This window comes from Chelonia mydas, chromosome 12, assembly GCF_015237465.2.
Source record: "Chelonia mydas isolate rCheMyd1 chromosome 12, rCheMyd1.pri.v2, whole genome shotgun sequence".
NCBI classification, from domain to species: domain Eukaryota; kingdom Metazoa; phylum Chordata; order Testudines; family Cheloniidae; genus Chelonia; species Chelonia mydas.
The window spans coordinates 29,738,948-29,883,126 of record NC_051252.2 but is presented as its reverse complement, the minus strand read 5'-3'; the positions used below and the strand labels follow the sequence as shown (position 1 = coordinate 29,883,126).

The window sequence follows — 144,179 nt, the reverse complement described above, 5'->3', positions numbered from 1 at the left end:
TTTTATTTTAAGTCCAACTATATGCAGAGAGTAAGTTACTCAAACACAAATTACAGAGAGAGATAAAAATCCTCATAAACCCTATAATCTCTAACTTCCAAAGCAGATGAATTAATGTAAAGGCTGTTCAAGATTTATCTTCAAGTACAGAGAGTAAAGAATATTTGAAAGTCATTTGCAGAACTGAAGATTTTGCTAAATCCTTATGAACTAGAGTTTTCCTCTTTGGTATACTACAATAAAACCTACTCTAGGATTTACAGATAATGGTTTTTTACATAAAGAATCAACAGAAAGGAAGTTATAGGCACTAAACATCTCTTGCAACCTAAGTAGTTTAAGCTAAACATTTAGACTGTTTTCTTCATATAATTAAGCTCATTACAGGTGTGGATGTGTTTGTGTATAATTTTAAACATTTGTACATGGCTGTGATGGAGGGTCTGGCCAAAAAATATGAATTATGGGCAGGTCTTCAAAAAATAATAATTAAAAAAAAAATCTTTATTGGGTTTTAACAAGAGGCCTAACTAAAACAAGAAACAACCAGAAAAGGGGATCTGAGCTAGGACATAAGCATCTGAAAGGCAGCTATTAATCATCATTAGAGGGTTATCTGTGCCTTCTATGGTCCATTTCCTAGACTAGAAAGCAGCAAGTCCAGACCATATTGCATATGTAGATAACTGGAGAAATGGGTTTGGAAAGCAGGGGTAAGTGATCCAAGAACAGGGATCTTGATAAGAGATACCTGGACACAGCAAGAGGCTGTTGATATCTGGACATGGAAACTAACCCAGAGGAGGGGGCTAGAAAAAATGGGTGCTGGAGATAGGAGGGAAAAAGTTTGTCTCTAGAAAGCAGCATGATGTTGACAGGCAGAGTGGCCAGAGGGGGGATTACTTTCAAGGGCGGTAAATTATTTTCTGTAATGAGAGTGCCTTATGTAGTTTAGTTTATGAGGCATGTAAACCTAGATATGTTAAACAAATGGTTTATTTCATTTTCATTTTATTTTATATGTTTTTAATCAATCTAATTTTTGTTAAGATTACCGTTGTATGGGTAATTTCCACTCAGCAGTCCCCAAAGAAGAGAGAATCCTTTAACTTTGAAGTAGAGTGGGGTCCAGAGGTTTTGGAACCTATATTCCCTCCCCTCTTTAGTCTCAATCAAAGAGCATGAACAATTGTGTCCTGTCCCAAAGAGCAGCGTTGCCACCAGGCAATGACAGGTGAATACAAGCTGAAACACCAAAGAGGAAACAAGAATTGGAAGTAGTGTGGGTCACAACGTCAAACCTGCACACCATAAAATTAGACACACCAGCAAGAAAAGCTAGTCAAATATTACCAAAATAAAAGAGAATCCCATCTGCAGCACCAAGATACCTAATAGCTCCCGCCAGGCCCAACAAATACTTCTCACTTACAAAGGAAAAAAAAAGAACAATCATGGTAGCTAGCAAAACTATTGGTTCAGGAATACCTAAGACCAGTCCTAAAACAGGCACACATTCCAGATCTACTCAGAAGTAACAAGTGAAGTAACTTTCAATTATTGATGGAGAACTTACCAGATCGAAGTAATCAACTATGAAAAGCAAGCAAACACCACACTCCCGTAACAAATTTCAGAGAAAGTCTTGGAATAAACAGTACTATTCAAAAATAATGGACAATTTTATAGCATTTAAACCAGCAGGATATAGGTAGGCCATCTCTCTGGTTCCTCCAGGCAAGCAGCCTGTCAGTGACCACACATGTAAAGCATCACAAGAAGATAATTCTCCACAGGACTAATTTCTTCTGGCTATCCACTCCCTGTGGGCACATTCTCTTAAAGGGACAAATGCAGGAGGATGGAAGAAATCTAAAACTTTTGTTTTGCTTGCTTATATAATCCAACCACTCCATCCTACTTACTCTTCCCTTTAGAGCATTAAAGGCAGTCAATACACTTTCCAGGAGCTTATTAGTCTACAAGGTAATGCTAGTACTCTGGAGGACATATAAACAATATTAAAAAATAAAGTTAGCCATTATCTGATTATCTGAGTTAATATTGGTTGTGACATCTTTCTCAGTTTCCTTCAAGAAAACCAGATACCTCCTATGAACTGAAAAATGTTTATGTCTGGTCACCACACTCTTCCTGTCCCCTCTCAATAAAAAGAAAAGCAGTTTTATGAGCACTTAATTGCTCATAGCAAAGTGCCTGCCACATTTTACTAGCGCATGGGTTCTAAGAAGTAAACAGATTTTAAATCCTTAGTATTTTGGTTGGTCTTGAGATCTGACTGCCTTAATTATCTTAATTCCAGAACTGCAAGCCCTAACAGATTATTTTTAAAGCCATCCTTGCCTGTACAGAAGTTAAAGATTTTGTAATGAAATCTTTAGCCACGGTAATTTTAATGACATTATCAGGCACAACCAGCCCTACCAAGTCAAACAGCCACTTAGTGAAAGACATTCTTATATCTTCAAATTCCACTTCTTCTGTAGTTCCCAGAATGTGCCTTTTCCCAGTCTCTATTTTCCAACACCTTGAGGGCTTTACCATCTTTAATCAAGGGAGCTGAAATGTTCTCCGGGTCCATAGCCCTCATCTCACTGTTTCATCTTAAGAAAAATTACCTATTGTACCTACTATCTGTCTTGCATCTTATCCAACCTTTTATGGATTAAATCCATGAACTTCTGAATCTGATTGTTTTCCCATGGTTTAAATCACACACAGCCCCATTACTACCAGACTCTGTGATGCATCACTGATATAAGACTTTGCTACCTAATATTTCAAGCCATGGAATTCAACTGAAATCACCTCATCAGCTGTAAACATTTTGCCATAATTTTTCAATTATTTTGCTTTTGAGAACAGTATTATAGAAACAAAGATCAGATTTTTAGAATTGCACATAGGCATAAGCTGCTTGTGCTGTTTCCATAACTGACCACAAAAGTGACCAGTTCAATTTATACATGACCATTTTCCCATGCAAAATTCTAGAAATCTGACCATAGATGTCAGCTTATCATCACTGGAGTTATATCTCCAAATTCTTCACTGATGAAAGCACGCATAATTTGAAATTGACAAATTTAAAGTAAACGTAAAGGATAATGAGCCAAACAAGTATTCAGAGAAAACAAGCAAAAACAAAATAATCTTTAAACTGATCAAAGGAGAAACAACGTATTTCAGCAAGCAACTTCCTTAAATTTAATAACCACAAAACAGTTTTTTGTTTCCCTTTCTTTCAGTGTTATTCTCTAAATACATGCAGTAGCTAGGCTTAAAAATAAACACTATTGCACACAAAACTCACTTTAGTTTATTTTCCATAACCCATCTAGCCATGAAAGAATACTGACTAGATTAAGGCTATGTCCATTCCTTCTTTAGAACAAGTTTAGATCTAAAATATTTTAGTATTTACTGCTTGCTTTCTAATATCCTTGGGAGTTATCTAAAGGGATATCAGGAAGGTTTTCTGTAACCGTGCTTTGTGAAAATAGACGCACTAATGCATAGCAATAGGTATCCTATCTGAATAGTGCATTAGAAAATGGCCAGATTTTGACAACGCAAAGTAGCCTAAACAGATTGAAAATGCTTTCAACAAAGATATGAAAATGAACTCTTAATTTGAATTTTTAAAAATTGAACTATTTAAAAAACAAATAAATTTCACACTTTCTTTCAGGTTCTATATTATCTCAACAGCAAAATCATCATTACAGCTCAATAAAAGGGATAAAACAACATTTAGCAAACCACTGACTCTATTTAACAGTAGATTTTTGTACCTTTCAGATAAAGAATGGCATACATGTTGCTGACCAGAATTACTGTCAGGAATATTATTTTATACTATTCCATTGTCTTTGCATCAGTGAAACTCACTCTCTTAAAATATAAATAAACTGCTCATTCGCAAAACTGAGATTTACCAAGTTAAAAAATTAAGTTGTACAGATCAGAAATGTAATCATGGGAGACAAGCTCTGAGAGTTTTTCAATCACTGTGGGGCTGCATCAATTTAAAGTCATGTTACATTAAAGAGAAAAACGTCTGGGAAAGTCTCCCAGTTGTCACTTTAGATTAGATTTGTTGTTGTTATCCGACTGTGCATTTTGTAAGCTTTTTTACATTTTAAAGATATTGCCTAATGCAGGCACCCAGTGCATAAAGAAACATGTAACATATGACTTTCTATCATATTGCCCAGAGATTAGGAGTCTGTGCAAATTAACTTTAAGTCTAAAAAATATGCTTCTGTTCTAGGAGCCTATTAACATATTAACATTAACTAACTACCTCAAAGTAATGTAACATACTGTGACTCAACCCAGTTTTTTTTTTAATATTGCTACATTTAACAGTTATTCAAAAATCAGTTTGTGATCTATCTCATTTCGCCTATTCTAGCATGCAGAAGGTAAATGGAAAACCTCATTTAATACGTCCAGATTCCAAGTCCAGCTCTGCATCTATCTTTGCACGATGCTCTTGTTCAGTGTCATGTAAGTGCCATCTTGTGCGTGGCTATCCTCTAAACATAAAACTGCATAAATGAAACATTCTGAGAGCAGCTCTCTCAAATTGGTAAAACTGGAAGCACTTAGTTCTGATTATAAATGTGTCCTATTTTGCTCCGAAGATTATGGTCTGTATTCTCATTATTGTATGCCAAAAGGACAACAGAACTGTACTCAATATGCCCTGAGTGAGAAGGCCCCATAACCAAAACCTTAGTCTTGAATGCCTGGGAATCAGGGCTTGACACAAGCCAGAGAAGAGGGAGGGAAAGGGGCTCTTACTTCACAGAAGACTCCTACTTTGTGATTATTCTTCTCCACAGAAGAAGGCTGAACATAGAGGACTAGGTTGTGATGCCCTTACTCATGCTGAGTAGCATTTTGTTTCACAAATGCCCCCCATTTATTTAATGGGACTACTTGTGCAGTAAGGTGTTATCCACTGGAGCAATGGTGTAAGTATCAGGTCCATAATCAGGGAGCTGTATTCAGTAACCTACAGGGTCAGGCGGAAGATTGAAGATTTACTTGTGTACTACTAAAAGTGAAAAAATTTAGTTCGTGTCTCCACATTTTCTTACTGAACTCTGATTTATTGCATTAATCAGTGCCTCTGACAATCAGTGTAATTAAGAGAATTGTCTAACTATCACAAATGGATTCCTGAACATTATGTCCAATCACAATGCAAAATATTAACTCTCAGAAAGACAAACGTAGCAAAATCATTAAACACTTTGCTAGACATGATTATTTTCAAGCAAATACCCAAATTGTAAGAGAAATTACAGCACAGGTGGATTGCTGACTGATTTGATTTATACATATGTGTGTCTACTTGAAGTGTAAAATATATTAGATGATTTCCCCAGTGGTGTGTCATTTTGAATTACATTTTTGAAACAATTCTGAAGTCTAATAGTAAAGCAATATGAGGGTAAACCTCCTGCCAGGCGTTGCTGGCAGCAAAAAGAATCAGGTCCAAATATCTAGGAGTCCCCCTTGAAATTAACGAAGACTACCAGCTCAAGCTGCCACCCAGAAACCTGGGAAGAACTAAAGACATTCCCTGGGCACCCTTCAGAGGCAATACTGAGTCTGTATATGAAACAAGGAAGGAACAAGGGGGTAAAGGAACATAGCATTAATTTGGGAAAACAAAACAATCAATGATACTTTCATATGAATAATAAGTAAAGCATTCACCTCCGTGCTATTTTTACAGTAGTCCTTGGCCTCAGTTTCCCAACCCGCCAGAGTGAAAGTCCCTTTGAGAAGACACTTTCCCCCTTCCCCTCCACCCCACTCACTGTTTGTTGTCAGTGGCTAGTGAAGTACCAGAGGCTAGGAATGCAGTCAGGCAAGTCCATCTCCAGCCCGAAGGGCTTATTGTTGCTTGTTTTCCTTGGGAAGATACCTTGTCACCACTTGTGTGTCACTTCTAGTCACACTGTTGACTCTGCACCATCACAACTGCATAGTCTCTCACCATGATACTGTCTCTAGTCTCTATGCCATCCCTCTCTACGTCCCTCACCGCTATAGCCTCTCTCACTGTTCTGTTGCCTCCAGGTCCTTCTGGCTCATAAGTCCAGCTGTAGTGATTACTCCTCTAGTGCTATTAGATAGTAGCATCTGGTCACCATCCTTACAATGCCAGACCAAAGTCCTTACTAGAATTCACTCAGCTCTGTCATTACACTTTGGAGGGAGTTAAAAAGCATATAGGGCTAAAGGATCTTTGAGCAGAGCGTTTGCCACCAAGGATTTGCTCCTCACCACAAAGTAGGAGCCCATTTCCCCCCAAGGCTTGCGTCCATTCCTACTTACCAATCATTCAAGATTAAAGCTGTGGTTATGGTGACTCCTCTCTCGGGGCATATTAAGTACAGTTCTGTTGCCCTTTTGTCATACGACAAATGTCATACGACAATGAGAACGTTTCATTACCCCCGTGACCAAAACTTAATTTTAATCAAAATGTTCACACTGGAACGATGAGTAACAAATATGCAAATAAGGTTTAACTCATTCTATCTTGTCCTCTGGTTCACCACTACATGGCCAGAGGACAGGGCTGGGGGGGGGGGTCAGGGCGCAGGGTTGGGGCGGTACAGCCACCAGAGGAGCTCCTTTCCATGCTGCTGTTCCTGGGAGCCCTGAGGAACACCGGCAGCTCCTCCGGCACGGCTGCTGTACCACCCCCAGCCCCGCCTCCACCAGAGGGGCTGGCTGCTGTACTAACGGAGGAGACCCTGCTTGAAATGGCTGGGGTGGTAGAGGCATGCCAGAGAAGCTGCCCAGCGGCTCCACGTGCTCCTTTCACCGTTGCGGTTCGGAAGTCTCCGGCGCAGCGGGAGGAAGACGGAGCCCCCCTGCCCTCTCCAGGTAAAGGGTGTAGATCATGGGGAGGGGACAGGGAAACAAGGGGCCCTGGACTGGGGGCGGGGTCACGTACCCTCCCCCCCCCAGCATCCCTACCCTCCCCGTACTGGTAAGAAATGGATTCCACTTGCACCACTGCTGTTGGTGCACTTTAACATTGCGGTGTTTGAAGAACGCTGCATTAAAGTGCATTAAAGACTCTTTACTGTGCTCCAGCAAGGTCTATACGGTCAAATTAAATCAGATCCCTGTAGAACACATTACCCCACCATGCAGACAGGCCTTTAGTTATCAATCTCAGCAGAGAGGCCTAGATTTGAATGTGGACAGATACTAACTTACCCTTCAGCTCCTATATATAGTTCTTCTAATTCTAAGTTAAAGGCATTATTGGGAAGGCCTGTGCTATGTGGAAGCTTACAGTTCATAGCTTTCTGCCGGTAGCCCACTGATCACTAGGGATATGTAGCGGGCCAAAAATCTCCAGGGGCTGTTTTTCTGGTACCTTTTGACAAGCACCAAATTCATGTACATTTACAAAAGAAAAAAAATAGAAAGTTTTCAAATTAATGAGTGATCTTTTTAAGTAGATTCAAGCCCAAGGCGGTTATTTTAGGAGTGGACTAAATTTTTAAGCATGGTGATGACCACGATAAATAAGATGCCTTTTATTCTAAAGGGTGGCAGCCAGAATGAGCTATGTTTTAGCATAACATATCTTTAATCTAACACTGTAGTCCTAAATCCGTTCTGGTTTTAGAAATGCCTCCCAGTTATTTCAGTTTTATCAGTGAAGAAAATGAAATAAAAAAATCGTTTCAGACTTAACACCAAACAGATCACTTTATCCCAAAAGACATGTTTAAATAATTCAGCTGTTAAAAAAAATCTAACTATAAATGTACAACAAAAAGAAATTAACGCGGCCATAGGAAAAGTAGATAACATTTTTCTAAAGCTTTTTGATATGCTACTTTTTAGAATTAAATCTAGAGTGAACTAATATTTTTAAATGAGACATTCAACACCCTTCAAATGATCTAGTAACATTTGTGCCTACTCTGGAATGCTTCCGAATTTTGGCTACAGAGAAATTTATCAACATATAAAAAAATATTAGAATCTGTACAGAATTCTAGAATGGATACTTAAATAGGATTTAGCAACAAAAGAGCAAGTACTTGTTAACACTCAGTATAAATATGCAGCAGTTAGTTCCATCACAAACTTTGTCACAACATATCACAGCAAAATAACATTTCCTCCCCTCAACAACTTAAAAGTTTCCAGGGCTTTATCACCAAGCCAAGCAGTCTGTTTGCATTCTCCAATACAAACTGACAATCTAGTGATGCAGTAGATTCAAAATTCTCTGTAGTATTGACTGCCTGAAGCTGATGCTCCCTGCTAAATGCAATGCAGTTCAATTAACAGCTCTTCAATATACAATTTAATTTTTCTTTCATCTTGATCCACAGCCCGGCTTGAAATAAGGAATGCTGGAATAGATGTACTTTGAATACTGAAGCAAGTCTTTATAAATAAACCTATCAAGCTTGTAATGATTTCTGTCATAACATGACAAAATAGATGAACCGGAATGTCTTGGTCTTTACGGCTTACGTGTCATTTTTCTCAACATCACTAATGTTGTGGGGTGGGGTTTCCCCTCAAAACCTCCCTCAGGAATACTCCCCCTCTCTTTCAGTAGCATCTGCTGTTTCTGAAAAATGTCTCTTTTTCTTTGCTTGACCATTCTTCAGAAAGAATAGGAAAAAAATACCATTCTACTGCCTGTTTATGAGTGCAAGACATGAAACCTATAAGGCCTCGATCCTGTATCTGGATTCACTAGTATAGATCCCTGTGCCTGTAACTCCACACTCATTTATATCTTTTGAAGGGGACTCCAAATAGTCTAAGGTGGTCCAAGTAGCAGACCCTAATGGAGAACCTTTGGTTAAATATATTGTGAGTGTCACACCTGTGGACTGAAGAATACACGTATTGCTCTATCTAAATGCTATCCAGAACATTTTTCCCAAATACAGTGTAGACATATTTGTGCACAATTATTCATTCTAAGTTATACAGGCAATTTCACAAGCAAAAACAACAATTTAGTTTCACCTAAAGGAATGAAATATTGCATTTAAAAGTTATTCTAGAGTGAGACATCTTTGAAGCCCAAAGTATTAATAACTCTTGCACTATGCATGTACAAGGATACATTGTGAATCAGTCCATTTCTCATTGGTATACTATACAGCTTTCAAAATGGTAGGATTTACTATTGTTCATCAGAAAGGAAAACATTCTGCTTTGGACCATAGGCATTTTTTACTCTTTAAACATATTCATAAAAACAAACACTTATTGCCTTGGGTACAAAAGAAGCAGTACTGACATGGATGTCTACCAATTAGCATGAGATGCGTTGGAAAATAACAGGGGCCTCACTGAACAAACCTAAGCAGCAGTAGATGTATAGTAAACAGATAAAACTAGCAAAATTGCCTTTTTTGCAAGTGATATAGTAATATACAGTAAAATATGGATGTTTACTATAAAATCACTGCATTTGTATCCACATTTATAAAGGTTTCATTACAAATGAGTTTTTACTTAAGTCTTTTAGTTAGGTGTTTTTTCCTTCTTACTATAATCAGTTCATATATTTATGTTATGATTTTGAATGATGCATAGATCCCCTTAAAATTTGAGCTGTTACCTATACTATGTTACCTATAGTAGGTTTTTATTATCTTCACCCAGTTTCTTGTTTTTATTTCTAGCTGTACTTTTGAAAAAAATCTTAAGTCAGTGTTGTGTTTTTAATTGTCAGAGAAACAGCAAATAGCCTTTACAGTAATTAACTTGTCATTACTTCGAATAACTACACTAATTGGTATGTTCTCCAAATCTGCAACACTGCAAAATTAAAAATAAAGATATAATTTACAACTAATCTATACCTACAATTAAAGTTAGTTTCAAGATTTTATTTCATTCTATTTTTTTTACTAGCTACAACACACAGTAAATGAGGTGTACCATGTTCTGCTTTGCAAACACCTAGATTATAAAATGTAATTACACAAATTAATTAGAAATGAATGCATATATTTATTTATGTCTTCGTTTGCAACCATAACATATTCAACATGACAAAATTAAGGAGCAGTTCCTGAAAATAAAATCAAATATTGTATCATTTTTATATCATATCCATTTTGTGGGGTTGCCTTTCATTTTACTAAGTGCAATAACGGGGAATATAACTTTCAATAAGTATATTTTTTAACATTTAAAGTACATATTAGAATATGCAATTGAGGCCATTACATGAACTCATTAACAGGTCACCTTTTAGAATCATTACTTGGGACAAAAACCTCAGATGAAATCTAAAAGTTCCCAGTCTTCCATGCTTTAGAGGTGAAATGCGTCCCCTGTGCAGGGGGGAACCCCGAGGCCCATGCACCAATTAAATCCCACTGATGTTCTATTTTGAGGGTTCAGATGTTTTGTGTAGGCTTTGTGCTGGTCTCCTGCATGGTGGAAATTCCACCACAGATGAAAAATTATTCTTTTGGGAGCAAGCAACCTGGAGAATAAACTTTACAATTCTGAGCAGAAAGAATTGTGCATATACAGTTTAAGCTGGGCTATACGGGTATACTACCCTGGCAAAGCTCTCCTAGTGAGGATGGATCTCATAACAGAAAGCTTGCACTTTTGCCAGTATACCTTATTCCTAGCCTCAGATTGCAAGTTCTTAGGAGCAGAGACCATCTTTGTTTGTACAGTGCCTAGCACAATAAAGGTGGGACCTCTAAGCACTTAATGTTAATGTGACCATGCCTGACAGCACTTATCAAAGTAAACAATACCTGACACCTTTTTAAAAGGCCAAATGTTGTTTCCATTAAAGTCAATGACAGTTTTACCATAGAGTTCAAGGGGACTCAAGGAGTGCAGAAGGCTATAAGGCCAGATTTACTCCACAGACTTTTGCTGGTATAACTATGTCAGTTGGGGGGTGAGGAGGTGTGATCCTTGACCGACACAGCTGTGCCACGAAAAAACCCCTAGTGTAGCCAAATTTATACTGGTAAAACTATGCTTAAACTGGTATAACTTATTTTGCTAAGAGGGGACTGAAATATGCTAAGCTGGCAAAAGCAGGTTTGTTGACAAACTGCATCCCATAGGAGTGCTTTGCTGATATAACTATACTGCCAAAGTGCTTCTAGTGTAGACAAGGCCTAGGAGTATGTCCCTGCTGCAGAAGTAACCCAGCCCTGTTCTACAGTTAAAACTTAAGTCGACATACCTAGAGTGCTGAGAGGTATGAAAAATCCACAGCCCCGAGTGCCAGACCTAATCTGGTCTAGGTTGATAGAAGAATACTTCCATTGATCTAGCTAACATCACTCAAGGAGGTGGAGTTCCTACAGAGATGGAAAAACCCCTTCCATCGCTGTATGCTGGATCCCTATGGGGTTATGCTGGCACAGCTACCTACACCATAGCTATGCTGTTATAGTGCCTGTAGTGTAGACATGGCCCCAGGCTCTTACTCAGGTGTTGCACCTCATCTCCCTCCCATCCACACACCATACCTCTGGTCCAAGTTTAGTGGTGTTTTCAGATGGGGCTAATTCACCCATCCTCAGTATAGACTAACACCCAGGTGTTGCTTTCACAGGGGCTGGTAATCCACCCATTTTGCAGTACACAGGACACAGGCTACCATACCCAAGTGTTGACAATCCTCCAATTCCTTCCCACAATTCTTCTGTGTGCCCAGGAAAGACAAATTCTCCCACAGTTAACTGGGAAACAATCTGAGCAACACAATGTTCTAGTGACATACACAGGTGAGCACAGCACCACTAAGGACACAGTAATGTGAGCGTTGCTTTGCAGTGCTGCTGCTCACACCCAGGCTAGGTGAAACCAGGGACCCATACCCAGGTGCCAATCAGAGTTAACTTTGCACTGAACACATACCCTAAAAAGTCATTGGGTGGAATTCACTCCATGCCACACAATACCATACCATTCACTCTGTTCCAATTAAATCCTCTAAAGACCAAGCTTGGAGTTTAAGAGGAGATTAAGTGGGGTGCAGCTTCTTGTGCCGGCCCTCACCACTCTGTGAATTTTACCTAATGTGAACAGTCTGAATGGGGAGCTGCTGGAACACAATATTGTTCATGTGAAGTCATCTGCACTTCTGGTGTTAAGCCATATCCTGGGTGGCTAGAGACGTCCCACCATGATACAGAGAAAGAAAAAATCTGACAGTTTCCTCAAATAATTTATCTGCTAATGTGAAGCAAACCTTCCCACAGATGAGGCATACAAGACTGCCCACTGCACCCCGCAGTCTAGTGGCAAATCTTCTCCTAAAATACAATTTAAATAGACCTGACAAACAAAGGCGGAGGGTGGGGAGAGATGCAATTATATGGGAGTATTATTATCCCCACTTTATACATGTTGGAACCTAGGCACAAAGAAATGAGGTGATTTGCCCAAGGTCAAACAGGAAGCCTGTGGCAGAGCTGGGAGATAAACTCAAGTCTCCATCCCTTAACCACAAGGCAATCCTTCTGTTCCAGGAATTTAATATTTTTATGTAATGATCAAAGTTTAATTTTAAAGTTTATCCTGTATCTCAGTGATCTCAAATGAAATAAGGAAAAGAAAAACTATGAACAAGCTCAGCATACTATAACTTATTTTTACCACCTCCTTATAAAGTTATATATTGAGTAATAAAGCTGTTCCTGCAAAATGATGCACTGAGAATCTTTACCAGGACTAAATTAATAGAGGCTTAGTGCAAAGATTGCAACATTTGGACTGCATTTTCAATCTAGCTTTCCCTCTTCAAATAAAGTATTGCTGAAGGAACAAGAGTTGCCATTTAGAAAACACCAAAGTAAACGTTTACCTTTTAATTGTAAGGTTAGCATTATAAGCAATCTATTCTGGTTCAGAATGCTCACCTGGCACGTCACAAGTAAAATGAGAATGCATTTTTAATAACATGAATTGTATTCAGAAATAATTACTATTTTCCCCAATAGCACAATCAGAAATGCACATACATGAAGTGCTTCCTTCCAGCACAAAAACCAGAAAGGAGCAACAAAGATTTTTAAATTACCTCATTTCATAATGAATGGACAGTTATACATCGGACAGACCCCCTCAATGCAGCTCAAATAAAGCCAGACCTAATAACAACGCCAGATTTTCAAAAACAAGCACGCAAAAGTGCATACATTATTTTGCAAGTGCCAGACTTGCATGAATGCATGGAGCTTTGCACATGAGCAAGATGGGATCTGTGCATACCTTACTTGGACATGCAAGTTAAGCATATGCATGAGTGGCAGGTATATACTAAAAATCTGGCCCCTTAAAGACAAATCTTTCTACATGTTTAACATAACTAGGACCTGATCCAAAGCCCATTGAAGTAAAAGGAAAGACACTGATTATTTTAGCTAGGGTCCAAAGCCAATTGAAATCAATGTGGTACTATCCAGAAGAACACATACACCACTCAGGTACACCTTATCTTTACAGCCACTTGTGAAGTGCACTTACAGAGCAACACGTGCATTCTGTCATGACAATATCACTATGTGCCACAAAGAAACCATTCTGCATGCCAAAACACCTTAACCAATGGGTAGTCAGGTGGATCGCCAGACACTTTAAAAAGATTTTGGGGTCTGTTCAATTTACTTATTCTTATCATTATTGTTATTTTTGCTGGAGTCAGGACCTTGCCCAAGACATTTGGATCTTGACGACAAATAACTGACTACCCCCCCACCTTAACACACTGAATTAAGTGAGCAGCTATTATTGATGAGATGCTACCATTAATTATCATTAATCAACATTTATATTGCAGAAGTACCTAAAACCCACAATCAGGTTGGGCCTCATTGTGCTTCGTACTGCATAAACACTTAACAAATGACAGTTGTACCATGTGCTGCCAACAAAAGATTATCAAGTAAGGAAAAGCAATCCTGTCAGCTAACAGTAGGGATTGTGAAATGAGAGAATGGAGACAAAGGTGATAGGCTCTTAAAAAAGGTCTGCACAAGTAAAATTCTGTAGTACTTCCCGTCGTGGAGAGAGGAGATAAAATGATGGCAAACTGATTACAAACTTAGTGAAGTTACACAATGCTTCAACTCCTCTGTAATAGAAAGAAATAGCTTAGACAAACTGACAAAGCTAACAGTGCCCTCTAAGCAGACATTTTGCATAACATTTCTACCACTGTTTATATTTTTGGTTATGCCTCCTTCTTGAATAGTGTTCCTATGGGTGTTTTAGGTAATTTATGTTTACACTGGTCAGCAGCCATACAACCTGGAGCTCTGATCTTAGATAAGCTGAGGAAGATCAGGAAGCCCATTAGCTGTTGGATGAGTGCCCCCAAGTCAAGCCCTGGGTGCTATAAGAAGTAATGCTGGTGATTCATTTAGTCATAAGTTACACTCTTTCCTCTTTCAGTGCTGAAATATTGCTCCAGCATGGTACAGTATTTCTATCTGTTGTGGAGGAGTATTTAAATGCTTGTGATTAGAGCAGAACTGATACAGAAGTCACTGAAGGAGAAAAACATTAAGTAGGGTTTTTTAATTTTTAAACCACAGCCATACGGTTTTTAATAGCACCAGAGATGTACACAATGGTGTTTTAAAGACAAGCAGAACAAGATCCATAATCAGAAAAGTTTATTGGCTATCTGGAGGGGCTCTTCTACCACATTGGTGGGTATGAATAAAAGCCTAAAGAGAAGAGGAAATCTTTTAGGGCGCAAATCCTGGAGGGTCTACTTTGTATGACCCATTTGCATGAACCCTGTGGGATTTGTCCATAGCTCTACTTCTAACTCCTAAAACATAGAAGATGGAATCACACTTGCATCATTTTCTTTTTTTCAAATGAACTTTTTTGATGTCAAAATGATTGAAGGTCCATGACATATTTATAAAAAATAGAAAGGGAAAAAGGAAAAAAAGGAGAGAAAGCCTAAAAGATACTTTATCAAAAAGTTTGTGTTGCAGTTTCCAGCTCACAATTATATTTTGCTAATGTAACCCACACACCTCCTCGGTGTAGTGTTCTGTCCCATTTAGTAGCCACTTAGAGAGAGAGAGAGTTAAAATGAGTCTGCTCTACAGCCTTAGCTAACAGCCAGTTGGCTTTTAGCTCATGCAGTAAAGGCTCATGCACTAAGCTCCACAGATCCCCACTTCGATCCTGCCTGCCGATGACTGGGGTCTGTCGGCGTTATACTAACAAACATTTTGTTCCTTTGTGTAAATGTGCAAAGGACAGAGAGAAATCCATTTTCACTGTGTGAATATACTGCTTTACTGGTACCCTGTCACACATTCCATCCTATTCATTCACAATATGAAATAAACTAGCAAATTTGTTTGTCAGTTTGGGAATTAATTATATGAAAACCTATGAAGTCTTCAACATAGATGCTAGTTTTGGCATTGTTTTATAAAGGAAAACAAAGAATCAGTTTGGTGATAAAGTGACCCACTGGATTTCACAATGACTTTCATCAAAAGTTATCACAGTACATATTAAATCATTAGCAACAAACTCTGCAGCCTGCTGGTTTTAAAATGCAGACAGAGAAATTCAATGCAGAAGCAAAACAGGGCCAATAATATAATTACAGCACTATGCCTGTGTAGTCTAAGTTAATGTTATTATTTGACATTGCAAGGCTATGCTATTCCCCATGAGTCTCAATGGAGACAAGATTCACTCTAATTGGTTCCAAAGCACAATCCACCACCAACAATCTTTCCTCAGGACCAGTAATGTTAATTTCCACACGACTGTAAATAGTGTTTGCAAACAATACAAACATGGTAATAGGAGGCTAGGTGGGTAATTAATGTGGTTACAAAGCAGCTTATTTGCATTTTTATTTAAAACTACCTTCTTTAAAAAGCAGCTCAGATTTCTTTTTGCAAAAGGAGCCTTGGTTAAGGAGTAGAGAAGTAATTACTCTCTTTAGGGGTTCTTTTATATGTCCTTCAGGGAATTCGAATGAAAAGATAAGCAGAATTATAAAGGGAATCATGTAAAATATAAAATGTACTATAAACACTTAGTAGTGTATTTACCATAAGCTAAGCTTGCCTTTTTTATTAATGGAATATATTACATGTTCACATCACAATCAGAGTAATTGTGGGGATGGTTAAAAATTTACAATCAAGCCAGTTTAACTTATTTTCAAAACTTAGTTCTACAAGTGTAATGAGAGTAGAATTCTATTTATGTGAAAAGAATACATGACATGGAGTATATACAAACAGAGGGTTTTTCCGTACCAACAATGTATACTGTGGGAAAAGCAATTAGACAAAGGGAGTTTATGGAAGGAAAGATTCAGACAAACAGGATTCTGCTGTATTCTGTGTATCTGTAAAACTTATCTGTGAAGCTTATCTACACATATCTGTAAGCAAGGCTATGTGAATACAGAAAGGCCGAGATTTAAAAGCAGATATCTAAAGTTAGGCCTGATTCTCAGAAGTGCAGAACAGCCAGCAGTTTCCATTAGTTTTAACTGAAGCAGCTGATGGCCTGATTTTTTCAAAAGTGCTAAGTAATTTACTTGGGAGCCTAAACATGAATTTAGAAGCCCAGCTTTAGGCACCTATTTTTGGAAAGCTTGGCAAAAACTAGTCATGGCTGAGTGATTTGCTGGCAGTATTCTCTCATGTTATGTTTTTCCAGTTTCCTGGATGCTGAGGGTGGGTTGTTTGTTTTTGCAATGAAGAACACTGAAACCGTATCAAGAAGAACAGTGTTTTACTAAAATCATGAACAAAATATCCCTCTCCTGCAAATGTAATGTGTATCAGTTTCTGCTGATCGGAGAACATACCAAAAATATGGGAGAGGGGCACTGCGAATATTTCTTAAAATTACATTTCAGACATTTTTGAGACGTGCACTGAGATAGTAGAAGATGAGTAGGAAGACAACTTCAGATGATTTGGTTCCAATTACAATATTATGGCAGGTTAAAAATGTACACGCTATTATATGAAAAGCTGTATTTTACACTAATTAAATATAACACTAACTTCACAGCCATGGAACAGCACTTTTGTTTTCATTAGTTGGCAATGGGATTATGGCTAGAGCAGTTAGAGGTTGACATATAGTGTAGAGTAACCTAGAAATCCAAAATTACAGCAGGAGACCAAGGCAGAATTTACTATTCTGGACTATCCCTTAGTCAAGATGTTATTAAACTACCAAGGTGAATCTCCTTCTATTGTCACCCTACTAACTTCCTTCTGTGCACTGCATGTGAAAAGCCCAGAATGCAATGGGATATTTTTGCTGACCTTGGCAGAAAGACACCAGGTGGGACAAAATTGTTGGATACCCCTTCACAATTAAGAGGGACGCTGACCATTTCAGGGAAATAACACCTTCTGAACCTGACTAGATAATACCTCCATTAGGACACAAAATAGGCTGGTGCCTTCATAGGTCAGCAGGGCTTTGTGAAATTCAAACTGACAGGATGCTGCAGGTTGGCTCTCTTGGACATTTTGGAAGGGAGTGCTCAATATTACTTTCAGAATGAACCCCCTGCTTTCTTTTGTCTATATTTCCCAGAGGTCACACATGGATGTAGAAGGCATAAGGCAGATATGCCCAGAATTCACCCTTCTGTTCATGAGACTGTCTTAGAGTACACTTGGTCCTGGGGTACATTTGGTTTGGAACTAGTACCCCCTACTGTTCTGAGACATCACACCCTCATTTCTTCCACTAGGACTATTGCAACCATCCCAGTCGAATCTCCCTAACCATCATCTCTGCCCCTTTTACTAATCCAGTCAACCTACCCCACCCACAACTATTTTCCTTTGCCACCATTTCAATCATTCTTCCTCTCTGCTAAAACCCTTCCAACACACTTCCTGTTTCTTTCCACAGGACACTCCTCATCCTCAGCTTCAGTGTTCGTGCCTGTGCTGCCCCTTCCTTTTTCTCTTCCCAAAGATCATACTATTCCCTCTCCCAAGTCTTCCCACCTTATAAAGGGCTCTCTGCTTCAACCACTCACATCACCAGCCATTCTGAATACTATTTCTTATGCAGGGAACAATCCCGCCCTCCACTGTGCCTAGCTACTTCAAATTCTTCAAAGTCCCCTTTTATGCTCTTCTTTCAGCTTGCCAGCCACTGCTAAATCATTTCTGCAGTGATCTCTGATAAGTTTTGACAAAAAGCCTTGGAACTACAAGAAACTAAACTAAAAAATGCAGACCCCATTTCTTTTCCTAACCTTTTGTTTACCGAATAAGGGCCAAGTACTGATAACATTTAACACTAAGCACAGTGCTCGCTACCATGAACAGTGCAACTGGAGCCAGTGTGACCACTCATGATAGGAAGCACTACATTTGGCAATAAGTGCTTGTAGCATCTAGAACTGAGATAGTTAATGCTTTTGGGCAGGAACATAAGCTGTTTCTACAGGGTTTGTCTTTACAGTACCAGGCAAACCTCTGGCACTATAGAAATAATATTAATAACTTCTATAAATCTGAAATCAACAGTGTATATTTTTGGCTGTAGGTAGATTGTATAAAAAGGGTATTGGTGGAAAGGTAACTGACTAGATATTTTCTACTGATACTTTCAAATACATAAACACAGTGAAAAACTAACAAGAAATATTTTTTGTTTTTACTAATTCATGTATTTAGCATACACATTCTTTGGAATAACAGTTCTTTAACAACTGAAAAAGAATCAAAACACTTCCAAGTTCTCATAACCGTGGCAAGAAATTAAAGTGAATAAAGAGTAAGATGTTATATTAATTAAACATTTGGAATGCATCCATAATGTTTAATGAAAATGGAAGCCATATGAGGTCTTAAATGACTGGAAAATGCCTACCAAATCCTTTAAAGCCTCCCGCACCCACCCACAGTGACTAGAAGTCTGCTTTATAGTTCATAAATGTTATTCTTGTAAAATATCAATGTATTTGGATAATAAAACTACATCTTTACTACAATAATGGTACAAGGCTAACTGTACATGTCGACAAAGGTCTGAAATAGTTCAGCTGTAGTCAGTAGATTGATTCTATAGAAATGATAACTATTCAACGTTGGGCATCTTTCTGAATGCAAGGGCCTTAACACATCTGCTATATAATTCAGACTCTGTTTTACAGTGGTTTCATTACCAACCATAAAAACTGTAACAGTGGAACTGTATAAACAAACTGAACAGTGTTTTTACTGTAAAACATGAATGTAATATAAATATTTGTCTTTCCCTTCTCTCAGCATCTGTAATGAGAGCAGCAAATTCATGCCATATGTTTATAGTGCAAGAAAAAAATAGATCTGAACAATTCATCCATGTGGATGCTGGTGAAGCTATTTAATGTTTTTAATTCATCCATTTGCTTTTACATATAAATTTCTTTCAAATCATTACAAAAAAAACAACCCCTCTTGCTATTGTCAGTTACTAAATTCGTTGCTGTTAAAAAGGTGTGTGCCTGGCAAGAAGAATGTAGAGATGTTATCACTGCAGAAATCTATCAAGACCAGTTGCTATGACAGGCTGAGAAACATCAGCATGGGTAGCTGCATTACCAATATATAATACCAAAAACATAATACAATTTAGAATGCTAAAGCCAATCAATTACTTCAGAAGTTCAAAAACTGCAGCTAATTTGCTCCTCCATTAGCAGGCTGTGTTACAGTATATTTGAACCTTATTTTTTCTTAGAGCTGCAAACACATTTGGATGCTATTCAAAGTCTTGGGTATCACTACATAACAATTTATTTACAAGCTGTACTTGGAAGATGGCTTTACTAGCAGCCCCCACAACCACACACTCTATGTCCCTCAACACTGGAAGGGTCAGTGGTATAGACCACATACTAATATAGATGGTACTAGGAACTGGACTGAGAATCAATTCATTTCACCAGCTCACAGCCAGCTCTCAGATGGTTATGACATTTGATTATTACCAGCCTCAGCCAGAATTGCATTAGTAACATCAGTTCTCATCTAACTCACACTAAAATCAACTGAAAGATTTTAATTTAAAGGAGAGTAGGATCAGGCCTTTAAAAAGTAAAAAGCTTATGTGTTGTTAGTTATCCTATCCCTTTTCCCTATCTTTATCTGCAGCCTTCAGCTTGTTTACCAGATTCAGAGCACTGAAGAAACAGACCTCCCCCATACTGATACAATGTAGTAAAACTAGCAGTATATTTTACAATATGATGGCATGTACTCTAACACAGAGTATGACATATTCTGTAACAATGCAATACCTCATTACAAAAATGATGCCACAGTCCTCTGAACTCATATTTTAATAGGAATGAGTTTACTCTGCAGTCAAGTAACATGACATATGTATTACTTGTTTTTTGAACATTTTACTTTCTGAGAGTTTTTATTCATTATAAAGTTTGCCAGAAGATATGTAACAAAAGTGCCATTTGGTGCCATTTTGTGGAACCCAACAGTTACTGATTCTTAGTTGCAACTACTTCCCACAGTACCCACAAATCAGCTGCCTCTCCCCAGCTACCAAACTCTTTTTACTAACTACCTGTGCTTTCAGAAGCAGTCTATTTCATATGCATGACTGACCTCTATAGCTTACTGCTAATCAGCCACAAGGAGCCCTTTCGCAATTGAGCATGTCAGTGGACTTAGAGCATTTTTAGTGGATTGTTCCTAATACAGGCATCCTGTACATAGGACTATGGTAAGGAAAACAACTGTATAGGTTTTATGGCATTCTTGGGGTAAAACAGAAGCTCAATGACATAGCACACAATGGGTCGTAAGTAGGGTGACCACATAGCTAGTGTGAAAAATCAGGATGGGGGTGGGGGGTAATAAGCACCTATATAAGGCAAAGCCCCGAATATCAGGACTGTCCTATAAAATCGAGACATCTGGTCACCCTAGTCACAAGAGTTTTATCTTCTAGATCAAGATTAACATCCACAGGTGTCAAGATGCTGAAGCCGCACAAGAATTTTTGCTTGATAGAGGTAACATTTCTTTTCAACGTACATATTCAATTCACAGAACCAAAATCAACATCTGAGGCTCACTAACTGGCAGAGTAGTCCCTTTTCCTTGAAAAACTAGGCTAATGTATAGATTGCATGAAAAGTGCTGCATGCATTTCTCGCAAATGGGACACATGCACAAAGCCTGGGCATACAGCTTGCTTCCTGTCTTCCTATATTTCTGTTGGGTAACAGTTGGAGAGCCAAGCCTTAAAGATCAGGTTTTAATTTCAATCACAATAATTTAATCAGCAAGTGTCTGTCATTCAATCATTCTTTATAGGTGTTACCCCCAGGTGGACAATACTTTGAGAAAAGGATGGAGGCAAGTGTCAAACTTATCTTGCTGTTCTGAGTTAGATGTTTTATCTACTCTTGTTACATCTATACCTTATAATCATCTTCATGTAACAGAAATTTAAGTTTGCCAATAATTTAATCTTTATTTGAAGTAACTGTTGTCTTAATATTGAAAAAAGTAAAAGAAACATTTCTTTAGACTTTTTGTTAAGAAAAAATAAACGTTAAATTTATTTTTAATATCTGCTTAAAAGACTGAAATCTGATAGGAATAAATACATGTAAGTTTCTCAGCACAAAAGGCTGCACGATATTTTATTCATCCACATTTTGAAGAATTTTCTTGAGAATATAGTTAACATCTGGAGCTATGTAGCTCTGCCCAACTGTTATGCTTACACTCAGTTAGAAAAATGCATCAATAATACAATATAAAAAGCTCCCTAACTCCTCTTTCTGGAGCATAGATTTCAATGTTCATCAGAGCAACTACGTGTACTAACAGCACCGTAGTGTTTTTCATTAAGCTTTAAAGTCAATTAAGCTGCGAATTGGAACAATCATTCCTCCTTTGCAAAGTATTGATATTCTTTCTTGGCTGCTTTAGGGCCTTTCCACTACTCAAGGAGAGATTTGTTTGACAATTTATGATTAAAATTAATTATAGCTCTAAAATTCCAATTTCCTTTCTTCTGAGTAAGAAATTATCAAACTCAGTTTTAAACTGATATTGAGCTTTATCGTGCATGGGCAACTTCATTTTCAAGACATCTACTATAAAGTAACAAATGTCTCTCTTTGCTTTGATTCCTTTACAATATATCTCTCAGTCCATACCAACATACTCCACTACTATTCTGTCAAATGTGTGTGGGTTTGGGGTTGTTGGTTTTTTATCTTTTGGTTTTAAAAAAGAAAAGCTACAATGGCCACACTTGAAAAGTTGTTGCTTTAGGTATACAGATAAGACAATTATTTCTGTATTTGCAGTACTACCTAACTTCACTATACTTTACTATAGGAAGTAAGCAGAATACCGCAAGTACAACATTAAATGTTATGCAGTTACCTAATGTAGCTGACAAGTTTTCAAGTGTGATCATTGCAGAGTTGGTATCCAAGTCTTCACAAAATAGCATTTTGGACATAAATAGCAGAACATTCATGGTTTTCTACATTTGTCTTCAACAACCAGCCAAGTCACTGTGGTTTTTTAATTTACAGTGCGTGCAACTGCTGATCTGACAAACCTTGTTTTCCTGGATATCATCAGTATTATCCTCAAGTCCTTTAGATCAAGTTTTTTTCAGTCCACATGATTTTTTTTAAGCTTACTTTTATATCTGAATTGCAACATTCACTAAAAAGAGATAATCTAAAACTGATTTTTGTGTAACAATAACTGATTCTTTTGTAGTAACAAAACTAACACCAACAAAAAAGCTAGCTCTCTACTAATACTAATGGAACCTACATTTTATGGCACTATTGACGATGATCTCATAAATCAAACACACCAGAAGTTAAGGGCTTTACTCAGGTTGTTCTCGTAAATTCATTTAATCATATTGTACTTCATAACTTACTTTTTTGAATTCTGTATCATAATAGGTCTTCACATTTTTTTAAACAAGAATTATATTTTTCCCATAAAAAGTTTAGATATGTAATACGTACATAACAAGTCAATACAAGAGAATCAAAACTTTAAACAAAAATATTTGTTTCTTTAATCATGTTCTGGGTAGTTAAACATTCCTGATTACTTTAAAATAAGCAGAATACTTCTCAGGTTCATTAGAAGTTGTAAGTGCTCAGGACCTCTTAGAATTTGGCCCTACATTAAACAGACTGTAAAGGCTGCAAAGGGAAATACTCAAAGTAAGAAATGTGAATCTTAAGGAAGAACACACAACCTTAACTCTGCCCAAATATGCATTCGTATCAAAAGAACATAAGAATGGTGACACTATGTCAGATGAATGGTCCATATAGCCCAGCATCCTGTCTTCCAACAGTGGATGATACCAGATGTATCAGACGGAATGAAGAGAACAGGGAAATTATTTAGTGATCCATGCCCTGTCGTCCAGTCCCAGCATCAGGAAGTCAGAGGTATATGGACACCGAGAGCATGGGGTTGTATCCCTGATCATCTTGACTAACAGCTATTGATGAACCTATCCTCCATGAATTTATCTATTTCTTTTTTAACTCCGTTACAATTTTGGCCTTCACAACATCCCCTGACAATGAGTTCCACAGGTTGACTGAGTTGTGTGATACAAATCTTTAATCACACTATCTCTCAAACATTTTTCTAAAACCTTAGATCTGTTACAAGTGTTTGTGTCTTATTTGCTACTCTTGTAAACACACTAAGTTTGTTGTTATAATGGTACATTTGTGATTTTTATATGAGTATCATAAGCAGTAGTATAAATTTCTAAAATTATCACACATGCAGTGTCTCCAACAAAAATCAGATAAAATTAATTATTGAAAATATTCATAGACAATATTCAGAGAAAAAAACATTAGATTTCCATTAATATTGTGAATTTTTAAAAAGCTTTTTTATCTACTTAAGTATTACAAATGTATCTTCCCCCTTTTATTTAGGATAACTGTGTTGTGTCTCTTTCTCCCTCCCACCCCCATTCTCCTCAAGATTGCTTACAATTTGATGTAAATTTTAAGCATGTTGTAATTCGCCAACTAATTCTCTCCTGGTTACACACTCCAAGTAATTAAAGTTCAGTAATAACTTATTCTTTCTGCTCCAGCACCTGCATTTCATTTGTTTATTTTCCCAGAGTCATAAATCTGAGGGACTGTCAAAATGCCACAATATTAGTGCAATAATCAAATTTAATTAGTGCCTCTCAATAAACAACAAAGCCATTACAAAGATGCATTGAAGGTTCTCCAGCTACCTAGTTTACAGATGAGATTGTATTCTGAACAATTAGAATTTGAGAACTGTTAGTAAATAAATGTAGTGGGTTGTTTTTTTTTTAAGTAATTTGACCAAGACAGTAATCTTCATTCAATTACCAATTCATTAACTTTCGGTGAGGTAATATATGTACTTACACAAGTAGTGTGGTACTCTTGTTGTCTGTACAACGTACTAAAAACAATTGTTGCTTTCACTGACTTTTGATAACTTCTGGAAAAGTATTTTTTAAATTAAATGTGCAAAGCAAATTATATGTAAGAGGCACTCACCATTATTTCATGTCATTTCACTCTTCTGTTGAAATAGTTTAATTACATTTACTTATGGACATTTAGAAAGAGAACAAACCAATTCAAAAGAGGGACTACTCAAAAATCCAGCTATGTTGGAAGATAATCTAAAGCCAAATTTAAAAGTAACACAAATACAATCTTCTAGTGGGCCCTTTAGATATTCCACTGGTGTTATTGCAACAAAGAAAACAGGCAGCTTCCATTTCAGTTAGGACTAGGGAAAAAACAAACCTTAAAATACAGTATTTGGAATTTACAGGCCCAAGAGAGAGAAAGCTTTAATCCAAAATACTGTCTTCAAAAAACTGGGCTCCAGAAATGATTCTTCTTCTTATGTGGCATCTCCACTAAAGGAGGTTTGCAATCACGGTAGCACATTCTGTACGACCCTCCACTAATCTCTTAGTGGATGAATAGTCCTTTTGATTCATCCAGCATATCACATCATCCATCAACTTTCCCTTCCAGTACCCGTAAACTTGCATCACCAGCTGAAGCCCTTACAATGTGCCCTGCAAATCAAATCTTTCTTTTCATAAGATTTCTGACTAGCATTTGCTGAGTTCCAGTAATCTCCAATACTTTTTCATTACATGTCTCTATCAATGATATTTTTAAAGTTCTTCTATGACATCATAGAACAATCATTTCAACAAATGACAACAATCATTTCAGATTGATTGTTTGAATGCCCATGTTTCACAGCTGTAATTTAACACAGACCAAATGCAAGGTTTTAAGAGTTGGAATTTAGTCTTCAGATTTATGTTCCTTCTCCTCAGGTGTTTATTCTTCCAGAATGTCTCTTTCGCTGTTGCTATTCTGGTGCTGACTTCAGAATCTGATCTTCCATCTTTTGTATTGATGCTTCCTAAGTAGCAATAACGTCTCACTTACTGTATGGCTATGTTATGCACTATAATCTTGCATGTCTTTCTAGGATCCTTGCATGCCACCATGGTTTTTGACTGGTCCACATATGACCTTAGATAGACCATACTCTTTGTCATATGAATATATAATCTCCACTAACTGCACAGACCTTCTTCTGAATCAGCCAACAGTGCCGTGTCATCTGCATAGCAAATATTATTCCATTTTCCATTCATCTTAATACCTTCTTCTGCTTAATTTCATCTAAACTTGCTACAAGTGTTGAATAAAGTCAGTGATATTATACAAACCTAACTCTTCTCTTGATCCCTACTAGATTTTCATTTCAATTTCCCATTATAATCGCCTTTTGATTCCAATATAAATTGTTTTATTACTCAGTTTGTATCCATCAATCCCTACAAATCTTAATATATTGAGTAATTTGTATGAGAAGAATGGCTTCCCAAATAAAAGTATACCTAATAAGTATACGGTTTTCTCGATTTCAATTGATCTTTCTAATATGAGCTTCAAGTTCATAATGGCATTTAGTATGCCCTTTCCACATTTTAAGCCATATTGTTGTTTGCTTATTTCCTTATCAATCTTTCCTTGTATTCTGCTCACAAAAGTATCTTAGAGGCATGCAATATTAGACTGACTGTTCTGTAGTCTTTACAATCCATAGAGTTGTTCTTTTTGGGGATCTGGCTACACAGTGAGGTTGTAACGTCTTTTGGAAATTCTGCTGTCTCAAGCATATTCTTCATTCCTCTGACAGGACTTACAAACTTTCAACCCCTATGCTTTTAAACAATTCAGCCAGTATACCATCACAACATAGTGCTTTTCCATTCACAGTCTTTTTATTGCTGCCATGATTTCTTCATGCATTATTGGCAGGTTTACCTGATTCATCTCTAGTTGAGCTTTTCAGGAATATCTTCACCATATAGTTCCTTGACACATTCTCATCATCTCTCATTCTTGTCTTTAAGGTCTGTCAAATATTGTCCATTTTTGCAACATCCAAGGGCACCTGATGAGAGGTTCTGGCTAAAAGTTGACCCTCCTTAATGTTGGCCTAGAAGTGTTCTCTATGGTCCTGTGGAAGATATTCAATAAAGGATGCAAACTTGTAATTCAGGTAGTCATACTTGTCCACAATCACCTGATCAGTATCAGATGACAAACTGAGGGTTGCAAAAGAGTTAAGCCTTCCATCCAAAACATTCTAACCTTTTCTGGTCCTTGTCATAAAAGGACTAGACCTGGAAAAATGCTGTCCACCCCCCTCATTTACGGCATCCACCACCAGGGAATTGGTGGGGATGGGAAAACAAAAATTCTAAGTCTCTGGGGGGAACATAATATTCCTTATTTGCCCATTTACAAGTTGGCAGGAGGGAACAGGAGTTAACCACACAGTTTTTGCTGGATCCAGGAGCACTTAATTAATGGGCAGCACAATCTAGGTGGGTGTTGCCCACTGCAAAACATCCAAGAACTTGTGATGTGAGTCTTTAACCTCATCAGAAGGTATGTGGAGGGTGTCCACCACCCTCTTCACAAGGTCCTGGAATTGATTAAAATTATCAGACATCTATGGTGGTGGAGGCATGACTGCCTTGTCCAGAGATGAAGACAAAATAGGGGTTTGAGGGGTAGTCTCTTCATCCACCCCCTAGCCTTCTGTTCCTCAAAGGTCTTCTGAAGTTGGGAGGAGACCATGTGACCATCATTTCCTGGCGCAGTGGATCCAGAGGTCTGGCAATTACTGTTGATACACCACCCAAGAATCACAGTATAGCCATTGGAGAGGTCCATATGGGAGAGAGGGAGGTAGCCATGATGTGGTTGAAGGTCTTTGTCAAAGTATGTGTTTCTGTAATTATGCGGAGAGGATAAGGAGGAGACTATCCTCAATGTCCTCTGATGGAGGGGACCCAGTAGAAACAGGTGGAGAATCCTGCGGTACTGTGAAGCACTGGTAAACCAGAGACTGTGGTCTCAGTACTGAGAGCTGTTCAGTACCCATAAGCAGTGGGGACTCCGGCTTGTCTAACCTGACAAGTCTCTGAAGTAACTGAATGCCTGCGGTACCAAGTGGGTCTGTACCAACACAGCAGCTGACTTGGGTGGTACCATTGGTTTGGAGTGTGTAGGTGCCAGGGCCAAAGGTGTGTGCTTTGATTTTGTCAGTACCAATGCAGCAGAGTGAGAAGACACCATTGGTAAGTCTGAAATAGACTGTGCCAATTTGGAGACAGATGGTACTAAGGCCTGCTGGTGGTGTGTTTCTTTAAAATGCTTTGGGATCTCCCTGCTCCACCAGTACCAGAGGAAGAGTCTTTTGCCTCCATGGTACCAAGTTGAGAAGCTGAGGCCACTGATATCATAGACCTAGCAGGAGGCATGCATGAGTTGGACACACTAGAGCTCTGTCACAGGCCCAGGCATTGAAGAAGAAATGGAAGGCAGTTTACCTGCTTAGCCCTATGTATCCTCTAAGCACGTCACGAGGTTATATAGGCCGAATGGACAATGCTAACAGAAAATCTCCAATTGAGGGCTTAAGAGGCACATGTACACCTGAAGTGGAGCCCCAACAGCGATAGTACTCAAAGGAGAATAAGTATTTATAAGACAAAAATGATTTCCTTGAAACACCTTATAGGCAGAATTTTATGGAAATCTCAAAGTAATAGTGACCAAGGGAGCAAGGGCATTACACTGAATCTCAAGAATAATTAAGCACATATTTAAATGCTTATGAAATTCTCTTTCTGTCACCAATGGCATTTGCTTCATTAGTCCTTTCAAATTTTTTAGCATTAAAATAACCCTCCAACCATAGTATAATGATGCTTAAAATTAACCGTACATACACATTATAAAATGGCACAGCTCCTTTGTTCCATCTGTAAATACATTTACGCACGAAAGTGATTATTACAATACAAAGAAAGCTGTTTTCTTGAATTCTGATAAGTGAAAAATAACATTTATAAAACAGCATATACTGCACAAAACAACCTCATCAGCGTACACGGCACATTGTTTTGAAGATAGTAGAATTTCCTAAGCGTTCAGAAAAATATGTTTCCTTACCCATTCCTCTAGGATGCGTTGTACAGCTTTGTTGGCTCTCGACATATTTCTGCAGGCAAGAATGACATAGGCACCATGGAGTGCAAGAGACTTTGCAGTTTCAAATCCTATGATAAAATAAAAATTAAAAAAAAAAACAATTCCAATCAGAGAAAGATGAGTCTTCATGAAACTAGCAAGAGGTATAAGCTCATGTTTCAAGGGAGATGGAGCCAGGAATTTAGGAATTTCTTTAATATGCATCTCCACTGTTCTAGTTACTTGAGCCTGTTTTTGTAAGGGCACATATGCAAAAAGGTGACAGACACTTGAGTGTGCTTAAACTGTGCCTGGCATGCACATGCAAGTCAAGTCTGCATACAGGTAAATGCGCACAGGACTTTAGGATCACAAAACTTAGGTGTATGCAAAACTCCACATGTGCTCTTACAAGTATAGCACCTTAACCCCTCTGCCTCAGTTTCTTCATTTGTAAAATGAGGATAACTACTATTATTTATTTGTATTACCATAGTACCTAGAAGCCCCACTTCTTACCTTACAGAGTTGTTATGAAGATTTAGCAGTTAGGGTGAAATCCAGGCTACTGATTTCAATGGGAGCTTTGCCACCGACTTCAATGGGGCTAGGATTTCAGCCTTAAATCCCACAATACACAAGAATTGCAATAGTGATATATAAGTGCTAATGGTGATCATAACTCAGACCAGATTTTCTCTTCAAAACTGAGATCATAAACTCATCTGAAATTATGGATTTCTCTCCTGCCCAAAATTAATAAAAAAGAGGTGAGTTTTGTTGTTTCTTTAAAATGCTGCATCAAGCCTTGAATGGAAGCATAGGTTGCTATGTTTGCCAAGACAGCACGGAAAGGGATGAGGAGAGGGGGCCCAGGTGTGCCTACAGGCTTGGATGGATTTAACACACCTGGAGCTGGCCTGTGATTGACCGATATGAGGGCCACTTACGGCAGGATTGGACGTCCAATGCACACAGTGTGGAGAAATAAAGCCAGCCAGTGGAAGTGCCTCCCTTGCTGATCTTCCCCATCTACTCCCCTCTATTTGTTAAGGGCCTGTATCATGACACTGGGGTACACAGCCTCAAGTTGGTGTTAACTGCCATTGGCTCATTACAGTTACCTGAAATGGGCCTATGCCAGTTTACACCATCTGAGAATCTGCCTTTGAGTGTGCAGAGTGCCTGATTTACAGTGCATAGGGTTGGGTCAATAACTAGGGTTCCACCTGGGGCAAGTTGGTTTGTGGGGCATTCAGCATGATCACTGGGTGTTCTGTTGCTATGGAACACTGTAACAATGAAAGAGAAATTTCCATCTAACTGAAAGAGGCAACTCACCATAACAGCACTTAATGAGTTCCAATTAGAAAAGCTTAAAACTAGAACATAAAGAATCAAATCATAATGCCCAATAATTTGAGGATGAACATATTACAAAGCCACAGAGAAGGGGAGGCTATTTGTTCCAGCTTTATGTAGTTTAAAGCATATTCATGTTTTCCTTTTAAAATTTGTTTACCAAGGAAAAAACATATTAAGTTATGCTGCCTCACTCCCAAAAATGCCCTAGGGCAAAAAGAAATTCAGTTACTACATAGGGTATAACAGATTATAGAAACAACAGACACCAGACAAATGTATACCATTCTCTGCAATTACATACTTATGGTATTTAAGCCCAAGCAATTTTCCTGTATCTCTTTTCAAACCATTCATTGTACTAAGCAACTTTAATTACCTGGAAATTCATTGTATGCGCACGAATGTACCTTCAGTACATGCAGAGGATATTTCCCCTGTTCCTAATTCCATTTTGAGCACATACAGCAGGGTAATTTTAAAATGTAACAAATGTGGCATGTGTTGTTTTGCAACATTGTTTGCTAGCCATATGCTAGTTGTTTTACAAAAAAAGTACTAATTTTAATAGCTCTACATATTGGTAAAATCTGGTTTGAACCCTTGAGAATCATGTTTTTTGTATTGTAAGACTAGCAGTGTGGAGCTGATGACCAGTTTAATTAGCTAAATGTAGCTGCACTTAGCCAAGTCTACCCTGTGCCATATTTTGTGCAAAATAATTAACTCCACACCTCTCACATTTTCAGTTAATAACTTGTTTCTTCTTATAAAACATATGAACAGTCTGACAAAGTTTAAAATTGAAATAATAAAGTTACATGTTAAAATCTAGCTAATTTTACCCTGCACACACCAACATAACAATCAACAGCAAACTAACTTAAACCAACAACAAAATTCATGATTTAGGCAAAAATGGAGAAACATTGCACCTTTAAATCGCCCACAAAAAAAAAAATCTGCTTTTAAAAAAAGCACAATACAAGGAATCAATCTTGATTCTTAATAACTGAAAAGTTTTTCAGGGTGAACACTAGAGAGTGTACAGAGGTAGAGAAGAAGGATGATCCAGTGGTTAGGGGGCGAGCCTAGGACTCTGGAGACCTGGATTTGATTCCTTGCTCTGCCACAGATTTTCTGTATGATCTTGGTCAAGTCACTTAGTCTCTCTGTGCCTCAGTTCCTCATCTGTAAAATGGGGATAAGTGCACTTCTCTACCTCACAGGGGTGTTGAGGTTAAGTACATGTTCAAGATTGTGAAGCATGCAGATACTATGGTAACGGGGGTCAATTAAGTAAGATAGATGGAGAAAAAGGATCGTTAGCAAGCATACCTTTGAAGTCATAATCCAACTATCCAACAACGTGTGACCTGGAAGGCTATAGCAGCAGAAAGAAATGAGACGTGGCCAGCCAAAGAAGAGAGAGGAGAGGAAAGAGGAGGTGGTCAGGAGATACCTCCACAATCAACACTATGTAACAACGGTGCCAGCAGAAGTAGGGAGAGGAAGAGAGGACAGAACAGTTATGGCTCCCCCAGTACTGTCTTCCAGCCATTTATTTACATGCCAGATTTCAGCTCAGGGAATAGATGAAATCCTGGCTCCACTGACATCTATGGGCATTTTTCCATTGACTTTAATGGGACCAGGATTTTACCCAATGTTTATAGAATAAACATAAACCCTGAAGATAGCTTGTTTTTATAATGACGGGCCAACTCTACAATCTACTCATTGAACAACCAGAGCCCATCCTGGGGCCTCGCACACTGCGCTACCCCACCAGCATCCCACCCCCCAGAAACAGCAAGGGACAAGATGCAGAATCCAGAAGGCTGACCTAGGGACGGGGTAAGAAGAAGAGCTGAGGGTGGGAAGCAGAAACTGACAGGTGCAGGAGAGCAAGAGTTGGCGGTGGAGGAAGTACAGAAGCAAGAACTGGAAAAGCAGGCTCCAAGTGTGGTGAAAGCAAGGGAGCAGCAGCAAGATGTGCAGGAGAACTGAAGCAGCGTCTGAGTGGGCAAGAGAGGGCTGTATGCATGCATGGGGATTCAGCACTGGTCCTAGGGATATACCAGATTAAGTGATGTGGATATGTTTGTTGCAAAGGTGGCAGACTATGACATTTGTTTGGGGGCTGGAAGAGCTGGGGGAGTGGTGGGAACAGGCAGGTATGTTAATACAAGAGAAGCATGTGGCCATCAGGAAGACAAAGAGGCAGCATTTCAGTAACCATCTGTTGTCTTTGACAAGGAAACAGTACCCTCCAGCCATTTCCTCAGAATCCCTCTGGAAACTGGAGGGACCAGCTGTGAATGCAACTCTCACATGTAGGATACACAAATCTGAATCAGGTCCAGGAAATTAAGGGAGATCAAAACAAGCAAAGTCATACACATTGCATTACAATGTTGAGTACATATCAGTAACTTAAGGGGAAACTATTACAAGGATGTGGCAATTATACCCAAAACAAACCTCACAAATCCAAGAAATTCAGAGGTAAGTTTACATATAAAAGAAATCTAAATCACCTTAAAGTACAGAAATGCACAGCTACGGGACCTGAACACCTTAACTCTGCCCCTGTAGCAACACCCTGGGAAGGGATGTTTCTTTAAAACTCAGGGCTCCAAATACCATTAGCATCAATTATAATTGAATGGTTATTTTGAAAAGTTTGAACCTGCTAGGGTAATTTTCTGCAAGACACACAATGGGGTATATCTTCCACAGAGATAAGTCCACTTTGTGGAGCACTCCCAGTGTCATCTGGCTTTAAAACTGGTTTACCCAGCAAAACAGGTAACCCCAATGAAATGGAAATCGACTGGTGGCACAAATGTTATACCATCTGTGCTCCCCAATACTAGTGTAATAAGCAAAAGAGGGTATTGGCAGGAAAAATTGATACATTACATCAATATTTGCAGCACCTTTGACCCTCTGTCATCTGCAGCCAAGTGCAAATTAGAGCGGCCTGCTCTGATGTTACAAAACTAAGAGAATGCCCCTAACAGAATGGAAATATACTGCATTAACGTAAGTTAATAGTGACTTTTCTTTTTACAAGAGGGAATAAACCATGTGCAAAAATATGCAATACATTTAAAAAATATATACTTCAATATTAAGGATATAATTACTTACAAAACAAAATTACTACACAGGATAAGAAAAATATATTTCCCAAAATATGGCAAGGAGAATTGTGCACGCAAAAGGAATCCATGTTGAAGTACAGCCACGCTACATTTAAATTCTCAACACAATACAATGTTGAGGCAATAATGTTTTGTAAAACTATACAATAAATTCCAAGTGACTGCCCTGAAAATCTCAAGAGGCAAGACTGACCTGAGGCTGGCTACTATTGCTGCCACTGCTCTGGTTGAATGAGCTCTAATCTGACCCTCAAGTGACAATCCTGTTTAAGAATAACAATGAGAAATACATGAAGACAAACATTATGGCACAGTTCTCTATGTCAAAGGCTGACCTCACGGGTTGGTAACACAACAAACAAAAAGCGTAACTGCTCCAGGTTCGCTACAGAACTTTAAAGCACTCCACCTATAAATTAGAAAGCTTTTTTCACCTAACCTTAATATTTTATTGTTCTTCATATTAAAGTTAGGGAAAATACAGTATTTTATTGCAGTGTAGACATACCCAGTCATTCTGAATGGAGGGGAAGCCTCTTCAGTGCCTCCCCTTCACTACACATAACCTCACCTGACATGTCTGAGTCCCAGGTTTCATGACCCTTCTTCCTGAGGTCAAGGTTTTTCCCTGTATACTCACTGTACCCATCTTGCTAGTTGCTGACTACCATCACTGGGCCAGATTCAGTTGGTGTAAATCGGCATAACTCTATTAAATCCAATGGTGCAATGTCGATTTACACCTAACTGAGAATATGGCCTCTATCAGATAAGCACCATCGTCCATAGAACAGTCAACAGGATAGCATATCGAAAATAAATAGATCTTTAATCAACTGAGGGAACTTGATAATAAACATCCTGAGATTGCTCTTCCACATTGGTCTTCTTTAGGGTAGTACATTGCTCTGCTACCATGGTACAGGACCAGTATATCAGGTTTTTTTTATTGGGAGGTGCCATGGTTCCCCCCACTGGAACTCCTGGACCCAGGATCCAAGTAGCCAGCTTCCAAAGAACAAGTTGTCTCTTACTAAATGACTAGTAGTTCTTACACTTTCTTCATACCCTTTCACACCCTGATAGGATGCTCACTTAGTTACAATTAAGATAGCATTCACTTAGCGGGTAGAAAAGTAGGTCTGCTTTAAATCAAACAGCAACTTTTAGAGAGAATAGAGCATAATTTAGTTACATAATATCCCACAAACTAATGATGACGAACTTGCACCAGATGTTTAAGCAATTTAAAATGTGTCCTTACTCTAAGTCTCCGTAAGAACTAAGTATTACCCAATACAGGGATAAAAGAATTAAAGAAGAGAAAAGATGAAAGCTAAAATATGCTAAATAGTAGCAATTCTGTTACAACTTTTTAGAATGCTCACAAAATCACTCATGAATACCTAGGACCAGGTGTCTGGAGACCTTCCCCATATTCAGAAAACCTGTTTCCCAGACATCAACTACAAAACATCCACAAAGAAGATAGCCAGCCTTCCTCTCCAATCTCCGCAGACTAAAAGCCTAAAACTTGTTGAAAGTTCTCCAAAAACATCTTTTGACTCTCCCTCACCCTGTAATAGAACTCTCAAAGCCTTGAGATTATAAATCCTTGCAATGTAGTTTATTTTAGATTTAGAACCTTCACAAGTTTTATTGAGCCCTATGTCACAGGTGGTTTAAACGTAAAAATAACCAACTAATAAAAACTACAAAACAAAGATGCTCTCTTCTTATAGTAGAGTAAAAGCAACAAGTTTGAACTAAAGTGGTCAATAGGATTGGAAGTGAAAAGCATTAGCCTGTTTCTGTGTGGTGTGCATGTTTCTTCCCTTTTACACTCTGATGGATTACTTATAGCCTCTACAATAGCAGAAACCAACTGACTTTGTAAGCATGAGCATATTGTATTACTAAATTTATATTGTTTTCACAGCTGTATTTGGTTCTCTTTTCACTGCTATGGTCTGTATTTCTCTGTTTCTTAAGACTTTCAGGTTTCCTTTCTGACTTGAAGCAAACTGATCTGTCACAAGGGTCCCCATTTGTACAGCCCAATAAGCTGCTAATCTTCAGAATGAATCAGACCATCTCCTAGAATATTATATTTTTCTTCTAAGTACAAGGAGGTTAAGAAGAATCTTCTTCAAAATTCTTACATAATTTAAATATTTCCAAAAGAACAGCAGTGGTAGTTGAAAAGTATAATTTCTTTCCGGTTTGCCGTGCAGTAAAGAATGGAAATGAAGGTGCAATTTTTTAAAAATAAGGATAAATAAAGGTTGGAACAAAGTACCAAGGGTTGTGGTAGATTCTCCATCACTGGTCATTTTAAAAACAAGATGAAATGTTTTTCTACAGGATATGGTTTAGTTAGAACAGGAGTTAATTCAGGGAAGTCCTATGGTCTGTGTTATGCAGGAGGTCAGATTAGTTGATCAAAATAGTCCCTTCTGGCTTTATAATCTATGAATCTATAAAAATCAGCAGCTTTTACTAATATTGCAATCTAAAACATCAGCCATGAAGAGAAACTTTCTTGATGTAAGTGTACACTATGAAAATAGCAACTTTTCCAACTCCTTACTCAGCCATATAGGCCATTTGAACTACAACTTCAGGACCATGTGGCTCCCCATACAAGTTTCAACTCTGGCAATGTGTATTATTCATACCAAGTCAGTCCAATGGGTCTTCCTCGGAGCAAAGGGGCACTTTAGGGGGAAATGTAGCACAGGGCCCCTTCCTCCCAGCTCTGTGTCTCATGCCATTGAAGCTTTCATCAGAATAAATCTCCTTTCTGACCCTGCCTCTAACTCAGCATAGAGACATTTATTACACTTTTTACTTAAATTGTAAAATCTTTGAGGGAGAAACAGCCTTTTTGTTCTGTGTTGAAAAGTCTAGTGCATAAAGGGGTCCTGGTCCATTACTGGGGCTCTGAGGCACTGCTCCAATACAAATAAAAATAATATCCCCTGTGAATTTTCTTGTGCTATGCACACATGCACAGAACCAACAGAACATTGGCAGTCAGCTCTGACTTCGCTTTACAGAATCTAGTGTGCACCCACAAAATACCTTTTAAAACCTTGAAAATTTGGACAAACTATAGCCAATTTTTACAAGACCACGCAAGGTATATCTGCAACAGAACCTCCATCTCCCAGCCAAATTTAAAGATTTCACCTACTGTTCCACTAAGGAAATAGAGCTAATCAAGATAAGCATATTTGCAACTTATTTAAAGAGAAAAAGATTCAGACACCTAACCTTTGTTACTACTGTTAGAACTTAACAGAGGGGAAAAAGGGTTCTTGGGCCATGAACAAACCTGACACATGTATCTTTTGGGCTGAACAGATCAGATCAAAATGATACCTTAAAAAGAAACACTAGTGCAACCTTTACTATAGGCATTACATACACCCCTTCAAGTGCATTACATACACACCTATTTTGCACTTATCCTGCACCTTTCATTCACAGATGTTTACAAAGGTGGTATAATCCCAGTTCTGCAAGGGAGACAGCGAGGCACACAAAGATTAAGCACCTGCTCAAGATCATTTAACAAGTCATCATTACAAGTAGGAATAGACTGCAGTCTCCTGATTTCCAGACCCAAGTTCTATACCAAAGGAACAGACTGCCTCATATGCAACAACAATTTTGAGACCCTTGTCAACTGCACTACATGCAGCAAAGGTAAAATGACTTGGTTCTTGTATAGATGCATCACTGGGATAATTTTAACACAAAGAAAGAACTAAGCACCAACAGAGATGAGCATTGAATAATCAAGCCGTCCTTTTAAACACTCCTTCACAAGAATAAATAAGGCAAATCCAAGCATTCCAAACATATGAAGTTCTGGTGCAGGACTGATGTACACTGAGTTCCCTTTAAAGCTGAGTTTCGAGATGAAATCACAAATCCTAGCAACTTGACCATTAATTACTTAGGAGTAGGCAATAGATTTCAGCTAAGGTTTTCCTCGCTAGCCATGGTAACTTGGTGTTACACAATAAACCAGATCTTTCATTTTGAATAAACTCAGCCTGTCCCATGCTACAAGATCAACATCTTGCAAGTATTTTTATGGCTGAGAAACTTCTTTACTCCTATACCATTAGCAGAGGCTACAAGGAGTCACTGACAGTCGAAATTAACACGCACGTTTCTTGCCCAGAAGAACAAAGAAAAACAGTCTCCTGTGCCATGACAACAGATTTCTGCTTCTTGGAAGTGGCTTGAAATACCTGCAGCCTTCTTCCTGGAGATCTTGATAAATCCCGACAGTATTCTCCATGTAACAATTTCCAAACCACGACAGAATACATGGCACGAAGTAATATGCACTTCCTCTTGAATTTTCAGAGTCCAAAAATAAGCAATGAACAATTTCATACACATAGACTGCAATGTTTGGGAACAAATTGTTGTTCTTTTTGAATATCAATATTGAAGAAAGGTAATTCAGCTCCAGAAGTTTGACTGAGTCACACTCAACGTAAATCGAGCAATTTGAATGCCATGCTTTTTAAAAACTCTTTCAAGACTTTAGAAAGAGCAAGTTATATCAAGTATTTTGATATTATTTGTTCATTTTGCTAACAGTAACTTTAGACACTGATTTTCACTGCAAAGTTTCATGTTAAATTTAAGATATATCCTGCCTCTCTGTGTGAGTGAAAAATGGACAATTTTGTTGTTCTTGGCTTCAAGAGTTATGGAGAAAGTCAACCAAAATGAATTAGGATGACGAATGTGTTGGTTCTGTTTTCCATCCAACCAATGTTAAAATAAAACACAGTTTCACATGTTGTTAAACTCAACAAAAAAGTGTAATATCGTGTTCTAAACAAAACAAAGTAATTATTTTGTAGACAATTATATGAGTAGATGACAAAATTGAAAATATTTATTTAATGTGAAAGGAAGACCATCTTCTTTCAACAAATAAAAATACAAAAGCATTCTCTTAGATCAAATATATTGTAAACTATAAAAATAGAAAACTTAAGTATCTAACTGATTTGCTTTTCCTGTGGAAAATTAGCAAATGCACCAAATGAACCAAAGAAAGTTTAATCTATCTTTTACTGTACAGTAAACACAATATTACAATTACATCAGAGCTATCCAGTAAATGCACTGCAAGATTAGAGCCAAATGCCCTCAGCCAGCCAAAAGTTGATATTTAGTGTAATTACGCTTTCTGAAAAGTCCTACCACCTTAAGAGACAACAAAACAGTTGTTTTATATGAAAAAGTCTATGCAGTTGACACACACATACCCAGCTAGAACTCCAATAGGTGATCAGATATACCCTTTCAAAATGTTATAAATCTTGGGTCAACGACTATTAAAAACTATTGGTTATTAACATATGTGAACTTGCATTTCCTAGCTTTATATTGTAAATTGCTATTATTCAGTATAAATATCTTGCAGTAGCTGCCAGAGGTTCACATCAGGATGAGCCCCATTGTGACAGGCACTCCATTACAGGAAAATCTTGAAGTGCCACTGATAGTTAGGGTTACCAGACACTTCCCATTATAAGACCGTTTTCTACTTGCTTATAGTGTTCCGAAACTAACCATTCAGGCTAAAGTTTTCCATGATGGGTGTCTGCCTCAAAACACAAAGGCGTGGCACACACCCAGAAAAAAGAAAGTCTTATAATCTAAGAAAAATCTTGATATATAAATTACTCAAAATATAATCAGATTATAACCAAGTATTACTTACTGAACCAAAATCGGAGTTTAATTCAAACTTGTGGATGACCTTTTGAGCAGCGCTTTTTCCAGTTATAGAGGATGGGCCCCATTAGGCATTTGTTTATGTGATCAGTAGACTGTGGGGTGCAGTGGGAGACTTATTTGGAGTACCCAACTATTTTCAACACAGTCCCAGTTTGATCCTTGATACCGACTCTTTGGCTTATAAAACATACTCTGGTTGAGATTTTCTTAAGTAGTCTAAAGGATTTAGACACACTTCTTCTATTAAAATGGAAGATGCGTCTAAATACAGTAAACGGCGTTCAAAAATCTCAGCCTTTGTTTCTTTGTTGAACTTTTTACTCCCTTATTCTGTTCAGTCATAGGGTATGCTCCTATCAAAAGGTGAGATTGTGCTTAAATATTCCTATTGTCTGCAGCATATGGCACCACGGCCAGGTTAGCTATCACTTATGGTGTCATGTTACCACCATTACAATCCCTTATAGATATTTACACAAGTTTTCACTACCTTTGAACAATTTCATATTTAAGCAGGTCATGATTTATTTGAACTTTATAATCTCCTCAGTGTTTTATTAAGCATGGTCCAAGTTCATGCTTTCTTTTGGTTGTCTTTACATGTGAGAGTTTGGATTCCAGCAAGACAGACGGTCATCTATAGCACAAATCATTCTTTATTTATTTATTTATTTTTTTAAAAATAAGTTATTTTTTATATTAGTGTTTCCCCTATTCCCCAATTTTATGTGGATTGTTTTTCTTAGAAAAATATATTGGCTGAAATTAGCATATGCCTGTTTATTCTAAAATTAATATACTTTTACCTGTACTAGACAGTGGAAATATGTTGCTATGCCATGAATAGGTTGTAAACCCAATCTTTATATGGTAAAGAAAAGAAGAATTCATGACCATAACGAAAAACTATATTCAAAAGAAGAGGATAATCCCGCTCACATTGACTTCAGGAAGAGGAAGATCAGACCCATGATGGCAGTAAAACTTGACAAAGATGACTACAATGGTGCGTATTTTCTGTGTCAGACAGCCTTTGAAGACTTTTCTGATCAGTTGTCCATGGGCAGATGCATTAATAAACCTAGCCTGCTTACGAGTGCTGTTACTTTCAAACCTTCCAAGGACACAAAATCAGGAGGGGAGAATAAATGTCTTAGTGTGTTACTTAAAGTATCTGTAATGCTTCAGTATCTTTTACTCCAGACAATTGTAAAAACCATGCCAGGAAAACTCACAGTAATAGTGAAAAAAAATACATAAAAAATTCACCTGACATCAGTAGCAAGAAACTCTGCTTTGGACCTGTCGTAACCACTCAGAACTGCCATTAGCAACAGCTGTTCAAAGCTTTTCATTTTGTGAAATATTGGTGTTGGGGGATTGTTAGCCATCTTGTGCACTAAATGATTTATTTCTGTCCCCCCACCTCCTTCTGTTCCTCTCACCACCCACGACAAAAACATTGTTTCAAGGGGCAGGCATGAAGAACACTGGTTGTTTAGGGTGAGCGGGATCCCTTTTTCCCCCCAGCTAATAGGTCGGTCTTACCTGTTTTGAAAGTCCACTCAGTTTCCTGAGGTGGTCTGAGCAGGACCCAGAGATTGGTTTGGTTTATAAAGTTGTTCTTGATTGGACCTTGTATAGTTTTCCTATTAAGTGTGCATGTGTGAGGAGGGGTGTGATTAGATAGGAGAAAGGGCAGTTTGCCACACCTAGAAAGGCTTTTCCTCTCAGTGATCATTTCAAATCATACACCAGAATTTTCATTCTAAAGCAAAACAGGGAAGGCAGCCAAAATGTCTCCAGTTTCTTTTTTGAGTGCAAACATTTTTGCACGGACTTCCTGTGAGCCAACAGTATCAGAGGTTTCTCCATGCTGAGCTGAGTCCTAATTAAGCATTCTTAAAAAAAAAAAAAAAAATTAGCTGCATGTTTTAAATCTCCTTTTGGCAAGTACAATCGCACAATGTTAATATGAGAAGTAAATTTAATAAAATTAAAAAGGAATATTTTATCTAAGACAGAATAATTAAAAGACATACTGTGCTGCCGGCTAAACAGAGCTGGATACTGCAAGCACTATCCTGCAAGTTTTTTCCACGATATTCTGAGTTTTATAGAAAATTTATGAGCTCTACTTGCATAAAATTTAACCAAACTCGTTTTCTTAAACAAACTTAATATTTATTATTATTTATTTACACAAAGACTGTAGTGGTCTAAAAACTGCGCTAGGTATTTTACAGGCATATAACACAGGGTCCTGCCCTGAACAGATTACAATCTATATTACAGAAACAAGAGTGACAAAAGGATGGAACACAAGTTTGTTCAGTTTTTGCCAGTCTTCTGCATGCCCTCCTCCGTCTTCTTGGGGAAAATGTGAGAGGAACGTGATTAGTTTAATTAACCAACAAAGGAAGATTTTAAAACACAGTCATGAATCACTTCAGGATCCTGGGAAGAGAATTTAATACTGGCATGTTGTAGTTCATCTTTTCAAAGATTCTTCAGGTGCAAACAAACAAAGATGATTGACACTGAAGAGCGACCAATGGAGGAGGCTGGAGTGTGGAAGTTTGGGGATTTACACAGCATTGGAACACCTCTTACAATCAGAGCCTCTTTGGATTAGATGGGCTCCATTTAAAACAGAACGGGTATCGGCCTCCCAGGTTCAAAACTGGCAGACCTTTTAGACATGCTTTTAACTACGTAGGAAAGAGGGAGAAGGGGAGCTGTTATGTAACTCAAATGATCCATCATGTGGTTCCAACATACAAAGTAAGGCAGGAGATGGAGTTGTTCTGAAACAAAAGATGAAGAATAAGAAGAGTATTAACATATAGCGTCTGTACACAAATGCAAGAAGCATGGGAAACAAGCAAGAACTAGAAGACTTTAAATGATATAACCTAGTGCCATGTCTGAAATTGAGGCCTTCTCTGCCTCAGTTTCAAGCAGTGGGGCAAATTTCAGCTTGCATCTCTAAACATGAGGTTTACATAAAAGCAGCTTCACTAGTGTCTGGCCACCAGCAGTTGGAATCAGGCAATCAACCAGTGTAGACAAGGCCTCAATGGAAAGATTCTCACCTGTGGAAATCAGTACTGGAACCACACACACTTGTTGACAATTTTTTAACGTAAGTATGACTTTTTGCCAATTCCTTCTGCGCAATTTTGTTGTGCAAGATCCAAAAATGCATTTTCACATGAAAATGTACGCCTGTGAATTCTGAAAGCTGGTGGAGAAGCAACTGCATTTAGAAAGAGACACTCATTGGCCAAAAGCTATGAGGTCCTGTATTCTATTTCCAACTCTGGTGGTTACTGTTCTTAATACTTTGCACTACAGAAACATAAAATTAGGTTGTGACACCCTATGAAATAGGTAAGCTATTTTTCAGGTGAAGAAATAGAGGATCAGAGGTTAAAACAATTAATTAAAGATTGTATAGAATCCAAGCTGCCCAACTCCTATAGCCAGTTTTCTGGACCATAGGGTTCACCAGGTCAGTAACACTCAACCTCAGTTTCTTAAGTGTATAAAAACAGGTCAACAATACTTACTCACATATCACTACCTGCAACCTCAGATCTTAAATCCTCTATATTTTCAGATATTTGATACTTATTTTTCCTCTATTCATTTAAGAATCTCTCTCAGTATCTGTTTTCCAGCACACAAATGTAAGTTAGACTCCTAATTCCCATTAGTTTTCTAATGATAAACAGACATCTGACTATCCTAAGTGCCTTTAAAAATTTCACCCACTAAAGTTCAAGGGATTTGACTGGAAGAGAGTGTAGTTTAGTGGATTAGCTATAGGAAATAGACACACACGAGATCTGGGGTTGTATTCTGATCAGAAATAAGACTGGCAGGTCTCGGAGAGGGGAAATGGTGATCTTCTCCCAAGCTCAGCCCGTAATTCTAACACCATCCCTCTAGACTCCAAAATGAGCTGTCACACACAGTAGATTGCGTGCATGTTCATCACTCCTTTCTTGCATGCTTCAACCAAATATGAAATAGTTGATGTTGACGTGCGTCATATTTAGCCTTCAGAGTTAACATCCATTTTCATGACTACAGTCAATTCAAAGTGTTTCAGACTGGGTGACGACCCAGATGAACACACACTGCATCTTTTTTGAAGGCTTTCTTCACACTCATTAAGAGTTGGGGAGGCACCAACTTTCCAAACTGCCATAAACTGGCTCCACTCAACATACAGAATAAAAGTAACTCCTATTGGAGTCAATGGGAGTTATTTACATCCTGTAGTGGAACTGTAATCTGAATGCCAATACAGACATACTTTGACTTTAGGCAAGTCAGTCTCTGGAAGTCTTAACTGCCCCCTTTGTAAAATAAGGATAACAGCTTACTTCATCAAATGTTGAGTGCCATAAACAATGTTTGGAAAGTGCTGCTGTATAAAAGCGTGGAGTATTATTGTCAGCCAATGAGAGAGATGGGAATAGGACATCTTATGGCTCTCAGCCCTGTGTGAAATCAACTAGAGTCTAGCTTTGCTGGGAGATGTTTTGTACAGGCAGAGACCAATATACTTATCCAGCAGCTTTTTCAAAATTCACAAGAATGAATATTTGCACAAAAATAACTTTTTTGATTGATCACAATCAGAGGGTAAAACTATTTCGCACAAAATTTCACTAATTTTTTTTAAATTTCAGAACATTTTCCAATTTTTCATGAACTTGAAAGCTGTTAAATTTAGACAAAAATATCTATATTTACAGATATTTCCCCCACCTTCAGTCATTACTGATGGATGTTTTCTAAGCAGAAGGGATAGAAAGGAAGGAAGAAATGCAATAATTGTGCTACAAAAGCATCTACCGTGCTACGGAGCTAGCACTTGACGATAAGTGTGGTGGTGAAGTTATTTGACAAGAAATGACCAAAAGATAGAGTCATTTATCCTGGATGTTTTCAGGAGGTAAGAGTGGAAAATTTTTGAAGTAATTCTTGGTATGCTAAGCTTCAGTGCACATGGAAGATTTTAAACAAATATAGATAGACAAGCATCATAAAGGTTCCTTAATTACACACAAAACAATGTTATAGATCCACATTGTAACTATCCTGGGCTATTTCTTAGTGGCAAGGAAGAATTGATCAAGAATAGCAACTTGCAACCAGTGACCAGATAAGTCAATTCAACAAGAGAGTGGAAAGGAATCACAACGTGCAACATGTTGGGATTTCAGGAAAACAAGTTTTGGTGGAATTGAGTTTGTTCACTACAACCGGGAAAAGTATTAAAAGTCACTCTGTAGAAGGCAGGTGTGAAATTCAAAAAGGTATAACTAGGTACAAGACAATGTGCAAGGAAGAAGGGAACAGAAGAACTAAGAATCAGTCCAAGGGGCTATGCAGAAGTCTGAGGTTTAAAAAGAAACACCTCTACTGTAAATGGAAAAGGGAGAAGTAAGCAAACAAATATTCAATTTCAGCTTGCAGGGAAAGAGAAAGGCAGCAAAAAGATAAAAAATTAAAATACCAAGAGAGCTTTTATCCCTAGCAAAATAATGGAACAAATACTAAAAGGAAAAATAGCTTATTGTGCTGAGGATAACGGAACCATGAGCCATATAAGCAATACAAATTTTAAAATGTAAGTCTTCAAAGAAACTTGATTTTTAGAGAATCAAAAACAAATGGATGAAAAGGAACATAGTAAATATTAAAGTTTAGAGGGTTCGAGTGTCCTCAGCCATTAAGTTCAACCCCCTAATTTGTTAATGGATCTATTTTCTCCAGATACTGTGTGCACTTTGGTGAAATTCTGGCCCCATTGAATTCAATAAGAGTTTTGCCATTGATTTCAATGGCATCAAGACTTTACCCCTTCTCTTGAAGGGCTGTTAACACCACTGGAGAAGAGTTAGGAGCTGTGCTTCTACAGATTTGAGCTTCTAAACTCCAAAGAAGCCAATCTCCCCCAGTTGGTCCCTTGTGAGCAGTTTAGGTCTCCGGCAGAGTTTAGAGGGAGACTTTTTCCTGTAGAGTTCACCAGCTGCCGACAGATGAGCTGATGGATTTAAAAAAAAAAAAAAAAAAAAAAAAAAAAAAACCTAAAAGGGAATTCCCATGGGGAAAAAAAAAGTTAAAGCTGAAAGTTAGAGTTGAAAGGACCTATCATTTATGTCAGCCAAAAATCCCTCAAGGAGAGTATCATTTTCCTTAGAAATGATAAATGCAAAGTAATGCACAATGGAAAACATCATCCCAACTATACATATAAAATGATGCGGTCGAAATTAGCTGTTAGCACTCAAGAAAGATCTAGGAGTCATTGTGGATAGTTTTCTGAAAACATCCACACAATGAACAGTGGCAGTCAACAAGTTAATAGAATGTTGGGAAATCATTAAGAAAGGGACAGATAATAAGACAGAAAATATCATATTGCCTCTATATAAATCCATGGTACACCAACATTTTGAACACTGCATGCAAATGTGGTCGCTGCAACTCAAAAGAGATATATTGAAATTGGAAAATGTACAGAAAAGGGCAACCGCAAAAATGATTAGGGAGATGGAACAGCTTCAATATGAGGTGAGATTAATAAGACTGGGACTTTTCAGCTTGGAAAAGAGACGACTAAGGGGGGATATGATACAGGTCTATTAAATCATGACTGGTGTGGCGAAAGTAAATAAGGAAGTGTTATTTACTCCTCATAACAGAAGAGGTAGGGGGTCACAAAATGAAATTGATAGGCAGCAGGTTTAAAATGAACAAAGGGAAGTATTTCTTCACACAACGTAGTCAAGCTGTGGAACTTTTTGCAAAAGGTCGTTGTGAAGGCCAAGACTATAACAGGGTTCAAAAAAGAACTAGATGAATTCATGGAGGATAGGTCCATCACTGGCTATTGGGCAGGATGCAAAACCATGCTTTGAAGTGTCCCTAGCCTCTGTTTGCCAGAAGGTGGGAATGGGTGACAGGGGATGGATCACTTGATGATTGCCTGTCTGTTCTTTCTCTCTGAAGCACCTATTGGCCACTGTTCAAAGACAGGATACTGGGCTACATGGACCACTGCTCTGGCCCAGTATGGCTGTTCTTATGTTCTTAGAAAACAAATATTAAGAAGCCTGTAAATCAACAGTTACTGTTTTACTTAATGACAGGTTTCAGAGTAGCAGCCATGTTAGCCTGTATCCTCAAAAAGAAAAGGAGTACTTGTGGCACCTTAGAGACTAACAAATTTATTTGAGCATAAGCTTTCGTGAGCTACAGCTCACTTCATCGGATGCAGTGAGCTGTAGCTCACGAAAGCTTATGCTCAAATAAATTTGATAGTCTCTAAGGTGCCACAAGTACTCCTTTTCTGTTCTACTTAAGAAATCACAAGCACTGCAGGGAATTCAAATGCCCTTCAGTTGCCCAGAAAATGAAAATCCCTTCCCAAGAAAAATTTTGTGTTTTTGAAAAACAAATTTTTCCCTGAATGGGATGAAAATTCAAAAACATGAAATATTTTCTAGGGAAGGGTTTTCCAGAAAGATCCTGTCCTAGGAGAACCAAAAGTGGAATTTTTTGGCTGCCTACCTGAAGGCCATTCTCAATTCCACTTTCTTCCTGCAGGCAGGAAGAAAAAAAGTGACAATAGTCTTCCAGGCAAGCAGCTAGGAAGTCACAAAATTTCCATTTGCCCAGTAGAAAATTGAAATTATTAAGCAAAACTGGAAATTTTTCAATGGAAAATTTCAATTTTTTTGTTGGAAAATCTTTCTGATGGAAAACTCCTAACCAATTCTAAAATGCACAGCTAGGTCACTCAGTCAACCCTGATGCTGCAGTGCTATTGACTTTCAGAATGTGTATAGATAAGACACAATAGGAAATAAATCCTGCTCTGGTAGAGAGATGGATTGATTCATCAAAAAGATCTTTTCTATCTCCACATCCCATGAAAGGTATTGTTATTATATTAACATTTATTATAAGCAGAAAAACCTTTCCAAGTCAAATATTTTGAAAGACATTTGACAAGAAAGATCCAGTTCCTCCAAGGCACATAGACAAGTCTTTTTAACCCTTTCGTAACAGATAATTAAACACATTCTGAAATGTGATTGTGTATCATAAATAAATTAATTTGATCTACAGGCATGTTATTTCAGTATTAGAATGAATTAAAAAAAGCACAGGCATACAGTTAAATCCCATTCTTTGTGAAAAGATTCCATTACAAGAGTAATCATTATTGAACCTTTTAGCCAAGATGTAATTTCTTACATGTTACAAGAAGTTTGGCATGCATTGTGAATTTCAGCCAAGGTTGATAAAGTTCAATAACTTGGCTAACCAACCATGTGTACTACTCATTACAGAAGTAATAAATAGATTCATCAAAATGGACATGAGAAAAGAAATATGAAAATCCGATACTATTTCCAGTCTACCTCATAAAAGAACTTTTCTGACTAATGCAATTTACTCATTAACTGTTATGGACTATAACAATCACAACGTAAGAGGCATACGTAAAATAAAGGAATGCTTAGTATTCAAATAAATTAAACTACATAAAGAAAAAAATGATACATTCAAAAAAAAATCCTTTAATGTAAGCTAAATCTTAGGCAACAAAATTTCATTTAAAAGGATGATGCAGTTTAATCATATTTTAAAACAAAAAAGGGTCCTTACCTTTGTAACTAACACTTTATATGATTAAATCAGTTTTAAAAAGCCAGTTTGCATCTCACTATTTTCAGTCATTAGAAATACACTTTGACCTATGAATGGTAATTTCCAACTTCGTAAGAGTCATCAGAACAGGGAATCTCAGATCTGTGGAACTTAGAACTTCATACGGCCAGCACTCTGTCTTGAAGCCATTACCCACAAAATTTATCCTTTTTCCTGGCCACTGCCCCAAAGTGCCCTGAACAACCACATGCCCACACACTGTGGGCCTCTCAAGTTCTCCTAGAGAAGCACGCTACTACTATGCATCTTAAAAGACATGCAGGACATGTCCTCAACAGGTACAAAGCTTAAGAGCTGCAGTGTTGGAGTCAGTCCTTGCCCTACAGAATAAATAAATTCTGTTGGAGCCAAGTAATGCTATGAAACTAAGCAAGGACTCCCTCAGGCTGCATCCCCAAAAGTGAAACGTATGAAGCTGTGCGACAGTCTCTTTCCACAGAAGTGGAAGAAACCCCATTTTTTAGGACATTTAAAACTAGAATTCTCAGAACACCTACAGACAAAGTGGCGAACACGGCTGCATTATTAAAGAATTAATTTGATGACATATTAGGTCTTTCTCACTGCTTACATCTCTGCTTCCATAGCAATGAAGCATTATCTAGTAGGCACAGAGAGTTTGAGAAATGGAGTAATTACACGAAAGATAAAGACTGGTTTACGCTTACCGGAACACAGACCCAGACATCCTGACCTTTGCGTGTGCATGTCTCTCATATTTTGTATGCACACGCCTGTAATCATCTCCAAAATAGCCAGGTCTTGATTAGAAAATTATCTGATCATGGATAGTAGACACTCTCCTGCCGACAAACCACTGTTCATACCGGCACTTTTCAGCAGCAAAACTTGTGTCATTCGGGGGTGTGGTTTTTTCACACCCCTGAACCAGTGTAGTGAACTGAACCAGTCCAGTGTAGACAAAGCCACTATCTGCAGGCTTACATCTGAAAGTCTCTTGATCACAAAAGGACTAAAAGCCCAAACCTGCAGAAACAAACAATACCCACTATTATCCTCCCTATCCCCAGTTCTTCATGGCAGCACTGATCAACCCACAAAGCCAATCAAAAAGGCTACAAGAGTTAGCCACCACAACTAGATATCCAGTAAACAATTCCAGGTGAGGGCACAAGATCCATGTATTGATCAAAGTCTCCCTCCTTCTTTCACCCCAATACAATAAAATTAATCTGAGGTAGTAAAAACTCCACTGAACAGATTGAGTTAACTGGCAATATAGTTTCTCACATTTGTAAAGGCCTGAACACTCCCCAGTTGTTTGATCCAAGCTACAAAACATGTAGTTTACCCTAGGCTGATCTCAGAGGGAGAAAGGAGCTGGAGAAAGACTTGGCAATCAGGGAACAAGGCATCTTTCAATGGATGGAACAGTGTAGTGCCACACTCCCTCCTCTGGACTCTGCAGGGCCTTTACTGCAGGGCCTGCGGAGTAGGCAAGTGCTGCCTCCCTCGACGGCTGTGCTGAATTAGGCCCTAACTCCCCGATCTCCTTTTTCCTCCTCTGAGGAGGGAAGGACTTATGCCTGGTCTGCACTAAGAAGTTAACCTAGCTATATCGCTCAGGGATATAAAATCCATACCACCGAGCAACATAATTAAGCCAGCATACACAGCGGTAGGTCGACGGAAGAATTCTTCTGTCAACTTGGCTACCGCCACTCAGGACCCTCCCATCAGCATACATAGTGTCTACATTGAAGCACTACAGTGAAGCAGCTGTAGCATTTCAGGTGCAGACAAGCACTAAGTCTTCACTACGCAGCTATTCTAGGTGATAAACACCCAGGTCTAAACACCTGGATTGGCCTACACTGGATGCGAGCATCCTCACACCAAAGCCCTATCTGTGTTACCATGTCCTCCTGGTTTCTAGACTCACCAAAGTGTCTCTGAGGGCATATCCCATGGTTCTTTGTGCTGAGATGCTCTGGGACTCTTTCCTAGTCAATTGTGGGAGACCTTGTCCATCCTTTGGGGGAACTGTGGGAAGGACACTGGAGGATCATCTGCATTCAAGTAACTTTGTCTGCATGCTCACTGCAAAGTGGGAGGATTCCATACAGAGTTAAACTGGAGTCTGGGTTCTAACCTATACCCCAGATGGGTAAATTAGCCCAGTCTTCAAACACACCCACAGCCAGATGAGAGGGTTTTCTGTGAGGATGGTAGGGGGCTAAAACACAAGGAAGCAGCCCAGGTTAACTATGCAGTGAGGACATACCCCAAAAGGCACTGCAAGTAGTAGAAGCAATATGCAAGCAAGATTTCTTGATGTTTGCATTTCATTAAAGCAAGTTTAAAAAAAACAAAACATTTAATCAGCTAATCTGCATCTAAAGAGCTCTGCTGCATGAAAGGTTGCATTAGTACTACTGGTGTGCATTAGATAATAGCAACAGTACAAAGCAGACCAAAAACAAAAAAGAGAAGTTCCATATAAAAAGATCCTTCTTAAATAAAATGCTCTTATTTTTCAGTACAACTGAACAACCAAGCCTGAGTGGTTCACGTTGGTTTCAAAATCTTATTTCCCCCTCTTCCCCTCCCCCGACTTAAAGTACTATCTGCTTGAAAGAAGGATGGGTAAAAAAAAAAAAAAAAAAAAAAAATCATACACCCAACTGTGAAAAAGACTCAGAAGCTTTGCAACAAATCAGGAAAGGAGTCTAGACCAGGACAGCATGTCTAGTGAATCATTTATAGAAGTTGTATGTCAGTTCATATAATCATTTTAACTATTATTTCATCTGGAGACAAACAGAAAGGATAAAGACATAAATTAGAAAATAAACCAATGTCTGTGTTCAGACAGAAATGTATGCACGTTTCGAGAGGGGAAGAAAAATATGTCCTCTAGCTCCAAAGCAGAGTGAACAATTCCTTACTAACAAACTCAGACAAGGGTCTGTGTGGGCTGAGACCACCAAGAGCTTTGTAATATAGTGAGACAGTGAACATACTTAAAGAATCAGACTAATATCATTAACATTATAGTCCTCATTGATATTTATTGGGTCTGTTTTATTCCTCCCATATGATCTGGATTTGACTAAAGATACTGTTATTTGTACTGTCTAGTTAGGGCTCAACTACATCATCATTCATGAACATATACATATACACACACACATATACATATAAATACACACACACACACAAAAACCACCATCCCTTCATAATAAGAGCATTGTGCCCTCTGCCAAAAGCCTGAGCAGACTCCCATGTCTGGCATGTTTCCCTATATGCACTAAGTGATCTTTCTGGGAGATTCAGAACACATTATTCAACCTCTGATTTAGGTAAAAAAAGTAGTAATCAAAAGGGACATCTCTGTGGTTATTTTAATTCTTATTTGTTTTCTGCCTACAGATCCAAGAAGGATTAAGCACCTTGTGATATTCAAGAGCATCAGGGCATACCCCAAATATAAAGTGTATATGTTTCGTACAGGAGAGTTTATGTCATTTTCCACCTATATAGGAAAGCTTTTCGGTGACGGAGCTAGCTGGCAAGTACTGGAGACCCAAAAGCCTCTCCATAAGCAGTTTAGAAAGTTTTAAGTGATCAAAACTGCTTTATTATCTAAGTGTCTTAAGAACTGCAAAGAGGATGAATGCTACACGTCTACCCTTACATGAAGCTCCTTGAAGGCAGATTCTGGATCATTTGTTCCAAGTTGTGAAGCCTGTCACAAACCCAGGTACTTTAAAGTCATTCTGATACTTATGATGATGGTAAATTCTCACACCCTAGAGAGAAAATGTAAGATTCTTGAATTTAGAATTTTTACTGGGATTATATGACATATCATTCCACCTGTAAAACAAACTGCCATTGGCCTCAATCCTGCAGTGTGATGTGACCAGATGGACTGGCACACAAGCATCGTATCACTAAAGCAGGGCCCTTAGCTTTTGTCCAAATGTACAAGCTTTAGATACAGAGAGAGAATAGACATTGTTACATACACTGACTTTCTGTCTAAAACTATGCTTTGATGGTAAGCTTTGGGACCTCCTAGGACTAAATGTAAGTATTGTGTGTGTCTCTGTCTGTCTGGCTTGTGATAGCATTGCAGGCATCCCCTTTCCAGGGCTCTTGAATAATACTGTGCTTTTCCAACACTCTTCAACCTACACCACCTCAAATCAAACAATTAAGGTCAAGACCGCACCTCAAAAAGTTCTGGCTCTGCTGCCTTTGGTGAACCGAGGCTCTTCATGTCTTAATCCTCCTTCACAGTGGAGGGCTCTCAGCCCCAGAATCCCCTACTAGAGTTCAAATGGCCCAAACAAAGGACCAACATAAACAACGTCCACCCACCCTTGGCTTCTGGATTCTCTCCCAATTCCTGGTCCCTTAACCAGTATAGTGGCCCCAGGGTACTCTTCTGGCCCTTCTTCTCTGGGGTCTTTGTTCCTGCACCAGGGACTACTGCAGGAAACTGCCCTTTCCTCCAGCATCTTGCTTGAGACCTATCTTCTGCTCTGGGCTCCCTCTCTTTATGCTCAGCTCCTTCCACTGCTGGGACTCATCTTCGGGGGGAGAGGTGGGGGAGGGAGAGAGGCAAACCCAATTTCCAGGTACCTTAATTGAGCTTTCTAGTTCCAGTCAGCCCTTTCATCACCTGTGTGGGATAGATACACCATAACAATGCGTTTAACTGGACCGGAGAGATATTCCTGAGTTTCCGAAGCTCTGAAGTTCACATATTCCCCTGAAGGTCCCTAACCTGAAATATGTCATGGATCCAAAGCTGAATATGACTAGCCCACTGCAAATGATTTTTAATTTTCTGGGCAAAGAGCGAGTTGAAAAGAGTGATTTTTGGAGAGCAGACTGATTTTCAAAAAAATGGTGGATGTTCTATACTGATCACGGGTTTGAAATGTCAAAGTCCCAGGTGAGATAGATTAGTGGGCTGAGAGCAAGTAAGACAGTCAAAGGTGCATGATAAATACAATCACCTAAACATCACGACCATCTATGAACAAAGTCTCATCACCCATACATTATCATGGTGACAGTATGCAAATTAATAGATACTTACTTACTTTCTTGGGGTGAGTAAAGTTTTACAACACTGAGATGTATTTAGGAACACACAAATGTAATTTTGAAACAAACCCTAGCTGTAGCATTTGTTACTGAGAATACACTTCATTCCATATACATTCCATTAGGAAGGTACATAGCAGCTAATTTTTTTAGCTAATAGTACTGACAATTTATTCCCCAATTCCATAGCCTGATGCACAGATACTACTTGTTTGTTTAAGCAACAGAAGAGTCAGCAATGGGTACAGTATAAATCAATTTAAGAAAGACTAAAGGGATAGAGCTGCTACCTATATATTTGTAGTTAAGATGAGCAATGCAGGTTGCTTAGTGTATTTTTTGTTTATATAAGCAAGCCTTAATGAAGCATGTCCTCTTCTCTTGAGACTTAAATTATAGTTAAAAATGGTAATCCAAGACAGACTTCTGGAATTTAAAATTGAAGTACTATACTACAAAACTAGGAACTAATTAAGCCCTCTATTTAATCTTTATTAACAGCTGTCTCAGGCTAGAGTTCTAGTAATGACATGCAAGTCAAGCCCCAGTGCACAAGGCAGAGCCCACCTATAACCACAGGTAATTCAGACAAGGGTGAAAGAGAAGGGAAATACACATCTTTATAAAGCCTCTATAAATCCAAGGGCCAGTTATCCAAAACAGATTAATAAAATATACAGCAGATGCTTAATTTTGATATATTAAAAGAACATATCCTCATTCTAGGCATCAATATGATGTTACAAAACTTTTGAATACTGCAGCTTTGTATTGACTTTTTACACTACAAGTCTGTGGAAAATGAAAGCGCTCATATGCATTTACAGTGCCTAGTAGAATAGGACCTCACTCCTGACTGGGGTCTCTAGGGGTCTGCAATACAAAATAATATTTTATTTCACAAAAGTGTTAATACACAGTCACTGGTTTTGAAATAGTGGAAATGTTTGCAGATCAACTAAGTTTATGGATTGAAAAAAGACTTTGTAACTCAAGAGTTAAGAAAATGCAGCACGGACAGTCATGTTCAGCACAAGAGTTTTTGGAATTTTTTCAGTATTTGGTTAAAAAAAGTAAGCTACACAAAGCCAAGAATGCTTTTAATTTTCTGAGGTCACCCCTGCGTTTGATCTGGGCATCCCCTAAGATATGTAATTAATAGATTGCTTATGACCTTGATATAACCAAAATAGGACTATTTCTCATTCTTTGAATACAAAAAGATTCTGTGCATGATTGTTTTGTAAAGAGAAAAAAATGAAACTTTGTGATTAAAAGAACAATCTCATGTAAGACGGCTTTTTAAAAAAAATGTTTTCCGAAGTCTGCACCAGCACAAAAAGATACACATTTTGTCCCTCTACAATATGCCAGTAAAACAGCATAAATAGTACTGTGTCATTTATATTTTATTGTTCTTACATAGTCTAATATTCACAATAGATTAGGTAACCAATGTGTGCTGTTAAAAAAAAAATGAAGCAGAGGTACATGTAGTTTCAAGGCATTTATTGTAGCCTGAGATGAGCCTTAAAATGTATAGTAATATTTGTGTAATTCAGCTTCCCAGAAATATATAAACCACACCATTGTCTCCCTGATATTAAAAACAAATACTACTAAAAATATGGACATTGTGTAATTTGGCAGAACTGACTGCAAACAAAGTTGAAAATACTGTATCTTCTTATAGACTAGAATGCAACGGAACAGCTAACATACTTCTCACACTTTGAACGTAAGCGCTGACAATTACAAAAATTCAGAAGTATTTAACAAAAAACCACAGGAGGAGGAGAAAAATATAAAGGCTCTCTTTTGTTTAATATTTTCAAAGGACAATACAGCCCTCTTGTGGAAAAAAAAATTAAAGAATTATTTTTATTTGTATGTACGATACCAACTAAAGGACTCTTTCTTTGTAACCAAACTAGGGTTCCAGTCCTGCAAATACTTAACTATGCATTAACCATGTATTGCAAGTAGTCTCACTGACTTTAAAAGAACTACTTTGTGTGTGAATAAGTCTCTGCAGGAACAGGGTCTGTATCTGAAAATAGATGGTTAATATTACAAGACCATTCATGGCTGAAGTTAAAATTAATCATAATATAGTGTTGCAGCACACAGATAATTAACATTTTTCTGACCCAATATTTAGAAGATGAAAATTTAATCCTGACTAAAATTAATCAAGATCTAAAGAATGTTTATCACATGACAAGAAGAGATCTGTAAAATTAAAGAAAGAAAAAAGTTTGATATTTACCATCCTCACAACACAAACACCAGCTTTGATTTTAAAGAAGTTAGTAAGTATTCACTCCCTGATAAAATCTAAGTATTTTAAAAAAACCGACTCTTAACTTTTCAAGTGACTAGTGGATATATTTAGTAAATTCTTTTCACCATAAGTTTTACATATTTTCACTTATTCATTGTATATCCTAAACACACCTCTGGGGGAGAAAAAACTATTTCTTTAATATGTTTTGTGGTAACTTTTTTTTAAGACTAAGTACCCAAAAAAAATAAAGAAATGGGAAAGCAGCCATTAGATAAAACCAAGAAATCTGAACTTGAATTCCATACTCTTGTTAACAAGTTTTCCTCATAGTGGAACCTGCAATGGATTAATTGTTAGCTTTAAATAAGAAGATAGAAGTTAAAGGAAATATCTGATGGGAGGGAGAAATAATTTGAGAGTTGGGTATACCGAAAGAGTTGCAGAAAATATACCACCACTTCTACAGTTAGTAGTACAGCCATAAGCTGTTGAACTGTACATCAGTTTACATCAAGTAAAATACGGAACATCACTTTACAGAACACTTGTGTCATTTTTAATCTTCACAAGAGACTTCTGTAGTAGATATAATTTTTCCCATTTTACAGATGAGCACAGCAGTCAAAGACAATAAGTGAAATCCTTGTCCTTTTAAAATCAATGGTAGTTTTGCCAAAGACTTTGATAGAGCCCAGATTTCACTCAATATTTGCCAACATGAGATCCTAAGGTTGAGCACAAAAATCAATACTTGGGTAACTAAACAAGTGGCTCAACTTTCACAGGTGAACGGCACCTACAACTCCTAGAAACTTTGTCCCTGTGAAAAACAGGCAACTTATTTAATTGCCCTCACACAGATTAGTTGCTTAGTTTTTGGGACCCAACTGTACATAAACCTAGACTAAAGGTGAAATCTTGAAGTCAACGGTAAAGCTCTCATGGACTTCAATGGAATCATGATTTCACCAGAATGGTTTGTCGCTCATCCACACCTTCAGCTGGAGTTCCAGCTTTTATTAGGATACTATAATCAAGTTTTTCAAACCTAGATAATCTAAAATTCTTGTCCAGAAAAGGATTGGATTCCCTGGAGTCTATGAATTATAGTGACAATTCCCTGAATTATCTGACCTTCTTGAATGCTCCCATGACAGTCAGAACACAGAAGTTGTATGTTCAATATGCTTAAGACCCCAGAAGTCATTGTGTTTTTACACACTGTATCTTTGTTTTTTCCTCCCTTGCCCTTCAGTGACAACAGTGACACACTTTGGAAGTGATTTTTTTCACATGCATTTACTAAATCAGGATGATTACACAATAAAATTCTAGTAATTAGTAACCTGCATAAGATTCCATATGTTATACCTATTGATAAATTATTAGGAACATCAGCCCAAGAACAGTTTGGGTTTTTTACCTTTAGCATAGTCAACTGATGTGTGCTGGTGAATGAAAGAAGGTTTTTATTCTGGGTTGTTTGGGTTTTTTTTAAATGCGCTCTCAGATTTGTTTGAACTCCATCTTTTTTACTCAATTCATTAACTTAAAAGTTAAAAAGATATTTTTGAGCAAAAAGAAACAATGTAATGTGATTAAAATATATGTTTGGCCTTTTGGAGCTAACTTCCGGTCATAATGAAATAAACCAAATTCCCACACAGGATGTGCAGAAACATTTACAGAGACTGTCAAATCAGTCTTTAAAGTAAGTTGCAAACTGATTTTGAAAACAAGAAGCCTTAATATTTGATTTTTTTTTTTTTTAAACTTCTTGTGCTTCTGACCTTATAAAATTTCAAACTGCCCAGGCTGAACAAGATTTTCTTTTAATCAATTTTTAGCCAGTGGAACACAGCAGCATTTTCCTCGAGAACATCCAATCACACTACAAAACACAGAACAGAGTACTTGATTTTCAGAGCATTATACAACCACTAACTAATTAATCCTCAGAACACTCCTCCGAGGTAGGGAAGTACTATCCCTGATGCATATGGAGGACAAGTTACTAACCCAAGGCCACACGGCATACAGTGGCTGAACTGGGACTAGAATTCAGTGTTTAATGATTTCTAGTCCTATCTCAATATTCTAGATAGCCCCATCTCAACATCTCAACAGATCTTCAAGACTTACAAGGTACATCCAAAGGCCTGGAAAAGAACATTAGCAGCCACGCTCTATGGAAGCAAAGTACAAGAGCTCCCCTTCAAACTAAGCAGTGAAGGAGAAAGCAAGCCTCACGCTTAGGCCTCACAAAATCAGGACAACTCAGGGTGCCCAAACAGCACAGGACTCTATGTGATCGCCCTGTACCCAAGTCCCAACTGCCTCACTCTTGAAACATCTTGCTCTCTGGCAGTTGGTAACTGGTGCTGGATGCAGAGATGGAACCAGCAGTGATGTCAAAGACATTACGGCACCCGAGAAGTTTGAGGCTCATAGGCCATGTCTTCACATGTGATATAAGTGCAACTGAGAAAAACATCTGGACTTGGGGTTTTATGAACCTTACATCCTCACAATTTGAAGCAGCACATGCCCAATGTTTAGTTCACTCCACTAATGCCACACGTTTGTTGCATTGTCCTGACCACTGCAGAGGCTTTAAAATAAACAGAGGGGTGGCTAAGGATCAGGTCACCCATGGGATCTTAATCATCCAGGTACAATCGAGTTACTGAGTGTCTGCTCTATGAGAGTAAGAGAGTCCTGAATGCCAATTATTCTGTGCAGCCTTTTCAGACGCACTTGTGTAATTAATACTACAAATGTTCCAGTCAGACAGGGAGTCTTATTTATTTGGCTATTTCCCAAGATGAGGAAAATGCTCAAAATAAAAATGAGCAAACAGCAAAACAAAATACTCAGATTTTCAAACAGTTCACATAGGTAGCAATACCTCCTGCCTAGTCTCACACACCCACTTATGCTTCTGTTCTCCTCTTAATATGCAGCAGAACCCATTTATCCATCTAATTGGGACCAGGGCCAGATCGGATAATCAAAAATTCGGATAATGCAGAGAATGGACAAATCCAAGACTGCAGCGCCATCTAGCAGCCAAAGGAGAGATTACCCACTTCTGGCCCTGCGCGTGCTGGTTGTTCGGTTAATACAGAGAACCAGATAATGGAGGGTCGGATAAACAGGGTTCTAAAGTAGTTTCCTGTTAGCTTGATAGGTTAACATTATATAGCAGCCATTGGTAGCAAGCACTTAGTCCCAAGGTGCATGTAATTTAGCTATGACCACCCAGAACTGCAAATTGGGTGGGGAAAAGGAGGAGAAACCACAATACAAATCCAGACATCCTCTCAAGATAACAGTTACCTTTCACAAGCATCACAGATCTGGATGAGGTGTCAAACCCTTTGACTACAGTATCGCTATACAAGCATGGAACACTGTTTCACTCAAGAGGTTCACATGATAACCTTGAACCAGGTTAAAAGAGAGAAGAGCTAGGTTATTTCTGAGCTACACAGTTTCAGATTCTTAGCAACTGACTCAAATTAAAAAACTCTAAAGGCGGGGCAGGAGAAGCTTTGATTCATTTACACCCCAAATTTTACATACTTTTAAATGTGCACATTTGATTAAACAAATTTAGTTAATTATAAAAGCAAATTTGCTGCATTTACAATAATGCCAATTTAGAGTAGTATGCCAAACTCTGATAATGTTTACATAAATTTAAAGTTATTCAGTCAACGATATAAAATCTCCCTAAAACAGGTTTAACCAAGACACGTGCTGACAATAAGAAAAGTTTAGAGCCTGTTGTAGCCTGAAAATACTATTTCAGAGAATGTTCCCTTTCAAATTATTTTAGGATGAACTGCACCAAGGAATATAAATATACCGAATATAAATATACCGAACCAATGTTAGGTCAAAACTACTCACAAGAAGATGAACCATAATATTTTATTCACTTAAGTGTCACAATGACCTACCTATTCCTGAATTCGCTCCAGTGATTATAACCACTTTTTCACTCAGATCACGACCCTGAAGGATTTCCATTGCAGTACTGTTTCCATCATATCTCTGTCTAGCAGTAGACTTCACTGGATTATCTTCAACGGTAAATGCCAGTCTGGGGTCAAGGTATGTAGTCCTTTTGTTTATATGGCTGTAAAAATCAAAAACAAGATTTCAAACAATTTTTGTTTCTTCGATGCCGTGCAGTAAGGTTGCAAGCACTAGGGAAACACTGAAGTGTTGCCAAAAGCAGGTCTTATTAATACCAAGAATGTTACTAAGAGAACATGTGACTTGTTCTCTCCTTTTTAACCTCAGTCAAGACCTTTACAAGTTATGGCTTGTCTACACTTGAAACACTGCTGCAGCTCTGCTGCAATAGTGTTCAGCATAGACACTACCGCCACAAAACAGGAAGCGTTCTTGCATCACCTTAAGTAATCCAGCTCCCTGAGAGGCAGTAGCTAGGTCAAAAAAATTATGCCATCCATCTCCACCCTCTGACAAACAGAGGCTAGGGATACCATTCCTTACCCATCCTGGCTAAAAGCCATTAATGGACTTAACCTCCATGAATTTATCCAGTTCTCTTTTAAACCTGGTTATAATCGTAGCCTTCACAACCTCCTCAGGCAAGGAGTTCCACCGGTTGACTGTGCTCTGACTGAAGAACTTCCTTTTGTTTGTTTTAAACCTGCTACCCATTAATTTCATTTGGTGGCCCTTAGTTCTTATATTATGGGAACAAGTAAATAACTTTTCCTTATTCACTTTCTCCACACCACTCATGACTTTATATACATCTATCATATCCCCCCTTAGTCTCCTCTTTTCCAAGCTGAAAAGTTCTAGCCTCTTTAATCTCTCCTCATATGGGACCCGTTCCAAACCCCTAATCATTTCAGTTGCCCTTTTCTGAACCTTTTCTAATGCCAGTATATATTTTTTGAGATGAGGGGACCACATCTGTACGCAGTATTCAAGATGTGGGCGTACCATGGATTTATATAAGGGCAATAAGATATTCTCCATCTTATTCTCTCTTTTTTAAGGATTCCTAACATCCTGTTTGCTTTTTTGACTGCCGCTGCACACTGCGTGGATGTCTCCAGAGAACACTTCACGATGACTCCAAGATCTTTCTCCTGATTAGTTGTAGCTAAATTAGCCCCCGTCATATTGTATGTGTAGTTGGGGTTATTTTTTCCAATGTACATTACTTTACATTTATCAACATTAAATTTTATCTGCCATTTTGTTGCCCAATCACTTAGTTTTGTGAGATCTTTTTGAAGTTCTTCACAGTCTGCTTTGGTCTTAACTATCTTGAGCAGTTTAGTATCATCTTGCCACCTCACTGTTTACCCCTTTCTCCAGATCATTTATGAATAAGTTGAATAGGACTGGTCCTAGGACTGATCCTTGGGGAACACCACTAGTTACCCCTCTCCATTCTGAAAATTTACCATTTATTCCTACCCCTTGTTCCCTGTCTATTAAGCAGTTCTCAATCCATGAAAGGATCTTCCCTCTTATCCCATGACAACTTAATTTACATAAGACCCTTTGGTGAGGGACCTTGTCAAAGGCTTTCTGGAAATCTAAGTACACTATGTCCACTGGATCCCCCTTGTCCACATGTTTGTTGACCACCTCAAAGAACTCTAATAGATTAGTAAGACACGATCTCCCTTTACAGAAACCATGTTGACTTTCGCACAAAAAATCTGTGTGTCTGACAATTAATGAAAACTTTGCCAATGCTTCAAAGGGCTATACCTCTGGACTCAAACTGTAGCAGCACCCACCAGCACTCCCCAGCCAAATAAGCTGGAGGAGGAAAAGAAGCAGCATCTTCTTTCTTGGTCAGAGCCTTTCCTTGAGCCAAGTGAAATTCAGAATTTCTGTCCCACAAGAAATTCCAGCATTTCAACTGAAATGTCCACATTTTTCCCCCAAAAGAGAAATTCCCACAACAATTTTAATTCAGAAGAGATTAAATGTTTCATTTTGACATTTTTAATGGAAATATTTCAACATTCCTGAAATTGAAGTGAACAGAAATGTTTCATTTTGAGTCACTTTAACATTAAACTGCATTTTCCTATTGTAACGCTTTGACTCTTGGGAGTTGCATTTCAGAAGCCTGAGGCCCCCATTCTCCCTTCTATGCCAGGCTCCCTAGTCAGGCCACATTCCCATGGTGAATCAAGCAGAACTTGGTCAGAGGGAAATCTACATTGGATTCTGGGAGATGCAGTCCTCCAGGGAGCTGAGCTGAGCTCAGCCCAGCCCAGCACACAGGAGAGACCGGGGCTTGAACTATAACTCCCAGAAAGCAATCTGCTGAAAGAGAAATGCAATTTGATGTTTTATTTAGCTGATTCAGAATTCAATTCAAAAAATCTTCAACAAAAAATATTCTATTTAGGGTTGCACTGACCCTAAATGAAATACTTCATTTAGATTTCCCTCCCCAATGGAAAAAAATGAAAGTCTGGCCCAAAAAAAAAAAAAAAAAAAAAAGATTGTCCCCACCCGCTCCATGGAAAATTTCTGTTTTTTGCAGTAACTGCATTTTCTGTCAGCAGATCATTCTGACAAAAAAATTCTCAACTTATTTTTGATCAATGATCTTCACAAAACCTGTGCTCCCCTTGTGTGAGCGGATTCTACAGTTTGGACTGTAAATATTCTTCCCTCTCTACTGACTCATTGTTTACTGAAACAACCTCCCTTCTCCTCTCTATCAATGTCTATTCAAAGCCAGACTCAGTATTCCTTATGATCCTTCCTTCCTCTCTTTCCTGTCCCTGCTCCTATGAACTCACCCCTCCTGATGTTGCCCCTTGTTCTACCTCTCTTTCTTTTCCCCCCATATCTTTTAGATTGTAAGCTCCCCAGGGCAGGAATTGTTCTTTCTGTTTTTCACAGCATCCAACACATTCTGAGCACTATCATATTGTAAAAACAGACCAACCAATCGTGGAAGCTTGGCGGTCCATATAAGCAGAGTCACATATAGAAAGTGTGAAACGGGTTTTGCTTTACAAAAACTGATCCATGTAATTATCTTTCTGAGCTGAGATCACAAAATCAAGTTCCTATTGTATTTCTTAAATTACAATTTCTTAAATTACTTTAAGAAGAGACAGCCTCACCTACCCACACTTTGAAGAGGCAGGAATTTTGGTCTACCAGAGTCAAAATTTGTTGTATGAAGAATTCACAATTCTCTCTCTCCTGACTTTACAACAGAGGATATTAACGTATCATTGGGTGTTCTCTTTGGGAACCCAATCTTCATATGGAGTTATCTTTTGAATTACTCCATTATTCCTCATTTCATTATGGTTATTCCTCAAATTCATTTTACCAATAATTTGTTTATAGATTCTTTCCACCTTCTGTTTAGCTAGGAGATCTATTGATAATTAATTAAATATCACAATTATTCTGTTATAGAATTAAGTTTAAGTCACTCTCAATTCTGCACTGCAAGTTTATACTTATGTTTACATGAAACAATTTACTAACATGGTGTGTGGGGGAGGAGGGGGAGATTTATTACATGCCTAAACGTTTAAATATTAAGTTTTTGCTTACTGGTTTCTGTGTATTTAACTCAAAGAATCATAGCATTGCAACTCACTAGAGTGGTCCAAATCTCGTATGGATCATCAGCCCTCCTATTCATTCATGATCTACATTTTCAAGTACTTACTCTACAAAGTAGACTTGTCCATTTTCATCTGTTTCTTGCTCCCACCCATATGGCAGATCTAGAATACAGAAAATATATCTCAAAGCATTTTCTCCAGGAAGTTTGAACTCCTGGCATTGCTGAATGTGGGAAATATATACAAGCATTTCCATCCCTAGTACTCCTACCAGCTTGACCTGAATACTGAAGCTAAGTTTAAAAACAAGAACTGCTCACAAACCATCAAAACAAAGGAAAGGTTCTCAGATGAAAGGTATAAAATGCAGGAGATCTAGAATAAACAATATGGTGTGGCATATGGTAATTACTAACAAGGATACGGAGATGTTTGCAGTAGGCTAGTAGTCCTTTCACAAATGACTTTTCTTGCAGTACAAACCCACAGGGTTTGATCCTGCCTTATAATATGTTGCACATGTCCCATGCATCTTGGGCAGAGCTGGTATGAATGCATGATCAAGTACAGCAGCTATCAAAATACTGGATTCTGCAATATTGTATATAATGCACATTACATATCAGAACATGGGAATAAGCCCCAGTATGTGGCAGACAATACTATTATAGGGGTATGATATGTTAAAAGGAAAGAAATGATAAAAAGTATGACAGAATATTTTCCTAAAAATGTTTAAATCAAGGAATTTTGCTGCTATTTCAAAGAAGCTAAACTTGGCTGAAAATATTACCTGTAATTCATCAGGGTGGTGGTTCAAATATACTGAAAACATTCTAACATGAGGTATGTGCACATTATTGACAATGTATGAAACATGAGACATAAGCAACACATGAACAACCTATCCCTTTCTTTAATGGCTTTAAATATTTTACTGACACGATAAAATAAAAAAATTCAAATTTAGTGATGGAGTCCCACTTTGGCATGCCTATGTATAATGCTCTTATCCTCCTGCCCCAACCAAAAAGTTACTAATATCCCTTTAACATTAATCTACTGAAAATGTTAATATCATGCATCATCTAGTCTTAATGCAGGACTGTTCTTCTGTATGTATAACATTGCCTCCTTTAAAATGCACTGTTTTTATTTATCCTCTACGTTTATTGAAGCTTTCCCCAACCAACAATCTTTTTGGTAAGCAAGATGAATCATGCTAGTAAACGAGATTTTATTCTCTCCAGTGCTGGAGCTCAGCTCACCGCAAGGGAAGGGAGGTGTCAGGGAGCCAGTTTGGGTTCCCTGATTCTCAGAGCACTCTAACCTGAGCCACTAACAGAAGATCCTTAAATGGGCATTTTCCCAGTAGCAGATTACTGTGGTAGTCTAAAGTTCTGCCACGCTCTCTTCCTGCCTACTCCTTCCTTGACACATACCTAGCCCAGGTGTGGGGGACATGGAACAGTGAGGCACTGGCAGGGAATTCCCCTACACAAGTGGAATTCTCTGCTGGCATTTACAGCCGAAATAAGAACCCTTTGTGTCACCCAAGTGGTGGAAAGGGGTCATAACACAATTTACGAATCTTGCCATGAGCCTCTGCGTCCATTACAAGGACAGTAAACAGAAGACCTTTGCACTTCTGCCTATTCTTTGCCTTTATGTAGAAATAAAGTCATGCAAACTAACCCCCTGACAAACATGTTGGGCTTTGGTGAATCAACGGGGGTTTACTTATATAAAATAGCTGACAAGACTTGGGCCAAACACAGCACAAATCAGCCATCTAGATCCTCCATCCATTCTGATCATTACTTGTAACTTACTGCGTTACAAAAACCCAACACAAACCTCCTGCAATGCGTTTTCTCTTTCCAGATTTAGGATGCTCCCACTGGGTTTTCTCTTCAAGATGACTGTTTAAAAAAAATAATTAAAAGGACAATTAAAAAGAAGCTTAAAGATGCATTTCTATTATTTACCTTCAATATAATATATCACCATAGCAGTGTTCCTGCTGCATTCCGATTATATCTTTCTGTGGTATAAACCTCTTGAGGAAAGAAATATATTCCCCCTACTTATTAATAATATCTCCTCCCTATTTAAAAGAAGTTTCATGAGTGCTGCCTTAGGTAACTAGATTCTGTGGTGCCAGGATTTTGAGAAAAACCTAGTCACACAGAACAGAAGCCACAACAATTCAAACACAAGTTTGGATCCAAGTCTCATTTCTCAGGCTGGCAGGGAGCAAACAATCCCTCTGGATGATTAAAGGGCAACATTAATAGATTGCGTACAAAAGGCCAGTGGCTTTAAGGGGGAAGATCATGAAACATGTAACCATGAACCAGGATTTCAATGGGAATTCATTATAGAAATGTTTGAAGTCACAAAAATCCCTTTCAAAGTTTTGCCCAAGTTATTTCCATAAATAAGATGTGGCGTAAAAGAGTTGGAACTTCCACCTTAGCAAGTGGAAGTCTTAGCAAGTCTTAAAAGAAATTTATCAGTGAGCCCAAAGGGAGAAACAGTACTTAATTATAGGCCAGCAAATCACTGATTTATTCATTAATTGGTTCATTTAATAAGGCAGATCATGACATCATCTCCCATCCAGAGCTATTATTCACCTGAAAAATATTCATTTGAACAGATCTAACCATACCACATAGCTTTCTACATTTCGGCTCGGGTAAACAAGCAGTATAAACAAATTAAAGAATATAGATTATAGACCCATGCTTATAACACCAGCTTGTTATTGAATCAGAATCTCTTCATCTAAAAGAAAAAGTACATTTCTAGCCCTCACATCTGGGAAGAAAAGCTTGAAAGCATGCCCCAAGAGCAACTGCTGCAGTGGTGTCTGCCCAAGTCTGCAGGCAGCTAGAAACAACGGCTCTATGAGATACGACTTGACCTGCATCTCAATGAGGCGTTAACCCATTGTTCTGGGGGCTCTGCAAACACCACCTGAGCAGAAGAAAAGAGTAGGATGGACTAGACATGTTTACCTAAAATGAAACACTCCAGCAGCTGGATTAAGTTCTGCTGCTGCATCCCTGATACTACTTGTGCATCTCAGTGGGAAAGAAGAAAGAGGATACTTTCTAAAACCACAGGAGAAAAAAGGGGCCCCATTCCACTGCTCCTCACTCTCTACCAGTGTGTGTGCATACTAGAAATATTGAAAATGTGATCACATTCATACAAAAATCAAGGATAGGATCAACATAATTTCCGACACCCATGTATGCAGAGGAATAATATTAGTTTACAATGCATACTGGTAAGTTACTAAAATACTTCGTCAAAACACATGCAGTATAAGTTAGATATTTCTGGTAAAGGGAGAAAATACAGGTACATGTTAAAGCCACTGTCAGTGAAGTAAACTAATAGGAAGAACTGGGAATAAATAAGGCCCTGAGCATGCAAGGAGAACTGTGAGGATGCAGAGCCTTTATACCTTACTTCCTATACATGGCAAGTGTAACATTTAATTAGGAAGTTAACAGATTATTTAAAACAAAAACAAAAACATTGCCATATAAATATCAGAGACCAAATTATAATCATTACAAATCAAATATTTTCTTTAAAAAAAATCAGCTATATTTGCATGTATTGGGTCAGATTTTCAGCTGGTGTAAATATGCACAGCTCCATTAACTTGAATGGAGCTAACCCAACAGCAGCTAACAGTCTGACCCACTGAGTGAATTCTTTTGCATAAGGTACTTCTCCGGTGGTTTAGTACATTGTTTTAATTACTGAAAAAAAATAGGTTTCAGAGTAGCAGCCGTGTTAGTCTGTATCCGCAAAAAGAACAGGAGTACTTGCGGCACCTTAGAGACTAACAAATTTATTTGGGCATAAGCTTTCATGAGCTACAGCTCACTTCACTGATGCATCCGATGAAGTGGGCTGTAGCTCACGAAAGCTTATGTTCAAATAAATTGGTTAGTCTCTAAGGTATCACAAGTACTCCTTTTCTTTTTGAAAAAAAATAGTGTGTGTGTATTATACACAAACACACAGGCCAGATCTATACTAGGAGTGCTTTGCCAGTATAGCCACCAGTATCCTACACCAGAAAAGCACTCCCCCACAGCTTACACCAGCAAAACTGTACTTAGGCTTGGTATAGCTAAATACAGCCCCCAAAGAGAAATAAGCTATGCCAGCAAAAGTGAAGTTTTGTCACTCTACACTAGGGTCTTTTGCCAGCACACTTATGTCTGACAAAGATCCCATGCATAAGATCTTACTTAAGGACATGCTAGTAATGATTACCAAAAGTTGGGCTCACTGAAGTCAGTGGGAATAAAGGAACACTTAAAATCTAGACTTAATAATTTAGTTTGTGGAGAAGAATTACTTTTTTTATACTCCTCTCATGCTGGACAAGCTAGGAAGTGCATTTGGGGTGCAGAAGTATGGAGAAGAGAAGTCATCTGACAGTACGTAGGAGAAAACACTGCTACTACATATTTTTCCTTCCAAAAAGAGAGATCATGCTAGCATTATAACCGGAGCCATCATTCAGACTTCAATACAGATTGACTCCACAGCCAATCCAGTTAAGGGAGCTTTAATAGAAAAGTAAGGAAATTCTTCTCACAAGTCAGCCCTGTAGTGCATCCTCTCTTGCCAAATGCCCAGAATATGGCAATGTCTAGGCTTAACATTTTCATAATGGCACAGGGTGGCAGCTATGGGCCAATGAATCACCCGACCAAAACTCTGGCAAACCTCAACATCCCGACTGAGCTACACCCCTGTTTATCACTTTCAATAGCCACACATACGCAGATTATTATAGTACCTGTTTCTCTTCTCCTCCCGTACCAGACAAAATCGAGAGCATCATGATGCCTTATGTAAGACACTATTGCTCTCACATATGTACACAAATATCCCAAAATATACGAAAGTTATATCCTCCACCCAAAAAATATACAGCAATATTGCCCCCAAACGCAACCAACTCCCACTGGAGTTTTATCCCTTTTACGCAGAGCTGTATCATTAACCACTTACCCAGAAACGACAGCTCCACCTATGTGTACTTAGTATTGTACTTATGCATCCCCACATATAAAGCAGCATATATCCCAATCCCCCTATCCCGGTCTCCCCTGATGTGTAGGGCATTCCTGCCCCCTTCCCTTCTCTGTATCCAAGGTGTTTATTTGTCATCCCCCTGCCCATTACCCTAGCGCCTTACTGCACTTCACACACATTAGTAGATCTAACATCACAACACCCCATTCGGTAAGTATCAGATTGGGAAACTGACATGCACTGAAATAGGTGACTTAATTAAGTCCTGTTCTCATGACCCTCCCTCCCATATAGAGCTCTGTCACCCTCTCTACCCCTCCCCCAAGTTTACACTAGTGTCATTCTGTGTAGGGAAGCAGCAGCTCTCTGCCCCCGCCCACACCTAGGAGAGACAACAAGGATAGATGCAGAAGGCAGCTACTGTGCCCCGCGCAGGAAGGGCAGCAAGGACGGGCTGGGAAGGGGAAAGAGCCATGCCCCCGCCCATCCCCAGGGCAGGAGGGGGAGGGGCAGCTCCGTGCCCCCCACCCATCCCCAGGGCAGGAGGGGCAGCTCCGTGCCCCCCACCCATCCCCAGGGCAGGAGGGGCAGCTCCGTGCCCCCCACCCATCCCCAGGGCAGGAGAGAAGTGGGGTCAGCAGGGTCCCGGCGCGGCGGGTGCCCGCTTACTTGGCGTAGTAAACCCAGCCGTCCTTGGTGGTCCGCTCCTCCCAGCCGGGAGGCAGCTCCTCCTCGCTGTCCGTGTCCTCCAGCCCCGCGTACTTCAGAGCAGCCATTGGGCCGAAGGGCTCCAGCCAGCCCCAGAGCAACCGCCACCGGCCCGTTCCCCTCGCGGCTCCGCCCCTTCCGGTGAGCTCCACCAATCGCGTGGTGAGGGGAGCCCAGTGCCCCCCTGGGAAATGTAGTCCGGACAAGAGGGGCGCGCCAGTCGCCGCCGGACAGGTGCAGCGTGTGCGGCGGGCGCAGGGAGCCCGACTCCTGCAAATAGAGACGCTCCCCATTACTGTCCTAGCGGGCGTCCTGCGGCTCTCAGCCTACCTCCCCCTGGCGCTGTGGCGGGGTTCACAGTCTGCCCGAGTGCGGGTGCAGCTCTCAGGCTGGTACCTCCAGGGCGGCTCAGCGTTTGTCCGAAAGCGCGAGCTCATGCTGGACTCGTGATGGCGCCTGAGACTCTCCGCCTTCATTACTGAAAGAGCAGGTGTCTACGCTCCTGGGTGCGGAGAAAAGCGTGAAGTAAGTGGAGCCTAAAGGTTAAGTTTCAGAGTAGCAGCCCTGTTAGTCTGTATTTGTAAAAAGAAAAGGAGGACTTGTGGCACCTTCCAGACCAACGAATTTATTTGAGCATAAGCTTTCGTGAGCTACAGCTCACTTCATCGGATGCTCAAATAAATTTTAGTCTCTAAGGTACTACAAGTACTCCTTTTCTTTTTCCTAAAGGTTAAAAAACCCAAAAGCAAAAAAATCAATTGCAGCACTTAAAAAAATCCTCCTTTTAAGTCAGTTTCATGCTTTAGGGGATTCTGGTTGTTTGTACATTGGTGGTTGGCAGGACTGGAGAAGACCAAGACCCACTGCATTAAATAATCAAACAAGATAGTTTCTAAATTGCCCCTGTTGGCAGCTGATCATTTTTCATTGCTTTTCTCTGAACACATATGTCATAAATATAAAGGGAAGGGTAAGCACCTTTTAAATCCCTCCTGGCCAGAGGAAAAACCTTTCACCTGTAAAGGGTTAAGAAGCTAAGACAACTTTGCTGGTACCTGACCAAAATGACCAATGAGGAGGCAAGATACTTTCAAAGCTGGAGGGGGGGAACAAAGGGTCCTCTCGGTCTGTGTGATGTTTTTGCCGGGACCAGAGCAGGAATGCAGGTCAGAACTCCTGTAAAGGGTTAATAAGCAATCTAGTTGGATATGCATTAGAGTCTGTTTTGTTTAAATGGCTGACAAAATAAACTGTGCTGAATGGAATGTATATTCCTGGTTTTGTGTCTTTTTGTAACTTAAGGTTTTGCCTAGAGGGATTCTCTGTGTTTTGAATTGGATTACCCTGTAAGCTATTTACCATCCTGATTTTACAGAGGTGATTCTTTTACTTTAATTAAAATTCTTCTTTTAAGAACCTGATTGCTTTTTCATTGTTTTTAAGATCGAAGGGTTTGGGTCTGTGTTCACCTATGCAAATTGGTGAGGATTTTTATCAAGCCTTCCCCAGAAAAGGGGGTGTAGGGCTGGGGGGGATTTTGGGGAGGAAAGACATTTCCAAGTGGGCTCTTTCCCTGTTCTTTGTTGAACACTTTGGTGGTGGCAACTTTTAACCTAAGCCGGTAAGAATAAGCTTGGGGGTCTTTCATGCAGGTCCCCACATCTGTACCCTAGAGTTCAGAGTGGGGAAGGAACCTTGACAACATATATGAGGATCACTGAGCTTGCTAACTTTTGTACACTAGCGGGTGCCCTAGATTTACCCTACCTGATGATTTATTTAATCCCTTTTTGGTTCGAAGGAAAAATCATTGACCACTGCTTTGTCCTTGACCACTTTTTGCTCCATTTGCCCTTTTTAGTTTCTCTGGCTGTGAACATTGCATTACTTTGCCCTTACTGGGCTAGAAATACAGCACTTGTCATTTCCTCAGAGAAAAGAACTGCATCCAAAATGACACTTGGATAAGTCTCAGCCCTTGCCTTCACTTTACTGGCACTTAGGAGCACTCAGCATGGCCACTGCATGGCCCATTTCCCAAGCCTGGGCAGCAGGATGACTGTAGTGATGTGTGGCTATTTGCATTAATTCTCCAGCCAGTCATTCATCTTTGAATCATGGAGAGTAAAATCATGACTGTGTGGTCATGGTCTAGTGATCACTGTATAAGCCACCTACTAGCTGAAGGTAAACACATCCAAGCAACATGCTTATATCGGAAGTGACCAAGAGACGCAATAACGTCTCAGGGGCTCAAGTTATTAGACCACAGTAGTGATACTGTTAGTTGGTACCACCCCATAGTTACTGCTTGTTGTTAGACAAGAAATAGTCTCTATATTTCTTTCTCTGGGATTTTTTAGAATAATACTTTATAATTCTATAGCAGCTTTTATCAGAAACTATCAAAGTGCTTAATACTGGTTTATATTAAGTTACACCACACCCATGAGATATCCCTCACTGGGGTGTTGAGGCACTGAATCATAGCAAGGTTAAGTGATGAGCCTGAGGCCACATAGCAAGTCTGTGGTGGAACTAGGCGTAAAAGTCAGATTCCCAGTCTTGTGCTTTAAACACAAGACCATATCTTTCTTTGTGAAAGCAAAAAATAGGCCTCAGGTGAAAGGAACACCACAAAAGCAAGTTTCATTATAAAGGAAAATTTAACTTCATTGTGGCAAGAAAATAATCTAAGACAACATGAGCACATGCTTTGCTAAAGGATTCAAACATCTGAGAACTTTATGACCACAGATTACAGCTTGCCAAGACCTCCATTTGAAGGACTGAAGAACTAGGATATATACCTTACTCATAGCTTACGTGGCACTCAGCCTGGTGTGGTGCCAATATACCATAACTTGCTTCAGGGAAAATCCCCTCTCTTCAGACCACCTAAATGAGCAGTCTCCATTGGTCCCTTTTCCAGATCTGTAGAATCCGATATCCTAATAACTATATATTGTAAATCAGGCCTGCTGCCTGTGAACATTTATAATGGCATGTGTCATCAGTGGGGTTAGAACCCAGGACTTTGGGCTGGTAAATGCTGATAAGAGTCTGGAGTACTTGGAATATAGGATTTGTCTCCTGTAACAAAGTGAGTGTGTCTGTCTCTATTTGTGTGTATACACAGCTGGGCTGTAAATGTAATTATTGGAGATTTCAGCAGATGGCACTGTAGACAAAGAAATAAAGCTGAATATGCACTATTGGAGCTATACAGTTCACCTGCTCCCCAGTAATTGCATACATATACCTGTCTGCCTGCAAGACTTGAATTATTTCCTGGCTTGCCCTTCCATCACTTTGAAGGTCCCTTTGAGAGGTGACATTGAAGCAGTTTCTCATGTCAATCAGTCAAAAGAGGTGTTGGCTATGGATGGGCCAATTTTCACAGCAGAGAACTTACAGTAGCAGGGCTTGGAGTACTAAAAAGCATGGCAACAACCTCCCTGCTAGGTGCAGGCATCCAAAAGGGAAGGGGCACTTCAGTGACATGCTCACCTCTGACCTGTCAGCCCTGGGAAGTGCCTGCACAAGTGATCTATAATAGAAGAGCGTTCCAGATCAACCTAGTAGCTAAAAAGGTCACTTGTTTCAAGATTGTAGCTCTAAGGTTTGAAATTCATAAAGCTAGTAACTTATTGGTGACTGCTGGCAGAAAGCAGTTAGTTTGAAGATGTTTTCCCCTCTCCTCACCACCTCCTCCCAACAATCAACAGCTGAAGTTTCATGATGCAAGTTTAATGGGAATATGGAAATGAGTTGTCAGCCAGCCCTCTTCCAAGCATCTAAGATATCCAACCTAAGTATCTATGTATCCTAAGATATACTAACAGTATGCTAGATTTAAACTCCTAGTAAAGAGTCATTCAGTGTTAAAAGGTGTCACCGTGCCTCAGTGGGTCACAGCCAGGAATAACAGATTCAGGACAATCTGCTGAGAAATAGGGTGGACCAACCCCACATGGGGGGTTATTCTATCATTAGATTATAGCAAACCAGTTACAAAAGTAAACCAGTGTGATGAGGAAGTCAAAGATGCAATCTGCTTAGGCATTCCAACCCTTGTCTCACCATCCAGACAGTGGACTCTATGATGAGTGGTTACTGAAAACCAATTTAATCAAATACAAGGTCCTTCTAATCTCAAGAGACCAGCCACATAGCCAGGTCAACATATAACTTAGATCTTACCTAATAATCACACTACTGCCAATCTTTTATTAATAAAAAACTTTAGATTTTAGTTATTAAAAGAAAAGAGTTAATAAATCATATACATACAAATAATTGCAAAGTCTTTATATCAGGTTTGTTGCAGCAATGGAATAAACTGCAGGCTTGTAAAATTTCTCTGGTATCTTCCAAAAGATTTTTAGTTGTAAATCCATTGTCCAGAGAATGAGGGCAGCAAAGAGGCAAAATGGAGGTCTCAGGCATCTTTTATACTCTTTGCCATATGCCTGGAAATTTACTGGCTCAGACAAAGCTCACAGCCTTTGTTTGTGAAAAGTTACTGACCCAAGATGGAGTCCAGGGCACCTGAGCATATCACATGTCCTTACATGGTGTGATGACTCACCCATATTCTTGCTGAGACAGCCTCTTCCTATGGATATCTGAAGAGTTGATTCTTCTTAATGGCCCATCAAGCTTGAATAGGTTTCAGAGTAGCAGCCGTGTTAGTCTGTATCCGCAAAAAGAAAAGGAGGACTTGTGGCACCTTAGAGACTAACAAATTTATTTGAGCATAAGCTTTCGTGAGCATAAGCTCACGAAAGCTTATGCTCAAATAAATGTTAGTCTCTAAGGTGCCACAAGTCCTCCTTTTCTTTAAGCTTGAATAGTTATTCACAATGGGCTGGCAAGACAAGGTGTCACCCCAGGAACAAACACATTTGAGATACAGATACAGAACCAATATTCATAACGTTAGATACAGTGATACATGAATTTAACCAGAATAATCATACTTGATAGACTAACTTTCATTGAAACCTTTCATTCTACATTTTGTAAAAAATGTCCTGCAATTGTAAAACAGTGGTAGCAACAATGATACAAATGGACATTTTCAATTAGACAGTATCACAATGGATTATATTAAAGTATGTGTATAAATACACTTCAGATCACACACAGAATGACAGCAAGTTTGAAAGTAGACGTGTGTATATGTACACATGCACTGTAAATAACTACTATCTTTCATGTGACATGTTCAGTATGAAAGATAAAATACAAAGAGTTTTGTCTTAAAATCCCTGCCCTCATGTCCATATGAGATACCTTTATGGCATCCCTCAGGGTTTACAGTGTTTTCTGTGAAATATCCATGTATCCAATATTACTGCTTCAGGAGTAGTAATATTTATATTTATCATGGTAAGTTACAAATGCTAACACCCAGCTCTTTCCATAAGTAGAACTCAAAGCACTTTTTAAAGGCAATCAGTATCATTATCCCCCTTTTACAGATGGGTAAACTGAGGCAAACGGGTGAGGGTCCAGATCCTCAATGGAAGTTAGGCACCTAACTACCTTTGATGATATGGGCTGAAGTGACTTGCTCAAGGTAACCCAGCAGGCTAGAAGCAGAGCCAGGAGAAGACTTGAGTTCCAGTCCAGCTCTCTAGCCACACTCAAAACCCACTTTTGAACCACTGCTTCCTACTTTTCACCCAGAAATAACTGCAGGTGAAAAATGATTAACAGTTCACTGTCTAGCTGTCTCATTTATGGGTACAATCAGAAACTTAGAAATGGAAATTCTGCCATTTACACCGACAATTTATTCTGGGTGCTATTGTTTGCAGGCACAAAACAAGATCGGGCTGGGATTTAAACAAAAATCTTCTGATGATTTTGGGGTGTCATTAGGTTTGCATCCTTTCAGATTTAGTATACTTTAGGTATGTTCTTATCCCAACACTCAGTGACTTAGGGGTGAGTTTTTCAGAAGCACCTAACTCACTTAGGCACATCACAAAATCCCAACCTAAAGCACAGATTCATTTACAACATTCAGTCATCTCAGCATTAGTGAAGATTCAGTGTGTAAACCCATAAGCCCCAAAACACTGAGCTGAGTTACCCTAATGTAATAAAGTCCTTCTGTCATCAGTCATCTCTACCCTGTGTACGAAAATTGCATACACACCTGTACTATTTTAGTTTTGAAAATAGTAATAAATAAATATACATATAGCAATGTTTTTTACATCCTCCCTGCCCACATACACTGCAGACAGCTACTCTTTAAAATCACCAAGATAATCTCTCTTCTCTTACCTTTGTTTGGACAAGTCACCAAATACAAGTACTTCTTTGCAGCAATTACAAAACCAACTTTTATGAAACTTCATACGTTTAACCTTCAAGTCCCTCACATTTTATTAAAATGAAAAGCCACAATAATATGGAGCTAGAAAATGTCTAGAAAATGTAATCACAATGAAGCAGCCCTTTAAAAAAATCCTGAAATTTTGCAGGCCACATATGACTCATCACAAAGTGATACTGTAAGGAAAAAATATGCAAGTTTAATTTAACTACTATGCTTTTTAAAATACACGTATCATGCAGCTAAGACAAAATATTAATTTACCACTTCATGGAATAATACTTACCATTAATATAGCACTTTTCACCCATATGTCTCAAAGCACTTAATAAAGGTGAGTAAATCATTGTTCCCATTTTGCCAAAGAGGAAACAGAGGCATGGAAGTTAAGTGACTTGCCCACAGTCATGCACCTAACCAGCAAGAGATGGGATGAGAGAACAAGCCTCCTCTGCCTATCCACTTCAGTACATCAATTCTGTGGGGGGGGGGGGTTCCGTAAAAAGCATTTACCATATACAATACATTTTAATGCTTTATATTTCTTCACAAATCAGGTGAATTGTGCATCCAGAAGTGTGGATGTAAATAGAAGTCAAAAAACAAAAACAGAATAATCTGCCTTGATCAGAGAATTAAAGTCCATCTTCTCAAGGAAAAAAACGTTTCTAAGACATTTTGAAGACATGTGCTCTGTACCTAAATTAATGTAATCCCTCCCAAAATATAGATGGGGTATGAATCAGCAAATCATGTAAATGCTACTGTTGTATAATGGGGTATAGAAGGATAATTTGGTCCATAGTACATTATGGTAGATGAATATTGTAGTCAATTACAGTATTTATATAGAATGTTCCTCTAAAAGAGTAGAACATTTCAAAGAAGAAAAATATTTTATGGACCAAATTCTGCTCTAACTCCAATGAAAATCATATTTCTTACTAGAAATGTTTGTTTTCCAAGTTACATACATTTATTGTTTAAATCTTTACAAAGATCCAGATCCATAAAGCCCAGACTTAGGTTGACCTACAAAACTCCTGCTCACTTGGACTAGAAAGTCATTCTCAGTCTCTCTCTCTGGCCCGCTGCATATTGAGTACACAATGAAACAGCTTCAACAGGACTGAAAGCAGCCCACATTAGAATATCCCATAGTCGAGTAATTAGGAAACTCACTTGGGAAATGAGAAACCCCTGTTCAAATCCCTTCTCCATTGGGAAGAGGGAGGAATTGAACGAGGTCTCCCACATCCGAAGTGAGCTCCCTAACTCTGGGCAAAAAGGTAGCCAGGTGGATGAAGAGGCCTCACATATGTTTTGTGCGGAGTGACGCATGTGTCACTCAGGTACCTAAGTATGGACTTGTGGGAGTTATGGGCTATGTGCGCTTAAGATACACAGTCAGGAACCTCTGGAGTCAGGTGCCTATCTCCCTAAGAGCAGTGAGGCTTAGGAAACTCCCTGTTTGGCATCTGATATTGGCTACCTTACCTGGTGTCTTGTCTAGCATGCCAGCTTTTATAGATCCCATTCTTCGGTGCCTGTCTTTCCCCATGCATGGTATAGGGTGCCTAGGCCCCTATCTCGGGATTTGTAGATTTCAGTGATTTTCAAGGCACCTAGAAGTTAGGCATTGCAACGCTTAAGTCCATTTATGGATCCAGGCCAAATTATTGAAATTCTTGTTTCAAACTAATTTTTTTAAAATTGTGTGTGTACGCGCACGCACACACACTATGAAATAGATATTTTTGACTTTTTAAATTCTGCCTTGAAACAAGAATGTCAAGAGTTTAGATTTATATTATATTATATATATGGTAGAAATACCATAGCAGTTATTTGCCCTTTTGACAAACACAAACCTGATACAATAAAATAATTTCACCTTAAAACTGTGATTTAATGAAGGTGGGTTTCTGAAAATTGAGGATACATTTAGTGAATATTTAGTTATCTGTACAAGAACCTTCCTAAGATTCCACTGACTGTAGGTTTACACCAGTTTGCCTGTTGCAGTAGTAAGTAGAAATCTTAAATACTTGTTTCCTAATTCAAGTTGATACAGTACACACTGGTTTAACCTTTAAAACAAACCCTTTCTGAGTGGTAAAATGGAAAAGGGATAAAAGGGGATGGGAGAGAGGGAGAGAAACACCAAACCTCCCCCCAGAATAGGAAGGACCCCCCTCCAAAAAAAAATATTCAAAACTGAAAGTTTTTTTTTATTGAAAATTTCTGTGAACATTTTCAGACAAAAAAGGTTTTCCCTTACAAAACCTATAGAACAAAAATTACATCAAACTGACACCTTTCACCATTTTATTTTCCATTTTTTGACCAGCTCTAACTAGAACCATGACAATAGAATTTACCCCTGAAGGAAACAGTTCCAGTCTTTACAATGATGTTTTGGCCACTACTACTTGATTCTCTTAGAGCAGCTGGGGAAACCTACCCTTAAACTGCAAATTCTGACAAGTGGGGAACACACCATCTATCAAGAGAGCAGCAAACCCTTTGCTATCTCATCCACATTTATTCCCCAATTTACCCGTATTACTCCCATCTCATTTGTATTACCCCAGAGTAGGAAATACATACATGAGTCCTCAACCAGACATCTGAGTTTAAGGCGTGACTTCAGTGGGGCTCCACATGGGCCCAAGGATCTGCCCATGTGCATCACATTGCAGAACTGGGGCTTGCACCACTGGAATCAGTGGGAGGTTTCCAATAATTTCAACAGGAGTTGGCCCACAAACTCAGAGGACAAGCTGAGGCCACAAAATTTTTTTTTTCCCTATTAAGGGCCTGACCCTGCAGCCCGTATCACATGAGCATCCCAGTGAAGTCACTCAGACTACTCCATGGAACGAGGACTTTAGGATCACCAAAAAGAACATCAATTCCCCCATTGTGGGGGAAAAAAGTGATTTTGGATCCTAAAGGGGCCTGCTCAACCTTTTTAAGTTTTAGACAGCTGTGCTGAATTTGAGGTCCTGAATTTTTTTTGCAGTCAGAGTTATGCAGAGTTACCATTCATTTTGTTTGTCCTATAAATAGGCCCAGATCTCTACAGTGCTGCATTGCATTCCTTCCACCTGTTTATTCAAAAACTGTGGTAAATAATCCGTTCTGCTTAAAATCCTCTGACACTTGCTTGGAGTGTCGTATTTTGGCAGACAGTGCTTCAAAGATATCATTCTGATCCACTGCTGTAGCAACCCTGTAAATTAATTCTTCCAAGGATTCCAAGCCTCTCAGTCCAAGATTAACTCCACAGCCTGCCAGAAAGTGGATAAAATAAAAAGGCATTTAGAAATGGCGATTAAGGTCACAGTGAAATATTTGCCAATTAGCACATGAAGTAGAGTTGTTGATCTCCTTTGCTTTAAGCAATCAAAATCAAGCATCTTATAGGTTTCACCACTAGAAATATTGATTTAAACTTGATTATATATAATCTGTTGGCAACGTTCATCCAGCAAAGTGCTTAAAGTTGAGAAGATATTTAAGTATGTGTTTATGTATTTTACTGGATTGGGGCCTGTATTGTCTGCCAGAGACTGGGGGATGGAAGAGATGTCTGTGGCTTCTACTGGGGACAGGGTTGGGGAGCCTGGGAGCTTTCCCTGCCCCATTCGCCAGGCAGCGGCAGCCGGGGGGCTCCCAATTGATGGGGGGCCCAGGCCCGGTAGGGGGGCCTAGTGGCTATTCTGCCACTGCCAACGATATGGCAAAGAGTTTATTTGCCCCTTTGATAGAGGGTATATCTATTTGTCAGAATTCACAATTCAGAGATATGGTAAATTCTCCGCTGATCTCAAATGATCAACTATCAGCAGCAGTCATACTATATTTATAAAGATACAGATCTTGCCTCCATGATTCATGCCTCAAGATTAGACTACACAGTGCATTGTACATGGGGCTATATTTTAAAGCCACTGGGAAAGGAGTGAAAATCTGTAGTAATATCTGACTCTTGCCCATTTGTAATCATTCACACTTACTTCTATAGCAGAGCTAAAGACAGAGCTAGCTTGTTTGAGGCTACATGTAGGCCATAAAACAAGTTTACTACATCATTGTTTAATTTAATTCCAGTTTAAGATCATTCAATGTTGTTGCAAGATCCATTTAAGCTTTCTAGATCCCTTAGTTTTTATTCAAATTTAGTTGTAGGAATGCTAGGATGTCCAATAAATTAGTTTGTATCTCTTGCATACAAAGACAAACAATCTCAAATACTGAGGCTGAACTAGGATTCAAATGGACCTTACTGATAAGTATGTTTCAATTTTCATATTTCTAACCAGAAGCAATCTTGCACATAGTTTGCATGATCAATCTGTTAACGCAACATCCACGGAATCCTGCATGGTTGGAATCACAGTCATATGGAAAACCAACTGAAGATACAGCTGGATCACTTCTTAACTGATTCTCTGTTGCTCTAGTTATAACAGACACCAAGCAGCCGCATAGCCAGGTGGAGGGAACAGGGAGCGATCCAAAAAAAAAAAAGAAAAGGCGGCACCACCCGCTGTGATGCTTTTACTCACCCAGCAGGCCCTCACTTGCTCCGGGTGTCTTCGGCAGCACTGCAGGTCCCGCCGCCGAAGACCCGGAGCGAGTGAAGGTCCCGCTGCCCAGGCGCCGAAGACGACCTGGGGCGCCGCCAGGTGAGTAAAAGCACCACAGCAGGTGGTGCCTATTTATTTTTTTGGATCGCTTCCCCCCGGTTCCCTCAACTGGGGAAAATTTAAAAGGTGCCAAGACATTCACAAGGTGCCACTTGTGCTCAGTGGGGGAACGCCCGCTGCCCCCGTAGCTACGCCACAGGTCAAGGCTGGTGAGGAGCAACAGTGATTTTTTTCATAGCTTCCTAGATCAGAAGCCCAGAAGGGACTACTGTGATAATCTAGTCCACTCTCCTGTATATATATCACAGGCTATAAATTTCCCTGAATTAACTCCTGTTTGAACTAGAGCATATCTTTTCGAAAGATACCCAATCCTGATTGTAAAACTGCCAGTGATTAGAGAATCCACCCCAACCCTTGGGAAACTGTTCCAATGGTTAATTACCCTCACTATTACCATGTGGGAAACTATCTGACTTTGATTGGCTTGTTACTTCAGCTAACTGAGATACCGTGTGACTGTTCTAAAGTCCATATAATTCTACTTCTGGTTACCTTCATAGGAGCACCCAGATTGCTCAATCACGGACATTGAATAATACTGGTAAATTGTCTCATTGTGTACACAGGATGTTTTTCTCCTTTCTCTCTTCTATTGTGGTGTTATGCCTACAAATCTGTAATGTAAATTCCAACTCACCAGTGTCAAAATTCAGCACTCTGGCGGCTTCTCCTTCCACAGTGACCACTACATTGTCCCCCTCAATGAAGGCTGCTGTAACTCTCCTATGAGAAAGCATGATCTCAAAGAGTCTTCTACTACACTGGACATGATGTAGAGTCAATTCATTCACCCTGGGTTCAATATCCATCTTGTAGGCATTGAAAGATTGGTGGAATATGTTCTTCATTATCTAAAAAAAAAAACAGTGACTAGTGAAAGGTAACAATCTTAATTGCAAACCCCACATTTGCGCCAACAAACATCTGTGCATGCATATTAGGCAGTTCTGCATCTACACAGACACACAACGTTGGGTGATCATAGGCTAAGAGAGAGATTAACGTCTTGCACTTGGCAAGCAAAAAGGTGGGAGTGAAGAGTGAGCAGAAGAAAATTAGTGATGTCTCTTAGGGCCCCCTCCCTGAATGCAGCAAAAACTTATGCACATGCTTAATTTTACACATGAATAAGTCTACCTCTAGAGGTCATGGAAGTCACAGAATCAGTGACTTCCAGAGAACTCCCTGACATTCTCTGCTTCAGCCCCAGGGGCACCAGGATTCTGGCGCTGGCAGCCAGCAGGGACCTTGCAGGGTTCCAGGGACAGGCAGCCCTCTGCAAGGTTCCTCCTCAGGGTTCCAGCAACGGGTGACAGCCTTGCACGGAGGGAGGGGAACGCCTCCGGTGAGCGGCTGGGGGTGTCCCCTTTTCTCTTTGGGAAATATGGTCACCCTGCAGCTCCCAGCTGCCGAGGGCAGAGGGGGAACCTGACAGTTCCCAGCCACCACGGTGGCAGGGGAAAACAGAGTCGCAGCAGCAACAGTCACAAGTTATGGCTTCCATCGATTTTTGTTTATTGCCCAAGACCTGTCCATGACTTTTACTAAAAATAACATGACAAAATCTTAGCCTTACACATGAATAGTCCAAACGACTTCAAAAAAGTTAAGAACATGGGGAAGAGTTTGCAGGTTGGGGTCCCCTGAGGTTCCTCAGGGAAGGGACTGCATCATTTTTACTTCTGTACAACTTTTAGCACAATGGGTTCTGATTAGGCCTTTAGGCACTCCTGTAATAAGCATGCAGTAATAATAAACTACTAAAAATGGAACAGGAATGTGATTACCAGCCCCTTTAGAAAGGAGGATGGAGTTGAATATTAACTACAAAAATGAAAACAAATGAAGCTTTCACTGTGAAGGCTTTAAAACTGGGGTTAGAGAATTAGTTAGTTAGTTAGTTACAGAGAAGAAATCGAGGAGATGGATCATAAGTAAAAGGAAGTAATAAAATCATTACAATTGTTTGTTTATGACTTAATCACAAGCACTCTTTCTTCATCAAAGAGCCATCACTAGCAGCAATCTTCACTCCTGATCAATGCTATCCTTAGTTTCTTTACACTGATAACCATACAAACAACCCCCATGCATGACACTGCTCTTTTACTTCTAAGATCTAAATGTGTCTCTTAAAAGAAAGCAAAATGCTGTGTTCAAAGAATGTTCTATGTACTATGTTCAAACAATGATTTGATTTGGGCTTGCTTGTTTAAACCATTTGCTATGTAAGGAATTGGATATCAGAAGAAGCTTTGCTTACTTTTTGCAAATATCGGATGCTAAATCCAGGTTCCCACAGGTTGCATGGCAATATATGGTTATTACTAAAATGAGTGTGGGTGCAGGGAAATCCAGGAAATCTCATGATATGGAATAATATCACTGCACTTTCCCCCGAAACTGAATCATCTTCAGTTACATGTACACACTTGAATCAAAAGAATCAATTCACTTGTAAGAGGCTCTCTCCCCCCGCCCCCCCCCCCCCAACATCCAACACACACAAACGGGTGATCATCAGCTGGCTTTTCTAAACAAACCAATTTCTTAACACAAAAATTATGACTCAGGAAAAAATGAATAGCAAGAAAATAGGCCATAATTTTATAAGCAAAATGAAGCCATGACTAGAACACAAAAGGCAAGGAAGCTACAGAACTGTTGTTGTTGACTACAGGGGAAAAAAAAGGAATACTAACACCAGAAAATCGCATCACAATGCTTAACACTTACATAGCACTTTCCATCAATAGCTGGGCCTGATCCTTTATCAGTAATACCAACACTAGTTGTGTCACGGATTTCAGTAGGAGCAGGGTAAGTCCCAACCCTATAAACCCTTATTCATGTAAAGTAATCCTTATTCATATTAATAGTTCCATTGAAGTCAATGAGTCACTACTCCCATAAGTAAACCTTACTTATGTTTGTCAAAGTTGAAGGGTGCAGCCCTATCCAATCCTAACACCACTCCTATAGAATACAAGTCATGGGTGTGATTCAGCAAAGCACTTAAGAATGCGCTTAAGTTCCTTGCAAGTCTGTTAAAGCATGTGCTCAAGTGATTTGTTGGTTCAAGGCCATGAATCCCATTTTGCGGCAGCTGAGATGCTGGGATTAAGTGACATGGCCAAGGCTATGCAGCAAGTCCACAGCAGAGTTGATAATATAACTCAAGAGTTCCTGGCTCTAAATCAGCCAGTCAGCACTCAGTTTCCCTCAAGTTCTGAATCACATTTGTTTTGCTAAGCAGCTGTCAGAATGATAGGGATTCTTTATGGCTAGGGAGATGGTCCTTTTTCCTGTTGGATAGAAATGTCTATAGTTTGCTCACAGAACTGGCAAAATCATAGAGAAAATTTATATTTTTAGTGGATTTCTGTAAAATGAAAGGAATTGGCCATTTCAGCTGATATTTTTACTAATAAAAGTCCCAGTCCTGTCTCCTCCACCAAGAAATATAGCTGATTTTCCATGTAATGGGGGGAAATGACTGCTAACTTTTCTCTTTGGGCTTCACCTCAACTTTAGGTTCTGTCTTGTTTTTGGGGGTTTATTGATTTCCTTATGGATTATTGTTTCAGCTAGCGTGTAGCAGTGAAGTATATCAACCTGTTAGAGTGCCTGATGTTTCCTGAAGCTGCATTTTTGCATAGTTATTTAGTAACTTCAAACTCACTCACTTGCCATGGGAAACCAGACATCCCTTCCCCCCTCTTGAACCTCATGATTCTTCCCTTTTCTTTCTTCTGTTATTCAGCCTGGCTATAAAGAGTCACCTACCTTATTGTCCGACTTAACTGTGGTCCCTTCACAAAGGATATATCCACACTGGAAAAAACAACCACTAACCTCCAGTAGTGAATCTCAGAGCTCGGGTCTACAGACTTGGGGTCACAGTACAGCACTAAAAATAGCCAGGTAGACGTTCCATCGCAAGCCGAAACTTGGGCTCTAAAGCCTGGGAAGTATGGTGGGCTTCCAAGCCTGCGTGCCAGCCTGAGCACAGCATCTACATGGCTATTTTTAGCATCATGATATGAGACTCAGTCTGTAGACCCAGGCTCTGAAACTCACTGCTATTGGGTTTTTTTTGTTTTGTTTCTTGTAGCGTAGAGGTACCCAAAGATGAGCTCCCCAGTTCACTTCATCATAGCATCTGCCAGTGGATAAATGCTGGGAGTTTTATCCCTAGTAAGGGTCATTTATACCCAAGCTCCTTAAACCTGGACTGTGCAATTGTGATGGAGTGTGTATAGAATCATAGAATATCAGGGTTGGAAGGGACCTCAGGAAGTCATCTAGTCCAACCCCCTGCTCAAAGCAGGACCAATCCCCAACTAAATCATCCCAGCCAGGGCTTTCTCAAGCCTGACCTTAAAAATATCTAAGGAAGGAGATTCCACCACCTCCCTAGGTAACGCATTCCAGTGTTTCACCACCCTCCTAGTGAAAAAGTTTTTCCTAATATCCAACCTAAACCTCCCCCACTGCAACTTGAGACCATTACTCCTTGTTCTGTCATCAGCTACCACTGAGAACAGTATAGCCTAAGGCTCACTCACCACTTTCTGCACTTGGCAAGTGTCACCACTAGGACAAACTGAGGAGATAATTGTTTAAGGACCAGATGATTAACCAAACAACAAGATGATTCAGCTTAAGGAGGGCCAGAGAAACTGAGGATCTCAGGCAGGTAAGAGTCCCTCACTATCCCCCATGTCTAAGAGAAGGTAAAAGCCTGGGGATCAAGGACTTGGGGCAAGTCTACACTACAAAAGAGTCAACCTAAGTTATGTCGACATACAGCCACCACAATAATAAAATTGCTTTTGCATATCCACACTACAGTGGCCTGCATCCTCACCAGGAGCTCTTGCACTGATTTAACTGTCAGTGTGGAGCATCGTGGGATGGCTTCTGAAAGGCAGCAACAGGCGATGTAAGCAACGAAGTGTCTGCACTGATACTGCGTTGACCTAACTGCACCGACCTAAGCACTATGCCTCTTGCAGAGGTGGAGATAAGTCAGTGTAGTGGGCAAATTACATCGGGGGGCGGGGGGAGCTACGTTTTAGTGTAGATGCTTACAGAGTTAGGTTGACAAAAGGCAGCTTACATTGACCTAACTCTTTAGCGTAGACCAGGCCTCGTGTCAGATAGCACAATGGAAATAAAGAACATGGTGTTGACCTTGCCGCAGGCGTGCGTAAGGACTGTGTGCAGCAAGGAATCCAGGGGGAGGGAGCCCTGCCCTGTGACAGCAGCACTACATTTATTTTTAAAATGGGTTAACACAGTAGAACCTTCTCCTTTCAAATACTTTTGAGATAACATTATGGGTATCAGAGAGCTCTGTTAATTATTTTCTAGATGAATGTGATTACAGTACTAGAAAATTGTGAGCTGTTAACAGTACCCTCATTATCTGGGCTGGTCTTTTAACTGGTTGCCTCATTTTCAAGCTATTGCAGTATCCTAATTTCCATGCGACCGATAAAGGGGGAGGATTTTAGACTTTTATCTGCATCATCAAACCTGCAGACCAGCTTTGTGGAGGCATGGAGTGGGGCAGGAAAACACTGCACTTCATTTAAACAAAACAAAACAGAAACCAACCCTACTCCTTCATTGTAATTAGAAGAAAAAGTGAAAAATTCTCCAATAAAAGTTAAAAGGGACCTACAAATATTACATGCATTGAAGAGAAGTAGAACACCTGTATTTGTGGTACTTATTTTGCTTGGTTGATTCCTCTCCCCCCCAATAGCAAGAGGACATGAAATGAATTTTGTTTGGCAGCACTACAGCTGGAAAATGAACAGCAGCTGTATTTCAGGTTGGATGAGGTCTTCCATTCATTCTCCTTGCCCAGTTGTCAGTTTCTCATTACTTTTTGAAGTTTTCCCCTCTCTGGCTTAAGTTTCATTAAATAATTAAAAATGAATTGAAGCAGAGGGACTAGATCTTGGATCTCCCCCTTGAGTGCTCAAAGCACTAGGTCACAGCATCATTCTCAAGCTTGTGAGCTCCCTCTGGCTCAGGGAATTTATTATGATTTTATCCACAGTGGAATGGCTGCAACAGGAGAGGGACTACCTCATCAGAATATCCCATAGGCCACTGGTTAGAGCACTCACTTGAGAGATGGCAGATCCCAGTTCAAATCCCTTTCCCCTCCCTAGTGGAGTGGGGGATCTGAACCAGCAGTCTCCCACATCCCAAGTGGGTATCTTAACCTGCGGGCTAAGAATAATGAGGGAGCTTATTCTGTCCCCAAGCTTCTTGCTAAAATAGCATAGGTGCCTAACACCAAGAGAGGGTGGGTAGCTTTGAGAACCTCAAGCATAGGGAGAGGCCTCCCTGTATCCAGACATATAGGCACCTATCTCTGAGAGGTGAGGCAGAGCTTAGCACCAACACCTCACCTTGGCATCTCCCATTAGCTAGCATAGGTTTGGAGCAGCATAGCACGTTCCACGATATGCTATGCATCCGATGAAGTGAGCTGTAGCTCACGAAAGCTCATGCTCAAATAAACTGGTTAGTCTCTAAGGTGCCACAAGTACTCCTTTTCTCCCCATGAATTGTATAATGAGAGGAGCTTAGGAACCCTACCCAGGCTGTGTGATCTCTGTGTGTATATAATGTCTTCTGCAGTTTCCACGATATGCTATGCATCCGATGAAGTGAGCTGTAGCTCACGAAAGCTCATGCTCAAATAAACTGGTTAGTCTCTAAGGTGCCACAAGTACTCCTTTTCTCCCCATGAATTGTATAATGAGAGGAGCTTAGGAACCTTACCCAGGCTGTGTGATCTCTGTGTGTATATAATGTCTTCTGCAGTTTCCACGATATGCTATGCATCCGATGAAGTGAGCTGTAGCTCACGAAAGCTCATGCTCAAATAAACTGGTTAGTCTCTAAGGTGCCACAAGTACTCCTTTTCTCCCCATGAATTGTATAATGAGAGGAGCTTAGGAACCTTACCCAGGCTGTGTGAATCCCAGTGATTTTCTAGGCATGGTGATGCTCCCAGTAACCATGCCCAAGTTTCTTTGTGAATCTAGCCCCCTTCCTTCACACACACAGAACCAGATGAAAATCAGGCAACAACCCAAACGACAATTATGTACAAACCAATAGAACGATTATGAATGAGTAGCAGATACCAGTCACAAGGGGTATGATTTTGCATTTATCTTTAAGTGTAGAGCATGTTTGCTTTCAACATACCTATCACTAAGAAAACAAATATATTTTATTAAAGTACAGTGAATTGTCTGCATTTATCTATAAATCAAGAAAAGGGCATAAAAGTAATTCCCTTAGGGAGCCAATTTATTTCCTTAACTTGTTTTTCTTAAGCACGCTAGTACTGATCCTGTAATGTGCTAACCACCCACAGCTTCCATTGACTACAGAAGGAGCCCTGTAATCTGATCCTGGAGCAGAGTCAGAATTTCTTGCCTTGTCCCTGTCCTTAGTTATTATGATGGGATGAACCAACCTACTTTCCAGATTTCAACAGCCCAGTAGATAGTGCAGAGTAGGATTGAAAACTAGGTTGGGATTTGGATTAGGTTAGTTTAATTGTTTCCCTTCCAAAGTGATACACTGGCTCACAGAGAGAAAGCTAAAATCTGCACTCAAAAATGCTTAAATGTAAGACAGACTCATTCTTAACTTTTTTTAATTTGACAAACATAATGAATAAATTACTCAACTCCCTGGTTAATGTCCTCCATCGGAGCTCAATGCAGAATGGTAAATAGACATGCATATCTGGAGATTTATGGTCTGTCCTTGCCAGTAGATAAAGAGCAGAAGTTACTGGTTAAATGCAGACAAAACTTTTGTTCTTTCAAGGGCTCACTTGAGATTTAGGATGGTTGTTGCAGATTTGTTGCCTCTGTAACATATATTAATTGTGAAACTGCTTATCTGAGGACTTCCTCCATAGTATAAATTCCATTGGCCAACCCCCAAGTTCTTTAAATAAAGAAACCAAGGCTTTTTTTTTTTTTTTTTTTTGGGGGGGGGGGGGGGGGGGCACAAAGGACAAGTGGAATTTTAAAGATCTAAATCTGTGTGATTTTTTTAATAAGATTACCAGTACTTTTCTTTGGCTGTTTAACTTTTCCAGAAGCACTGTATATCGAATGCCATAGGCTCCAGTCTTGGCCCTTAGTCTGGCCACTTTGCACAGCTCAAACAGAACAAAGCAGCCCTAAAGGGAAACCTTTACTCTATGTAGAGGGCAGAGGGAGGGAGGCCAAGGTCATGGCTAGAATAAGATGGGGACAGAGCTGGAGTGCATTGCACTCTTCCCAGTACTGTTTGTGGGACTGCTGCTGCCAGTGTAACACAGAACAGCCTGACCACCTGCCCTTTGAAAATCATAATCTCTTAACTTGGGCATCCAAAAATTCAGGAACCCATAGTCACTAGCCACATATGAAAATTAGGCGGGTATATAAAGCTTGTGTGTTCAGAACCTCAGCTCCTGATTCAGCTGTCAATCAGGAGCTTTCCTCAATACCCCAGTCCTTTCCCGTGAGAACCTGGAAGCTTTAGCCAAGAATTTACTATTTCCCTGGTAGTTTTTAATAGAGCCTGTTCACATACCGGATTATTTGCATACAGAGATTGATGCTGCTTGCTGGACTGCTGATCACCAATTCCTTGGATAATTAAGATGTCCAGAAGAATCTCTGGTGCCAGCATGCTAAAATTATTGAAACTGCACTTAAATTGTTTCATTTTGGGGGAAGAGGAAAGGACGTTCATGCAGTGGGTAACATTACCTGTTAAGCTACTGAAGCTATGTGGTCACATGATTGGCTTTATAATAGAGAGTTTAGAGTGGCACACAGAGTAATACCCATCCTTATGTGCCATTCCATCCAAGATGCATGCCTAACTGATCTCATTGTTTCCTTCTCCTAATCTCATTTGTGTCTTCTTCCATGTGTCCTAGTATGCCCATGTGTCCTAGTATGCCTTTCCGAGCCTGTTCTGACAAGCGTCCAGCCTTGTCTCCTTAAAACACACTTCTTCCTTGAAGTCTATAAACCCTTGTCTTCTCCATAAAGAAGCATTATTAAAAAATACTGAACAAAAGATAATTACTCTACACCATGGTAAATAAGCCAAAATGGTCAGACTTCCTGGCATCCTGATTTTTTTAGTAAATATGAAGATTAAAGAATAGAGGGTAATTGTATTCCTAAAGGTTCACGTGTTTCAGGGCATGGACAAAATTGTCATATGACCAGTGTTTATGAAAACTAGTATGTACCACTCTTATCAATATGTACCACTCAAATGAGATTAAACACACACGTAATTTCTAAGGCTAAAATTAGCTCTGACTTCCTATAACCATGAATTATGAGTAATTAATAGTTCTATCATCAACATTGGTATTTTAACAATTGTCATAGAAAAGCAATTATCTTAGAAAATGGTGGTATCAAAACAGACAACTTATAACAATAAGCTAACTAGTCACAGTATTCAGCCCAAAACATCCAAAGTATCTTCATAGCTATGAGGCTAACTGCAAGGTTTGGTTTGGTTTTTTAGTACTTACCAAGCCACTATACACTGATAAGTGATAGAAATGAACTGTTGACTTTTTGTAGCAGATGCTTGCGTCACTCACAAAGAACAGTGATTTTATTCAAAAAATTCTAGAGTTCAGTAAACAAAAAATGATAAAAGATTACTTAGATGATGGTAGGTCTGCAGAATTGTTTTTCCGGTTAACCTTTAACAATAATTCCACCTTTTATAAGATATTCATTGTGTTGAGATAAAAGATATTATTCAATTACAAAAGGTAACTAGCTTAGAATTTGTTCTAATCTCTTCCTGGTGCAAAATCTTATCTTCTTCGCAACTGTATCTGCCTAACATTTTGCAAAGCAGTTGTTTGCGGTCGAGAACAATCTCCAGCATTCTTCTCGGAAAAGGCTCATTCTATCCTAAGATTCACTCAGCACAACAGACCATTGCCACTTAAGTGGTAACTAAGTAACCACATGCTCATTTCCTTGATCCTGGCAGGTTAGGAACCTAGCACAAGACTATTTATGAAGATGACTCACCAGTATGGCTATTAAACACTGATGATATGCAGAAGAAAAGGTATTATTTAGATATAGAAAAAATTTCAAAAAGGAAAGCACAATATTTCTGCAAAATAAAAATAAAACCCTATCCTGTGCATTTCAAATAGCCATACTGTGAATGGGGAAAGAGGGAAGGAAAAATCCTTGCTAAACTGCTGTGAAGAAAACTACTTCTAATGTATATATTATATCAAACAGGGCAGTGCTGTATTTTGTCAAAGGCCGACTGCTGTGAAAAGTCATGCAGTAACAGAGCTCATAAAACCTAGGGCCCCAGAAACAGGAAAGAACAAAGAACAAAACTGCGAGGAAGGCATTTCAAATGAGGATTGTGGTGTGCATTTTCAATACTCATTCTACTCCCCCCTTCACCCACCTGTTATATCTTTCCTTTCTCCAGTAACATATGCTGGAACTAGAGAAACTAGTAATGCTGCTACCAGTAAAGCAGGATCCTGCAACATAAAAGGATTAGGTGTGCCTACTCAGAGTAGTCAGACTTTAAGGCCAGAAGGGACCATCATGATTATTTAGTCTGACTTCCTGCACATTGCAGGCCACAGAACCTCATCCACCCACTCCTGTAATAGACCCCTCACCTTTGGCTGAGTTACTGAGTCCTCAAAATATGATTTAAAGACTTCAAGTTACAGAGAATCCATCCACCATGTACTCTAGTTTAAACCTGCAAATGACCTGTGCCCCATGCTGCAGAGAAAGGGGAAAAAACCAAACCAAACCAACCAAGAACAAAAATCAGCCAATCTAATCTGTACATTTTCAGAATGATTGCACTCTATACTGTATGTTTAATATGGATTGCACTAACAAAATACAGTAACTCCTCACTTAATGTTGTAGTTATGTTCCTGAAAAATGTGACTTTAAGCAAAACGATGTTAAGCGAATCCAATTTCCCCATAAGAATTAATGTAAATGTGGGGGTTAACTTCCAGGGGGGGAAAAAATTGCCAGACAAAAAAGGCATTATATACATTTTAAACAAGCAATTTACTGCAGTAATAAGTTTTAAACAATTTTAAAGAAACAATTTAATACTACAATCATTGCTGAATGTGAAGCCATGGGAGGTGCCCCCGCCTTACCCCACACAGGCGCAGCCCACTGGCACTGCAGACAATGAGGCAGGCAAGGAGGCTGAAGGTGCCATAGGCTAGGAGAAGCACATTGTGCAGCAGCAGCTTCCTCTACTGTGCAAGCAAGTCTGTATAAAAGGTGACAAACTGAAAGAAGGGACATGCTGTTCATATCACCCTTGAACTTCTGAGACAAAGTACACCATGAAGACCTTTATGCAATTGCCATTTGTAACCAAGTCATGGTCAAACCACCCTCAGATGGTGCTCAGATACCATGTGGCTGGTTGTCATATTATAACCTCGATAGATTAGCATAGTATCCTTAAATCATGCAACTGGGGGGGAAAAGCACAGCAGCATGGGTTAATTTTAGGCCCCTAGATTGTCAAGTATTGTGTAAGATCTCAACCAGGTCCTTTTAAAGTCAATGGGCTACACCCTTGTAGAACTGGAAATGTACCCCAGAGGCTCAGCCTTAACCTTAAATTGCCACTTGAATAAAAAGATATTTAATAGCGCTAGTCCGAACACCTGTCCCTGAAGCATTCCACTGGCGGCTACTTAGTTGTTTATTGCCTCTTGTTTATGGTCTTTTGGCCAGTTTTTGATTCTGATTCAAAAACAATTCGAACTAGTTTCAAATAAAGCTTAATGAGACACTATCAAACACGTTAGTAAAGGCTAGCTATATTAGATCAATTGCATGCTCCATCTTAGGTCAATTGCACTCTCCATCAATTTTGTATCACCATCAACAAATTTAAAAAGCAGGTGCATTTGCTTAGCCTGCTAATGGGGTGTTAAGCTGATCCAGTGAGACCACAAGAAACGTATATTAAAGTTAAATTGTGTTTAATTTCAGCTACAATACAGGAGCCGGAAAAGCAGATTACAAACTTCTCACTGAACGATGTGTCCACATAGGACTGGATTTTCAGATAGGCTCAAGGTGTTGGGTACTGCGTGCTTTTGAAACTCTGATTGTGGGTGCTGAGTACTTGAAAAAAATCTGGTCATAAGTAGAGCTGGACAAACAAGATTTGTTCGTTTGCTTGCCATTCCAAAATGCCACCCACCGTTTTCTTTTAATTTTGACCATTTTTAAAACAATTTGATTGTTAATAAAATTTAATAAGAAATTTTGAACCAAAATCTAAATCAATTGTTTGGATTTTTTTTTTAAATCTAGAACAATTTGGTGAAGTCAATATTAATTCACAAAATAATTTGGTGTCACTGACTACATTTTTTGCTGAAAATTCCACCCAGCTCTAGGAATGATTTTCTTGAAAATCTGGCCCTTGTTCCACAAGATGCTCGCACTGATGCTTTAAATTTCTCTCACTGAATCTGAACCGGAGTTTGTTTTTCAAGAGAGATTGAAGGGGAAAGCTACACCCAAAAAAGGCTGCACTTACCCAGCCTTTTAAGATGAAAAATAGATCTCTGAAGAATAGTGGCTAACAATGTGCCCTCATTACTCACATTTCAATTGCTTTTCTTGGCACAACTTATGTATACGCAGGGACCTCCATTCCCTAGTTGAATGGAGTCCAGCATTTTAAATCTGTGCTTAAACTTGTAAAAACTTCATGTTTACTGGATCTCTGGTGGTATGATCTCTGAAAACCTGTTAATAAAGCCTTCAGCACACACTTGTGTTCCTGCGCTAGCGTGGTACTCACACCGACTTCTTCTGCAACGCTTCATGTTCTAAAGGCTTAAAAACGTTAGACATGACAGTGGTAAAAAACAGAGCTCATTCCTACTCGCTAAAGTCAGTGAGTAATTTGCATCAAGGCTTGCTGAGCCAATTTTAAAAGTAAAAAAAATTGCTTGAGCCCCAGCATTTCTTTCATTACAAATTCAGCACTGACTAAAGGCCAGGTTGCTGCATGTTTTTCACAGTATATGCTGGACTCTGATAACAAGTGTGAATTTTTGTGAGCTCAGTTTGATTTCCTCCTTTATTAATAGTTCGATTGAGTCTTGACCCTCCACAGCTATGCGGGTGAGTAAGAAGCCCACATACTATATTCATGTAGGACTTTCTTGGATTGTGGTTCTGGGCACAAGGAGGAGAGCAGGAGTTAAGCACCTGATATGGGAACGGGAAAGCCAAGACTCCATCTTCCCCAATGCACTAGCCAGCAGACCTGGCTGACTGCAGTAGAAATAAGCTGGTAGTGCAGTAGGAATATGCTACACCCTGGAGAAGAGCATAGTAGTAAGTTACCCTCACCACCACCAGAGCAAAGCCGTAACAGGAGGAATTGTGACTCTGCGGCACAACTTCTCACCACCCCCTTTGCGCTACCCCTTACTCAGGATTGAGCCAAATGGCTCAATCTTGCCCCTAACATGTATGTTCCATCAGTTGCTGTGGGATTCACATGGATAAACCTCATTAATGCTAATAGGTAGAGTTAGCCAAAGAATGACAATTGAGTTTTGGGACAGCTTTTTGAGGTTTTGAAGTTTGTTTTGTTTTCATGAGAAAACGGAAAAAAATGTTTTTTGGAGGTGTGGGGGTGTTAAAAGGCTTTGTGCTGAAAAGGTGAGTCTGTGGAAGTGACCAGAGACTCCACTGTGGACCTCAGAAACCTTCCCAACAAAAAACTTCCTCCGAATGGATGTATCTTCACAAACCATTTCAGCTTTGACGAAACAACAAAAACTTCACTGACAGCGTTCACACCAGCTCTGCTGTTAGGAGTGTAATGGGGCAGGCTCCATCACCATTCTCACATACTGGACAGAGCTTGAGAGGTTTCTGGAGTCAGTGACAACTTTGTGTTATTTATTTACATTCCCATCACCAAACACCAAGACAGTTCTGTGCAGCAGTATTTCCAGTGCTTCTCTACTGTTCTTCCTTGGCCCTGTGGAAAAGGTCTAATACAGATCTCCATTTCTTGAGCTGTCTGAAAACGCTCCACACAGCTAGCCTGGGTCCTCACTCCTCCCACTTCCTTCCTGTGTCTTTTATATCCCCCGCAGCTGGTGGGCTAATTGGTTTATCAGCCCTCCCAGCCTATTCTGCTAATTAGCCTGCATATCCCGAATCAGCCTTTTCCTGGGGAGCTGACTGATGCTGACGTGATCACAGTGCTGGCTCCATTGCTTGCTTCCAGCACTCTGTCATAAGGAGATACACACTAAAATGTCAAAAAAACATTGAATATTTCTGAAGAGCTACAGTCTCTCACGGCCTTAAAGAGAAGCAGCTCTGATGGATCCTGAACCTTAGCTGACTTAGGGTATATCTACACTGCAGCTGGGACCATGCCTCCCAGCCCATGTAGACAGACACACTAACTCTACTTGAGCTAGCAGTATGGACGCTGCGGTGCAGGCGTTGGTGCAAGCTAGCCTTTAGAGTACAAGCCAGCCTGCTCCCCGGGTCCTTATTCAGGTGGCTAGCCCATGTCACAATGTTCACACTGCTATTTTTGGCATGCTAGAGCAGAGCTATCATGTGTCTGTCTACCTAGGCTAGGAGGCACATTCCCAGCTGTAGTGTAGACATACCTTAGGTACCCAGGTAGAGATTGTTTCCCATATTGCTCATGAGAAAGATGCCGCTTTAACTGAGTGTCCAGTCATTGCGACTGGAACCTCAACTCTTTACATAGTGGCTCAAACCAAGAACGTGTGCCTCCAATCATATATATTTGGGCCAATTTTCTGCAACTGAACAAAACTCCAGTTGACATAAATGAAAGTTTTACTTGAATAAAGGGCTGCATAATTTTGCTCGGTGTTACCAAATTTAAAAACATTGTAACATAATACTCTTCTCAAAGGGAGTTTCCTGGCCTTTGAAAAGCGATAGTTCTGAATACTCACTGAGGAATTGAGAGTATGCCGTAGGAATCTAACAACTTTGGAATCAGAAGCTGGACATGCCAAAGCCATGTATCGATTACGGAATGTCCCATAGATTTTCAGATGAAATCCTGGCTTCAGAGATTCCTTACCCGTGGAAGATATATCCATTCCATAAGCAGAGAGATCAAAATATAGACTGTGAGCACGGATCTCTGGAGTTGGCACCTATAAAGTGCAAAAAAAAAAGGGGGGGGGGGCGGGGGGAATATAATTAAGGGCTAATCTAACTAATGTATTCATTTCACAGATTCTACCTGATGACCCTCACATGGGATGCCTTGCAATGAATTAAATATTTAGAGAGTGAGGTTTTGTTTCCAGATAAGAAGAATTCAGAAAGTTACCCCATGCATTTGCATTGCCATTTCATTTCCTTCCAATGTTGTGCTAGATGGTTTTTCTTCATGCTGAAGGCTGAGAAAAGAACACCTCTGGGATACTAGTATATTGTGTTTTCAGCACAATGAACTTTCACTAAGAACACTAAAAGCAAACTGCCTTTTCCATAGGAACACAGCATAGTCTGGTGGACTGGGCACTGGTTCAGTCATGAGATCAAGGAACTTGATTCTACTTTTGATTCTGACATTGCGTTGTTGTGTGATCTTGTGCAGGCCACTAAACCCCTCTGTGCCTCAGTTTCCCCATCTGTTAATGGGGATAATGATACTTTATTCTTTTGTGAATGCATAAGGGCAAATTATTATTATAGAATTTTTCAGTAATGCTGCGGGGGTGGGCCTTGTGTGGTATTAGAAATTAACTGCCTCAGAAAAGGAAAAATCTCTTTGGACATCACATAAAATGCAGAGTTAATTGTAACTTTTAATTAACTGAACAGGTTTATAAATTTATAAGGCAGACAGTTATTTGAAGCTGCCTAGGCACTTTTGATGGTGTCAGAATTCTTGGGGGGGGGGGGGGGAAGGGAAAGAGACCACAAAATTCCAACATGACTTGTGTCAATTGTAAATTACAAACAGACACATCTTACACTATACATGTACAGGAAATTATTTTCACATTCAAAGACAAATCCATTGATCTGCAGGACTCAGATACATCACAATTTGTCCCACATAATAATGCAAAGACAAAATAAGTTCTGCTTGTGTTGAGACTATCGTAACTTGAGATAGTTCGATAGAGCCAGTTTTGTCAAATAGCCAGTCTTTGTTCCATATATTTCAGCGTGCTACTACAGCACCAGATTCTTCAGCCTTTACTCACAAGTGTAGAGTATTTGTTAAGGTGGGTAAGTAAAGGCTGATGTAGTCTGCGCCATCTCAGTGTGGCCAAACCCAGTGTGGCATGGGCTAGTGAGAGGAGACCTGGGGACCACGGCATGGCTTTCTTTCAGCCCCTTTGGGGCTCTGGGGAGAAATCCAGATGTGGAGCCTCCCTGTATGTTCCACCCTCTCCTGGACACCGCTATAAAGGTCTGCCCCACTCTAGCACTATAGAAACATTATAGATAAATCCCTATGGAGACTCTTACTGCTTATTGCTAGTTTAAATATGGTTGTTTTCTACTCCTGTGGAAAATTATTTAAATACTTCACTACTAAAGACTTATTTTCTTATCCTAACTGTCCACTAGTTGCTGATGTTGGGTAAAATCGCTTCTTTATTTCTCATCATGACATTGCTCACGTTGCTAGACATTTTTCTATATCTTCTCAGCCCTTGTCTTACACATGAATTATCACCATAACTCTCCCTTCCTCACCAAAAAAAGATGGAAAGGCTTGAGGCCAAATCCTTCCCTCCAGTCTATGGTTCTCTACTGATGTCTAGAGCTGGTGACAGGGGTGCAGAATAGGAAGTGCAGAGGATGTCAATGGACTGCTCATGTTCTTAAATGAGTGCGTAAATGAGTGCAGGTCTGGGCCAAAACTCATTTCACAAGCCAGCAAGTCAGATGTAACAAACAATAATGGCTTCCAGTCACTACCAATTGTATTAGACAGGAATCTGTTACCTAAAGATTAAATTAGGGCTGTCGATCAATCACGCAAGTTAACTGCAATTAACTTAAAAAAACTGTATGCTCTTTGGAGCAGTTTGTGTGAGGACTTTGCAGATGCTACCCTAATGCGAACAAATAGGTTAACTTAGAGTCCCTCCTTGGCTTCTTTTTTGGAACTAAAACATTGCAGAAGCATTGGGAGCAGCCCAGAGACATTTTGGTAGTATGCTTAGAATGCTAGTTATTTCTGCATACATGCAGCCTGATTTCCAGAGATGCTAAGCACTGCAAATTCTTTTCAAAGTGAATGGGCACTTGGCAATCTGAAAATCAGGCCCATGCAATATTTGTAAGGTTATGGAAGAACAACAACAAAAAAAAGTGCCCGTGAGGGTTAAAGTTCTTGTGATTTATGAGTGCGCTTCGAAGGATTCTATTTTTGTTAGTTGGTAAGTGTCTATTTCACCAAACACACAAACCACTGAAAAAAATATTTCCATCGATAATAATTGAAGTTTACAGATAGGCAGAGTAAAAATAATGCTGCTTGAGAACTTAAAGTTTGATTTAAGGATGTTTACAGTATTTTGTATTGTTTGACACGTGAGGTTGACAATTTGTGTTTTTATAGTTATAAAGCTTTATTTTTTTGACTCTCGATGTCAATAAAATGGTTTCACTCCCCAGATTGTTTGAGCCCACCAGAATTTCCCACAACTATGAAATGTATATAGATAGAAATTTAAAAAATGCTTAAAAACAAACATTGGTATTTATTGCAATTATAAAAAAATTGAATTATGCCCAGCCTACATATAAGCTCTCTTCTCAGAGTCTTTGTCCCTGGATAATGAACAACATCTCCTGAGCCTTGCATAAAGCTTGACATTTCCCTTCCTATTCATCCACGGCTTGTTTCTTTCCTCTCAAAGGATGACGGGATTAACACAGCAATACTAATAAGCAATGCATGGAAAAGGCAACTGGCATAGCGTGCAATGCGTCTATTCTTGTCATCTTCCCTTAATATTCTAGCAGTCAAACGATCCACTGCACATGGTAATCATTTTCTCTAATCAGCTGTTCCTTTATGTAATTTTGTTCAGCCCTACTTATTGTATTTGCCAAGAAAGTTGAATATGAAGCTGTTGGGGTTGTCTATTTTTCTTATTATTGAGAACAAATTAATTTGAACTCAGGCAACAAAATAATAGCAAAAACATTTATCCGTTATGTAACATTCATAACCTTACATAAGGTATTGATGAGTAAGGAATGATTAATATACATGTTTTAATACATGGTTATTCAGTTGTTACAGGGCCCAACTGGTCAGTAAGTTATAACCGTAAGACCTTCTACCGATCTACTTAGAAGTATCTACAACACATACTCCTCATGTGTCTGTAACATGTTTAGAACATCTATCAATCATTTATTCACCCTTTATAAAGGCTTTTAAAATATACCCCAGAATATAAAGTGTGACCTATTTAACTCAGTGGGAAAAATACTTTGCAAGCAAACTCTAGGAAAGTAAGGAAATGTCAAATGGCAGCATAAAAGCCCTTAAATCCCCTATTTATTTCTATAGTATAGAGCATCATACAGCAGATGGGAGTAAACAACTGATAGCAAAGAGTGTTCTTCTCATTACCTGCCTCTGATCAGGCCTCTCAATAGCTGCATTTGCTCCATAAGCATTACAGGATTCCACAATGTAATCTGGACTGATTCCGAGAACTGAGCTTGATTCTCCACAGGATCCATCTGCTATCACAATTATTTTTGGCCACTCAGAGGCTAAACTCTTTCTTATAAAGTCATCTGAGAACTGAAAGAAAAGGAGAGTTGACCGTGAATGTTGTATGTCGACCTGTTACAGTAAAACACAGTATTGTGGCCTAAGGGGTTTTTAGAGCTGTCCTTCAAACAAATTTCATAATGATCAAACACAGCCACAACAGTTGTTCCCAAACAATATTCTCAAACATATATTGTAAATGGAAAAGTACACTCTAAATGATAGAATTAATGCGTCTGACGGTTTTGCCAGTATTTCTGAGCACTCACTGCTCTAGTTCACCTGAAATTGCTAAGCAATTCTGTATTGATGTTCATATATGAAATATCTGACTAAACTTCGATATAAGGTAGCTGTGGCAATATCCGATTTAATAGCATTAACAATTGTACCTATCAGTTGAAACTGTTATTTGAAACTCTTAGCTTGTGCTTTAAAGAAATAACAGAAAAAAAACTTTTAGAATGTTATGAAATGAAAGACAAAAAAAACCCGTAAACAATTTTGAAAGATTTATAAATTCACAAGTGAGAGTGGAATGGAGGTAAAAATAGCCTGGGTTATGCAGGAGTTCGGATTAGCTCATCAGAACAATCACTTTCGGCCTTCAGACCTCTTAGCCAGATCCTCTGCTGGTGTAAAATCAACATAACCAATTTACACCAATAGAACTTACAGAACTGATTCTGATTTACACTTTAATGCATAATCATGAATAAAATGGGGGAACGTGCCCAATATAATGGGGAAACATTCAGCCTTGGCATAACTCCAGAATCCCTGGAGTTCACCACACAAATTTGACCCCAAAAGTGGACATATTCAACCACTTTACTTTTGTTTCTATATTTTAGCCCATCCATTATTTAATACTTATACTGCTGCATCACACCTTTCTGTTCACATAGGGCTAGATTGTGTAACCCCTATTCATTCTGGTGACCACCCATCTGTATAAGTAGTCTATTCTCTGTAGGTTCCTATACTGCAGTCATCACCTTCCAGTAGCACATTAAGCCACAATAATAGGCAGCATGTTTAAAACAAACAAAAGGAGGTATTTTTTTCACACAACACCTGTGGAACTCTTTGCCAGAGGATGTTGTGTAGGCCAAGACTATAAACAGGGTTCAAGACTATTAGCCAGGATGGGAAGACATGGTGTCCCTAGCCTCTGTTTGCCAGAAGCTGGGAATGGGCAACAGGGGACAGATCACTTGATGATGACCTGTTCTGTTCATTCCCTCTGGGGCACCTGGCATTGGCCACTGTTGGAAGACAGTATACTGGACCTTTGGTCTGACCCAGTATGGCCGATCATGTGTTTGTCCTCTCATCCCCTCCTTAGAGGGAGAAGCATGTGCAGTGTTGTATCTTGTTTTGGTAGGGTTTTCAGGGATTTTATTAATTTTGTTTAGGTTCCCCCGTCTACCTCCTTCCCACCCCTGTTTTGCACTCTGGCTTGCGTAAAGCTTATGACAATGAGCACTATCTTATAATTATTGTATATTTCATGTTAGAGTTTTCAGAACAATAAACCCACTTACATCTAGTTCGCTGACACACTCATATGGTTTGGCCTTGCTTTTTATTGGTGAGGGTGCAAACAAACTTAACTGGAAATGCCGGTTTGGCTTGAACTGTTGCTTAATTATATAGTACTGATACTTGCTTTCACTAGTTAGATCTGATATATCTCTATACATAATTTCAAATCAGATAAGATGAAAGTAGCAAAAGAATCTTTGTTTGCTTGACTGTTCTTGGTTATTAACCCAGTGGTCTTATCTTTGTGTTTGCCATATATGACCTTTTGTTCACCATAAAGCTCACATTTAAAATGATCTATTTACATTAACTATGAAAATGGTCAAATAAAACCAACAACTCTAGAGCAACAGAGGCAGTCACCCATGAATAAACATCTCAGAAGATTGTAAAACTGGAGCCTGTATCTTTGGTTTTTCGGAGTTGGAGACATTTATTGCCTACCACTACTGCTGCTGCTATGCAGTTATTGCTTATATAACCTTAAATTTTCCCATTAGCTTTGTTTCTGCTCTGAATTATGAAGCAACATTTTACTCTCAATTTCTACCTTTGCAGCACTAGGCACAATTAAGGATACGATTTAGTCATGGAGGTCACAGATTTTGGGATTTTAACAAACCTCCGTGACTTCTTCAGCTTTAGACCCCACCACTACAGCTGTGGCAGGTGCTGGTGCCCCTCCCCCCTTAGGGGGGTGGGGGTGTCAGTCTTCCGTCTCCCTTGTAGTCAGCCCTCCCTCCTCCCCACTGTTATTTTTAGTAAAATTCATGGACAGGTTGCAGGCTTCTGCGAATTTTTGTTTACTGCCCGCAACTTGTCTGATTTTTTACTAAAAATAACCGTGACAAAATCTTAACCTTATGCATGATACATATAAATTTGCATCAGGGCTGGAAGTTTGCTTTTTTTCCTTCTACTTCTCTACCCCCCTCATAAAGATAAAACATTATAAACATATTATTAGAAACGATAGTATTATGGACGTGCCTAGAGGCCCCATTGTGCTACCCACTATACAAACACAGCAAGAGACTCAAAGAGGGAAAGCGACTTGCCCCAAATCACATAGCAGGTCACTGGCAAAGCCAAGAATAGACTACAGGTCTCTTGGATCCCACTTCAGTTCTGTAATCACTGGCCATGTTGCCTCTCCAAAAAACTAATAGTATAAAATGACCAAGAGTGCAAGATCAATCTAAATACATGCCAGACTATTTCAGACTATAAAATTTCTTAGCTAAAATTTTGTCTATGTGCTGAATTTCATCATGAAGAAGTTTTCCAGCAATAGGAATTAGCTTCTAAAACCAACTGAGCACATGTAAAAAGAAAAGGAGTATTTGTGGCACCTTAGAGACTAACCAATTTATTTGAGCATAAGCTTTCGTGAGCTACAGCTCACTGCATCGGATGCATACTGTCCGATGAAGTGAGCTGTAGCTAACGGAAGCTTATGCTCAAATAAATTGGTTAGTCTCTAAGATGCCACAAGTACTCCTCTTCTTTTTGCGAATACAGACTAACACGGCTGCTACTCTGAAACCTGAGCACATGTAATACACCATCCTCCCAACCCAGGTGTTTCTTCCTCACACCTAAAGGTGTTCTCCTTTTGTCCAAGAGGTAGAGACTTGTGTTTGATGGTAAAGGGCCTGGGTTCTTCCCTGCATGTATGTCTGCGGCCAGGGTTTGTTATATGGGTACAATAGTGATATGTATGCCTTTTTTTTTCCATACAGATGCCAGAAGGCTCTAAGAGTAATTAGTACAGTTCCACAAAGAAGTAACAGCAAGGGAGAGGGAGAGATGTACAAGAGACAAGAGGTTGGGGTTCCCCCCCAATCTGAGAGTTTCAGTGACATGAAGTCAATGATATTGGGAGGCTATTTGAGACAAAAGGAATTGAACAAGAGAAGACTCTTGGTTCCAAAGAGGCCACATTGTGCAGAAGAATGGTTGAGGAACTCAGTGCTAGATGAAAAGAAAGGAAGGATGTGAAGAAAGGAGGAGTCCTTGAGGTAGGTTGGAGCCAGTCTATTGTGGCATATAAAAACAAAACACTTGGAGGCCTTACCTCACTCTTCTTATCAAGGAAGTACTCCAAGGAAGCGTTTACTTTCCCAGCCTCCTTTCCCTGTAGGCTACCCTTTATACTTTTAAAATACATGTGCATCATACATGTACATTTGGTGTTCAGAACAAAAAATAATTTCTTCAGCACTGCTGCTTATTCCATTCTGTAGATCAACTACTAGGGATGTTGGAGAATGGATTTAGTGTGCCTGCTCCCTTCAGTACATAAGTGTCTTGCTCTCTTTGATGGCTACCACATCCGGCAGCGGGGGATACTCCTTAAACCAAGTCTTCAAAAGAACTTGTGAATTCTAGCAACACATTAGGACCTGACTGAGAGGCATTGACTTCAATGTGAGTTGCATTTGCTCAGTACCAGACAGGATCAGGTCTATCATTTGGAAAACGTCATGTTTGAAATCAAACTCATCTGTTATACTGCAAGAAATGGAACATTAATCATGCTTTAATTTGTCCCCATTAGCTGGAAATTATCCCATGTCCGACAAACAAACAGCCAATACCGAGAGAGTCTTCCTGTTTGTTAATATGCAAATTAACAAAGAGTTAATACTCTAAAATTAAAGAGTATGCAATACTGGATCAAAGCCTCAGCTGGTGCATAGTTCTGCTGACTTCAGTGGAACTACACGGATTTATACCAGCCAGGATTGGACCAATCTTCTTTTCAATCTGTACTCTGTTTTCATAAGGTCACAGAGTGAAAAGCCTTGTGCGGACATAAAATATTATTAGATATGTTTATATAATGTATCATGAGTTGCATTGGATGATGAGAGATTGGTAATGTGCTATATTCATATCTAGTCATTACTGAGCTGAATTTAGCATAATCCGATAGAAATTTTGTTCTCAAGCCCAGTTCCTGGATAGGTGTTGATGTCACAAAGCCACTTTCACAATTGTCACCCTTGTTTACAGTCTAATAAAGGTCAAGGCTTGAATGGACAAGGAGAATAAAATAGCCCCTTGTAGACTAGTGGAAGAGCCCTTATCCAAAGAAGATGAATAATAGCCTCACCAGTGACAGTTTCAGTCACTTTTTTCAGGGCTTTCTTTTATTGATTCTTAAACAAGCCACTCAGAACAGTAGGTTCCCATGGCCAGAGACCTGTCCAACTTCTTAGCCAGCTGGGAAGGGAAGACATACTCTTCCCCTTAGCTAGCTGGTGTCACAGCTACTTCTCAATCTTTGTATCATTTGATGACCCATGTGACAGACAGGAGTCTGGAACCTCTCATGCACTGGGACTTGTGGAGCACCTTTCTACCTGGTCACACCGTTTATCCCTACAGGTGGTCTGTCCAAGGCAGGTTCAAAAGTGTATTGATGAAGTCCTGTATGGGGGAAGCTTGCACTGCCAATACTGTCCCCCTTCTGGGTTAACTAGAGGATTTCAATTTACAAAGCTGACACTTCAGTTCCTATAAGAAGCACAAAAGTAAGTTAAGAAATTGACAATGTTTAAAGATGTCAAGACGAACACTTTCCCCTGTTTTGAAACTGGCTCACAATTTTGCGTCTCTGTCAATATAATTGAACAAGAACGGGGAGGATATTATTTCTCCAAAATAGGAATTGTGGAATATTGGGGCAGATCCAAAGACTGGATTGATTTCAATGAGGTTGGTATCAAATGTACAGGACTTGATCCAGCAAGGCAATTGCTTAAGTTTACATGGGTAGTCCCCCAATGGAGAGCCAACCACTGAATGCAGCGGTATTACTCACATGTTTCAATACTCTGTTTGATCAAGGCCTTAGTGAGGGACTAATAAGAGTCTAGGCAAATATTGGATAGGCTAGTGCGGTGCAAGCATTCCCCACATAGCTCTGTCAATGCATTAGAATTGTGACCATCAACATTCCCTGCTATTTCATGTCCAGGACTCACTTTCAGCACAGATGTCTTAATGCTTGAATTCTGCTAGTGTATGTGGTGGGTTGTGCATGTGTTTAGTTGTATTTGTCCACAGGGGATAAGAGAGGAGATCAAGCTTGTTTGAACTGAGGTCCCTGGAGCTGAATATCTTAATCCTCAGTTGGGTAGGATGCATTTAACCAAAGCTAGTTCCATTGTTAAATCTGGACAGTCTTTCTAAATTATGCTCGCATCCAAACTGAACCTTCTGAGGTCACCCTTCAGTATATCTGTTCCCTGCTTAATTAGATGCTGGCTACAGTTTGTTTAGTGCCTTCAATCTTTATATTTTTCCACTCTGTTTACTTTAGCTGGCGGAGACAGATTACGCTACTAAATATATAAGATGGTAATTAGTTTAACAGTATGTTAGATTTATAGATCTGTTCAACAACAACTCATTATTGGCTAAATTAATCCTGTAATGTACACTAACTTAATTTCATACATGCTGAAGTAAATATAAAATGGCAGTGTGTCAATGTAACCCTTAACATAATGTCATCTGACTCATTACACTGGAATCAAGAAAACATATGCTGCCTGGAATCTAAAAATAACATAATAGCAAAAATAAAGATTGCTTGTAATAAAATAAATTATGTTGACCTATTTTTCACTGTACAAAGGAAGATACAAAACAAGTTTCAGATTGCCAGTTACTAGCCAGAACTGCAGTTAATGGACAAACATTACAGGTCTAGCACTAAGGATGGTCTGATGGCTAAGGCTGTGGGCTGGGACCCACAAGATATAGGTTTCTATTTCCTGCTCTGTCACAAACTCCATGTGTGACACTCATCGACTCACTAATCTTTCTGTAGTTCAGTTCCTCATCTGTAAAATGAGGATATCATCTTTCCTTTGTCTGTTTCAGTTGTAAGCTCACTGGGGCAGAAACTCTAATTATATACAGAACCGAGCACAAGGCGGCCCTGATCTCAGTTACACTACAGTAATTCAAAATCGAAGAAGTCCTACTTTAAAAAAAGTTAATCCTGAAAAATTAATTTTTAAGCTTGTTTATTTTTGTCAACAAGCTAGTTGTAATTCTGTCCTGACAACGATGTTTACTTTCCCCTTCTCCTCCTGGGGACCCGGTGCCCCTCCCCACCCCCGGTGAAGCTTAACAAATAAAAACTTTCGACCTACTCTAGTAATCATGTTTAAATGGAAAAAGCGTTTCAATTAAGTAGAAATTCCCATCGAAAGTCAATTTAACAAAACATATGGGGGGAGTGATTGTAGTACTCCTTTTTGTCAAAAACCTGTCCTCCAAAAACCCAAGCAACCCCCCCCCCCCCGCAAATATTTGGAAACCAACATTTTTTTTTTGAAAATAAAATGATGAAAAGCTCAAAACATTGCAAAGTGAACTTCTGAGAAAAAACATTGCCCCCAACAAAAAAAATATGTGCGCACAGGAGCCAGAACCATTTCCCAACGACCTCTTCCAGAGAAGGCATCCCACACTTCAGAGACAGGAAGGTAGCACTCCACACCCAGAACACCTTTCCTCTCTACCTTTTCCTCTTTCCGTGTGTTTTGCTCCAATAAGGGAGGCAGCCTGCTGATGCTCCCTCCCGTCCCTCCTTAGCCGGGGGGGAGGCTGCTGCACAGTTCCTTCCTAACGATCGGGACACAGAACTCCAGGGGAGGTCCCTCCCCCAAGCCGTGGGCCCAGTCCGGTAAGGTGCTGGCCCCCTCCTCACCCAGTTCAGTGGGACCAAATCGCAGGATCGGGCCCTTTCTGAAGGAAGTTGGGGCGGCGAGGGGAAGCCGGGGGGGACAAGTTTACTCACCAGCCCTCAGAGGCTCAGTCCTGCACCCCATTGGCAAAAACAGGTCCCAGTGAGTCTAGTGGGCCAGGCCCTAGCCCCCGTCCCCTCCTAAGGAGCCAGAGGGGAGGGGGCGTAAGGGGCAAGCCGAAGTTCGTCCCCAGGCAGAGCCAGTGTAACTCGGCGCTGCGGCGCGGACTGCAGCGAGCCGGGGACTTGCCTTGGTGCCCAGCAGGATCCGGATCCCCTGCCTGTGCTTCTGCTGCTCCAGGATGCTCAGCAGGTGCTCCTGGAAGACGCCGATGCGGGTGAAGAAGTGCTCGTTGTCCCAGCAGCCCTCCATGTTATCGAAATCCACCCCCAGGGCCAGCAGGAACCGGACGCTGCGCGGCTGCAGGGCGATCTGCTGGGGTCTGCAGAGCAGGGCTGCCCGGCAGCGCTCGTCCAGCAGCGTCAGCTTCAGCACCTTGCCCGAGCGGACAGCGACCAGCGCGGCCGTCAGCCCCGCGGGGCCAGCCCCCACGATCAGCACCGAGACCCTCGCCCTCCAGTGGCGGAGCCTGTCCACGCTCACCTTCACCGCCACGTACAGCAGCACGGCCAGCAGGGTGCTCAGCGCCGTGTCCAGCGCCAGGCGCTCGTACTGCGCGTCCAGGCGGCCGCCTGCCTCCTCCATGCTCGCCGCCTGGCCAGCGGACCCCGGCGCCGGGGCAGAGGAGCGGCTCCCCCCGTCTGCGCTCCCCACCCCCTGCTCCAGGGAAGCGCCAGCCCAGGCGCCCGCGCCCCGGCAGCGGCGGATCCTGCTGCACCCGCGCCCCGCCGGTCACCCCCCCTGCTGCACCGTTCGCCTCTACTCCTCATTCCCTGCGGCTCCCAGCACTATCCCCCGCCTGTTCCCTGGTGAAATCAAGGGCCCTCCTCCTCCACTAGGCAGCCAGGATAAACAATGGGGGCGGTGCCACCCAGTTCCCTTGGGTCCCACCTCAGGGTGGTAGCCTTACCCCAAGGGGTCAGTTTCTCAGTGCGGCAGGGGGACCTGGCGTAGGCGGGGAGCTTTGGCGGAAAGTCAGGCTGGATCGACCCGGAGCCTGCCGGTTTGTGGGGGCCAAGCCCTGACACTGTACAGTCAGAACCAGAGGATCCAGCCAGGCCGCTGCTGCGGCGCCAGGGAACTCCAGCCTCGCCCCCGCGCGTCCCGGAGCAGGAGGGCTGCAAAAGCAAACCAGCGCCAGTAGCGGGATGCTGCCGCGTTTCGGTGCCGAGCCCTCCCCTTCTAATATCTAAATAAAGACAGTCTCGCTTCCTCCCTCCCTCCCCAATTCTAGACCCTGACACATCCCCGCACATTAACACTGAAAAAACCCAGACCCGGCCCCTGGCTGGATCTGGCTCCTCCCTGGCAATTGTTGGCTCCAAAGTATACACTCTGAAACACACAAGTGAAGCGGCTCTTCCTTCAGGGGGGAAGTCTGTACTGCAGCCTGTAGTGGCGAATCTCACTGGGAAAGCGCTGGTCTGCTCTGTGGACTCTGCTCGATGAAGACACGTTTTCATCATGATCCTGCAACATTTTCACTGTCTAAACGGAGACACCAGATGTAGCAGCTAGGAGTGCACTCCGCAATCTAGACGCCGGTCCCAAAGCGACGTAGCAGCAGCCCCAAAACGTGCATACAGCACCTGGAGCCCGCGGGCTCCGACAACTTTTTCGGTTTGTTGGTTGTCTTTTTGAACCCTCCCACCGCAAATTAATCACTCGTACTCAGATTGAGGGGCAGATTCTCCATGTTGAGGGTGCAACTTCGTAGCAGGGGGTCAGAACACATGTCAGAGTCTGGCAGGATCCAAGTAGATCCAGCAATTACCCGCCCCCCAGCGTGAGTTTCTTCTGCCACCCCGGGCTGCTTTAGCCGCTGACAGGAGTCATCCACCCCAGCCTGGTTCTCTCGCCGGGGCGCAGGCGCAGATTGAGCTCCAAGCGATGAGCGTGGCGCAGGGTGATTTTCAAAAGCGGCGTCAGCAGGGAAACAAGCCACCATCCATTGCTGTGACAGCTTGTCAAGCTGCAGAAGCGAAGCGTGCCTGAAAGAGCAAAGCAAGACAAACGTGCAGCTTCCGGCTCTTTCTGTAGGGTGGGTCACCGAGCCAGCATGGTGTTTGCTAGATGCACCGGGTTAGCTGCGCGTGAGCAAGCAACGAAACTGAGGAGCGAGCACGACAACGTATAGCCAAGACTGCAACAAAAATGGTTTTCCCCTGCCTGGGAGAAACTTCTCACTACGGACTCTTGACTAGCAGTCACTCGCGCGTTCCTGCCCCCCGGGGCCCAATGCTAAACCCATGGAAGGACAGCCCTCACTGCTTTCAGACCATGTCTTTCTTTGACCATCTTCCAGCAAGCACAGCTCAGGAACAGCAATAATGGAAGATCATTGAACAGCATCTGTACTTGGCCCAGTTGGGGCAGGCTTTACCACTGCTCCTTATTCAAGGATATTTAGGGTCAGGAGGGAATTTTCCCCAGGTCAGATTGGCAGGAACCCTGGGGATTTTTCTCCTTCTGCAGCATGGGGCACTTGCTGAAGTGGGTGCGTGAGGGTTTATGTTCTGCAATGTGCAGGTCAGATTAGAGGAGCACAATGATCCCATCTGGCCTTGATGTCTATGAGTAAGGATGGAATTTTTACCTTGGGCTGAAGGATGACAGATTCTTCCAGCTTTGGTAGGTCTGGACTTCTCTTGCCAGTTGGACAATGTTGCTAGTCACCGCACCAAAGATTTAGGATGGAATCTGGTCAGATCGGTCTCCAGTCTCAGGGTTGTGAGCAGAGTGGTTAAAGAAGAAGAAAAAAATAATCAGAAGAAAAAAGCACAATGTTCTCCCCATCTTTTTTCCACTGAAATTTTGATCAAAGTTCTCACTGATATTTTAACATTTCAAATACTTAAACCAGCTCTATAGATGGTAAAAGAGTAGAAAAACATTTCAATTATTTTTTGTCAAATTTTGTCCCCCCTTTTCTTGCCAAAACTGGAAATTGTGTAAAATGTTAATTGAAAAACCGAAACATTGATATTTTGACACACTTAGCTGACCAGCTTTGTCCAATCCCATGAAGGGTGTGTCTCTATCAGGGTTCTTTGGCTCCACAGCCAGTGGCTCCTATCACCACGATAGGACATTGTCTGATGCTGGGTCTTGGAAGCAGCTAGTTCTTGATGATGGATTCCATCTCTGCTGTGGGAGCATTAAAATGGGTTGACACCACATGTGCCCAGCAAGAGGATAAACAACAACATCATTGCAAAGACCTGCCTGCCTTTGAACAGTTCGCTGTACCCGTCTGAATCCCAGTGGTGGTAGCAATTTCCCCTCACTCCCTGTATCAGTAAAACAACTTTAAAGCAAGCTACAAACATGCTGTGTCACACCAGCCATGTCCTTTAATGATGTACGATAAATCCTTCAAACTGAGCCTATTATTTTATCTGAAGCTTTTATCATATTTGGGGTTTACTGGACCAGGCATAACCTAGTTTTTCAAAGTGCTGACCTTGGTCTTGTTTGCTATCATTTGAAGAATAACCTTAAAATGTGCTTCTATTGTGAGAAGAGGCTGTGTAAAAATGGCTCCTTTTTATTTGGATCTACTCCTTAGGTGGAGTCGGAAACATTTCCGCTGTCTGGGATAGAAATATGTATTACCTGTTAGAGGTGGCACAGCCAACACAGCTAAGAGACTAAAAGCTGGATTGTGCTCTGGCTCAACAAAATTGTTCATTCAGTTCCAATTGCAGGGACCAAATGGTGCCCTCATGTATACCTTTTAGTGCAACCCTGCTGAAAGCAATGGCATTGTACTCATTTAACCAGGGGCAGAATCTGGGCACGCATTAACCGGAAAGAAAATAGCTTGAGTTTCAAATTCCAGGTTGAGTCTGCAGAGCTGCAGTCCTTTCCTGGGAAGAAGTCCTTGCGAGATCGCAGAGAAAAAAGGCAGTGAGCCTATCCTAAAGATCTAGATATATCAAGCCTTATTAAAGCCAAATGTAGGGGGTTGTTTAATGAGCTCGCCCAGGAAAGATAAATGTGATGTGTTATTAATTTGCTAATTGTGTCACACATGAACCCAGGCTTCATCTTCATGCAGGGAGAGGGAAGGAATATTTGGGAAGAAGATTAGGGATTTCCAAAATTCATTTTCATCTATCCATGATTTTTCAATTTAAGAGCAAAGCTTCAGGGGTCCACTTATTAAATATATTCAATAGTATGGGCTACCGTTTTCATCTACAAAAGGCTTCTTCATAACTGCATGGTCTTGTTCTTAAACATGGTATGCTTCCATCTGCTTTTTCTTCTGTATTGCAGACAAATATGTCTAGATTTAACATTCAGAAAGATGCTCTCAGAAATCACATAACTAGCTCTTGCATTTATACTAATGCTTCATAAGAAGAAACCCATCTCAGCATTCTTCTATCCTCTGTAAACACCCCTGTTCAGCAAACAATGTGGTTGAAATACAATCAAGAAAAGCTTATTCATAGCAGAGAACCAATTACAATACATCAAAGGTGCTTAATTAGGTTTTTTGCAATTCACTTATCAGACCCATTGGTTAGTCTCTAAGGCGCCACAAGTACTCCTTTTCTTTTTGCGAATACAGACTAACGGGGCTGTTACTCTGAAACCACACATTTAATGTTGTTTTGTGGTAGTTGCCTTTACAGCTGCTTGTCCCTTGCAGTCTATTTAGAAAGAGACAAAAGCCCAGTATAAAATTGGCAGAAAAGTTATTGTCCATACAAGCGGACACACTTCAGAATTCATTAGAAGCCCCTATTGGGCTGTCAGTATCATATTAGTTGCAGTCTGCATTAAAGATCTGATCCAGAGACTATTAAGGTCAGTTGGAGTCTTTCCATTGCCACAGGTTTTATTTCCAAGACTGTTTCACTGTTGTAAAGCACTTAAATACCCCCATAAGCCAGTCTTTAGATATACTATACACTATAGAATGCTAAGGGCCCAATCCTGCTCCCACTGAAGTCACTGGCAAAATGTCTATTGACTTTGATGGGGGCAGGATCAGGATGTAAAGAGGGTACACAGGGGCTGGAACTATGGGTGTGGGGGGTGCTGCAGCACCTCCTAACTTGGAGTGGTTTCCATCATACACAGGGTTTACAGTTTGGTTCAATGGCTCTCAGCACCCCTACCATACAAATTGTTCCAGCACCCCTGCGAGGGTAAACTGTATTCAAGGGGATTACAAATTATCTAGTAGTTAGGTTTTCAGGGACTGGTTCCAGCAAGAAATAGTGCCAAATTAATTTGCATGTGAGGTCGCAAAAGTCTAAAACCATTTAAAACTGCATGAGGCAATCCTTTTTCCATTTTCTGCAACCTTGACTATTAGACCTAGTCTACACTAAATTTATACTGATATAACTGTCAGTTAGAGGAATGTTTTTTTTTTCTGATTTAGTTATACTGTTAAGCTATGCAGATGTATTGGAATAAGAGTTCCTTGTATTGGTATAGGATAAGCAATGCTGGTTGTAAGCACTTTTATACGGATATAACTATGTCCATACTTGGGGGAGTTTTGGGGCTTTATGCCAGTAATATTTTCTAGGGGATGTTAGAGAGCTTATTCCTTCACTCTCCCACTTCCCTGGTCCTTCTTGCATGAACAGAGAGCAACAATACCCGAAGTCCGAAGGTGCAAACAATTCGATGTTTATTGGGGTGAACTTCCAGCAAGCTTAAATACAAGTTCCTTTTTCCTTATTTTCGAATCCCAACTTACTTCCTGTTTGCCCCTAATTTATATAGTAATATTCTTAGCTATACCTTAACCAATCATTCTACTGAAATTTAACTAACCAATCCTAACATATTGTAACATGATTAGCTAACCAATTATATCCCACCACCTTAATTAGATTACACCCAGCAAAATTAATTATACAGCAGACAGAAACAATCACAGGACCAGACAGAGATTATACAGACAAACAATAGCAAAGTGGGAAAACAATACAGAAGTGAGGATTTCACATCCCAGCTATTGATAAGTGAGTTCTTGCCAGACAGGATGCTATCAAACTAAGTTTCCTTTTACATTTTCTAGGCACTTCCCTTTCTTTGGAGGTGATAGGAATTATCAGGACAGGATTGTATTCAGGACAGGATTGTATTCCTAACAGCCCAATAGCACCTTCTTTCAATGTGGCTAGTTTGGAATGTGAGGATGTGACTGTTCGCTTCCTGGCTTATGGCTGCCTCTGCTGCTTAGCCAAAGGCCTTAGCCTAAGAACAGGGCCTCAAACTGTCACAGTAAGAGAAGGCCCTTACACCAGCAGACAGTGATTTTGATTCTTTCTTTTATACCTCTAGAACTAGCCAAGTAATAAGAATACCCCTAAATTCTTAAAGTACAGGCCTTTACAGACAGGCCTGAATATCTATATCCTAACAGGGGAATGCAGCAGAGTTGTTGCTGCATCACACTCTCAAGTAGGTGGATGTGGGATGATAGTAGCTGTGTCCCAGTTTCCCATCTTGTGTTTTGTGGCCTATTCAGGCCACAGGAATGGCCAGACTTCCCGTCAAGACACATTCAAGTATTTGATCCCTTCTGGGGCCACAGCATCCTTGAACACAGGGGTAGTCAATAGGCAGACTGCAGGCCAAATCCGGACCGCCAGATGCTTTTGAATAGACCCCAAAATATTTTATTTACTTATTATTGTCATTATTGGGTTTTTAAAACTATTTTCTCAGGAGTCTGGACCTTGATTAGACTTGACCAAGACATTTTGACATTGACAAAAAATAATTGACTACCCCTGGCTTTAACACATCCAGCAGAAATATAAAGACAACTAAACCTTCAGCCCGAATTGGGCTCAGCTGGCCATCATTCTCCTTCATAGGAGACCCTCACCTAAAGTGTAATATCCTCACAGCAGCAGGCTGTCTACTTCTCTGCTCTTTCAACCTTCTACCAGGCCCCTTCCCAGCAAGGGGGAGCTCACCATCTTCTCTCTCTCTCCTCTTTTAAACCCATCCCCTTCCTCTGCCCAGACCCTCCTTAGGTGCAGTCAATTCTCGTGCCTGTGTGGGGTCTACACCCTGTCACATGGAGACAAGCCTTTACACACACTGGTATGTGGTTACATTTAAGCATCTTTACATTGCTCTGCCAGTATACAAGGGCCATACAGTAGGTGGGAATGACATTTAATTATATGCTGAAGGCCCTTTATGCTGCCCAAGCAGCGTGGGAGAGCTGAAGTAAGGCCAAGTTCACAGAACTGAAAAAAAAAAAATAGTCAAAATAAACAGTTTATGAAGGGTTTTTTTTTAAAAAAAAAAAAACAAAAACAAAACACAAAAACAAACGTCTCAGTTACTCACCAGAGTATGTCTGAGCAAACTAATAGTTCACCTCATAACTGGGTTTTTTTTCCCCCCTTCTCTCCATATGTACATGCTAGAAGGCACTGGATTCACAAGGATATGCTGATACCCAAAGTAAGACTGGCTTATTGGGATTTCTCAGAATATGCTATAATACACATAACTGACAATCCAATTCTAACCAACATCTGCCAAAGCTTTGGATTTTTAAACTACCTGCCATTCATTTGTATTTCTGTAGTACCGACAGGCCCCTTGTCAAGCATCAAGGCCCCCATTGTGCTAGGTACTATACACAAAAAATGAAAAGGGAGTCCCTGCCCCAGGGAGTGTGAACTTCTTATTTTTGAGGAAACCATCTGAGGAAGCCCCTATTTTAACTGGTCCCCAAGTGCTCTTATGCTCATGCACACCGGAGGCTGACTTCTCATGAGAATAGCTAAGAGCAATAGAAGAGAGCAAAGCAACATCTGGCCTAAACTGAAGAATGAAGCAATACATAAGATTTAGCTTTGCTAGGTAATTATTTAGAGTATGATTTAGCCATGTAAACAGCACTAAAGAAACTCTGAAGCAGGCTAAGGAGGCATAAGGTGTTTAAAGATAGAACTGGTCTGAGATCAAGAAAACCTGGTTCTCAAAGTAACAAATTTAAACAAAAGCCAGCGTTCATAGAATTTACACTTTTGGGTCCAGGATAAAATTACTTTGTACTCAGATATGTATAAATTACAGAGCAAATGTGAGAGAGAAAGGAACAATGGAAAGGAAAAGGAACACTGAAGTGAAATTTCTAAATGAAGTTTGAATATAGGAGGGTTATGGCTATAGTATGTAATATCCAGGCTACTTTTACCAGCTGTTCAAACATTCATTTTGTGGTTACATTCAAATCCATAGGGCAAATTCTGCCATCAGCCCCACTCGGGTAAATCCACAGTACCACCATTGCAATCAGGAGGAGTTCCCCTGCACTTACACCAGTGGATGTTAATGCAGAATTTGGATGAATCTGGTTGTCTGGTGAGCAGAATTTTTATACTTCCAGTTATTTCAGCAGGTCTGTTTCATTTAGGCTGAGATTTTCAAAGGAGCCACAAGAAGCGAGGCACACATCTCTCTTTGAATTTCAAAATGATTTTGGCACCTAATGTCCTTAGGCTGCTTTGGAAAATCCCAGTCTTTAAGGATTGTTGTACTCATTTTGTCTTGTTTTCTATTTACAGGTGGCCAAAAGCTTGTGAGGGTGGTGGCGGGGAGAGGCGGTCTGATCACTGAAGTCACTGGGGGACTTTCCCTGGATTTTCGTGGCTTTGTATCAGACACTAATCCCAAGAACATTTTTAAACACACACAAGTAAGTGTAACACAGGTAGCAGAAAAGGGGTCCTCTTTCCACAGAGCAGACACAGCTACACATACAAAGTGGGCGTACACATGATGCAAAAAAAAAAAAAAGTGTCATTTAGTGCCCATCTGGAATTGTGGGTACCATTACTTTAATTCATTCCTCCTAAGGGTGAGTGGGAAGCTGAAGAGAAGCTTAAATATCATGGGAAATCTTTTCATAACTTTGGCTCAAGTTACGGTTGCTAAGAGAAGAGTGTTTTGATTAAGTTCGAATACTTTATTAATTACGGACAGCTTGGTGATCCAGCCACCTTACCGAGAGAACCCAGCCCATCACAACAGCATGGTATTTATTTGAAGAAGCAGGGGATTTTCAAACCCTACTTTTACAAGTGTTGGCCCCAATTTCTTTTGGAAACATTTGCACTGCAGAGCTACCATTTTGTTAGCCTATATTCTTTTGCTACCCTGACAACTTGGTCTATTTGTGCAGAATTTTCCGTACTCCATTTCTCTGGCAATTTGAAGGTAAGCCACAGTGCTGTTATACATACCATATGTTCTGGTTCTCAGGTCTGGATAAAGCGGTTTTCCTCAGTACTGGCCCCAATTCAGCACACTCACCATAGCCAGCACGTGCTCACAGGTGTGCTTTGCTGATTAGGCATGGGCTTCAGCACCTGATTTTTGGAAACAGGGCCTTTTTGGGGGGTACTTGAAATATGGGGCTATATTGTCCAGGTGCAACCTCAGGCAGGCATGTCCCTGCTCTCTGGGGATGGCTCTGTGTACGTGGAGGGCTGCTCCCTTCATTGGGCTGCAGCAGAGAGTTCCTGCATTTATGCTGGTCCTTCTCTCTGAATCCTGCCCACTCCCCGTCTCTCTCCACTCCCTTTTTGTCAACTTATTCTAGGTGAGGAGCAAAGGCCAGTGCCTCTGTGCTCCCCAGAGCACAGGCAGAGCAAGGACTGCTATTGTGGGAGGCTCTTGGGCCGTCATACAAGTAGGGGGCATAGGTTCTCTCACCTCCATCTCCCTTGGGCACAGGCCATCGGACCTAAGTCAGTTGTTTTAGTTAGAACAAACTTTGCTTCGCAGAAGTTTTCCTCTCTTCCATTTGACAAACCAAAGAGATTGGTGGATTGCTCTTTCATGCTGTGCTACAACACCACGATGCCACAATAGTCACTGCTGCTGCTACAGTTATCCAATCCAGTTCATTAAGCCAATACTTGAACTCAGCCTGTTCACTGGGCCTTCTACAAACATGCATTTCAAAGAGATCAGGGCCCCAAACTTAAATCAAAGCTTATTTAAAGCTGCCAGTTTTCTCCTTGTTTCATCTCAGCACCGGAACCTCACATGCCTCTGATAAGAAGTCACAAAGTGCTACAAGTTTTCTCAAAACCATACCCATTGTGCTGAGTCTCTAACACAGAAGGCCCCCTCCATGCTGCAATGGCAGCACAAAGGGGAGGAAACAACCCTCTGAACATAACCCTTGTACAGAGGCTGGCATAAGGGCTCTGTGCTGACCCTGCTCCCAGCCACTGATACAGGGGATGTATTGAGGATAGGAGAGGGGACTGGCTGGACTTCACCGTGTTACAGCTGCTCTCTGCTTCCCAGTGCCCACATGCTGCTCTAACTTACACCAGGGGCCGAGCGACCCTGACTGCTCCAGAATATGGGGAGTGCAAAGTAACTTAAAAGCACCTTTATTCCCCGCTTCCATTCCTGCCGCAAACGTAAGCAAGAGGGAACCAAGAATCAGGACCGCTGACATCTGTGGAGTCATTCCCAATTTACATCATTGTAAGAGAGAAAGGAACCAGGCCCTAATTATGTAATATAATGTTCCTAGGGCGCCCATCAGTGTAGTATCTGAGCTCTGACATTACTGGTCTTGTTAACTAAGCGGATCACAGATAAGGAATTTAACAAAAAGCAACTACGTTGGAGTAAGGCTTTGTAAACAAAAGCCAGAAAACAAAACCAAACAAAACCCTTCAGTCTTCTAAACAGAAAAATCAGTAGGGAAGGAAATAGTTCCAAACTCAACAGTAATGGCAAAACCATTAAGGATAAACAAAATAAACAGCACAGAGTAGCAGAGTTCTTTTTAAAAGATACAATATTTAAGTCTTACTCTTGTCTTCCTCCCAGGGACCAATTCCAGAAGAGTCAGACTGCATGTGAACCATCCTAGATGGGCCACATTCTGCCTTCATCTATATAAAGGCAACAACATGGAAATCAGGGAAAGCAGAAAGAGGACTAGGATTGCACATCAGCACATTCTTCTTTTTATTTAAAAACCTGATCTTCAAAACCATGTCAGCTGGAGTAATCTCTAGCAGGGTCTGTGGAGGAGATGGGTGGTTTCTGGTGGCCCTTTGCTTTCTGTTCATTGTTAGTGGTCAAGTAAGGAGATTGCTACATGGAATCCTACCAAGTAATTCCGAGATGATGATCATCTGCTTAACAGGATGGGATAGGGCAAGGCCAGGGTTTGTGCTACAGAGACAGTTCACAGGAGTCCCACATTAGACAAAATGAACCCCTCTGTGAGGTTTCTGGTCTACTCACAGAGTTCTTGTTCAAACTAACGGATGAAAACTGTTAAAGTCTCTGGCCACTTACCCTTCATGCAGCTCAACAATTTGTCCTGAGGCAGATAGCAATTCTGGCATCTGCAGCACATGCAGTGACATCTCCTGGCTAGCAAACACCTATCTGTAGTTACTGTCCTGTGACTAAAGCTCCTTTTAAAGGCTTTGAGCCCATCTAGTCACATTTGCATCTGATTGCCTGAGCTCAGGGAAGTACTTCCAGCTAGTACTCTGAACCCCCAGATGAGATTTAATCTCCCAAACCCTATGCTGCTCTGTGGGCCTTCCTACAGGCCCCAAAGGGGTGGGGGCATAACAGGACTGTCACATCCCTTCCAGGAGACACTGAAGGACCTTATACCCTAGCACAGCAGCTACTGTGGTCTATAGAGCTGGTTTTTATCGCAGGGGAAGGTTTAAACTGAGCATTCTGAGCAAGAATCCTGAAATTCAAAATCTGGAAACTGTTTCCCACTGTATTAGTGGTTCCCTGGTTCATTTTAATTAGAAACCCCTAGACAACTTTCCTCTTTGCAGACCATTTGTACTGAAATCCATTGCATGTGGACGTCCGCCCTTCAGACACTACTGCAGCCAAAACCAGCCTAGTGGAACGTCTCACCGCATTCTAAACTTCCAAGCGAGAAGGGCAAAGTAAGATGCCGAGTTTGGGATGGGAGTTAAAAAATGAGCCCTGGTCCTACGCAGGGCTCTGTGTCACTGTGCAACAGTCCCAGTGCCTTTTTATTTCATGTTAGGTTTCGTCCAACTGCAAATATCCCAATTGCCATCCAAAGAGAATTCTCCCTGAACCTGTATTTAACAGCATTCACATGTGCCTCACTAGCATAATGGGACTGTACTGGACCTGGCTGCAAAGGGAAGCTTACTAGGGTCCTAGTTAATTTCTGTTCTCAACAGCCTGCTATGCACATATAAGGTTATGGAGGAGGCGGAGGAAAAGGGGCAAAATAAGGAGAAGACACAAGTCATAAAAAAGTAGGGTGACAAAAGATAACGATAGCAAGTAAAGGAACGGGGATGCAGAGAAAGAAGGGGGATGAAGAAACTAAGATAGGAAAGGTGCAGATAATTTGTGCCACCTGGAGCAGCACCTCCTACAAAGCACAGATGAAGCAAGAGTAAGGGATTTAGGGTCACATTTGGAAGTGAACTTCGGAGAAGGGGCTTGAAAGAACCCAAATCCCATCTTCTTTTGGGGCACCAACATACCTAGAACTGGTCCTGGGCATCTGTGACCACAGGCTCCTGGAGGTGTTCTGCATAGTACAAGCCAATTCAATACATTTTGGCTACAGCACAGGCTTCCTCCCCTCCACCCAGTGCATGGACCCCAGGGCTGGTGCTTTTTCTTTCTGAGCACAAGGTGAGGAGGGATCATAGCACAACGCTGGCACTAAACAAGCTGCAGTCAGATGAGAAGCTGATTGTGTCCCATCCCCCTTCTACTTGCTGCCATCCCAGGATCTGCTCTGCAATTCACTGGGTCTATGCTACACACTGTCAAAGGGCTGAACAGTTAGTCGTTGCTCCTCTGTGTACTCCTCCACTTCTCAGTCCACTGCTTCTGTTCTCTCCAGCCACTACACAACCCTATAGGTCAGTAATTGCACAGTATTGCACTGTGAGGATTAGGATCCTCAAAAGACTTCTGTGATCCAGGTGGGCATTACTATCCCCATTTTACAGAAAGGGAAACTGAGGCACAAGACTGAACAGTGACTTACTTAAACTTACAAAGAGGGCCAAAGGGTGGTGTTTATGTGACCATCACTTATTTGCACTACTACTGTAGTGCAAATAAGTGATGGTCACATAAACACCACCCTATACCGGAAATCTACTGACAACTATATTTACCTACATGCCTCCAGCTTTCATCCAGACCACATCACACAATCCATCGTCTACAGCCAAGCTCTAAGATACAACCGCATTTGCTCCAATCCCTCAGACAGAGACAAACACCTACAGGATCTCTATCAAGCATTCTTAAAACTACAATACCCACCTGCTGAAGTGAAGAAACAGATTGACAGAGCCAGAAGGGTACCCAGAAGTCACCTACTACAGGACAGACCCAACAAAGAAAATAACAGAATGCCACTAGTCTTCACCTTCAGCCCCCATCTAAAACCTCTTCAGAGCATCATCAAGGATCTACAACCTATCCTGAAGGACGATCCCTCACTCTCAGACCTTGGGAGACAGGCCAGTCCTCGCTTACAGACTGCCCCCCAGTCTGAAGCAAATACTCTCCAGCAACTACACGCCACACAACAAAAATACGAACCCAGGAACTTATCCCGGCAACAAACCCCGTTGCCAACTCTGTCTGTATATCTATTCAAGGGACACCATCATAGGACCTAATCACATCAGCCACATCATCAGGGGCTCATTCACCTGCACATCTAGCAATGTGATATATGCCATCATGTGCCAGCAATGCCCCTCTGCCATATACATTGGCCAAACTGGACAGTCTCTATGCAAAAGAATAAATGGACACAAATCAGACGTCAAGAATTATAACATACAAAAACCAGTCAGAGAACACTTCAATCTCCCTGGACGCTCAACAACAGAGTTAAAAGTGGCAATTCTTCAATAACAAAAAATTTCAAAAACAGACTCCAATAAGAAACTGCAGAACTGGAATTAATTTGCAAACTGGACACCATCAAATTAGGCCAGAATAAAGACTGGGAGTGGATGGGTCACTACAAAAACTAAATTTCTCCATACTAATTTCCCCCTTCTGTTACTTCTTGTCAATTGTTTGAAATGGGCCACCCTGTTTACATTGGCCTCATTACCACTACAAAAGTGATTTTTTCCTCCCTTGGTATTCTACTGTTGAGAATAGCCCACTTCCACTTTAATTGAACTGTCTCGTTAGCACTGACCCCCTACTTGGTAAGGCAACCCCATCTTTTCATGTACTGTGTATATATACCTGCCTACTGTTTTTCCCCCCACTACATGCATCTGATTAAGTGGGTTTTAGCCCACAAAAGTTAATGCCCAAATAAATTTGTTAGTCTCAAAGATGCCACAAGTACTCCTAGCTGTTTTTGCTGATACAGACTAACATGGCTACCACGCTGAAACCTGGGTTTTTTAAGTTCAACATACATAACATACAGCAGGACCTCAACATTGGCATTGCTTGTAAAGTGTCAGGATTATACTTGGTCCTGGCTTGAGTGCAGGGGACTGGACTAGAAGACTTCTTGCAGTCCCTTCTAGTCCTTCACTTCTATGATTCTATAATCTGATGTCATTTGTGTCAGTTCACTCAGTGCTGTGCCTAAAAGTCAATTAGCAAGTCCTAGCAAGTCCATTAATGATATATGAGAAATACTTCTCACTAGCTCAGTGGTTCCCAAACTTGTTCCACCGCTTGTGCGGGGAAAGGCCCTGCTGGGCCAGGCCGGTTTGTTTACCTGCCGCATCCGCAGGTTTGGCCGATCACGTCTCCCACTGGCTGCGGTTTGCTGCTCCAGGCCAAATGGGAGCTGCTGGAAGTGGCACGGGCCAAGGAACATACTGGCTGCCGCTTCCAGCGGCTCCCATTGGCCTGGAGCAGCAAACCGCGGCCAGTGAGAGAGCCGTGATTGGCCGAACCTGCGGATGCGGCAGGTAAACAAACCGGTCCAGCCTGGCTGGGCCTTTCCCTGCACAAGCGATGGAACAAGTTTGGGGACCACTGCACTAGCACTAGCTTATACTAACTTCATTATGCCAACCTTGGAAGATGGAGCACCTGCTTATAAGATGAATGCACAAGTGTATGTATTAGGTCTCTAGTCCATTGTGATATGGCTATATCACAAACACAAAACTAAAAACAATGCACAGCCATTCTCCAGAGACTTTGCTTCCATGCAAGATAGCCATTCGCTCTGTCCTTTCACGTCTCCTGCTGCAAGTCTTAAATTGTCGGTATCTATTGTAGTGAGGTATAGGACCATCCAGCTGTAATAATCCTAGTGGATTCAGAGGGAATATGATCTGGCAGAAGATGTTCTGTTGTATTTATTTATTAAGCAAAATGAAACCAGATGGCTGAGAAACACCAGGGTCATTCTTTTTCCAGATACCAACCTGCAGCTGGTTTCTAAAATACATAGTAGTAGCAGCATCCTTTCAGACTCATTACTTATTTGTGACATTTATGGCCTAATCACTTAGACTCTTCAGCAGCTGTCAAGATGACTGTTACATATAGTTACTTCATGCACATTGAGCCTACAACTGTAGTGTCCCTGATGGTCGCTCCTTCTCTTTCTGCCTCAATATCCCCATTTTTCACTCTTCTCATTGCCCCTGAGGCTTCTGTAGTTGGGCCCTTTCTCTTCTTTCCATTTATAGTGTCCGTGGCCAATCCCATCTGTTCTGAACTAAACTCTCAAATCTACCTCTACTCCCCTAAAAATAACTTAATATAGAATAACCCTGTATTGATTTGGTTACTTCTGCATGCCTACTAACTAATGCTATAATTCTATAGTGGATTGATGGCATAGATAAAATAGTCACATGGGCCATTTACCACAGTATTACAAGTTAATGTAGAGACTTCCCCCACGAGACACTAGTCACCAGAGCTTCCAATGGACTTTTTACCTAGTCACCACAGCGAAGATTTTAAAAGCAGGATCCTAGAATTAAGTTCCTATATCTACAGTTAAGCTCCATAATAAATGGCCTGAATTTCACAAGTACTGATCGCCCATTGACTTCAATGGGAGCTGCTGGATGTTCAGCACTTTTGAAAAATCAGGTCATTGAGGACCCTAACTATGCTCTCCTATTCTGCTCATCTTGTCCTGCATCATCATGAAGTAATGCTGTTTTTTGTGATTCCGGGGAATAACTTGTCATCACGCATCTATTTCCAAAGTTCAAGAATTAAATGCTGGAATCGTCCTCCTTTTCCCTATGTTTTCTATGGGTTAGCTTATTAATTTTATTTACACAAGTCTCTGCTGAATTTAAACAGAATCCTCTTGATAATCCACCAGCCATAAATTTAATCATCAAATCTTCAGGCCATCAGTGCCTTTGGTCTAACCAGAGACAACCTCAAATCCAAACTGCAGGTAATCTGGTTTTGTACTCTCTGCGTTGCTTCTGTGAAACAATGGGCTCTTATTGTTGCACAGAGCCTGTGCACTTTGAACCAATTCTGTGACTACATAGTCTCCTCAAATTAAGCTGGCAGGTCAGATAACAGAGGTTCCCATCTCCTCCTGGATATCCCAGATTTGGGCCTCTTGAGAGCATGCTACATGCTTCTGAGCTTATAGACCTGCCAAGAGTATGCTTGATTCTGCGCTTCTTGTATTGGCCTGGTTGTCCACATTAGGGTCCATTCTAAGCATGTTCAAACTATGTTATAAGATTATAAATCATCATCACATCAGTTAAATGGACTAGAAATAAGTCAGACAATACATTTGCCTTCGGAACATTTTAATTAGGTGTTAATGTAGACTTCCAAAATATGGATCCCTTCCTAATTTAATAATAACTGGGTAGATCTGTTACATGCACTGATTTCTTTAGCACTGAATTAGAAAGGAGGGGAAAAAAGCAGTTTTAGCTGTACTTGCTACTGGAGTTACTACTGACATCTGAAAAAAGAAAAGGAGTACTTGTGGCACCTTAGAGACTAACCAATTTATTTGAGCATAAGCTTTCGTGAGCTACAGCTCACTTCATCAGATGCATACTGTGGAAACAGAAAGCTTATGCTCAAATAAATTGGTTAGTCGCTAAGGTGCCACAAGTACTCCTTTTCTTTTTGCGAATACAGACTAACACGGCTGTTACTCTGAAACCTGACATCATCTGGCATTTTTAAAAACAAAGTAGGAACCACATTGTTTTGTTATACCACTAGGTGTCAGTACTACAATTTCTACTGCAGATCTTGGGTACTTTGACTGTAACTTACTTAACAGTGGCAAACTATGTATGACATTGAACACCCTCCAGCCCATGCAAAGAAACTAGCTGATTTCCAGGTTTGCCATCACAACTATTCACTAAGGAAAGTCATCAATGGGAAATCACCAACTAACCAACCTAGGGTGACCAGATGTTCCGTTTTTATAGGGACAGTCCCATTTTTGGGGACTTTTTCTGATATAGGTACCTATTATCCCCCACCGCCTGTCCTGTTTTTTCACAGTTGCTATCTGGTCACCCTAAACTTACCACCTATCATGGGCTGCTCTGACAGTGATCACAACAAAGCCACACTGGCTGTGTTCAGTGGAGACCATTATTATTTGTACTGTGGGAGCATCTGGGAACCTCAAAGGAGGTCAGGGCCCCATTATGCTAGGGGCTGTACAACCAGGTGCAAAGAGCAGGGACCATCAGAATTTGGAGTCAGGGGGAAGGCAGCAGAAAGAGAATGTTGCAGGGAAACATCAGTAGGATTACAGGTGGGATTTGGAAGGCAAGGTATTAATGACTGGAGGGTCTGGTTAGGGGATGAATGCAGATACATGGGTTATGTGACACACTCCATTATCAGGAGGGAGGAGAAGAAGGGAGTATAAGCTATTTGGAGCAACGATGGTCTTTTTGTCCTTTGTTTGTACGGCACCTGGCACAATGAGGTGATGATCTCTGACTGGGATACCTAGGCAATACTAATAATTCAGATGAAGATGACAGCTCCACATCCCAATCAATGAGTTCAGACAATAGCAGATCCACAGCCCATCTTAAGTTCAAGCCTTAAGCTCTCTGTGGTCATGGGTTTCACAGGTCCTCAAAGCCATTATCAGTTATTATCATACTCGTTTGGTTTTCAGTCCTTGTCATATACCGTTAGCCAAACCTGTATTTTATTACATCAAAGCAAAAAATCATTTGAGGGAATTGGTAGCAGAGCGTGTGTATTTATGTAGCAATAGTCTGAAAATCTTTCTGGTTTTACTAAAGAAAGGTAGACCTCTGCTGGAAGAAAGAACTACTGGGACTCTTGACATACACTTATATGTGTATAAAATAAGACGCCGATGCAGATTACAGGTAGCCAACATTTTTCAAACAAAAATATGTTTTATTGGAAAATGGCTTGTTTTCAGAAATAACATTTAATAAAATAATTGTTGACACTGTCAATGTTTTCACAAAAAAGGATGCTTTTTTGGGGGGGCAATTTTTATCAAAACAATTATCAAGATTTCTCACTGACCAAAGACCAATTTTTTGGTAAACACAAAATGTCTAGAACTAGTTCGTTAACACTTGCAATACAAATGGTGAAGAATTTAAAAAAACAACACTCAAATATTTTGAAGAAAAACAACAACTATTCATTGTTCCACTTCAAACATTTTGAACTGAAAACAACTTTGAAGTGATCATACGTATGATAAAAAAGCAGCTAAATTCTTAAAAGGCTGTACTCATTGTTTTGAACATAGAGAACAGAGGTTGTAGGATCCCTGCTTGACTTAGGTATAACTTTATAGTGTGTTGAATCTAATAATGTATTTGTCCCATTTTCATTCTCTTTAACCAGGAACCAATATTTTCCTTGTTTTTTTATTTTTATTTTTTGTGTTAAATTATTTCACTAATAATCCAAGTGAAAGAGGGGGGGGGGGAAAGAGAGCTAATAAATGCCTTATAATTAATTGCATTTCCAACCACAGATGAAGAAACAAAACTATTCAACATGTAGAAAAGCTGGCAAAAAATATTTTGTAAATGGTTAATTTCCCTCTGCCTGTCTGATCTCTCATCTTTTTGTCTGTCAAAATGCTTACGTGGGTTCCATCCCAGGAGCATCTGAGCACTTGGGACAAGAATTCTCCAACAAAGCTTTACTCTCTTTCAGAGTGAGTGGGATTTATGTCAGTGTTCCCAAACTGTGATTATTTACAGAGAAGTGCGATTTCCACTGTGCCATGATAGCTCAAGGCCTGTGGCTCAGTGCTGTTCATGCCGCTTACCAGCTTGTCTCCCTTACCTCGAACCCAAGTCAGTGCAGCACGTTGCTTTGGGAGCATTCTCCATTTCACTCACCATTCTGGGATAAAAGTGGGGTCCTCATCAACTCTGGAGCTACAGCATAGAAAGGCTAGTTGGTTAGGAAATACATTCCACTGCGAGGCTCTGATGAAGCCATTCAAGCCATCTGGGACAGGCTTGTTTCCTTATCAGGCATCAAACACCCATCCCCTAATGCTAAGTCACTCTGGCTTCACGCAGCGACATGATCACAGTTAGAGGAAAGGCAGGGGAGTGTGGCAGTTTGTGCTTTGCTGGTGCACTCAGACCCTTTATTGGCACCAGCTGGTCCCTGCATTAGGGAGGCCACACTAGCACTCTCGGAGGGAGAGGAGCAAAGTGGTGACTAACTGTGTTTTCTGTGGAGAGAGGGCAGCACTCACCTCTGTGCAATTGCTACATAGTATCTACAGGATGGGGTAGGCTGGGTGGAGGAGTGAGGGTGGGGGCAATGGAAGAAGATTATTTGTGCTATTTAACAAGGTCCTTCTAGGACTTGCTAGTCACTGCTGTCTAGATCCACAACTGCAAAGCTCTGTGCAGCTCATCAAGTGACCTATTTCATGGATGTGAGTGAATGGGGGGAGAGGAACATTCTTTGCTTTAGCCCAATTACCGCAAATTGACTCTTACCATCACTCTGGTTCCTCCTCTCCATCTACGCCAATTACTCTCTCTCCCCTGCCCACCCTCAACTTCCTGCCAGCCATTCCATTCTCTTTGCCCCGCCTTTTTCACTCCATCCTTCTGATCTACTTCAGATATTCCAGTTATTAGACAAAGCATCTGGCAGGGAGTGTTAAGACCTAAGTCTGAGTCCCCCATACTGGCTGTAACTTTGTGAACTAATTAATTGGCACAGATGTCTGTTTGTTTAACAAAGTGTATGACATCTGCTGTCTATGGAAAAATGTCCCCCAGTAGTGTCCATAACCAGTTTATATTGCTATTACCTAAAGTAAATGGATGAAAATTGAGTAGAAATAAAGAGTAACCCCCTTGGGATTTGGTAGGTATTTGTGCTACTGCACATGTAAATAGGTTTCCAAAACAGTGGTGAAATTACATGTTGAACATAATGTAGTTTCAGATATATTTATATAATTAACTAACCCAATGAACCGGCACTCAAGAGGCCATATTAAACTACTGTAGGGCTCTCCATTTATTTAAATCACAGTTCAAAACCAAAACCAAAACCAAATGGGGATCGTAGCATCTGCTGAGCTTAATAGAGATGGATAGATCCTGATAGCCTGCTTTGCTCCCATAATTTAAATCAGAGGATGGCTAGCAGGGTGGACAGTTAAGCCTCTATTGCAGGCTTATCTAGGGAAATAATTATTTCACCAGTGAAGGTGCAGTAATAATAACTATTCAAGTTCAATCCTTGAGGGGGCCATTTAGGGATCTGGGGCAAAAATTGAGGATTGGTCCTGCTTTGAGCAGGGGGTTGGACAAGATGATCTCCTGAGGTCCCTTCCAACTCTGATATTCTATGATTCTATGTATAATATGGTTCTATATGTCCAGGTATCATTGCCCGCTATTGATGTGTGGCCGGCTCTGGAATGGAAGAGGGCAGCTGTTTGACAGCAGCACGACATAACAGCTAAAGATGAGGAGAAAAACTTATCTGATTGAAAGTGCAGGAGAATTTACAAAAAGAAAAGAAGTACTTGTGGCACCTTAGAGACTAACAAATTTGAGCATAAGCTTTTGTGAGCTAGTTAGTCAGAATCTAACTACCTACAGTGAAATCTGCCTACAGAACTCACTTCCTCTTGTTACTCTTGTGATAAGGGCCATGGACAGCAAAAGACTAGATCGGGTCAGGATTTTGGTGTAGCATCTCACCAGGAAGAAGATCCCCCACACACGTCAGTTCCTTTACTGCCGTACTGCTGGATCAATGAGAGGAGTGACACCTATCAAAAAGGACTACACCATTTCCTGCGGCAGCATCTTGCATCGTCTTTGGTGGTCTGCCAGCCAGGTGCCAACCAGCCCTAATGGTGATTAGTTTGTGAGAAATTATGGGACCTTGGTCCTAGCTGGCTAGAGAAATCTGTGGGTGAGCAAACATTTGCCCAAAGGTATCACATTCCACTTACAAATACGAGTGATGGGCCCCACTGGAAGTGGAACCTTCATTCGGAGTTGCTGACACCAAGTAGGGTGGTACGGCCCAGTACCCCGTACCAGCAAGAGATTTATAGCTGCTACGGTGTACCGGAAAGAGGAGCAGCAGAACGTAGGGCCATGGGGCAGCCCCACGCCAGCAGCTCCTGCGGTACAGCTGTATTGCCCCCAGCTCTTCCATGCAGGGTCTCCTCCCTCTGTACAGCAGGCCTGCCAGAGGACCGGGCTCGGGGGGCGGTACAGCAGCGCCGGGGGAGCTGCTGGCATGGGGGTGCCCAGCGGCCCCACGTTCTGCTCCTTTCCGCGCTGCAGTTCCGAAGGCATAGCGGGAGGAGGACAGAGCCCCCACATCTCCAAGTAAGGGGTGTGGATCATGTAAGGGAAGAGCATGGGGGTCTTGGGCTGGGGGCGGGGAGGAGTTACATGCAGGGTCATGTGAGGGTCTCATGTGCCCCCCCCGTACTGGTAAGAAATGGATTCCGTTTGCACCACTGCTGACACCAGACCTGCTACAATAGCTTTGGTTCTTGGTTGGAGCTGAAATCAGAAGGGATCTATTTTCTGCATCTGATGCTGCTGAAGTCACATGAGAAACTCAGCCCAAGATGGCAGAAATGTCACAAGAACAGCTGAACTCTTATGATTTCGGGCCAGAGTCTTGCAAGATTTTGGTGACATTAGACTCTGATCTTAGCCCAGATTTGGCTTTGAACATGAATCCAAGCCCTATCCTAAACCTAATTTGTGTCTGTACGCTGTCTTCTCAATGCATCTTGAGCAAAGCCCTCCTTAGGTACTCGATATTATGGAATAGCAGCGGCACTCAGATTACTCTCAGCCTCAGTGTTGATGGAATTCTCTCCATACAGGATGTATACACAATATTTACAGAACCACAATACATGTAACCTTGTACACTTTATCTTTGAAATGCTGATTGTACATGTCTTCATGTTCTCAAAAAAAAACCCCACTAGTGAATTGTTTGATTTATTAGCAATTTATTAGCGAATATGTTTGATTTATTAGCAATTAAAATTTATTGTACAATTAAAAGGGAAACCAAGAGTTGACCTCCAAGTAACAGAATTCAGGTTCTAGGATGCAAGAGGTTATTTTCAAACTGCATTGTATATACCACTAAAATAAAGCATACTTGGATGATGCAAAGCAAAGTATATGGCTGGCTTCTTTTTTTCTATTGTTTCTCTAAATGTATAGGATTTATTTACTATTCACAGTTCTTTTGAAAGATTAAGAATAGCAAAAAATAAACAGTGTAATTCCTCCACTTCCAAACATCAGGTGCTTAACTTGCATTTGCATGTAAACAAGCCAGTGTAGAAGCACAAGGACAATATTTTCCAAATGACCAGTACATACAAAAGATTTTCACAGCTGGCGTTTCATGAGGCTAGATTGTCCCCTGGATAATGAGGCTCATAGAAATGTAGGTAGGAGCAAAGAGTCCTTCTCTCTTTGTTCCACACTGGGGCTGTGTTAATTGCCATGCTCGTCCTTGAGTGGAGTGCAGAGGCTGTACCCTAGATATGGCCCTGGAGGAGCAATTGAGAGGGGTGTGTGAAGGAGCAGATGAAGCCATGGCTCCGCCTATCCCTATATGCAGGTCAACGGAGCTGGTCTGCCACTAGCATGTTGCACCCTGCAAAGGGGGGGGGTGTCACAAATTACTCCCCCACATTACAACCAGGGCGTGCTACAAGGCAATATGTCTTTGAGCATACTGCTCCTCTGGGTGGTATGTTTGTGCACTGCCCCTTATTATGGATGGCAAGCTGAAAGCATGATCTAGCCCCGACGTTGCACTTCCAAATGGGCAGAAGAACATTCCGAATGACATGCTTTACACTTAAAAATAATAAAATCAATCTGAGTGGAAGCAAACATTTCAAGCTGGGCTGATGTCTCGATCACTAGTGGGAATATTTCCCCCACTTTCTAGGAATGTGTCCTTTTTAACTCTATAATCTTTCAGAATAATATCAGCTTCTATTCATTTTTTTCTTCCTTTAGATCAAAATCTTATCTCAGTACTACATTGTTGAGCTCCAGCAGATGAATTCCATGCATTTGCAGAGGTTTATACACCACTAAAGTTCTACTTAAGCTTCCGTAGCCTCATGTTGGCAAACTTCACCCTCTAGTGAATGTTCCATGTATGGAACTTTCATAAATATTGACCAGAGTTCTGCCTGGGGTTCAAGCAAACACTAACCTATAGAGATATGTAGTGTGGGTCTGAAAGATGGATTTTGACTTTACGATGTTGATAACATGAACATCAGACTGTGAGATATGGCAAAATATGATGCAATACATCTCAAAACAAAACATTATGTATACTCACATACAGCATATGCGACAGTTGCATGGTGAGAGAGAGACCTCAGTAAACACAACCTTTTTAGCAGTTGAATGGAAAATAAATTAATAAAGAAAATTCCTGCCTTAGGGCAAGGTGTGTGTATTGTGGGAGATGTGCATTTCAATAAGTATTTTCAATTCACCACTGTAAATGGAAGGAACTACTAACATGCAAAACCTGCACATTAATAACCAAATATTGGTGCAGGTAATGGTAATGGAATTACGGGATCAGAAATTCACAAATATATCTTTTGACAGTACGGCAGACTTCATCCCGCCACTTGCCTTGAGATGACTGGGAAAACAAGACACAGTTTTCACGCTTTCCCCCATTTGGTTGGGAGCGATCCCAGTTGAAATAGTTTAGAACCATTCCATTGACATCAACAAATTTCCCTTCGTTTACCATGTCGGTGATACCCAGCCAAAAGTCTGCAACCCCTGGCAGACTTTTCTTGCCATAGTCTTGAAGGGAGTTGGTTTCATCATTATCTCTGGGGATAGCCAGTGTCCCTCCCTTGGCTATGCAGTTTTCATTGGCTTCATGGAAATGCTTGGCACCTTCTGATGCCAGGTAGCACTTCTTATGGATCTTTGTTCCACGAAGACAGACTGTGAATAGATATGGTTGAGCATATTGATTAAGAAATTGAGTCACATATTAGAATAGGGTCTGGACCAGTTCTAGGGGCAGGTGAGCAGGGCAGCGCCACTTGGGTTTATTTTTTTATTTTGTGCATTTGGCTGCTTGTGGGCAGGTTTGTTGGGGTGGGCAGAGCACCAAGAACATTTTTCGCCCCAGCTGGCAAAATGGCTAGGACTGTTCCAGAACAGAGTTGACATTTTAGTGGGAGATTTTCAAAAGCCCCTAAGGGAGCAAGGCCTACAAGTCACATTGACTTTCAGTGGGACTTGTGATCTTAATTCCAGAAGGGGCTATTGAAAATCCCACCTGTAAGCTTTTTATATTAATCTACTTTGGTCATCATTCTCAGCCTGGATCCAGCCAGGAACGTAATTTCCTCAAGGATTATTTATGCTGCTATTTGAGAACACACATACACAGGAAGATGATGTAGGCCTGTTGTTTGTTTAACTTCATTTTTTTTGTAAATAGTCCCTGCTGCCAACTTCACACATTTGACTTCACCTCATCGGGTTCATAACGTACGCTGAGGAGAAATGGATGTTTGTATTGTTGGCAGAGCTGGTTTAGTTGTCAGGAAGTAGGTGTATTCTTGGCTTCACACCAATGACAAGGATCTAAAGGTCTTTTCATACTTGTGACATTTAAGTGCCAAAGTAAAGCATGTTATGCATTAGCTAAGCCTAGTCCCTAGTAAATAAATGGAAGACAGAAAGTGCTAAAGGGCTAGTTTTACAGTATGTCCTGATCATCAGATATTGATTGGAAATTCATAATTCAAATCTGTGTTTGGGCAATAGATAAATATTGACACTGGCAGGATAACATACAGAGGACATAAAATTCTTTAGGGCTTCATTTCCAGTCACTTTTTCCACCAACCTCCTCCCTTCAAATGCTAATTTCAAGTGATCCAAGGTGATTTAAAACTAGAAAGGCCTTTTAAAAGAGAGAGATTACATTCAATGCCTGGTTGCACAACAGTCTCATTTATTAAATCTTATTTATTTTTGGCTATGCTTCCCCGTGTGGCAATAGACAAGGTATGGCAACATGGCTCTTCCAACGTCCCGGCTATTGCTGGCTTCATCAAGTGGAAGATGTTGGCAACATCTCAGTGCTGTGTTGCTAAGGAATCCCACTTGTCAAAGAAGCACGATTCCTCAATGAACATTAAAGGGGGGGCAGGGGAATGTTTGGTTTCACTGATAAAATGTTTAGTGACATTTCCTAGTAAAAACAGACTAATAAAACATGTTTTACCTGTCTGAAGTGCCTGCATTTCTTTCAGGGAATTTACTTCTAGCCACAGCTTGTCAATCTGAGTCTTTAGATCACCGTCCTTTTCTTAAAAGAATAAATGAATAAATAAATATACAAACTGAAGAATATCTTTAAATCAGAAGCCCTGTTAAAATAGCATGGGCTTCTGCATGTATGAGATTTGCATAACTCTTTAGTTGGGAGAAAAATCATAGTAATTACAATATTCAGGGACAATCAAAATGCTATAATGCAATAAAATTAAGCAGCAATCATTTAAATCCCATAAAATCAGAATGTCAAAGCAATGCAATTCTAGTAATAATTATAAGCCAAACAAAACATTCACCTGGGTGAGACTCAGTGCTCTGTGACACTAGTGCACTTTCTTCCATCGAAATCAGCGAGATTATACCAACACAACATTAATGCAGGATGAGAAAGCAACAAATATTCAGAAACAAATAAATCGCATATTTAACTATTCTGAAATACATAGTTTTAGTAAAATTAATTTCCCAAGATTAAGTATAATATTAATATGACAGCTTGCTGTTTTGCTCATTGGTTTCTTTGGGCTCTCTTTAGCTGAATACACATGAAATTCCAATGCACTCTCATGGTAGTTCACTTATTCCAACTTTTTAATGTGTTGCTGAATTATAAATTCAGACTATTACTTAGAGATCAGTCATTATTGTACTAGGGCTGCTGAAAAGATTTGGTTTTGGCTGTACATTTGAGGCCTGGTCTATGCTATACGGTTAGGTCAATGTAAGCTGCATTGCATCAACCGCGCTGTGGAAATGTCTTCACTTAAATTTGGCTCCCCCCATCATAAGTGCCCCTCTACACCAGTTTAGTAACACCACTTCCCCAAATAGGGTAGAATCAAGGTCGATGAAATTGGGTCAATGAAGTGTAAATGTAGCCACTGAGTTACTTCCGTCGACTGTTACTGCCTTTCAAAAGCCATCCCACAATGCCCTACACTGACAATTCAATTGGTACAAGAACTCCTGGTGAGGACACGCACTGCTGACACAAGGAGCCAAGTGTGCACATACGCAAGCGATTTAATAACTATGGTGACTGTATGCATACGTAAGTTAGGTCGACAAAATTCTGTAGTGTAGACATGGCCTAATTTAACTATTAGATGGGGTGGAGATGTTGAGAGGTTTTTTCCATAGAATTTTCGCTTTAAAAACTATATTGAGTGATTGGGCTACAACCTGCTTTATATACTTGTCTTGGCAAAAGAACCCCAAACAATCCCAAAAGATGCTATGGCAGACATTTTAAATTTGGGGTGTCTAAAGTTAGTCACCTAAATAAAAGAGGCCCAATGTTCAGATTTACTTTGCCACTGCACAAATATGCACATGGGTTACAATAGGAATCAGGGTTCCCATTTACCGTGGTAATGAACGTGGTGTAAACCCCTCAAAACTAGACAGATAGATTCATGAGAAGGGGAAACAAATGCCATACAGCCTCCTGACTTTCAGAGTCGTATGAGCATCGTAAGAAATGGACTTGTGTAAGCTGCTTACTTTTCACTGCCTAACAAATATTCACCAACTGTGTAATCTACATTATGCTTTCTAAAAAATGGGAAGTAAGTTTAAATTAAATACACACATTTCCCAACAACATTCAAGGTTTTTGTCTTTGCTTTGCATATTTTTATTGGGAAATTATACTTTTTTCGTGAATTCTTTCTGGTTTCTTTTGTCCATCATTGTACAACACTCCCTAAAGAATTAGAACTGAAGAATATCCCACAAATATCCCATTTAAAAGTTATAAAACTTTCTAGGTCATGGAAAATAAATCTCTACAATAATCCTTGGGAGTCTGTTAATTTATTCAGCTTGTTTTAACCAGATGCACACGATATTCCGCCTTGGTGATATCCATTATATAATACATAACTGAAGATCATGGGCCAAACTGCGATCTCATTTACAACTCAGAATCCCAAATAAAGTCAATGGAGCTAGAGGACACTATTTGGCTCTGTACCCTATATTTATGTAATACAGTTTGGCACATTACACTTCACTTTACTAGTACATGTAACCCAAATAACATATACAAAATCTTCTCTCTAGACAGAGTAAAGAAAGGCACAGATACTCTTTGATAATACATTTAAAAAATAATATTAACCACTGGGTTCAAATAAGATTTAAGAGTATTGTAAATGCCCATAGTATATACGCCCCCAAATTAAACTGATTACCTTTCACTCTACGTTTACTGTGCTTTCTGGCTTTGAACTTGGAAGCCTGGCCAGTAGCTTGATCCAGCAGTAGTATGCTAATGAGGAGAAAAATTAGAAGTCCAGTTTGTGCCATGTCTCTTTTCAAAAGCTAATAAGACGCTTCCAGAGAGTCTCTATAGCAGCTAAGAGAGCAAATCACACAGCCACAGCTCAATATGAACTGACTGAGGTCAGCTTTATAAAACCTTAGTGATAGAGTTGGCTGTACTCCTTGCTTACGAAATGTGTTTGATGCTTCAGCTGGCTTCAGCATAAGGTACCCCCTTGTTCTCATTCCTCCTCTTTGACTGATTTCAGTTGGGACAAATCCATTTTACAGAGCGTATACCAGAACTGAACAATTTATTTGTTTTGCCGTCAGTGAACTCCATTTTTCAAGGGTTAATATTTAAAACTTTGAGGATGAATGTCATAGAAAAGCAAATGGGCATTCAAGAAACATTCATCCATGCACTGTCTCTTTCAAGGAGATACAGTCAGACTACTTATGTGAATGTCATAGAAGCATTTAGCAACATCCCCATCCAGCTTCTTGAAAATGGGTCTGGCCTAAGCCAATTAAAGCTAGACAATGAATGCGATCCTCCTTCCATTGAGGTCAATGGGAGTTTTGCCACTGAGTTCTTTGGCAGCAGGCCTGAGCTCTGTAGCTCTCTGAGGGGTTTTGGTCACTTTCTATGAAGGGTACATTTATCAATAGCTTACAAAGGGTTAATAAGTGACTAATAGATGTTACAAGTTTACCAGCATAAGTAGTATGTGTTATAGACTGGGGTAAGATTTGAGGGGAAAAGTGCTGGTACTCTTTGAGCCTCCTCCCACACAATAAGCACTTCTCACTTGAGTCATCAAAATCAGACGTCCCTCAGTTAATTGACGTCCACTGGGCTCTTTGAATCAGGCTTCCCTGGGTGGGGCTTGACTATGCCCACGGAATCTGCTGTCCTCCTTGGGCCTGGATCCTTCTTGATTGGAAGGGGAAAAATAAGCAGTGGCACCTCTTGCCCATTTGTGGCACCAAAACGAGATGTTGCCCACAGGGAATTGTGCCTCTCCTTTTTCACATGAGGAATGAAAGAGCTAACGGAGTTGAGGTTCAGATAATTATCGTTGGGTCTCTGGGTTCACAGCTCAGGGAGATGAATGGGGCAATTCACACCTGTCAAAGCTGTTCCAGACTCACCCAGACCTCTTTACACTGGCTACATTCCGTTCCTATTTGAGAGGTTTTCTTTGCAACCAGAACAGCTCGGGGCATGCTGGGGCTGGAACAAAAGCTGAGATTCAGGAGAACAAGATAATAGTTTCAGAGAAGTGCCTATATAGTGCATAAGTCTGTATTGGCTGTTCCCAAGCCCTGGTTATCAGGACAACAGCAGAAGGTGTTACGGATTTCTATAAACAACCTCTTTGACTCGAACAATCCATAACACTTGATTAATCAAAAACATCTATTAATTAACCCTTTAAAAACTATTTATAAATGTACCCTTAATAGAAGTATGAGTGGGTCTCTCTAGCATCTCTCGTCAGAGGATCTAGGCCCTTCCCAGTTATGGTAGATCAGCATAATGAAGTCTCTGTAACAGTAATGTTAACTCCCTGGTGTTGTTCTTAAATATCACAGCACTGACATACTGCTGACCAAGTACAAGACATGTATGTAAACGTATAGTCTTCCTTGAAAACATAGTAGGTAAGTGTGATGGCTGCCATTTAAGCTGTCACACCAGAGACTGAACTGTGAACCACTACAGCTGAAAGCATGAGTCGCTACAGCACGAACTAAAAAAGCCAAGCAACCAAGCTGAGAGCGTAACAGACTCATATCCTCTGTGGATCAGGGACAAAGGGAATCGTACGTTTCAATAATTTCATCAGTGACTTGGATAATGAAGTGGAGTGTGCACACAAAATTTTCCACGCTGGAAGGGGTGCAGGCGCTTTGAGAATAGGAACAGAATTCAAAATGACCTTGATAAATTGAAAAATTGGTCTGAAATCAACAAGATGAAATTCAATAGAGACACGTACAAAGTACCATACTTGGGAAAGAAAAAAAATAATCAAATGCACAACTACAAAATGAGGAATAACTAGCTAGGCAGTAAGTATCAGAGGGATAGCCGTGTTTCCTGCTTTTACAGATCCAGACTAAGAGTCCTGTGGCACCTTTTAGTCTAACAGACGTATTGGAGCATAAGCTTGCATCCGACGAAGCGGGTATTCACCCACGAAAGCTTATGCTCCAATACGTCTGTTAGTCTATAAGGTGCCACAGGACTCTTTGCTGCTTTAGCTAGGATCCAGAAAAGGATCCGGAAGTTATACTGGAACACAAATTGAATGTGAGTCACCAATGTCATGCAGATGCGGAAAAGGCTAATATCATTCTAGGGTGTATTAACAGGAGTGTCTCACGTAAGATACTGAGATAAAGGTTCTGCTCTATTTTGCATTGGTAAGGCCTCAGCTGGAATACTGTGTCCATTTTTGGGCTCCCTACTTTAAGAAATTGTGGACAAATTGGAAAGAATATACCCATAGTGTGGATGCAGTTATATCAGTGTAAAGGTGCCTTATGCCAGTATAATTTATTTCCCTTCCCCTATAAGAATACACTGTACTGGTACAAGTACCTTGGTGTAACTGCATCCATGGGGAGAGGGGGGCATGTATTGCTTTAACTATATTGGTATAGTTAAAGCAGTTCAGCTTGTGTGTTTAGACAAGGTCTTATGATCACCTCCAACTTGCAAAAGCCATAGTCTACGATATTGTTCAGTGACCCAGGTGGGTTTTTAGAAGCAGTTTTCTCAGTTTGTCCGCACTTGCTTTCCAATAACAGGGTCATTCAGAAAATGAGATAGCTTTGTTTATAGGAACCTGCTGGTTGGTCCATGGAGACTGCTCAGGGTAGAAAGTATGCCCTATTGACAGTCGGATCTTTATCTGCTGCTGCAAACTGGCTTTGAACAACCCATTCTTAGCCTCCACTGTGTATATAACGGGTTTGTGGAAACAACATGCAGTTACACGTTGAATACTAAGAGAGCTATGTGGAACTAGTCTTGGATGCTGGGCTGAGCTCCTGAAATAGGTGTGGATGCACAAATCATTTCCTGTTGCATGGAATAAGAAGTTACTGTAAAGAATGGTCACGTCAGTCACTTATCTCCTGAGTTGGTAGAGCTGCAAATAAAACATAGCTGGTGAATAGACCTTTTAAGATGGTGAATGCATTGATCTATTCAAAGGAAAGCTGTTCAAATATTGCTTTTTGGCCAACTATGTTTTACTGAGGTTTACCACCTCCTTCAGGTTTTGGAGCTAATAGATTACTATTTGTGTCATGTCATGCTTGGACAAAATGTGAAACTGACATGTTGTTGCAATAGCTATTTCTGGAGTTTCAGTAAGTTGTTTTCCAGAGTTTCATACTCTGACAAACGGGACCAATATAGGCTTAGATAGAAAAGCCCTTGAGTTTGTGGCTAATTGTCTGTTGTAGAGAGAATCTGAAAGCTGTCAAGAATTACACTGAGCCACTGCCAACCTGTGGAATTTCAAGTGGCACAACCTGAGGAACTAACAGGATAGATAAAAGTAGATAATATAAAGCTAAGAGTGAGGTCTCTTTCCCTATCACAATTCTCTCTCCAAATGTCATTTCAGACTATCCAAGGTGGAAAGCATGGAGTACACTGGATAATATACACTCGTTTCAGTTAAATGTAACAGGTTTGCAAACTCTTCAAGTCACTGAATATGTTGTGCTTGGAAAACTACTGTATGTTTCAATTTCCTCAGTCCCTCAAAGCCTTGTAAGTGCCTTTTTAAAGGAGCTGAGCTCAGACCAAGCAGGCATAAGGGGAGATTATGGCTGAAATCCCAGAACTAGGAAGCAGCACATGGATACTGACTAAATGAAGTTGTACGTCTGGAAAAGGGATGGATCAACCTCCTAGTATGTGAGGTTTTGTAAATGTGATTAGCCATCATTCTGGGTTTGTGCAGGGAGGGTCAGATGGCTAATCTTCTTTCCTGTCATGTTAACCCATTCTTTCCAACGGAAATTTTCTAGTTAAAAAGAAGACTGTGCTATGTAGTAGAGAGAGAGGGGGAGCAGGATTTTTACTACACAAGGTAGGATGCATAACAGGAATTTGTCTGCTCATACACTGAAGACTAGAAAGACCCTGAACACAGACACTGGCTAGATGAAGAGTTCTGGGCACTAATTTAAAACGAAAGATTCTAAGAGTATTTTAAGTTTCTTGCATAAATATTTTGTGTCACACATAGGGGCCCGTATTTGGGCCTTTTCTAAGGCGACTATCACTGTCCTATATAGGTGGCCTAGAGTATTGTATCCTTATTCTTCCAATTCTCTTGAATAGTCAGAATATAGCAGGGGTTCTCAAACTTCATCGCACTGCGACCACTTCCGACAACAAAAATTACTACACGACCCCAGTGTCCTGTATTACTCTAGAGCAGTGGTTTCCAAACTTGTTCCGCCGCTTGTGCAGGGAAAGCCCCTGGAGGGCCGGGCCGGTTTGTTTACCTGCCACATCCGCAGGTTCCACTCATCACGGCTCCCAGTGGCCGTGGTTCGCTGCTCCAGGCCAATGGGAGCTGCTGGAAGTGGCGCAGGCCGAGGGTCATACTGGCCGCCGCTTCCACCAGCTCCCATTGACCTGGAGCAGCGAACCGCGGCCACTGGGAGCCGTGATGGCCAAACCTGCGGACGCGGCAGGTAAACAAACCGGCCCAGCCTGCCAGGGGCTTTCCCTGCACAAGTGGTGGAACAAGTTTGGGAACCACTGCTCTAGATTCTAGAGTCTAGAACAGGGATCGGCAACCTTTGGCACACAGCCTGTCAGGGAAATCTGCTAGTGGGACGGGACGGGTTGTTTACCTGCAGGGTTTGTAGGTTCGGCTGATCGCAGCTCCCACTGACTGCCGTTTGCCGTTCCGGGCCAATTTTTGCCTAATTTTTAAATTTTGCCTAATTTTTAAAAGCCAAATGTGACTATTAATCACAATGCACTACCACGGTCACATTCTACAGGAAAAATATGAAATTAAAGAATTAGGGTTAATTTAAATTTGGATAAGAAAATGGGTTGTAAAGAAAGACCCTGAGTAGTAAGTAGAAGGAAAGCCTTGAAAATAATTAGATATACAGCCAGAAGGAGTGAAGTAGGGAGGACATCCGGTTCAAAGAATAACTAATGGAATAAGGGGAAGTTTGTGAAAAGAAAGCACATGACCAATAGGGGTAGCTGCAAATGGTTTTAAATAAGACAAAGAGAATTGGTCTTCAAATGAACCAGCATGGTCCTTCCAACCTACACACCAATGTTGCAGCCTATGTGAACGAGGTGCAATGGAAAAACTGTTGGTCAGTAAGAAGGAGGGGAAGAAAGGCCTTGAGGAGAAAGGAGGTTGTAAATTGTATCTGGACTAAGACTGGTAATACAGGTGAACTGTCTCCAACTGGTTTTAAACTGAAGTCAGTATTTGGGAATGACATCACTTGTTTGTTGCAGGGTATAAAAAAGTTAACTCTTAAAGGGCTCATTGCTAATATCTGCCTGACTACTCTGGAATGCACCAGTATGGGTCTAAGCACCCCGGGGTTAGCCCACGTGTATCTTGATCAAATGCTTATAAGTGTTGTGTCACTGTTTGGATGTAGTAAATTGCTAAATATTTAGGCTTTTTAAAGGCATGTTTAGAGCAACTTTATAAAGTACCATTTGGCCTTTGGACTTTAAGGAATTTTTATGGTTAAATTTGAATCATGGTAATACCCTGCATAAATAATTCCAACACTTTTCCAAAACTGTTTTTGTTAGGCTGTAGTGTAATGACAAAAAGGACATATTTTAGTACATCGTGTTCCAGAAGAGAATTCACTCAAAAAAAAATGAGAATTTTTACCATGTAAAATGCAGTCAGTTATTTCCATAGAACTTGCTGAAATCTTCAATCAATGGCCTCCATTTTCTACTTCAGCCAAAATATTTTAATGCACAAAATATTTTTTTTCCTGGTTGCAGCAAACATTTTAACTCAAACAACTCATTTCTCTTTGGGGCCCTGAGTGCACAATTAAGTGACCATTCTGCAGACTGTCCCTGAACTCTTGTGCTACGTATTTGGAGAGGAAAAACACCAGAAGTAATTTTCCATTGAAACATTTCTCTGCTGATTAATATGTGAAGTATTCAAATGGAGCTGAATACCCAAACTCACTCCTCCAGCCCGGAGACCTCATGCACAGGCTGTGGTTTGGGTTTTCTGTCCCAAACCCCCAATTTTTACATTTTTTAAGTCCTGCAGTTTTGCGGAAGGGTGAATTATACCGTCTTTGTTTGTTAAAGATAAAATGGAACTTTGTTTTGTCTTCTTTAAGGAGAAGGAGAGTTAGGATTAAAAGTAAACCCTCTGTTTCTTTGCATTCCAGGTGCAGTGAAGACGCTGAAAGGAGTCTTTTAAAATGCTGCCCCTTCTGACTTGGCAAAGATTCCGTGCCTGACTTGGGAATTACTGGCGGCACCTCAGTTTGTTTAGACCTAGGTTTGGGGTTTTTTTTATTTTAAATAAGCAAGGATGACCCATTGTGTTAATTTCTCCCCTGTAATGTGTGGTGCTTTCTTTTCCTCCTAGGAAATGATCTGAGAAATTGCAGACTCGAAGTTTTGTTTTTTCTATACTAAGATTGTCCCGGCCTGGCACTGCTGCTATTCTTCCACAGGTAGGCAACTTCCAGACAAAGTGGCAGGAACAAACGCTTCAGTAAGCGAGACAGAGGACAGCAGGTCACATATGCACACGGGGCGGCAAAATTGGTAGAGCCGCCCCTGATGAAGGCTGGTGGGCTATTATCCTTGTGAATTCCCCTTCCTGAACAACTTACTTAACAGTGCAGCTTGCCTCTTGCCAGTAGGTCCAGCCAGAGTGAGATAAATGTGCTGGCTTGTTTGGATTGCTTTCCCACATGGGATTTGGTCACTATGGACTTTTAAGAGTAGGTCTTTTCACGTACGTGGTCCTTTCTCCCTTTAGCAGCTGCAGCCTACAGATGCATGGGCCACCTTGTTTACATTGGCCTCATTAGCACTACAAAAGTGATTTCCACAACTTCTTGTCAACTGTTGAGACTAGCCCACTTCCACCTTAATTGAATTGGCTTGTTAGCACTGACCCCCCCCCCCCCCCCCCCCCCCCCCCCCGCCACACTTGGTAAGGCAACTCCCATATTTTCATATGCTGTGTAATTATACTTTCCTACTGTATGTTCCACTCCATGCACCTGATGAAATGGGTTTTAGCCCATGAAAGCCTATGCCCAAATAAGTTTGTTAGTCTCTAAGGTGCCCCAAGGACTCCTCATTGTTTGTGCTGATACAGACTAACACGGCTACCACTCTGAATCCTACAGAGGATATATCATCCATACCTCTTAGCACCACAAACTTCAGCTCAAGTGTTGAGGCCTGTGTTACACCCATAAGGCCCATGTGACCACAGGGATATGTAGGGAATAGATGAGGCCTGAGGCTCCTCCACAGATGTGGGTTTGTTAGAGTTCCTTTCAGGGTCCCAGCAACCCTGCTGTTCTTACCTGGCCCGCAAAAGTTGTTGTTGGGGAGAACAAACAACACCTCCCGTCCCTCTGGCTCATTGGGAACTGAATGCCCTGCCTGTGGCAGCCAAGACAGACCACAAACTTTCAGCTCAGGGCTATCAGCTTCCAGTGTTCCTATAACCAGCACCAGCTTAAAGCACAGCCACTATACGTTGATGTACAGGGCCCAGGTTTTGGAGTCATGTGATGAGGTCAGAACCTCAGCTTTCATTTCACATAGCCTGGCATCATGACCTGAATGAAACCTGTGCAGTGACATCTGCCCGAGTGTGCAGACAGCCTGGAGCAGGAGTTCTGAGAGGTGTGAATTGCCTCCTGCATCTCAATGTGGTGTTAACTCCAAGACAAAAATAACAAAAAGAAATCACCAAAACAAAACCTTCCATTGCACATCTAATCCTGGGGAGAGGATGAGGGAAGAAACCACATGTCACTTCATGCACTACTGGAAGGTACTAAGATACTACGGTGACCCCCTGGTGCTGCATCTCCAGGGGCAAGTGGGGACTCCTGCTGCGGCTCCTGTTGGTTCTGACCAGAGAAGGGGGCCTGGATGCTGAAGCAATAGGGACCCCATGCTACTGCCCCCCCACACCCAATCCCACTATAGGGCAGGAAAAAGGTGTGGGGGGAGGGCCTCAGGGGTGGAGACCCAATGGGCCTAAGTGTGGTATACCTAGGCCCTGGACTGTCTTAATCCAGCCCTATTTATAACATGGATGACATCTAGCTGTGCTGAGTTTGGCAGCTAGTGTCTCTAAGGCAGAGGTGGGCAAACTACAGCCCATGGGCCCTTGAGCTCCCGGCCGGGGAGGCTAGCCCGTCCTGTGCCCCCTCCCGTCCTGTGCTAGTCCCTCCTGTCCTGTGCCCCCTCCCCCGTATCCTCAGCACACCATGCCGCCAGTGCTCTGGGCGGCACGGCTGTGAGCTCCTGCTGGGCAGCGCGGCTGTCCCAGTGCTCTAGACTGCATGGCAGGCTCCAGCCAGGCGGCACGGCTGCCAGGCCTGTTGCTCTGAGCAGCATGGTAAGGGGGCAGGGAGGCTGGATAAGGGGCAGGGGGTCCCAGGAGGCAGTTGGATAGGCGTGGGAGTCCCAGGCGTGGATAGGAATGGCAGGGGTGTGGATAGGGGTCAGGGCAGTCAGGGGACAAGGAGCAGTGGGGGTTGGATGGGTTAGGGGTTCTGAGGGGGTGGAAAGTGGGAGAGGGCGGATAGGGGGCAGAGGCCAGGCTGCTTGGGGAGGCACAGCCTTCCCTACCCTCCACACTGTTTCAGCACCGCAACGTGGCCCTCAGGCCAAAACATTTGCCCACACCTGCTCTAAGGCCCAGAGCCACAAAGGTATTTAGGCTCCTAATTTCCCTTGAAATCAATGGAAGTTAGAGCCTAAAGGCCTGATCCAACACCCATTGATGATTTTAGGGAGATGCAATTCCAGGGCACCCTAGTATGGGTTGGGGTGCCCTGCAGGCACTCTGCTACAGTTTCCCTCAGAAGGTCTCAGAAATAAGCCACTCACAGAAATGAGATATTTCCCCCCCTCTCCTTGGGACGTAATTTATTCAATATAGTCCATCCCATTTTCACCCTTTGCTAGGTGCAGGGTTTCCACAGAGCTTCTTTTGGAGTGTGCAGCTTAAGTCCTGGCTGCCCCACCCTTCAAACTCACCCCTTTAGATCAGGGTTTTACAGTCTTCCTCCCAGGGATATGGGCTAGCTGCGCTCTTGATCTTTCTAGGTTCCCAACCCCAGCTTCCTCCAGCAACTCCTTCTTGACTGAGCTTGGAGCCTCCTTTTACGTTACCTGCCCCATCACCTGCCCAATCCTTAATCCTTCCCAGGTGGGCCTAATAACCCCAAACACCTGTTTGTGTTGCCTCGGCGATAGGTGAGTCTTGTCGCATCCACTGTGCAAGGATTCTGGTCCTGGGACTCTTAAAGGAACGGTGGGCTGGGTTTTCCTCTAGCTTTCCCCTCACAGACATTAACTGTTCCCCAGATCCAACTTCCTCTCTCCCAAGAGAGTGCTTCATTCACTTTCCTGGACACATGGAATGGGGTAGCTGACTTCTCAAGCTACCACCTCTGACTTTAAAAGGCCAGTCCCCCATAATAATGCCAGTGGGGGGACAGGGACATCACTGGGCATTGAGTCAGACCCTTAGCAATACATGATTCATTATTCTAGAACTCCGGCAATTGTGTCTGCAAAATTCCAGAATGCTGACAAATACATCAGTGAAACATCAGGAATCACATTCCCATTTACCCTAAGGCCCCTGTACACTGCTCTGTCAGGGGGAATGGGAATTAGAATAGATGTAAATGTAATCTACTCCCATTTCAAGGTCCCTTCACATGGCCAGAATGATGTAAAGGGGCTCAGAATAAAGGAGAATCTAGCCTTTGATTTGTTCCAATTTTTTTTTATAGCTGTTGTTTGGATTTGTATAGTGGCAAATGAGGGTGTGTGCTGTGTGGGCAAGTTTGTTTATTTGGGATTGTGTAT

At 40.6% G+C, this 144,179-nt stretch overlaps 3 protein-coding genes across 23 annotated transcripts in view; all 3 read right to left on the bottom strand.

Moving 5' to 3' along the window:
- WWOX (WW domain containing oxidoreductase) overlaps positions 1 to 68,811 on the bottom strand; it is a 675,021-nt gene extending 606,210 nt beyond the window's left edge. For 8 of the 17 annotated variants that reach the window (XR_006285091.1, XR_005222210.2, XM_037877520.2 and 5 more), the window contains exons 1-5: positions 68,467 to 68,670; positions 64,579 to 64,643; positions 62,826 to 62,883; positions 59,074 to 59,252; positions 28,652 to 28,758 (exon numbers count right to left, since the gene is read on the bottom strand). Coding sequence is in view for 15 of the 17 variants with exons in the window: in XM_037877520.2 (XP_037733448.1) it covers positions 28,652 to 28,758; positions 59,074 to 59,252; positions 62,826 to 62,883; positions 64,579 to 64,643; positions 68,467 to 68,573 (516 nt within the window). In the remaining 2 variants the exon portion in view is untranslated. Of the gene's footprint in view, positions 1 to 24,265; positions 26,646 to 28,651; positions 28,759 to 59,073; positions 59,253 to 62,825; positions 62,884 to 64,578; positions 64,644 to 68,466 lie in introns of those variants that run through there. The other 9 variants (XM_043525930.1, XM_037877515.2, XM_037877518.2 and 6 more) reach the window with 5 other exon arrangements.
- An 8,259-nt stretch (positions 68,812 to 77,070) lies between these two features.
- On the bottom strand, positions 77,071 to 125,499 carry LOC102947084. 4 transcript variants are annotated; one of them, XM_043525937.1, is made up of 7 exons: positions 125,297 to 125,499; positions 108,511 to 108,635; positions 106,044 to 107,905; positions 98,332 to 98,508; positions 94,664 to 94,870; positions 80,213 to 80,426; positions 77,071 to 78,150 (listed from the first exon to the last, which is right to left on the bottom strand). In XM_043525937.1, the coding sequence occupies exons 3-7, from the start codon at positions 106,497 to 106,499 to the stop codon at positions 77,972 to 77,974; spliced, it is 1,233 nt and encodes a 410-aa protein (XP_043381872.1). In that variant the 5' UTR covers positions 106,500 to 107,905; positions 108,511 to 108,635; positions 125,297 to 125,499; the 3' UTR covers positions 77,071 to 77,971. The 4 variants fall into 4 exon arrangements, with proteins under 4 accessions (XP_043381872.1, XP_043381873.1, XP_007059316.3 ...); XM_043525938.1 differs by having other exon boundaries at positions 108,511 to 108,628; XM_043525939.1 differs by lacking the exon at positions 77,071 to 78,150 and adding an exon at positions 90,091 to 90,169 and having other exon boundaries at positions 80,238 to 80,426.
- Positions 125,500 to 128,473: 2,974 nt separating this feature from the next.
- Positions 128,474 to 143,436, bottom strand: CLEC3A (C-type lectin domain family 3 member A). 2 transcript variants are annotated; one of them, XM_007059253.2, is made up of 3 exons: positions 133,969 to 134,083; positions 131,721 to 131,804; positions 128,474 to 130,423 (listed from the first exon to the last, which is right to left on the bottom strand). In XM_007059253.2, exons 1-3 carry the CDS (start codon positions 134,081 to 134,083, stop codon positions 130,032 to 130,034), a joined length of 591 nt encoding a protein of 196 aa, XP_007059315.1. In that variant the 3' UTR covers positions 128,474 to 130,031. The 2 variants fall into 2 exon arrangements, 1 of the variants encoding a protein (XP_007059315.1); XR_006285203.1 differs by lacking the exon at positions 128,474 to 130,423 and adding an exon at positions 143,340 to 143,436 and having other exon boundaries at positions 131,764 to 131,804; positions 133,969 to 134,045.
- Positions 143,437 to 144,179: the final 743 nt, after the last annotated feature.

Coding starts and splice junctions, on each gene's coding strand:
- LOC102947084 (XM_043525937.1), bottom strand. CDS start 106,499: ATGGAGGAGGCAGGCGGCCGCCTGGACGCGCAGTACGAGCGCCTGGCG. Junction 98,509..106,043: donor GGATCCTGCTGGGCACCAAG/GCAAGTCCCCGG, acceptor CTTTTCTTTCAG/TTCTCAGATGACTTTATAAG. Junction 80,427..94,663: donor GGCATACTCTCAATTCCTCA/GTGAGTATTCAG, acceptor TTTTTTTTTTAG/ATAATGAAGAACATATTCCA.
- CLEC3A (XM_007059253.2), bottom strand. CDS start 134,083: ATGGCACAAACTGGACTTCTAATTTTTCTCCTCATTAGCATACTACTG. Junction 131,805..133,968: donor CAGTAAACGTAGAGTGAAAG/GTAATCAGTTTA, acceptor TATTCTTTTAAG/AAAAGGACGGTGATCTAAAG. Junction 130,424..131,720: donor AATGCAGGCACTTCAGACAG/GTAAAACATGTT, acceptor ATCTATTCACAG/TCTGTCTTCGTGGAACAAAG.